At 37.6% G+C, this 144179-nt stretch overlaps 3 protein-coding genes across 7 annotated transcripts; 2 read left to right on the plus strand and 1 right to left on the minus strand.

Moving 5' to 3' along the window:
• Positions 1-22680: 22680 nt before the first annotated feature.
• LOC127963684 (DBH-like monooxygenase protein 2 homolog) lies at positions 22681-91914 on the minus strand. Of its 3 annotated transcripts, none has more exons than XM_052563725.1 (13): positions 91563-91898; positions 28330-28476; positions 26651-26803; positions 26029-26112; positions 25792-25944; positions 24842-24944; positions 24597-24763; positions 24433-24521; positions 24207-24303; positions 23979-24038; positions 23259-23389; positions 23062-23170; positions 22681-22976 (listed from the first exon to the last, which is right to left on the minus strand). In XM_052563725.1, exons 1-13 carry the CDS (start codon positions 91827-91829, stop codon positions 22818-22820), a joined length of 1719 nt encoding a protein of 572 aa, XP_052419685.1. In that variant the 5' UTR covers positions 91830-91898; the 3' UTR covers positions 22681-22817. The 3 variants fall into 3 exon arrangements, with proteins under 3 accessions (XP_052419685.1, XP_052419684.1, XP_052419686.1); XM_052563724.1 differs by lacking the exon at positions 91563-91898 and adding an exon at positions 31529-31860; XM_052563726.1 differs by lacking the exons at positions 22681-22976; positions 23062-23170; positions 23259-23389; ... (7 more) ...; positions 26651-26803; positions 28330-28476 and adding exons at positions 78698-78989; positions 79075-79183; positions 79274-79404; ... (7 more) ...; positions 82567-82719; positions 84237-84383 and having other exon boundaries at positions 91563-91914.
• LOC127963688 (kazal-type serine protease inhibitor domain-containing protein 1-like) lies at positions 41128-106859 on the plus strand. Of its 3 annotated transcripts, none has more exons than XM_052563731.1 (4): positions 41128-41764; positions 42847-43007; positions 44094-44241; positions 44330-45002. In XM_052563731.1, exons 1-4 carry the CDS (start codon positions 41263-41265, stop codon positions 44413-44415), a joined length of 897 nt encoding a protein of 298 aa, XP_052419691.1. In that variant the 5' UTR covers positions 41128-41262; the 3' UTR covers positions 44416-45002. The 3 variants fall into 3 exon arrangements, with proteins under 3 accessions (XP_052419691.1, XP_052419690.1, XP_052419689.1); XM_052563730.1 differs by lacking the exons at positions 42847-43007; positions 44094-44241; positions 44330-45002 and adding exons at positions 104701-104861; positions 105959-106106; positions 106195-106859 and having other exon boundaries at positions 41136-41764; XM_052563729.1 differs by lacking the exons at positions 41128-41764; positions 42847-43007; positions 44094-44241; positions 44330-45002 and adding exons at positions 103078-103727; positions 104701-104861; positions 105959-106106; positions 106195-106859.
• A 4072-nt stretch (positions 106860-110931) lies between these two features.
• On the plus strand, positions 110932-124711 carry LOC127963685 (docking protein 1). Its single transcript, XM_052563727.1, has 6 exons — positions 110932-111095; positions 113081-113212; positions 113677-113844; positions 115987-116089; positions 122018-122193; positions 122836-124711. Exons 1-6 carry the CDS (start codon positions 111036-111038, stop codon positions 123832-123834), a joined length of 1638 nt encoding a protein of 545 aa, XP_052419687.1. The 5' UTR covers positions 110932-111035; the 3' UTR covers positions 123835-124711.
• Positions 124712-144179: the final 19468 nt, after the last annotated feature.

Consider the following 144179-nt stretch of genomic DNA (forward strand, 5'->3'; position numbering starts at 1 on the left):
TGAGGGACTATCTACAAATTACGTTTCTATATATAAAAAAAACAACAACTGTTTTTATTTATTTGCCTCCAAATGAATAAGAACTGTGTTGATTTGTTGGTTTTAACAATGATATGATTTATTTCGATATGTTTTTAAATATATACATATGTCTTAGTAAAGTATTAGAGAAAGTTTGTTAATACACTTTTGAGTGATTCTGAGAACGGAACACTGATGAATCATGATAAAATTCAAATTGGCTCTAAACATTCACATTAAAAATTATTCACCCCCCTTTTTGCAGAATCTTTTATTCTTTAAAATCACCAATAAACGCTGTCTGTAAGTGCTTAGATGCTTTTGTCACCTCTCTAATACAGTCTTAGACCATTCCTCGCCTGAAAGAGCTTCCAGATCACTGATTATCTTTGGTTTTCACATTGCCACTGCTTTTTTTTAAATCAACCAGATATTTGCAAATGAGAATTAAATTCTGGAGACTGAACAGGTCACTCAAGTACATTCTATAACTGGTCCTTGAACCAAGCAGAAGTAGATTTGGATGTGTACTTTGGGATGACTGTCCTGCAGGAAAATCTCTGATCATCAACTTCAGTCTTTGCACCAAAGGCATCACAATTCTTGTCAAAATGGCCTGATACTTCAAAGAATCCATTATATCCTTCATACAGACATGATTTCCACTTCCTTCTACAGTAAAGAAACCCCATAACAGGACTGATCCACCAAGTTTGACGATGGAGATGGTGTTTTTCTTTCTATGAGCTTTGCCTTTTTTTGCAGCAGACATACCGCTGATCCATGGGTCCAAAAAGTTCCAGTTTGGTCACATCACTCCATAAAACAAGAGCTCCACAGGTCCACACAAATGAATTTTATCAAGTTCAAGTTGGCCTTTTGTTCTTCTTGATCAAGAATTTTATTCATCAAGATGTCTCAACATGAAGGCCATTCAAAGCGCTCTAGTGTTCTTCTTACACACTGCATTGAAATGGTTTTCCTCCTTTGGTCATCTTGCAAGTCTTTGGCTGTACATTGCAGGTTTTTTCTCAGTAGCACTGATTAAACATTTTATGATATTGTGCCTTTTCTTCCACAACCTCAAAGGTTTTCTGGTAAAACACACTTTAAGCTAAGGAATAAGGCTGAGAGTTGTGTCTCTAGGAACTTTTAATGTCTTGGAAATCTTCATATAGCTTTAGCCTTTCTAAAGTACTATGATATTTATTCTCTTTAGCTTTTATGAGATCTCTGTTGACATTTTTGCTACTCAACTTCAATACATGCATGGGCCAAACTGTATATGTAACAGGAAAGTATGTTCATTTACTGAACATGTAATCAATTCTTGGTAGGGACTCCTTTTGCTTTAATTACTGCCTCAATTGGCGGGGCATGGAGGCACCGGCGGCGCCAGGGGGGGTCCTGGGGGGTCTCAAGACCCTACCAAAAAACGCCTTGACCACCCATTTGACCCCCCAGCCTCTTCCTGATTATATATTTATATATATATATATATCCGGGATACATATAAAAAAGATATATCTTCAAACTACGCAGAATAATAATAAATAATAATTATTTCGACATTTATTCGTACACTGAACGAGAACCCTTTCTGTCGGACGCGTCTGATTCGAGAACCGAGGAGCTGATGATACTGCGCATGTGTGATTCAGCGTGAAGTGAGTGAGAAGTGATGTGAGAACATGCAGATATGCTGTTTATATTGCTGTGTGTAGCCTGTAGTGTAGAAGTATCACTAGCGTGCTGTTTGAGGGAGAAAAGTTTCACAGGCATCGAAGGGTATGGTCTTTTTATGTTATTTGACTAAAATATTGTTATATTACAGTACTTATTTATTTTTTAACACATAGAGTGCCTTAAAAATTATTATCACAACACTGGTAAGGCTTATTCAGATTTTCTCATTCTCTGAATTATCATTATAAAAATAAAAACAATTCAGAAATGAATTAAAATATAATTATATTTTAAATGTGACGCAAATATATATTTTTTTCTACAAACAAGGAGATGGAGAAAGAGGAAGAAAAAGAGAGAAATGTAGAGGCACAAGTGACAGAAAGAGAGCAGGGAACAGCAAGCCAGGAGACAAAGGCTGGTGAGAAAGAGGAAAATGTAGAGGCACAAGTGTTTTCTACAGTTTTTACTATAACCGCTGTTCTTAATTATTCTGTAGAACAGAGAAGAAAAAGCCATCAGGTTGGGACAATTTAAGACATTTCAGTTTCTAATACCAGAGCTATTATTATTTTAAACTTAAAATTGTCTTCTCTATTGTTTCTTTTTCAAAACTGCATCAAAGCATTTGTAAAATATATTGCTGTATTGATATTTTGAACAGTGCCATTTAAAGCCTTGTTCCATGTGCCCCTTTTATACTTTGAGCACCTGCCCTTTCCATGTGTTTTGAGTTGATTAACTGATTGGCATGTCAACATATTCTAATTTCTATCGTGCCTAAAAACGCGTGGAAAACTTTCCACTTGGCTTTCTCCTTCTTTTCAAAGCGCTCGGGCAGTTGCGCCCCTGAGGCGTCTGCCGTTGCTAAGCAACCATGGCTTGCTCTCTCCATGAAGATGCGGAAATTTCATGATAAATGGATTTGCAGCTCTAAAAATCGCTTGCAGTAGCTCTGCTACTAAATTTATTTCAAAATGGCAATCCATATACAACTATGAGCAGCTGTTCCTTCATCTTGGCTGAGCTTTCAACGTTGTTACGGGAAAGGATGAAGCTGAATGTTTAGTTCTTGTCACATGACCTGCGGTGCGATTGCGGCTCTCTGAAAAGTTGAGATGTTCTTAAGGGCCGTTTCATAGTCAACGCGAGAAACGCGAGCAAGCAACGCGAGCGACCCGAGCGACGCGCTCCCTTTCATAGTCTAAACAGTGAACGCAAGCGTCACGGGTGATGCGTGTATGCAGTACACCTCTCACGCAACAGGGGTTAGTAGAGTCGGGTGATGTTAGCCTCGGGGACGCGTATGCATACAGATGCGTTGACTATGAAACGGCCCTAACTCGATGCAGTGCGGACGCGCCTGGAAAAAACGAACGCATTGCACCGCATGCGCGTCGCGACGCGTCACTTCCATTATGAGCAAGCGTACCGCGCCTACATTGGAAAATGAGCGTGCAAAAGACGCGATATGTGAATGGCCCCCTATTAGGACATAAGATATAAAAACATTGTAACTGTACCAATCAGACAAAAATTGTGTGGTGTATTCAGATGATGTAACCCCGAGTCTGTATATACAGTTTGGATTTTTTTCCTGTTCCTTTTATTTTCATATTTCATTCTTATCAATTAAAATTATTACTTATGATTCATGATAATTGTTGTTAATACAATTTAGGGAAATACTTTTTCTGCATGGATCTCTCTCTGCATCACATATTGTTGTAGTGCATGTTGTCTTCTGCTGGCCTTTTAAGTGAATGCAGTTTGTAAGAACTCACTTGAGCCCCTTTCACACTGCCATTCCGGCAAATACAGGGGTAAAGTGTTCCTGTAATTGTTCCCTGGTCGCTAGATTTGGCACTTTCACACTGCCAGTGATGACCCGGTATATGTGCGTGCTTTCACACACAACCCGTGAAGATCCCGTAACGACACGTGACATCAGCGCGTGACGTGTAATGTACGAGTCGACAACGCTTGGCACGTTATACTTTAACTGAAGCAAGCAAACGATCTCTGCATCAGCGCGGAAAGTGATTAACTAACTGATCTCTGCTTCATTACAGTTTGCACATTTGTTTTCGTCACGAATGTTGATCTTCCTTCAAAACAGCCGGTAAAAGAGTTGCGCGATAACGCGCGTCATTACTTCGATACGGAATTAGATCTGGCTTTTGTTCACACAGCGCTCGTTCCGGATCGATTACCGCAATCTTACTATGTCCCCGACCCGGGTTCGATTCGGTAATCAATTCCGGGACGTGGTTGCTTTCACACAGAAGGCGACCAGGCAATGTTACGGAATATTGCGGGTCCGACGTGCAGTGTGAAAGGGGCTTTGCATTTGTGAAGGTGAAATGATTGTGGCATTACATATGTTGACAGTCCACTCTTTCTTCCTTATCTACAAAATACTTAAAAGACCTAAATGTTTCTTTCCTGATTACAATGCAACATTTCTAAAGATAGTATTTTAAGTGACCAGGGAAACCTGCTACATACAGCTCCAAGCATGTGGACTTTAGCAACAATGGACTTTAAAACAAGTTTTGTAATTGTTTGTTAGATTATTGTAATGCTTTATTAGGTGGTTGTTCTGCATGCTTGGTAAAACAACTCCAGGTAGTCCAAAATGCAGTAGCTAGAGTTCTTACTAGAATCAGGAAGTATGACCATATTAGCCGGGTTCTGTCAACACTGCACTGGCTCCCTATCAAACATCATATAGATTTTAAAATCTTGCTTATTACTTATAAAGCCCTGGGTGGTTTAGCACGAGCTCTTGTTACATTATAATCCTCCACATCCGCTGCATTCTCAAAACTCAATTTGATAATACCTACAATATCAAAAATCAACTGTGGGTGGCAGATCATTTTCCTATTTGGTGCCTAAACTCTGGAATAACCTACCTAATATTGTTTGGGAGGAAGACACACTCTTGCAGTTTAAATCTAGATTAAAGACCCATCTCTTTAACCTGGCTTACACATAACACACTAATATGCTTCTAATATCCAAATCCATTAAAGGATTTTTAGGCTGCAATAATTAGGTAAACCGGAACCGCGAACACTTCCCATAACCTTGATGTACTTGCTTCATCAAAAGAAGAATGGCATTTATGCTAATCTAAGTCAGTTTATCTTTTATTCCGAGGTCACCGTAGCCACCAGATCCAGTCTGTATCCAAGTCAGAGGGTCACTGCAGCCACCCGGATCCAGTTCCCATCCAGACCAGATGGTGGATCAGCACCTAGAAAGGACCTCTACAGCTCTGAAAGACAGCAGAGACCAGGACAACTAGAGCCCCAACTGATACAGATCCCCTGTAAAGACCCTGTCTCAGATGATCACCGGGACAAGACAACAGGAAACAGATGAATCTTCTTCCAATCTGACTTTGGTGCAACCTGGCATTGAACTGCTGGTTTTGTCTGGTCAGATGAGAACTGACCCCCCGACTGAGCCTGGTTTCTCCCAAGGTTTTTTCTCCATTCTGTCACTGATGGAGGTTTGGTTCCTTACCGCTGTTGCTTCTGGCTTGCTTAGTTGGGGACACTTCATTTACAGCAATATCGTTGACTTGATTGCAAAAAATTGCACAGATACTATTTAAACTGAACTGAGATGATGACATCATTGAATTAAAAAAAAAAAAAACATAACTGTCTGGGCCAACCAGAAACCGTGGATGACAGGTGAGGTCTACAGACTCCTGAAGACATGGAACACTGCCTTCAGAGCTGGAGATGAGGTGGGCCTGAGAACAGCCAGGGCCAACCTGTTCCGCGGCATCAGAGAGGCAAAGAGACAGTTCTCCAGGAAGTTAGCCCATCAATTCAGTGACAGCAGAGATACTCAGAGCCTGTGGCAGGGGATACAGACCATTATGGCCTACAAGCCCACACCATGGACCTGTGGCAACAACACCTCTCTGCTGAATGAGCCGAACACCTTCTTCCCTAACTTTGAGCAACAAAACAGCACCACTGCACAGAAAACTCCACCTCCTCCCGGTGACCAGGTGATAACGCAGACCCCAGACAGCTTGAGGAGATCCTTCAGCAGGATCAACGCATGCAAAGCTCTGGGTCCATACAACATTCCTGGGCGTGTACTGAGAGACTGTGCAGCAGAACTCACTGATGTCTTCATAGACATTTTCAACATCTCACTTAGTCAGGCTGCTGTCCACTATCATTCCAGTCCTGAAGAAGCCATCTCCATCCTGCTTCAATGACTACTGTCTTGTTGCACTTACTCCCTGTCACAGTGTTTGGGTTGTTGTTCCCCGGGGTTCCACTAGATGTCCTCCTTCTCACGGTGTCTGTCCCAGATCACTTCCTGTTCCCTTATATGGTCACCTTCCTCCTTGTTGCGTAATTGATTGTTCCCCCCACCTGTCTCCTGTTTCCCCATTATCCTTCTGTGTATAAATACCCAGTCTGTCTTAGTCTGTGTTACGGACAGAAGGACTCCGTCAACGTAGGAACCCAGCGGTATGTCAGTTTTCCGTTTTCCCCAGCCAAGATGGCGGAGAGGCGGGTCAAATATCTTCGGTTGACCGCCCTCCGTCAAGAGGGCAACGAAGTGGGTGCCCTGGCTCAAGTGTTCTGGTCCCTGGCTGAGGGCATGGGATACAATGATGTGGCCCTTAAAGACCACTTCAATGGCGGGCTGGATGATCCAGTGCCTCAGGAGGAGATGGCACAGTTGGAGACACTGGAATTCTGGGAATTCGTGCGCTACCTGCAGTATCGGTGTCGGTGGGATGCCCCAGCCACTCCTGTCTCTTCCGGCAGGGTGGTCGTCAGCCCAGCACCACTGCCCAGGAAGGCTACCAGCCAAGCGCCACCGCACAAGATGGCCGTCAGCCCAGCGCTCTCGACTTTGGAGGGTCCGCCGGAACCCGACTCGGAACCCCCCTCTGGAGGGCTTTGAGTTGACCACAAGGCCGTGGTGGTCTTCCGCTCCGCCCGGGTGGGCGCCTCAACAGGTCCTTCATGGATTTCTGTGTGTTGTTTTGGTTTCTATTATGTTTCTGTCTGTTCCCCTCAGTTAGTCTGGCCCTCCGTCCCTCCCCCTGTACCTCCTCCGGTCCTCCTCCCTCCTGGTCTCCGTTTTATGTTTACATTTCTGGTGTTTGTCCCCCATGTGTTCCTTTTCCGGCCCTCCGTCCCTCCCCCTGAGCCTCCACCTGTCTGCCTCCCTCCTGGTCTCTGTGTTGTGTTTTGTCTTGGAGCGTCTGGGAGCCGCTCCGTAGATGGTCACCTTCCTCCTTGTTGCGTAATTGATTGTTCCCCCCACCTGTCTCCTGTTTCCCCATTATCCTTCTGTGTATAAATACCCAGTCTGTCTTAGTCTGTGTTACGGAGTCCTTGTTTAATGTTATGTTATTTCATGCCCGTCATCCTTGTCTTGCCTTGCGTTAGTGTCTTGTTTATGTCTGCTTTGATCTTCTGGTTTTGACCCTGCCTGGACTGTTTACCCTTTTGGATTATCCCTAATAAACGATGTTCCTGCAAATTGGTTCCTTCTCCTGTGTTTCCCATAACACTAACGTGACACTCCCATCCTCATGAAGTGTTTTGTATGGCTAGTCATGCACCACATCAAGTCTGCCCTCCCCCCCTCCCTGGACCCTTTCCAGTTTCCATATCGGTCCAACCTGTCTACCGATGATGCCATCTTTACTGAGTCCACTCAGCACTCACACATATAGACAAAAGGGCTCATACGTCAGAATGCTGTTCATAGACTTCAGTTCAGCATTCAACACAATCATCCCTCAACAGCTCATTTACAAACTGGTTTATCTGGGGCTCAACACTTCACTGTGCAACTGGCTGTTGGAATTTCTGACTGGAAGACCTCAGGCTGTACAGGTCGGCAGTCACACATCCAGCACCATCACACTAAATACTGGGGCCCCCCAAGGTTATGTGCTGAGCCCCCTCCTCTTCACGCTGCTGACCCACGACTGCACACTGTCACACAACTCCAACCTCTTTATTAAATTTGCGGATGACACGACTGTGGTGGGTCTCATTAGCAACAAAGATGAGACAAACTACAGGAGCGAGGTAAGCCGCCTGTCCGGGTGGTGCAGTGATAACATCTCTCTCTGAACGTGGAGAAGACAAAGGAGATTGTTGTTGACTTCAGGAGAGCACACACTCAGCATGTTCCTCTGACCATCAATGGTGCGACTGTGGAGAGAGTGAGCAGCACCAAGTTCCCGGGTGTGCACATCACAGAGGACCTCTCCTGGACTGAAAACACAGAAGCACTGGCCAAGAAATCACAGCAGCATCTCTACTTCCTCTGCAAACTGAGAAGAGCCAGAGCCCCACCCCAGCAAGTGAGAGCAGCTGAGAAGTTAATTGGTGGCTCTCTCCCCTCCATCCAGGAAATTTATGGAACCTGTCACACTCACAAAGCCCTCTGCATCGCAGATGATCCCACCCACCCGTCACACAGCATCTTCATCTGCTGCCATCAGGGAGGAGTCTCCAGGCCAGGACCAGCAGACTGAAGGACAGCTTCTTCCATCAGGCTGGATATATATATATATATATATATATATATATATATATATATATATATATATGTGTGTGTGTGTGTGTGTGTGTGATTACGTACTATTTTCATTAAAACCATTGATGTCTGTGTTGATTGCTGAACTCAAACCAACTTTGGAGTTGTCTGATTTGGAAAGTCATCATTCTTGGTCTTCCTTCTTTAAGGGAAAGTTCACACAAAAAATCATTTACTTTCCCTCATGTCATTCCAAACCTATAAGACTTTTGTTTGTCTTTACAGCACAAATGAATATATTTTGAATTTTCTCATAATTTTGTTAATCCATTTATAGTCTAGATAATCAGTATTTTCAAGCCTCATATATTCAGAGTTATTGTAGAAGTTATTCATTCAGATATTTATATATTAATAAATCTTAAATTATATGATAGCAAACATAAAATAAAATACTGGTCTCCCAGACTAGCAATGGAGGACACAAATTAAGAGAATATTAAATTTATTTATTTGTTTTCCCAAAATGAGCAGAGTTTGTGTGGGTCTGGAACAACATGTGGAGAGTAAATTATGACCATTTTCATTATTTGGTGAATTAACCCTTAGAAGAGCAGTCCTCCACGTACATGAACATTTGTGAGGTATGTGAATGTCATGTCTGTTATAATGTTTCAGTAAAGTAGCTTTCTGAAAGCAATATATTTATTCAAACAATATGACATGCCCTTACACTAGTGCTGCCATTATAGCCTTCTGGAGCGCTGTGGTAGAACGAGACATTAAACAACCACACAAAGTGTTGAAACTTTAACACAGAAACTTTAACAAGTCGGAGAGGCAATACCCACACAGTCTCACTTCCCCTTTTATAAATATGTTAACCGCTTGCGTGTGATCTCAACTTATCGCTTCGAAATTTCTGGATCATTTCGATCTCAATTTCTAACTCAATTTCCGATCACGCCAGTTGCACCAGTTTCAGCTCCCCCCTAGAAATGTATTAACTGTGCCGCAGTATTCTCACAATCAAATTCCCCTGGAATCCCCCTGATTGTGCTTCCCACAGAGAAGGACCCACCGCTACTGTTCGTCCCTTTTCTAATTTTAATTCCAATACTTATTAAAAAATAAAATGCATGTTTATCTGGGCCCGGTTCCCCAAAACGTTGGGTGCTTGAGCACCTGCCCCTTTGCCCTTTGGTGCCCAAAGTGCCCTTTTGTCAAAGCAAAATTTCCTCAATTTTTTTTTTTTTTGTCATACAGTTTCCTTTTGTGAATGCCTGCTCATGCCCAATCTAAATATTAGTCAATTTTTGAATAATAATTTAGCCGTCAATAAGATGACAAACATGATGACCTTTGACCTGACGACGACGACCTCTTTTTTTAAATTTTTATTTTATTTTAAATTTTTCAAATAGTACAATATGTCATATAAACTTTGAACTTAAATTTACATCACATAAAGAGATTGACAAGGATATACTAATTTTGATAAACCTTCTGCTTTTGTTAGTAAGATTCTACCAAGAATAGAGAGATCTCTCATGAGCCAATGATTAAGAGATTTTTTCATACTCTCTATTTTCTCTTCAATGTTTAGTTGTTCTCTCTTATTTTTATCTTTAGACATTATTAATCCTAGGTATTTTAGTTCAGTTTTGACAGGTATGGAGTCTATATTTGTCTCAGCACATGGATGAAGACATAGTATTTCACATTTTTTCAGGTTTAGACATAATCCTGAAGCTTTGGAAAAAATTTATATTTTATCTAGGGCTTTTCTAATTAAAGATTTATCTTTTAAAAAGATTACTGTGTCATCTGTAAATTGGCTTATTCGATATTCGTAATCGAAAATGTTGATTCCTTTAATTTGAGGGTGATTTACGATTAGATACGCTAGCATTTGTGTACATAAAATAAATAATTTCGGTGAAATTGGACAACCTTGTCTAATACCACGCGAAATCTTAATTTTTGGTGTCATTCCAGGGTTGAGGAAGATGTAACTATAAATATCATTATAAAACATTTTTATGATTTTGCAGAATCCTTCTCCAAATCCAAATTTTTTGAGCACCGTAAACATGAAATCATGTTCCACAGTGTCGAAAGCTTTGAAAAAATCTATGAATAAAACAAGACTATCTGATTGAATGAATGATTGGTAGTCCATCATATCTAGAATCAGTTGAATATGATTATGAATATTTCTTCCCTTTAAAAAAGCTGATTGATACTCTTCGATAAGTTTTCCAATTACATGCTTTAAGCGATTTGCATACACTAAAGCAAGAAGTTTATAATCATTACACAATAAGGTTATTGGTCTCCAGTTGTCTAGCATCAACAAATCTTTTTGAGGTTTTGGTAATAAGGTTATCAATCCTGTTTTCATTGTAGGGGACAAACATCCTTCCTTAATGCATTCCAAAAAAGCTTTATATAGTAACTTTTTAATATCTGCCCAAAAATGTTTTAGGAATTCAGATGTTACCCCATCTATTCCTGGGGATTTGCCGTTTTTCATTTGTTTTAATGCAGTTTCAATTTCTATTATAGTTAATTCTTCTTCGAGTATGTGTTTGTCTTCCACATCCAATTTTTTAATGTTTTCATCGATTTTTTCAAATAAAAAGTCACAATCTGATTTGTTAAATTTTGATTTATATATGTTACTATAAAAGAGACTAATTTCATCTTGGACTAATTTCTGATCTTCCATTGTTATACCATTTATTACAAGTTTATTTTTTTTTTTCTTACTTTGTCTTTGTTTTTCAAGTCCGAAGAAATAAGTTGAACTTTTTTCACCCTTTTCAATCCATCTAGCTCTTGATCGAACATAAACTCCATTTGCCTTTGTTGTGTAAATGTCATCTAATTGGGACTGCAATAACTTTAATTCAGTAATGTTGTCTAAGGTTAATTGTACATTACTTGTTAGTTGATTGATTTTGTCCATTAGATCCTTTTGCTTCCGTTTCCTTGTACATGATATTTTTTTTACCTGTGTCAACTGCTATTTGTCTGGTTTTGAACTTAAACCATTCCCATTTACTGATATCACTCATGTCTAGCTTTTCAACCTCTGGGATAAGAGACTTCACCTGTTCACAAAATTCAGCACTTTTTAAGAAATCATTATTTAACTTCCAGATATTTGGAGAATGTAATTGCTGTTTGGATGTTAATAGGTTAAGACTAATCATGCAATGGTCTGTAAGCGGAGAGGCTGATATTTTACAATCTGAAACATCACTACATAACTCGCATGAAATCAGCCAGTAATCTAATCTTGAACATTGACCGTTTCCTGCAGAGTTATACCATGTAAACTGAACTGATGTTGGATTTAATCCTCTCCAGTAATCAATTATATATGTTGTTGTACATAAAGACAGTATAGTGTCGCTATATACAGGTTGAGAATTCCTATGAGGTATTCGGTCTAGCCATGAATCAGGGGCTATATTATGGTCTCCTCCCAATATCACTTTATCTGAATCATATGTTGTTTTCCATTCAATTATAAGTTGTATTAATTTTTCATACAACTTCACATTGATTGCTTGGTTGTTAAAGCCATAAACGCATATCAAAATGTAACGTTTGTCATTTGTCTCCACAACCACCATTAACCAGTGGCCCTCAGAATCTTTTTTATGATCCATTATGTTACCTGGAAATCTATTGAATAGTATCATGACTCCTGCTGAATGTGATGTTCCATGTGCAAAGAAGGCGTAATCCCCCCATTGATTTTTCCAAAATTTTTCATTGTCCATAACAGAATGAGTCTCCTGTAAAAAGATGCATTGCGATTTCTGATCCTTACAAAACAAAAAAAAGTATGGTTGTTCTAAATGCGCTTAACTTTGTTTTTTTGCAGGAATGAACGTTGTCCTGAGTAACATCAAAAATATAGAAAAAACATCAACTCGTAATTGAAGTCCTCTAACCCCTTTTAGCAGTTAAATCAATTAAACTTTCACCTGGTAAGATTCATACTAACAGAATATGTAAAAAAAAAAAAAAATACCTGAGAGTTTCTTTCTGTAAAACTTAAATACATCTTACCATGTTACTGAATTTTTGCTCTGAATAAGCAGAAAGTGTCTGAGTATTTGCTTACTACACATTACTTAGGGGTCAACTCTGTGTCCATCAATGAGAGCATATCCTTCTCTTAGGGAGGCCTTTTTTCCGTTTCTTCTGGCTTCTTGCACCTTAGGCCAAAGCTTTGCACGAGCCTCACGATCTTCTTTTGAGAAGTCCTCCTTGAACTGAATGTTCATCTCTCTGCACACTCTTGCCTCTCTTGATCTTCTCCATACTTCATCACGGACCGTTCTCAAGGCAAACTGGATGATTACAGGTCTGGGCATCTTGTTGGTAGCTGCATCGTTCTTCTTTCCCAAGCGGTGCACTGTGTCAACTGACTCACGTAGTTTCTCCACTGACACCGGGATCACTCTTGTCAGGATGCCGATCACAGTCTCTCTTGTATCCTCTTTGTCTTTTTCAGGAAGGCCCATCAGTCTAAGATCCCACCTTCTCTTATACCTGGCTTGCTCCAGACATATCTGCTTCAGTGATGCATTTTCTTTTTTCAACAGCAACATTTCTTCCTTCACTTTGCCTATTTCTTCCCTATTTTCTCTCACTGCTTGTGTATTAGCTTCCATTCGACTTTCAAAAGCTTTCAGTCTGTCATCTTGTTCATCAAATCTCTTTATCAAAGTTTGAATTGCATCTAAGATGGTTTCATTTGTTATCTCACCCGGCTGTTTTTCCACATCTTGATTCTTTGGTTTCATTTTCTTGGGATTTGGGCTAGGCAAAGGTGTGTGGTCATGAGACATTTTCCGATTTTCTTCCTCCATTGCCTCTATTTCTTCTTCCTCACATGCCTCGCGCAGGGCCGTCAGGTTATAGTCGTGGTCAGTTAGCTTTACAGTTGACAGTTGAGCTTTAGCCACTTTGCTAGCGTTAGCCATCTCGTTCACGTTGCAGAACAAGAAAAGAAAAAAAACCGAGTAACTTTACAGGTAGTCCGCTTCGAAAAATAGAACTCCGTGGGGCTGAGATGTTATTTATGCAGTTCTTACGTGAAGTTGTTGGGATTTTTTCTGTTAGAGATTAAATGTTTAGGACGATTTCAAGACTTTAATAACGGAGCCTGCAAAAACGCTACTGCTCACTCCGCCATCATAACCCCCCCCCCCCCCGACGATGACGACGACGACGACGACGACGACAACGACGACGACCTCCTCATCCGACCGGGACGATTCGTCACGCCGCACGCGCATTTTGTAATTGTCAGAGGATATTTTCAACACCGCCGAAGCTGCTGGTAAGTGGTGCTTCATTCTAAGCGAAGTGATTTTGATATTTATTTACTTATTATTATTTTACAAGAACGACTTGATGTGAGAACATGCAGATATGTTGTTTATATTGCGGTGTGTAGCCTGTAGTGTAGAGTAACGTTAGAGTAGTAGTGATGGTTAAAATAATAGATTGATAATGAAATAGTACATTGTGCCTTGTTCCTAGATGGACAGAGACTGGAAAGTAATAGACCAGATGAGGAGATGGAGATAGAAGAAGAAAAAGAGGCAAATGTAGACGCACAAATGACAGAAAGAGCAGGTAAGGAAGCCAGGAGACAGAGGCTGGTGAGAAAGAGGAAAATGTAGAGGCACAAGCATTTTCTATAGTTTTTACTATAACAGCTGTTCTTAATTATTCTGTTGAAACATAGAAGAAAAAGCCATCAGGTTGGGACAATTTAAGACATTTCAGTTTCTAATCCCAGAGTTATTATTAGGTGGAAATAATTTTTCTTTTTTTACTTTTAAATGTAAAATTGTCTCTTCTAATCTTTTTCTTTTTCAAAACTGCATCACAGCATTTGCTGCCGTATCAATACATAATCATCCATATCAATAATATCAATGCATCACAATATATTGCTGTATTGCTATTTTGAACCGCGCTTTTTAAAGCCTTGTTCCATGTGCCCCTTTTATACTTTGAGCACCTGCCCCTCCAAAGGTCTCTGCACGGCCCTGTCTGTAAGTCACACTTTCGTAAGGTCTGTCTGGACCATTCATAAGCTCTCTTTTAGCGCTGTTTGAGCTCACTTTTGATAATTAAAATGTGGCAAACAATTTGGATCTAAATGGCTAATATCTATAAATGTGTAATCAATCAATCACCTTTATTTATATAGTGCTTTAAACAAAATACATTGCGCCAAAGCACTGAACAACATTCATTTGGAAAACAGTGTCTCAATAATGTAAGCATGGTGATGTCCAGTAAGCGACCAACTATGACCAACTATGGCAGCGATCCAATGTGTCCGTATGCGTGACATTTTGCCTGACATGGCTATATTAAAAAGAATTCACCTCACAAAACAACTCATTATGGAGCTGCTGGACCTTCTCAGACCTGCGCTTGCCTGGCTAACGCGGTGGAATTTTGCTTTAAGCCCTGAAGTCCAGATGCTTGCAGCGCTACGTTTTTTTCGTTTGTTTTTTTTTTTTTTTTTTTGCTACAGAGAGCTTCAGCGAGGTCGTGGGAGAGGGCTATACGGCCTAAGCAACACCTCTGTGTGGAGGTGCGTCCACACTGTCACCAACGCCCTTCTGCGCCATGCCGGGGATTACATCCTGGTGGATGGCACACTCATCCCTATTGCCAATCCATAAGTGATTGATTAGGCGTACTTATCGCGAAAGGGATACGTGGCCATGAACGTGCAGGTTATAGTGGAACATTGGGAAGTGATCTCTGACCTAGTGGCAAGATCCAACAAAACTTCAAGTTCCTCTGATGAGAGGCTTGGTGCCCTTTTTTATGTTGCTTCCCCAGCATATTTTGTAATCTAACTAACGATGCCAACTAGTTCAGCACCCTGACTTTGGACAGCGCTCTTGTAATGTCAGACATAAGAGGCAGCGTGATAAGAAGCATCCTAAGGGACACTTCGGGGAACACACTTAGGAACATAAACAACTTTGGTAAGATATATCTTTCGAGGTCTTCTTAGCGTGTTAAGAGTGAGCGTTATCGGGAAACCGGGCCCTGATTATTGCCAAATGAGGTTATGCTTATTCAGCTTGTATTTTCCAGACGGTCTTGTCTTTCACTTCTGCAAATATATATATGCAGCAACAAGCATGATAAAGATGAGCTAAGAATGAACTGCACCCTTCGTGTGTCTCATTCTTTGGTCCCAGGTACCTGCTCTCTTCTGCTCACCAGCCCAACCAGAACCAGAACTTATATCTCCTATCTCGAAGGCTACTTTTATTCTAACACTGGGTTAATCACTACAAACATTTCATTTTGAAGACAAGACATATATATTTTTTCGCAAATGTAAAATTATCCCAAGAGCTCCTCTTAATTTACTGGGTCGAGATTTGATGCACAAATTGAATATGGATATTAAATTCACTGACATGGTTACATTCTCTTTCCTATCTAGTTTACAGGTCTCTGTGAACCCACTGCTGACATGGGAAGAAAACAGTGAATCGCAACCTACCGTATGTAAATTGAGGTCTGACATACCACAAGCTAGGGATGGGCATTCTATTACATTTTCTTAGTCGATCGTCGGGAGAATTAACGATCGACAATCGATTAATCATTAATATTTTTATAATATAATTAATTATTTAATTTTTATAATAAAAAAATGCAATGCATACAAAAATACAGCGTGTTTTTCCTCGGTGAGACCTTTATTACAAGATCAACTTGTGGCAGACAGTTAAACTACGTTCAGGCAAACCTAACATATATCCGCGTGCATATGCAGTGCTCTAAACCAGCAGAACCTGCAGCTGCTAGCAGGCGTTCTTAAACAGAGACGTCATTTGTTCCAAAATAATAATAATGATAAAAGAATCATGTTAAACAATAACATAAAAAAAAACATTATAATACTTAGGCTAGATCTGACAGATTTTGTCAAAATGTAACTCAAAACTATCCAAGCCAGAAGAAAAGGCCAGATATTAGCCTTCCTAACAATTACACTAACGTAACAAATTATGCTACTTAAAGCCTCATGAAAAATAACTTACTTTAGTAACTAGCATACAACTTCTGCACGAGTCTACGGATTTTTGTTGAGAAATACCGTATAAGCTTGTTGACATGATCTGGTGTCAGACGCGACCGCAACCTGTTGACCGTCAGTCCAGCCGCCGAAAACACCCACTCTGAGGGAACTGACGTTGCCGGGATGCACAGGTACATCATTTGAGTCGTGGCCGTGTTGTACTTAAACACGGCATCGCAATGTTTGCAGTTAACTAGTTCGCTTTTTAAATCAAAATGGTCCAACGCCACACTTCGCCGTGACATCTTCATGATTATTCTTTGAAATCAAAACGGAAGATCACAGATAACCGAGTAGGGTGTCAAATATTGCCAAATATTGGTAAAATATTTAATTGCTGCCACACAGTGAAATTCATTTAATTGCTTGAAGACTCGCACTACGCAATGCAACCTGCATTAGATAAAAAAAATGCTTTAGATTAATCGATAACAAATTAACATGATCGAGGAAAATCGATCATCGATTAATCATGCCCATCCCTACCACAAGCAGTAAAGACTATGGTTGATCCATCATTATGGTCACAGAATAAAGATGATACAGGTTTTATAGACATGGAACTAACAAACCAGTCTACACTAAACATTACGTTTTTTTTTTTTTTTTTTTTTTAAAGATAAGTAACTTGAGCCATATCAATTTGAGCTGCTGGCTCAAACTGCGCTCTTAACTCCCGCACCGCGTCGCTTTTCAGCGCTAGCTGTGTGGAGAAGCCCAATTTCCTCCTCTGTTGAAGAAGCAATCCCGCATAAAATGCAGTTTGCACACTCCAGCTCTAGGCGAGCTCTAGGCGGGAACTCGCGGTTTTCCGGGCCAAGTGCATGCAACCACTGGTGCCTAATTTTAAAGTCTGCTGGAAAACTATGCAGTCCAGCAGTGCTGTTGCAACCAGCAACACTACACCTACGTACCATCCTGACCACTTTACTAAATACAGATAAATCTACGCTAACTTGAAGCTATCCTAACTATGCTTCTAACAATACTAACGTTACACTAACAACTATGTTAATTAACTAGTCTACACGAAATGATCTAAATAACTATATAAATGCTATGCTAATGCTATAATAGTCTATCCTGGTCATTTTCTTCACTCGCAATTCCAACCCTTTTGAAGGAACAAGATGGTTTTATACTGCCAAGGCCGTGGTAGTTCGTACCAAGGGGCGTGGTGAGCGTGAAACTGCTTACATCACCTTCCACCGCTTACGCCACTTGCCACCGCAACATCCAACAGCAAAAATCAACTGCAGTTAGCCACCGTTCAACCTGAAGAGGGCAGCACTAAGACTTTTTTACACCATATATTGTAGAATTAAAACACTTCATTGATGGCATCTACCTTTGTGGCTATGCTGTGGTGTCAGAATCTGGGAAAACAATAGAAGCTTTTGCTTTAAATTCGGCATACCTACCACTATTGAAATCGAGGGTAACACAAATACTCACTAAAATATTGTCGATTGATTGGCTCCTAAACATACCTTACTAGGACTGTCAAAAAAACAAACAAAAAAACATTCGAATTATGTCAAATTTAAAAATAAAAAAAAATTCACATTCACATTCAAATTTTAGGTATCCGTTAAGGAGGCAGCTTTAAGGCCCGCCCCGGGTATACTTCAAAGAGTGGAGAAGATCTTGTTTACGTCAAAACTGAAACCAAGTTATTCACACAGAACGCATATTTCGGATTTTATAGCGACATCTTCTATGCCGTTAAAGAGTTTTACTCAGCGTACGATTGCTGAAGCAGTTGCAGACATCAGTGAAAACAGTGTATGTTGGGCTCAGACTTATTTGGAGGAACAACTAAACCTGCAACATATCACACTGAAGAGGGTGTACGTGAATAGAACTTCATTTTGGCCTTTCACTTTAAAACATGGGTTTTTTGAAGCGTACAGAAGTGAGATATATTGCGATCCTGAAAATTAAATGACCAGAATGGAGTATTAATTATATATACAGGTTCTTCTCAAACAATTAGCATATTGTGATAAAAGTTCATTATTTTCCATAATGTAATGATAAAAATTAAACTTTCATATATTTTAGATTCATTGCACACCAACTGAAATATTTCAGGTCTTTTATTGTTTTAATACTGATGATTTTTGCATACAGCTCATGAAAACCCAAAATTCCTATCTCAAAAAATTTGCATATTTCATCCGACCAATAAAAGAAAAGTGTTTTTAATACAAAAAAAGTTAACCTTCAAATAATTATGTTCAGTTATGCACGCAATACTGGTCGGGAATCCTTTTGCAGAAATGACTGCTTCATTGCGGCGTGGCATGGAGGCAATCAGCCTGTGGCACTGCTGAGGTGTTATGGAGGCCCAGGATGCTTTGATAGCGGCCTTAAGCTCACCCAGAGTGTTGAGTCTTGCGTCTTTCAACTTTCTCTTCACAATATCCCACAGATTCTCTATGGGGTTCAGGTCAGGAGAGTTGGCAGGCCAATTGAGCACAGTAATACCATGGTCCGTAAACCATTTACCAGTGGTTTTGGCACTGTGAGCAGGTGCCAGGTCGTGCTGAAAAACTTGACACTGGACTTCAGGCATTTTGGCATTTCCTTCTCACCAGTCTTCCTCCAGACTCTGGCACCAAGATTTCCGAATGACATACAAAATTTGCTTTCATCCGGAAAAAAAGTACTTTGGACCACTGAGCAACAGTCCAGTGCTGCTTCTCTGTAGCCCATTTCCTGCACACGCCTGTGCACGGTGGCTCTGGATGTTTCTACTCCATACTCAGTCCACCGCTTCGCAGGTCCCCCAAGGTCTGGAATCAGTACTTCTCCACAATCTTCCTCAGGGTCCGGTCACCTCTTCTCGTTGTGCAATGTTTTTTGCCACACTTTTTCCTTCCCACAGACTTCCCACTGAGGTGCCTTGATACAGCACTCTGGGAACAGCCTATTCATTCAGAAATTTCTTTCTGTGTCTTACCCTCTCGCTTGAGGGTGTCAATGATGGCCTTCTGGACAGCAGTCAGGTCGGCAGTCTTACCCATGTTTGCGGTTTTGAGTAATGAACCAGGCTGGGAGTTTTAAAAGCCTCAGGAATCTTTTGCAGGTGTTTAGAGTTTATTAGTTGATTCAGATGATTAGGTTAATAGCTCATTTAGAGGACCTTTTCATGATATGCTAATTTTTTGAGATGGGAATTTTGGGTTTTCATGAGCTGTATGCCAAAATCATCAGTATTAAAACAATAAAAGACCTGAAATATTTCAGTTGGTGTGCAATGAATCTAAAATATATGAAAGTTTATTTTTTATCATTTACATTATGGAAAATAATCAACTTTTATCACAATATGCTAATTTTTTTTTAGAAGGACCTGTAGAATAGATAAAGTAAAAAAAAAAAAAAATAATAAAAAAAAAAACACTAGTTGAAGCGCACTTTAAGTTCTTATGTCGAGAAGAACAGAAGGGTATCAGAAGCCATGGCATCCATTTAGATTGGCAGGTATGTGTGGCATAAGAGTAACAATGTGTGTCCTAGTGACCATAGCACTAATATAAAGGGAACTATCTGAGTCAAGGTGAAGTCCACCACACACCAATCCATTAATAATAACTCTAAGACAGGGAAGAGATGAGAGTTTTCTGTGTGACCCTATATCAGTGAGTGTAGGACCACTGATGAATTAAAAAAATAAAAGAAACATATGCTACAGATTTTTACTTCTGTTCAGAAGGCATGGTCCGTAAAAGGTTGTGGATATTTATCAGAAAGTTCAGATTACTGTGGTTATACAGGAAACAGAAAGATCTTTGAAAAGGTACTCTCTGATTTGTCTACGAACCCAGTTGACAACACAGGATGCATCAACGAAAAATATAGAATTCATTATGAGTTCAGATCTGAGTGATAGTATTAAGAAAGTTAGGACCGCTAAGGCCAAATGTGAAGGAAATTATGCATGTGCATTAGAACTATTACAAAAAGGAGTTCAGAAGGAAGAAAAAGATGGTGAATGTTGGATCTGTATGCAGCTCCACTCAGCATGGAAAACACACCAAATAACTTCAGAAATGGAATGTCTTGAAAATAATAAATGTGATGTACCAAAACAGATGTCTACAATTTTACAGATGACGAATAATCTAAGAGCATATGGAGCACTGATGTTTTCTCCTAAAATATATAATTGTTCATATACTGGACTACCATTCAAAGGATTCGCTTTTCATGTACAGTCACATCCTGCAGACTTATGTATCTGTTCGAAAGCATTATGTAGGAATACCATAACTCTCAAACTTCTGTAAATGACTGTAATCATAACTGTACTATTAAGTATTACAATCAGACTATTGAGAGTTTCAAGTGTCTGTTTTTGTATCTTGATAGCTCTCCATTTGGACCTGTGGAGTAATGACATATTACCACTTAGATGAGGGAGACTAGTGTGGATGCTGCTATCCAGCTCTGCTGTATATACAGTGTTACTACTGTTTTAACATGGAAAGACATTGATAATAATGAGCATTGCGTTAGTTCAGTCAGGCCATGTTAGTCACGCTTGCATCAGCTGACAGTCAGCTGTTCCTGATGTGTGCCAATCCAGTCTTGACAACTATCTCCTGCTGTCTATTTAAATTCCCATTATTCAGTGTCTCTTCAATCGCATTGCTGCTTGCAATTAACTCCCTCCTCTAACCCCAACTCCACCAACTGAACCTGTAATCCGATCTAACTTGTTCTTTCTTTACAGTGTCTTAATCGGAAGCAGTCTCTATGACATTTTGTTTACAACTCATGTAATTGTGAATAGTTATTATATATGCTTATAATGGTTCTGTTCTGTACCCCAGGGGGTTTTGTCTTGCTGCTCTCCCCGCTCTGTCCAAGCATGGCTGCATGGACAGGCGTGTGGAGTGTTGCCCAAACCATAACCATACCGCCAACACTAACTGTATGCAATTATATTTGTCATAAATATACTTGACGGAAGTGGTCCTGATAGAAATACATAATATGCCTGATCGTTATAATAGGTACAAGACCATGCAGTCAATCCATGCACAACTTACAAGAGTAGGGACCAAGACTCCTTTAAATAAGATCAATGGGTTAGCCTGGCAGGTTTTGTCATTGGAAAATGATACTGCCCAAGCACTTGGTTTAATTACAGAAGAATTGAAGAAGATGAGAGAAGCAGTTGTTCAGACTAGACTTGCCCTTGACCTCTTGATCTCGCAGCAAGCAATAGTTTGTAAAATGTTAGGACTATCTTGTTGTTTTTACATAGAGGACTGATTCTTGGTTTGGCTGGTTTAGTAGCCTATGGTGTAGATGGGGAACTTGGATTTTCCATTCTGTTAGTTGTCCTATTGATGTTGATTTTACTACTGATAGCCCCATGCTTAATGCAATGTATCAGTAGTTTTATTATGGGCTCTATTACAGCTATTACACCAAAAGATATGTACCAGGCGATGCTGCAAATAGCAGATGAGCATCTGTCAGATGGTGATACTTACACTGAAGATGATCATGTTCAGGTGTATGAGTTCGAGCTTGAAGAACACAGAGAATCAGAACCATATGTCTAATTTCTAACTAATTATATTAATCATATTCATCTTTATATATAGGAAATTGTAATTTGTCTAACAATATGAGTGTAACTAACTAAATGATTTGTTTTGTTGTAACCCATATGCAATGTTATGTATACCAAAGTGTAATATGTGATATTAATATGTGTATTATTCCTATACGTAAATGTATACAGTAACAAATCATTGTTATCAGCCATGTTGTATATTGTCTTAAAGTAGCATTTGTGAGGTTCTTTTTGACCCCACATACACCCTGTGTCTAGGGAAATATGTGCCTGTCTGTTCTTTATGTGCGGGAAAAAAACATTACTCAAATGACATGTTTATCTGATTATTGCCAAATGAGGTTATGCTTATTCAGCTTGTATTTTCCAGAAGGTCTTATCTTTCACTTCTGCAAATGCTATATAATGTATATTCAGCACCATGCATAATAAAGTTGAGCTTAGAATGAACTGGACCCTTTGTGTTTCTCATTCTTTGGTCCCAGGTATACCTGCTCTCTTCAGCTCACTAGCCCAACCAGAACCAGAACTTATATCTCCGATCTTGAAGGCTAGAATGTACTTTTATTCTTACACCGGGTTTATTACTACAAACATTTTATTCCTGATCTCCACCACCTATACTTAAAATGTTTCATATTGTAGAACGTATAAGAGACAAGTAAACCAATGAAAGTAAAGTGTAAAGTCCATTTCCATTAAAAAATTTATTTAAAAGAAAAAGAAGGAAGTTACATATAACTTGCTAAATTTTCAGTCCCTGTGATCCAGGAATTTTTGCCCTCTTTATGATTCAGAAAAGTTACATCAGTGCTAGTTTGCATTAGTGTTGCAAAAGGAAGCCCATTGCACTGCCAAACATGTGAGCAGTGATAGCACAGCAAGACTTTTGGTCACACAGCCACTTATGCATGGTGCAGGCGGGATGACTTTGAGATCAGGAAGAGTCCCTTTAAAGGAAGATGCCTTGTTCTGGAAAAACAAGTGGAAAAGTGTGTCAGGTAAATGCAGCTGTGGTCAGAACAGAAGCAGATTTTTTGGAGTTGTGGGCACTTACAAGTGAGTTCACAACTGTGATGTACTGGTCGATACTCTTCAGTGTTTGTTGGTATTCATTTATAGTTATGTTATTCCAAGTCTTGGTGAACATTATATAGGACCAAGAACTGCAAAGTGATCAAATAAAAGACACATTATCATCAGCACATTTTAAGAGCTAAATTTATTCAAAACAAGGGTTTTCAATTAGATTACTTAGTATATGTTACTCCCATTGCAGAATGTAACAACTTTAAATCAGGGAAGCTCGTACAGCCGCTCAGTTTCATAGCTGGATAGTAGAAGATGAAAGCCAAACACATCTCATCTGTAGTTGAGAACCCCCCCTGAGGGCAGAAAAAGGGAGGTTTACACATCTACAATCTTTCTTTTCTATTTTAAAGGGATCATATGATGCGATTAAAATGTTTTCTTTCTCTTTAGAGTGTTACAAGTTCTTGGTGCATAAAGACGATCTGTAAAGTTGCAAAGATTAAAGTCTCTTTAATCCCCCCCCCCCCCAAACAGCTCGTTCTAACATGCCCCCACATCTCTATGTCATTATGTCGGATAACGCCTGCCGCCATGTCGTATTAGACACTGTGTGTTTCACTGTGAAAAAGAAACTACTTTGTTTGGCCTTCCAAAAGAGAACGATATCTGCTTTGGCCGCGGTGTGTGACGATGTTTCATTGAGAAAGTGAAACTACTTCATTTGGCTTTCCAAAAGAGGACACAACTAGAAATCATGATAATCATATCACGTTTATAATGGGTTTTATGTTTATGTATCGATGCTCCCGCCGGACAGGGCATCACAACATGTTCAGAGCCGTAACCAGGATCTGACCACTTTTAATCATGAGAATCGGGGAAATTTAAAGACACATGCCATTAAAGAAAAAACTATATGAGCCTTTATGTAAATGTACCAACCCATGTGAGGCTGTCTCTGTTTTCAGTATTATAGGTGCACTCCACCAGCAATTTGTCATCCTGAAAGACCGAAAAGTTTCTTTAGCTCACTTATTGACAATTACATGCTAAATAAATTATATAAAATAAAGTCTATTACAGTACATAAATGTGTCATTTTGTATTGTGCAGAGCATATATTTGATATGTATACTTGAAATCCCTGTAAATTTAACAGTAGGTACTTACCAACTTCACTGTCTTAGTTTTACCCAAGTTTGTCACTTCCTGATATTCAAAATCATAGCTTTCATCCGCAGCTAGAATATCGATCTGTTCTCCCCCTCTGAAGAGAATAAGAATTTACAAAAAAATAAATAATTCATTGCAGTAACTTAAGGTTATGAACCACAGAACAAAGAAATGCACAGAGTTTATATTAAGTGAACTATTTTTTCGGGTCAAAAATGTATACCTGAAGTGTCCAACTCGCACCTTTCGCCCAGCCAAGTGTGTGTGCAGCATCACAGAGAACACCTGAAGATCATGTGGTGTCTCCAGCACCTGTAGAGCACAGAACACAACTGATCGTGCTGAATCTGATTGTGAGAATGTGAGTACATAAAAATATATACATACCTTTGGAATATTAGCAGTGTCACACATGCCGTACGTATGGAAGGATTTAGCTTTGGGTGGGATGGCATACCCAGGGGCCACCGCAAGCCCTGTCATTAGAACAGCTGCATCATGCTGACGGAGTTCAGATGTATAGTAGAATCGCAGACCTGAGTTATCAACTCGACCTGAGCAGAGAAGAAAGATTTATCATGTTGAAATGTGAAAAAAAAAAAAAAAATTCACATTGTAAACGACTGACTGACCTGCACTTTTATGGGGGTTGTTGTAATGCAATTCAAGCCTGTAGAAAAAATTTCCAACATTTCCACCAATTGGAAGTCCTGCCACCTCAGGAAATTCAAAAGCCTTGAAAAAGTACAATTACAATTAAAAAGCTAATCATTAATTTGAAAGATTTAAATATAGATACTATTTCAAAAGGCCCAAAAGCTGAAAATGAACCATGCCCTTTCAGTGAATCAGTTCAGAAAATCATTCTGAATGCGTCAATGGATGCCCATTTTCCACAAGTTGATATGATTCTTAAGGGTCTTAATGACAAGTCTATAACATACTTTGCTTAAAATTTATCAATGGTAGTGTAAAAGAACATCCTTTTACCATGTCAAAAACAGCTCTGTTCATAGCAAGTCATTTTAAGTTCATGTTCCTTTAAATACTAATGAGCTTTACTGACCCCGCCCCTCTCTTCTGTGGGGTGACGAGCCATTCAGATATTGTGAGACTGTTTACTTTAACCTAGGAACTTATAGGAAAGGCAATTTGCAAAGATTCATAAATTAAACAATGGCAGAGTAATGACAGTTCACTCATGACGGGCCTTAGGTAAAATGCTACTATCGATCAAAAATCGTGGGAGGGGCCTGGGTCTGTGTGACATCACACAGCCAAGAACCTAAAAACGGCTTGATTTGAGAAAGGGGATGTTATTTATATGGATTAAAAAAAAACATTGAATGGATTTTTATCATATAGTGTGGATGTGTACAAACACTGCCAACACACATATATGTTCAAACATGTAAAAGTGAATTTTGCATCCAATGACCCCTTTAAGAACCAAACTGATCCAATTCTTGATTTTTAACGATGTGATTGGATTGGATAACGATTTCTTCAAGTAATTTATGACTTAAATGTGTTTATTTCTCACATGAAAATGATTTAAACCCTAGTCAAAGGTGAGACTAACCCCTCCGCCAACTCCCCACACAGCCACGACCTCCATACACTTTTCATCCGCTCCAGTATAACATTCTGCCTCCAGCGGCTCCGTCACAGTCGGAGGGCAGCGGTACAGCAGCAGATGATGCACAAGGTCAACATTTTCGATCACTGGCTCAATCTGGGATAATGAAAGTAAGTCAGAAATTAAGATGATTGACAGATCATTGGATAGATAATGTTTGTGTTAAGTTCATAAACTCACACGATAAATGTGCTGTTTGGGACCAAACGTCGGGGCTTTCAAGATCTTGCAGTGATAGTAGGTGTGCTTGGCTGGTACAATGAACTGAAATGATTGTAAGCAACATGTAAAGTGAAAGTACACTCACTAGCACTTCGAAAAGGTTTTCTTTCCTTAGTTGAGATAAACCATTAAGATAATCCTTGGAAAACTACTAGGCTATTCAAAAATAAGCTACTGTATGAAGTCAGAGTTACAACAACTTTTCTTCAACAGGGAAACAATTGATTGACCAAAGGTTAGAGTAAAGAAAATTAAAAAAAAATTAAAAATATTATAAAACGTTTTTATTTCAAATAAATATTATTAAATTAATATTATAAATACTATTCATCAAAAATCTGTTTTCAACATTAATTAATGTTTCTTGAGCGGTAAATGAGCATATTAGAATGATTTCTGAAGGATCATGTGACACTGAGACTGGATTAATGGCAGATGAAAATTTAGCTTTGCTTCACAGGAATAAATTACATTTTAAAATATGTTCAAATCTAAGTTAAATGTTGCTCATGAAATGTCAGGAACAAAAATTGGCTTTACAGACAGGACAGCAAAACAACAAAGTAAAAATATTTCTTACATTGTCCATAGTTATGTCAAAAAAGCTCCTATTTGAAGGGTTGACGTGAGGCATGTACTTCAACAGGTTCAACTCCTTTGTGCCTCTTTGGCTGCTGTGGTATGTGATATCATCAGTCTGTCCATACGCATAGATCAGCTTCATGGGGAGATCCTGATCATGCAATAAAAATAACAATTGCTTGATAATTTACATTAAATGAGAAGCTCTTTGGCAACATGCACACTACAGCTAAATGTTTTTTTTTTTTTTTTGCTATTTTTTTTTTATCTAAAATTTCAGTTTTAAAAGACAGTCCATGTTTAAAGAAGTGTTTCTGAAGTGCAGCTGAGAGCTCCTTGACAAACAAGGTCAACAGTTTGTTACTTAGTTACAAATACTTAGGAGTCCTTAGAAATGCCCTGATCCAAGTGGGCCTAACATTGTGGATTCCTTTACATTGCTGTTTTTTCAATGCAATGCCATTAGGCATGGGCTGATTACCGGTTTCATGGTGGGCTATATCGCGCTTTTAAAAACCAATAAAATTTTAGTTGGGGGTGGGGGTTTGTATTATTATATTATGTATCTCTCAGGGTAACTGACCCATATATATGTGCATAGCTATGTACATAGAGTAAAAACGTCCAGTAAATGATAAAACTGTCTGCACTACAAAACAGTATGTTCACAATTAAGATAATACATTAAAATTAATATGGTAAGACACCAATTTGCAAAATCAAGCAGCAAATCGAGTGCTTATGCAGATGAGACAGAAGCCAGACCCATACAATTTCCGAATGGCACTCTTAAGGTCCTTGCACAGTGAGTCCGAAATTTTTGTATGCGTTTTTTGTACTTTTTCGTATTCGTCATCCTTTCCTATCAAAATGCTATTTTATTTTATAAATTTTTTTATGATGGACGAAAGTTTCGGAGACAGTGTATAAATGTGATAGACACAACGTGAACATTTCAGACGAAAATTTTGGACTCACCAAAACTTTTTGGTCTTAGCACACTGAGTTTGAAATATTTTGCATGTCAAAAAAAAAAAAGCTTAATCATTTCATCTGTCATCTACATTTTCGCCTCCACAGCAAGCATTTTGATAGGAAAGGATGACAAATATGAAAAAAAGAAAGAACGCATAAGAACATTTCGGAGTCAGTGTGCAATGGCCTTTACAGGAAGAAAAAATGGATAAGTGCAGCAATATTTTGTTTATATCTGTAACCAAGGAAATGCTCTATCACACTGTACGATAAGCACCACCCACTTCCATAGAGTGAATTTGCGTTTTCATTTAGCCTGTCTGATGTTTCAGTTTCTTGTGTGTATGTTTTGTGGAGCATAAATTTACAAAGCTAAATAATAAAAAAGCTTTTAAAAAGATATGAAAAGGTTTTTTCTTTGTGTTTTTGTTTACATTTTTCAATTATACAATCTAATTTAAATCAAAAACGTAACACTAAAATAACAATAACCAATTTTATAGCATTTTATATTATTTATATGTCAAAATCACATACACACACATATTCATGCCTGAATGTCATAGTTCTACCGTCATTGTTTTCTGAATATAACTGCAGAGTAAATCTTAAAAACAATGAATGGGGATGGTTACATGACGGTGTTGAATTACTTTTCCTTTGTAAAGAATAGTTGAAAGAAAAATGGTTAAACAGGCTCACAGTGATGGGTAGATCATCTTTATCACAGGAACCAATGGACCTCTGAAACTTCATGACTGTTTTCCCATCAGACTCAGTCAGAGACAGAAGTTTGTAGTTCTGTTGCTGGTCAACCACAGGCATTGAATTCCCCCCAGCATGACGGTCCTGAATACCAAAAAAAACAGAAAAGAAAAATGAGAAGTGTAGCATGTATGCATGCGTAGTAACAGGTGTTTTTATGAAGCTGTAGTTATAGTTATAGTTGCAGTCTCCAATCAGTTTTCCACTTTGACTTTCAAGATCTTATATTAATATCAGGTTAATGTTACCTGCATCTAAATGAATCAGAATCGACAGTATACAGAACAAAATATCCAAAAAAAGTTACAATTATTTGTAACTTCACTGTAAGTGACTTATTGACAGTCATCAGTCTCTATTTATGATGTGAAAGACTAAATCCAAATCTAACAGTGTGTACTGTAGATAAGTAACTAATAGAGATGTAATGATATAAAAATTTCACAATATGTTAAGTCCAGAGTTCGAAATTTATTGAGATATATATATATAAAAAAAAAATAAGACTTGGGAAAGAAAAAACTGGAGCCCACCGGGGTGGCGCAGGCGGAACTGGAGCAGTGGACCACCACAGCCGAGCAGAAAAAAGAAAAGTTAAATATGCTATCTAATGCACTTTGAGAGATCAAAATTAAGAGGTCCAAACCATGTTCTTAACTGAAAAAATTATGTTAGAAAAGTGTTTTACTTCTAACCCTCTTTTTTGTTGTGACATAATACTGTCTCTCTCTGAATTACATTCACACTGGTGTTTTAGGAAGCCAAACAAATTTGAATATAAAAATAATAACAACAGCAATTTCATATTATTATCATTCCTATGACAGTTATAGTAAAACAATTTTACTGTAAAGTAATTGAAAATTTATATTTCATGCAGGGATGTGCACATACATTTTGAGGGGCAGAGGCTCAAGTGGAAAAAAGGGCACTTCTCGTATTTAGAAAAAAAAAAAAAAAAAAAATAATAAATTCTATACATACCATTATAAAAATATTAGGGGTGTGCGATTAATTGACAACGATAATTGGATGATATTTTGCTGAGTGTTATTGTGCTGATATCTTAAGTGCTACCATGGACAGCTGACTGTTTTTGAGATTCTGTATATTCTGTGTAGTGATCAAAGTGAAAGAAAGACATGACATTTGCCAAGTATGGTAGCCCATACTCGGAATTGGTGCTCTGCATTTAACCCATCCAAGTCCACACACACAGCAGTGAGAAGTGAAGACACCGTGAACACACACCCGGAGCAGTGGGCAGCTATAGATCCAGAACCCGGGGAGCAACTAGGGGTTCAGTGCCTTGCTCAAGGGCACTTCAGCCATGGGTGCAGCCAATTGAGGGTGGAAGAGAGCACTGTTCATTCACTCCCCCACCTACAACTCCTCCCAGCACCGAGACTCGAACCAGCAACCTTCTGGTAACTAGTTCGTCTCTCTAACCATTAGGCCACAGTTGCCCCTCAGTTGCCCCTCAGTTGCCCAACAGCAGTAAGTTTAAATGGATTTGTACCTTATTATGGACATTTTTAACTTTATAAAAAAGTGTGCATAGTGAATGCACCGAAGAAACTGTGAATGGAAGCATCATCAAATTTTTTAACTGAATCAGAATAATAAATAGTGCTGGGCAACAATTTTTTATTTATTTATATTTTATTGTCTGTGATTACTCACAATTAATCGCATTGTTATGCACAAAACTAATAATGCATTTAAAGTAGTGTATTGTGCACCTTTTATCTTTTAATTGTAGACCTACTGCTACAGTATAAGAACGAAAGTGTAATAACATTTGGTTTGCAAATACTTTAACAAATAAGGTGCTTTTTAAAGCAGTGTTCCCTTTACATAGTAGCAGTTAAAATATTTATTGTCGCCTAAATCTCAGCTTATAACATGAATGTAATTAAATTAAATATAAAGCAAGCCATTTTTGTCACTGCCAGGACATTTTATATAAAATATTTTATAGTTTGTAGTAGAAAAACAAGTTATGCTCAGAGTCCAGAGCCTCGATTATAACATTATAACAGGTACCTTACTGTTAGAGACCTGCACGATCGTGGGACCCACCACAGCAGAATGCGGCGCTGGACAACACTTGATGTGCTGGTAGAGACTTGTGTGTGTGGGATGTGGGAGAATAATTGGGGTGTGTTTACACTAGGCAAACCGTGCCGGAACGCGTTTGACCCCCAAAGCCTGGTTAGTCTGACTAGTGTGATCACTCCGTTAAGCAGTCCCTGGCTCAGTTGGAAGAGGTGGGCAAGTGCACGGGTTCGGTTATATATAGATCAGTGAGTGTGAGTGCTATCCATGTCGGAGCGCAGATCTTCTGATGCGTGTTGCATGATTGTGTGAATATTTCTGAGTGGCAAAAGCAATAGATCTGTAAAGCAACATATTGAGACAGGGACGTGTGTTATAGACTCTAAATAATAAACCACAAAACTAACAAAATGATTCACTCCACTGTGTTGAGCAAGAGCGCTTTTCTGCTTCTCGTGCTATTGAAAACTTCCTATTTCCGACTTATAAAGTCATGATTACCAGCTGTTGCATTTTTTTTGTTAAAAATAACAGTGGACAGTGGTTTGTGAATGTTGATGCTTAGCCTAAATAATTTGATCGGGAGCATCCCCTCCTGCGACCAATGATTTGTCTTTATGTGTATTCAGAGCCAGTGAGCAACAGACTTTTATAATAATAAAAAACTGTGCTAATGTGTGATAAAATATTTGTCGCCATTAAAAAAATTAATGGGTTAATGTGATAATAATTAACAAGCTCACTTTGATGTTTATGTGTGCCTGAAACATGACGAATCAACATCGACAGTATACAGTACAAAAAATTTTTTAACTTCACCTTAAGTTTTTAGTTTATTTCATTTATGGGACAATGCACAACAAAAATGTAGTTCCAGAGTTAGCTATAAAGCTAATCAGCACTTCATAAGTGACTTACTGTTAGTTATCAGTCTTTCTTGATGATGTGAAAGACTAGGAAACCCAATTAAAAAATTTCTACATTTTAAATATTCATAAAAATCAAGAACATAAAGAACAAAACATCAAAAGAATATAAAATTAGTTGCTGGTTCACTCTGACGGTTATCAGTTTTTACCGTAAAGTAACTGCCACCAGGTCCAACTCCTCCAATAACAACATCTGCTCCAGTCATTCCTCCTTTGGGGCTGAAGCCAAAACCGACCCAGCCGTTGGTGTTGACAGTAAGCTCAAACAAGATGAAACCCTGGATCTCATCAAATCCCCACTTCAGCCGCACTTTGTGCTCGGGGTCCAGGTGTTCAGAGAAAGGCAGAAGAGGGTCTTCCTGAGCCCAGGACCACTGGACTGAAAGCAAGAGCAGAACAAAAGATAATGTTACCATGTTTTCTTTTCAAAATCTGGCAGTGACAGTGTCTTTGTAAGATGTTTGAGAAGGAAGTGGATGTGAAAATGCTCTGTAGTCACTTAAACAGCCCTCGTCTGTAACCCCACCTCAACTGAGTCTGTTCTCCTCCTCTCACACTGGTCTGGTGAACCAAAAAATAACTCTTTTTATGAAACAAATATTTATTTTAGAGCTGTAATGAACAGTAAACAAAGAATAGTGGAATTAACAACATTTATGACTATAATAGAGATGGATTATTTAATGATGTTACATAAGATAAAGTAAATAATTGGTTAATGATTTGTGACCGTAGACCACAAATCCAGTCATAAGGGTCAGTTTTTTGACCATTGGTTTATACTGCAAGCTGAATAAATAAGCAGTTAATGTATGGTTTGTTTTAATAGGACAATATTTGTTCGAGATAAAACAATCTGAAAATCTGGAATCTGAGGGTGCAAATAAATCAAAATATTGAGAAAATCGCCTTTGAAATTGTCTATATGAAGTTAGCAATGCATATTACTAATCAAAAATCAGGTTTTAATACTTTTACAGTAGGGAATTTACAAAATATCTTCATGGAACATTATCTTTACTTTATATCCTATTAATTTTTGGCATAAACAGTCACATATGCAATGAAAACCAAATATTAAAAGGACAAATAGATAAAGGGAATTGAAAGATTTCTATTTTAAGGAATAGGGAAGGGGTGGTGTTATTGCTTTGCTGATGATTCTTGGTTGTGTGTGTATGAATTATAAAGTAAAAGTCGTAAATAGTTTTCACTAGATCATGACAAATCAAAACATTTTGGTGTTTTCATCAAATTAGATATTTTATTTACAAAAGTCATTTTAAATACATTAAAAAAAAAACACCTTAAATACAAGTTAACTTTTGTGACAATGAAATGTCAAAATATGGGGGAAATAATGTTCCAAAGTGTAAATATGTCTGGAAAAAGATATATTTATCTTTAAATAAATATATAAAATATCAAGTTAAAACAATATAGTCCTTTATATTAAAAGAACTGCTTATTTTTACTTTATTATTATTATTATTATTATTATTATTATTATTATTATTTTAAATAAGCAGATATTAATAATTGTGCTTAACTTCAAGTTCACTGTTTGAAAAAGGTTGCCATTTGGTTCCTTGCAATATAAGCTGAAGTAGATGTTTTGTCATTCAGGGTAATGGTTTAGTTAAGCATTGAGAAAAGTGTTGAGCTTAATACATATTAATATTTCAAAGCATTTTGGTATTGTTTAATTTCCATTATTAATTAATTATTATTGATTAACTATAAACGCCTATCACCAGAGGGAGTCATAGTCACTATAAAAAGCCAAAAAGCTAATAAAGTAAGAGTGGACCCAGTAGCTTGAGTGGCACTCTTAGGGTGTACTCACACTAGCCAGTTTGAACCGTGCCCGGGTGCGTTTGACCACCAAAGCGCGGTTCGTTTGACTAGTGTGAGTGCTCCGAATCGTGCCCGGGCGCGGCTCGATTGGCCGGCCCTGGCCCGCTTGGGAGAGGTGGGCCAGGGCACGGTTCAGTTGGACTCGGGCGCGGTTCGCATGCAGTGTGAGCGCTAACCGTGCCGGAGCACGGAAAAGGACGTGTTGCGTCACGGTTTTGCGACGCTCCAAAACCAACATGGCAGGGAAAGGGTCGCTTTGGTCTACGGCAGAGGTGCAAAACGCATAAAAACTAAAAACTGCAAAGTCCTTGCTGCACTTCAGCTGGTACATTGCAAACATCCTCATACGAGCAGCACGATTACGTGAAAATTTTCGCGCCACTAAGGCGACACATCTGTTTAACAACAGGCTGTGAGAGGGCTGTGGACCAAACGACACAAAATTATCCACAAAGAAAACATAGCGATGTACTCCATTGCGTTCAGAGAGCGCCGCTCTTCCTGTTTATCCCGTAACCGTCGCACCATAATGACATAAGCGTGCTCCGGCACGAATGCTGAAACGGTATATGTGAGTGCAGGCCAGAAGGGGAGTGGGGAGGGGGGACAATCGTACTCGGGCCCGGTTCATGGCAACCGTGCCTAGTGTGAGTACACCCTTAAAGCCTGCACTGTAAAAAATGATTCTGCATTTTAGTTTGTTCAATGTAAATTTGTAAGTTGATACAACTTGTAGTTTCTAAATTTTTTTGTTCAACTTAGAATGTTAAGTTTTCACTATCTCAACTAGTCTGTAAGTTGATTTAAATAGAGTACAAATCGCAGCAACTTAAAGGGGGGGGATGCTATTTCATGCATACTGAGTTTTTTACACTGTTAAAGAGTTGGTTTCCCATGCTAAACATGGACAAAGTTTCAAAAATTAAGTTGTACATTTGAAGGAGTATTTTTGTTCCCAAAATACTCCTTCCGGTTTGTCACAAGTTTCGGAAAGTTTTTTTCGAGCATGGCTCTGTGTGACGTTAGATGGAGCGGAATTTCCTTATATGGGTCCTGACACACTTCTGCCGGAAGAGCGCGCGCTCCCGTATAGCGAGGCTGAGCAGCACAGACATTTCATTGATTAGAGCGATTCACTGATCAGAGCTAGAGCGTCGCGAAAAGTCACAAAAGAAGTGTGTTTTTGGTTGCCAGGGCAAGACAACCCTGCACAGATTACCAAAAAAAAAAAAAAAAAACAGCATTAAGGGACCAGTGGATGGAGTTTATTTTTACGGAGCATCAACGGAGTTGTGCAAGTGTTTTTGTTTGTTCCCTGCATTTCGAAGATGCTTGTTCACAAGGCCCAGTTTGACGACGGATTTGCGTATCGTTTATTTCTTAAGGATGATGCAATCCCAAAGAAAAAGGGTCACGATCGTGTGTTGGAACCGCAGGCGGTGAGTAAAACTGCTTCAAATATCTCTGCCTCCTTGTTAGTACGTCCCCTCCCATGCTGGAGACCCGGGTTCGAGACCCGCTCGGAGCGAGTCGTCGTTGCTGCTTTCGTTCAGTTTCAGCCTCTGGATCTGATTCTGGATCATAAATAAACGGCTGAATCTGACTGTAAGCCATGGTTTGTTTTGGATGATGGGTTTTCCCTCAAGGTAATGTCACAGCTTCCACATGCTCTCAACGCAAAAGCCTATTCGCGCTCGTGATTCTTTAGCTCCGCCCACACGTCACGCCTCCAGTCGGTCGTGTTTTTCCTGCAAAAATCGGTACAGACTATATTTCTCTTATGAATATAATAAAACTAAAGACTTTTTGGAGTTATGAAGGATGCAGTACTACTCTATATGTACTCAAGATTAACAGGATATTAAGTGAAAACGAGCATTTCACCCCCCCTTTAAAAACATAATATGCTGAACTAAGTCCTCATTATTAATAGTGAGGTCACGTGGAGCGCGTAACAGGTCTCGTTCATCGGCAAAGCTGGAGAGTTTGTTGGCACACGGCAGATTTATCTTCCATCATCATCAAATCTGGTAAGTAAATATTCGTTCATATTTGTGTAATGACCTTACATCTACGAAGTAATCATCCATGTATTTGTTTACAATATTAATGTTTATTGATCACATTGGACGATTGCTAATCCAGTTTGGCCAGTTATGTAGTAGCCTAGCTAGTCAGCAAACTAAGGCTTAAAATCTAGCCAACTAACATTATTACTTATTTTTTAAATTTATTTTTAATTCAACAGGCTAATTATTAAGTCGTTTCTGCCCACCGACTGGCCTGCTATAGAGGTCGGGATCGTTGCGTCACGTCGCAATGCATTGTGGGAATCGCGGTACAGAAGTAGATGTACTGTATAGTAGGCATTAGGTAACGTTGGTCATTTGGTCATTAATTTTGATTATTTTTTGGAAAATGGTTCAGTATTGCTGTATTGTGAACTGCTGTAATCGGTTTCATGATCGACAGGGCAAACGCCTCGTGAATCATATTAGTTTTCAACATTTTCCTACTTGGAAAAAAAACACAAGGTGTCTGAAATCACCAAGAGGCGTCAGATGGCTTGGGTCGCCACTGTACGGAGGGAAACCATCACCTTCGATAATATTATAATACATAGTTATGGTGAGACATGTTGTGTATGGTCTCTCTCTCTCTCTCACATACACACACACACAAACTCAGACACAAACACATTACGTTTTCTCTAGTTTTTGGCCAGTAAGGGAGTCAGTTTAGTGTCTGTATTTTTTGTTTAAACATTTTCTTTTGACCCAATCCTGAACTTAATTTGCTTTTTGATATTTTTGTGCTGACTGTATTTAACAAATTTGAACAACTTGTTTAAAAAAAAAAAAAAAAAAAACTGGAACGAACTTCAAAATAGGAAGTTAAGCGTCTTGTTTTGGTGAATGGTGGGTTGTGTCTGAGGTGAATGTTCGTCAATATTATACCGGATTACAGAACTACCGGAGGAAAACAGTGGATTTTTGCAAGTATGATAGGTGAGTAATTACTCCTGAAGTGTAACAAACCCGCATAGACAAGCTTCATAGCTCGCAGAATCTGATAAGTGTGTGTGTGTGTGTCACCACTGATGCTTGGTTAATGTTAATATTTCCTTAGTGAAAAAGATTGTTTTCTCCACGTTTAATTTGCAGATCCATTTATGATCTGCAGGTGAGCCTCCAGTGACTTTTTAAAAAGTGAAAGTGACATTTTTAAATTGATCGGAGGTGTAAGCGCTCACTCCACAGACCAGGATAAATTAACAGGGAAACTGAGGCTTGGTAAACTTTCATGTGTTCATAGGGATCGATTCCGCCTACAACCTCTTTTTTTTTTTTATTAGCGTTGTTTGGCTTCATTATTAAGTTTGTCCGTATAGGTATAGGCAACTTTTTTTGTCACGTTCTATAACTTTTTCTGGAGACTGGCTATTATCTTATTACAAACCTGCTTTGCGATGCCTCTAAAATGGCCGCCGTTAACCAAAATGCACCATTCCATGACGTCTACGCCCGAGCTCTATAAGGACGTGTGACGCCGATATAGTCGATACGTAGACCTTGAGCGTGGAGGGGGATCGTCCCTTCTCCAAGAGCTCTTGTAAAAATTACAGTATCACTGATACATCACAGGAGGTCGGGTTTTCGCCATGGTCTGAGCACCATGTGGAGAGCACAGACCATTTAGAGGCATATAGGCGTCATGTAGACGGAGCACTAGCCTGTGAAATTGTTTAGCACACGCCCAGGGAGTCCCATGGGTTCCCGTCGAGCGACCAAAGGTCCAGAGACCACATCTCTGGGTGCAGATGCCAAATCGTTCCGTCCACCTGAGAAAGAAGGAACGGGCCATGGGGCCGCAGTCAGCATCTGTGACATGTCGGCTATCCAGTGCTGAGAGTGAGCCTACAAGAAGAACCGTGCATCTCTGGTCCCTGATCCGCCTGATTACTTGGGGAATCAGAGGAACCGGAGGAAAAGCATAAAGAAAACGGTTGGGCCAGTCCTGGGACAACGCGTCCTCGATCTTGGAAAAATATGTTGGTCAATGAGAGTTGTCTTTTGAGGCGAAGAGGTCTATTTTTCTCTATTCAGTAGTATCTCCAACTGGCGCTGTGTGACACTACACTGATTTAAGGGGGTTTTGTATGAATGTAACTTTAGTAGCTACATACTTATTTTAATGTGGCAAAAGTATTGCGGGACAGGAATAAAGAGTTTAAACGGTACCTCAACTATCTTACTTTCACATTATGTTCCTCTCAAATTTGTGATTTGCTTCCACAAGCAAATTGCGTTGTGCATCATATTTAATAAACCAATTCAATTAAAATGTTTAAATGAACATAGTCACAGTCACACCATTGCAATTTTGAATGCAGTAGGCTAAGGTAAGTAGCGATAGTTCATTCGAAGTTTACTCAAGTAGAAGAATGTTACTAAACTTAGGCTTGCTATGCATTATATTTTGATATATATCAAAACCTTACATTTTCTCTGGACTCGATGATAAATACAGGTCTGACCGTTGGAACGAACCAAAATAATAATAATAATAATAATAATAATAATAATAATAATAATAATAACAATAATTTGAAAATCACATTTATGACGATTTATGGTGATTTTATTTATTTTTAATTATTTATATTTTCAAATGCTTTATTTGAACATTCCGTTTACAGTATGAAACAGAGTTAGAAGACTAATTTTTACAATCATTTTAAGAATAACAAAATATAAAGAATAGAGACATAGAACCAGGGCTCTCAAGTCTCACGCATTGGGCGTGAGACTCACGCATTTCAACCCGTTCACACGCTCACACGCCACACCTTGTATTTCTCACGCAGAGACATTACGAGGACAACGCCCACCAAGTTGCGGCGCTATTTTTTTAAACAGTGAAACAGGTAACGTAGAGGAATCAAGTGAGTTCCCCGAAGGCCCTGACACGCACCTGCTAATCGAATAAAAAAAAATATAGCTACCGATCAGCCAATCAGAAAATAGCATTGCTGTATCCGGGTAAGATTTTTACAGGCTCGTGTGCAACACAGATCCAGACGCTCGCTGAAGTAGGTAACGTTACGGTTACAGACTTGTCAAGACAATGACACAGATTTTCACTATATGTTTTTTTTATCAATATATTAATTTAACATTTTTTAAAAACAGTCTAAGATATGTTTTGGTCTGATGGTTATTATGACCCCGACACGCACGCAATTTTGGCCATTATACGTGGTCGGCCGTAGCTTTTGTGCCTATTATTAGCCCACTATTATTTTTTTATTGCCAAAGTTACACGTTGAAGAGGATGCGGGGCTACTCTGATAGTTTTATATAAGAGACTTCTATAATAGGCCTATCCATAATACTTGTATGGCAGTATCCATAATAGTTTAAAAAAAAAAAAAAATTTCTTTCCTTTTATTTTTACTGCACCTCATCCTGGTCCCCATTTTCAAAACGTTTTGCCTAGGCTATTTCATTATATTTTATCCAATGTATAATATTGATTATTGCATTCGTCTATTTCAAAGATGTCAGGGAAGAGGCAAAGGAGCAATCTTTCATGCTTTGTTCTAAAAGATCTGGGCCCGTATTCATAAAGAATCTTAATGCAAAAAGTAGTTCCTAGTGACAAAATTCTAAGAAAATTCTTAGAAATGTGGGCGTTTACTTTTAAAATTAAAGAAAAAAATCCTAGTAAAGAAAAAAGTAATTCAGAAAGCATCTTATCCCTTAAAAGAGGTCTTAAGGTAAAATTTGTTATGAGCACAGACGAGGACTTTTAAGAGGCTTAAGAGTTTCTTTAACAGAGGAGAAAATGGCAGAAAGATGAAGAGGCAGAAGAAATGTGTTGCAGACAATGGATGACAATGAGTTAATAAGACGGTATAGATTATATAATAATTTAATATAATATAATTTAATATATAAATTAAAGTAATCACTACATTACAATATTTGGCCACTGGGAACATGCAACAATGCAATAGTGATGATTTGGGTCTGTCACAACCTTCTGTAAGCAGAGTGATCACACAAACAATTACAGCACTTTCAGAACATCTTATTGTGTCGCAGTTCATTTCGTTTCCACTGGACATTCCCACCTTGCAAGCTCAAAAAACTGCATTTATGAATATAGCAGGCTTAGGTGCGCACAAGCAGGGGGAATGAACCGTTAATAGTTTGTGCTATACGCTCCCATGTCTGCTTCTTGTCCCTTGCTGTGTCTGAATTTTCCTTTAAGAATGGCCTTGTGTTCATCCATTAACTGGGCTAACAGTAAACACTGTTCCTCTGTCCAGTTTGGCTTTCTCGCTCTTCTTGGCTTTGATTCCATGTTTGATACATTAAAACCAACACTCAAACCGCCACTTAAATAGGACAGCAATCACTGTAACTGGAAAGAGTGGAACAATTTTTATCATTCTAAGCCAATCAAATACCTTATAGGAAATTAAAAGCATGGTAAATAAAAAAATAGAATTCATATACACACATATAATGTGTGTGTGTGTGTGTGTGTGTGTGTGTGTGTGTGTGTGTGTGTGTGTGAGAGAGAGAGAGAGAGAGAGAACGGTCAAATAGGAAAAATTACGCATGTAAATTTAAAGTGAGGATTAGAATAGACCCTATACTTAAAATCACTCTTTTTTTTCCTTCTTGGACAACCAGCCAATCAGAGTCTTCAAAAGATTGTGTCATACATAGCAACCGGTTCAACCCCGCCTCCTCACTAAGATAAACGTTTTTGTCTTTTCCTTACTCAGAGTTGCTCTCAGATCGGTCCCGAATCGCTTTTAAGCTAAGACTCCTACGTAAAAGTTTTTAAGCTAAATTAAGAGTTTTCTGAGAGGATTCTTAGAATCTTTATGAATGCGGGCCCAGCTCCCTAAAAAGGTGGCTAGGTCAGAGGAGGAGGCTGTGGAGAATACAGTAGGGGAGGGAGTTAGGGTGCCAGTAGAGGATGGGTGCATGGAAGAGACTGTGGAGGACCATAGAGGAAACAGTGGAGAAGCCACTGGAAACAGGGAAAAAGAGAGGGTTATGTAGAGCAGCCACCTGTAGGTGTTCCTTTAAGAAGGAGTGGTCAACCCGATCACCATTCATCACAATGGGAACCACCAGCTCTTTTTACTGGTGCTTAGTCTGCAGACAAGATAACTCCTGTGTCCATCAAGGTGTGAGGGACATAAGCAGGGAGGCTTTCTAAAATAGCTGCATTAGTGTTAGTGCTTGCTCATTCAAACCTATGCTGAGAGGGTTTTCTCCATGGTGGGATTAAACAAGACCTAAACCAGGAACAGTTTAGCACTTGATGGAACTGTGAAAAATGGCTGGCCTGGAACCACAGTGATTCAAATGGGAGCCACCAACCCCTGGCCTCAAAACCAGCTACCAACACCTACTATAAACAGCACTGACCATTTTTTCTCTCTCTCTCTCTCTCTCACACACACACAAATAAATGCTGAATTAAATAAATATTATTTTATTTGTAAGAATATGTGTCATTTATGAGATCAGACACCCGTCCCCATCAAACCCCTGCCGCCATCGCGACCGCGGGCAAAATCTCACTCTGAACTCAGTTCAAAACTTGAGAGCCCTGTAGAACACTTCAACAACTTCATAGCACAAAAAAAGTGTTACATTAAAAAAAAAATTAATCAAGAAAGGGGCATTATTTAAATGAAAGGAAATCTAAACATTTAATAAAGTAAAAAGTTTGTTTTTCCAAGACGGCGGCTCTGTTGACGCATTCGTTTCGATGAACTGCCGTAGCCAAGGCGACATCTAGTGTATATATCTATGTAGGACGAAGCGGTGAGTTCGCGGGAGTGGGGGAGGATAGCTGCGTTTATTTTCTTTCAGCCACAGATGGTTTCAGAGGCTGAGAGGCTGCAGTGGAGACAGTCGGGGATGAAGCCGCAGCTTTTGGGAAAAAGTTGCATTTATTGCATGCATAGCCTGGCCACGAGACATAAGCTCTCACGATGTTAATGCACATGGTTATGTTTGCCGTTTTGGTTCTGAGCATCAGACCTGCAGACGGTTTCCCCAATTACAAAGATGACTACATGGACGAGGACCTGGCCACCTTTGACTATTACAAAGGCACGGATGAGTTTGACGAGGGGAACAGAACCCAGGAGTGTGAGGAGTGTGTGTCGGAGCTGTGCCCGCTGCCGCTGGGCTGTAGAGCGGGGCTGGTGCGGGACAGCTGCGGCTGCTGTTCTCAGTGCGCCAACCTGGAGGGACAGACCTGTGACCTCGGCCAGAGAAACGTCTATTACGGACTGTGCGGAGAGAACCTGGAGTGCAAACTGGACCGGTCGGATGGAGCGGACGCAGAGGAGCCAGAAGCTCAGTGTGTGTGTTTGTCCCAGAAACCTCTGTGTGGCTCAGACGGACAGACTTACATGAACATCTGCAAATATAAAGAAGCGGCTTATTCTAATCCTGGACTCAATGTGAGCGACGGGCCGTGCAGGACAGGTATGAACAATAGACAAAAGCGTTTTCCCATCATTATTTATTTAGGTGTTTGTTTATTTCACTCTCTTTCTTAAATACATGGAAATGTTTCCCCCCACCAATATTTTATCTTTAATAAATGCATACTTTTCCTAATGTTCTAAAAATATATATATTTTCCAACATTTATTTATTTGCAAAGTAAAACTATTGTGTTTTAAAGTGTTTTTCCAACCAATATATAATTCAATGGAATGAACATCTCAAGTGTGTGTTAAAAAATAAATAAATCTATCTATCTATCTATCTATCTATCTATCTATCTATCTATCTATCTATCTATCTATCTATCTATCTATCTATCTATCTATCTATCTATCTATCTATCTAATCAGAGAGGTGTCTCAAATGTTTTTCCCCTCTATAAAGTATTTATTTATTTGTTTATGGTGGAATTATGTTCACCATATGTTATGTTATATTAAGTGTTTTTTCCCACAGAATATTTAATATAAATTACATTTTTGACATTATTTAATTAATACATGGAATAGACATGGTTTAGTAGTATTTTTCTAACCAGTATTTATTTTTTATATCAATACATTTTCATTCTTTAATAAATAGAACACAAATGTTTTCACCCAAATGTCATTCATTTATTTATTTACATGGAGTATCCCAGGTGTTTTTCCAACTAATATTTATTCTTATTTTTTTAATGCATGGAATAAACATAATTTCAAAACTTTAATCTTAAAACAAATATTTATTTGTTTTTAATAATCAGAGATGTCACAAATGCACCCCCCACCCACCCAATCAGCATTTTTGTATCATTATTTACTTATTTGTTTGTATGTTTTGTTTGTTTCTTTCTTATTTTCTTTCACAAGTGATTTGAAGTGTTATCTCAAGAGTGTTTTTCTCTTTGGGCTGCCAGCACTTGGGAATTTTGGAACTGGCCCCTATAATTTTCCCAGTGACTTTAGAGAGGAGATTTATGACCTTTAAACAGCTCTTTAAGTTGGACTGACATAGGAAGTGGTTTCTGAATGTGATCCCTGATATGACTTTTCCTCTCTCTCTCTATTTCTGGTAAGTCCCCATCATCAAGGTGCCACCGCATAATCTGGTAAATGTAACAGGCAGCAGTATAGCATTTCTCTGTGAAGTGTTTGCATTTCCCATGGCACTAGTGGAATGGAGGAAAGATGGAAAAGAGGTCATTTTACCTGGTGATGATCCCCACATATCTGTTCAGGTAAAGTACTTCAAGACAGAAACTCTGTAAAGTGATACATCACCTTGATTAGGCCCTCACAGGTGTATATGAGTTTGTTTCTTCATCAGAACTGATTTGGAAACATTTAGCATCACATCACTTGCACATCAATGTATCCTTTGCAGTGAATGGGTGCCGTGACAAATGAGAGTCCAAACTGCTGATAAAAACATCACAGTAATCAACAAACAATCCACACGACTCCAGCCCATCAATAAATGTGTGGTAAAACAAAAAGCTGCGTGTTTGTACGAAACAAAACTTTAAGACACTTAATTGTTGCTTGGTCAAAATACAAGTTCATAATCCATAACACATCTTCTTCCCCTGTTGTCCTCCCACATCAAAAACCACTGAAATATATGTTTAGAAGGGTTTTGAAATTTGTTTGTGGGATTTTTGCATATTTCTCTACTGATTCAGTCAAGACAAGTTTTTCACAGGAGAAAGCAATATTATGGATAGATGACTCATATTTAGCTGGAAGCAAACATTTAAAATAATAATAATAATAATAATAAAAAAATCCTCTTTATTTATTATAAACATTCAGTTTATAAAATGTTAACTGATGGACTGGAGTCATGTAGATTACTTGTGGATTATTGTGTTGCATTTATCAGCTGTTTCATTCTGACGGCACCCATTTACTACAAGGGATCCATTGTTGAGTGATGGAAGTTTTTCCAAATCTTTTCTAATGAAGAAACAAACTCATCTACATCTTGGATGGCCTGAGAGTATTTTCTTTTTACATCTATTTTTGCCTGTTTTGGCTAATGATACCATTTTAAAGTCCATTACACTGAATTACACAGATTTTTCCACTAAGTAAAAAGAAAATGTAAATAAAGTCGACAGATTTTATGGGAATATTCATGTCTAATGGTTTTCTGCAGGTGTTTATGGCTTCAAGATTTTGGATATGCGAGGCGTAACTGGTTATATTGATTAATGCGCTTGTCAAGAACTAAAACATTTATATATGGATCTTGTTGTTTAGAAGATAGGAAAAAGTATGTGGGGATCTACCTCAGTCTTTCCATTTCTACGTTTTTCCTGTAGTCACGAGGTGGCCCTCAGAAATATGAACTTTCCAGTTGGCTGCAGATCGAAGAGGCCAGTCAGATGGATTCTGGCACATACAGGTGCATCGTTCGAAATGAGCTTGGCCTCGTCTCAGCCACAGCAATTTTAGGAGTCCTCCCACCAGGTAAAAGTCATACCCTGAGCTAATGGCCTACAGTAATACTTCCCGTTTCATTGGCGTTATGATCTCTTTTTGTATTTTTTGTACCCAGATGAGATGTCTACCTATTTGGAACAAAACTTGAATGAAATGATGAGCTATGACCGAATGCAGGACTATGACAGGGATTATTACTAGACTTCAGATCCCGACACCCTCAAGAAGAAAAACAATCTCTATTTTACTTTTAGCCATTCAGTTTGAGACATGGGAAGAAGACACTCAAGCAATGACTGTTAAAAAAAAATAGTAAGCCTGTAAAAAAAAACATCGCCCTCTAGAGCTTTTTCGACATCTGGATAATCAAACATGGAGACGTGGAGGAAGAATCTTAAATAAATTCCCAATGGCACAGGCCTCTGAAATGGATGAAAAACACACAATGAGAGAGTGGAGTAGTTTGGAAGCTGCTAGAAGCTCTGAAATTCAGTACAGAGTGTAGCTACTGGAGCTGAATGTCTCTTTTGTTTCTGTGGAATTTGAATGTGAGCTGCACGATCATGAAAAATACATATTTGTTTTTTGATAATTTCGTATTATAATCGCAGTTCTAAACCTTACTTTTTATGTGTTATACAGTAAATATACCATTTTAAATATACTGAAATGGAATGCTATAATTGTCCCTTTCACAAACAGTTAATTGCAGAAGCTGTAATTGTATTGATAAAAAAGTATAACATTTATACAAAATCTCAATAAAACAATTCTAGTTGAGTGACTTATACATTAGGTACAACAGTACTAGTTACATTGTCTGTTTAAAAAAAATGTTCCAAACAAAGCCACAGGAAAATTATTGGTATGCAATTCCAAACAACACTGGCTTTCCTGATTGAATTTGAAACATTATGTGAGTAATATGTCCGAATTCATATTATCCATCCACACTTTTATATCCCATGAGGCCATGGGAGAGGATTTTTGAATGGCCCTGAACCAACACAACTGATGCTGGTCACATGACAATAAAAGCATGATGGATGCAGTCATCCAGATGACATTCATACTACACACATCCATGCTATAGAATTTTTTAAGTAATACATATTCAAAAGGAGTATGCAATTTCAGATTCATCCATACATTTCATTCCTGAATGAATGAATTCACTTGCTGGCATAACGATGAAAGACAGAGTCACTGAAAAATCCCATCTCTAAAATGTATAGTCTTATCTTCTCTGAAAGGCGACAGTTGTTTGAAAACTTGCTGCTGTCTATGTGCTTGACATTTGTGCAAATTCAGTTCTTGACAATCCATCCGTTTCTACTCAAAGCAGAATGTGTATCAGCCGCTGAGTTTATGTATGTTTCCACATGTGGCATCCCTCTTTTACCAGCCTTTCCTTTGAGTGTGTGTGTGTGTGTGTGTGTGTGTGTGTCAGATCTGGGTGAGGCAGTTGAGCACACAGCTGGCTTTAATATATCTTTATGATCTCATGTCTTAGGACATAAAAACAGGGATCCTATTCTTTGGTACATGTGCATACAGGTTGGACTTCATATGTAGTAGGTTTTCCACTACTCTTCACGCTTTGTATGTTACCCTTGGGAGATATCATCAGGAAACATGGTGTTAGCTTTCACTGTTATGCTGATGATACTCAGCTCTATATTTCCTCGCAGCCCGGTGAAACACACCAATTTGAAAAACTAATGGAATGCATAGTCGATATAAAAAATTGGATGACGAGTAATTTCTTACTGCTAAATTCAGAAAAAACAGAGGTGTTAATTATAGGGCCTAAAAACTCTGCTTGTAATAACCTAGAACACTGTCTAAGACTTGATGGTTGCTCTGTCAATTCTTCGTCATCAGTTAGGAACCTAGGTGTGCTACTTGATCGCAATCTTTCCTTAGAAAGCCACGTTTCTAGCATTTGTAAAACTGCATTTTTCCATCTCAAAAATATATCTACGGCCTATGTTCTCAATGTCAAATGCAGAAATGTTAATCCATGCATTTATGATTTCAAGGTTAGACTATTGTAATGCTTTATTGGGTTGTTGTTCTGCACGCTTAGTAAACAAACTACAGCTAGTCCAAAATGCAGCAGCAAGAGTTCTTACTAGAACCAGGAAGTATGACCATATTAGCCCGGTCCTGTCCACACAGCACTGGCTCCCTATCAAACATCGTATAGATTTTAAAATGTTGCTTATTACTTATAAAGCCCTGAATGGTTTAACACCTCAGTATTTGAATGAGCTCCTTTTACATTATACTCCTCTACGTCCGCTACGTTCTCAAAACTCAGGCAATTTGATAATACCTAGAATATAAAAATCAACTGCGGGCGGCAGATCCTTTTCCTATTTGGCGCCTAAACTCTGAATTAACCTACCTAACATTGTTCGGGAGGCAGACACACTCTTGCAGTTTAAATCTAGATTAAAGACCCATCTCTTTAACCTGGCATACACATAACATACTAATATGCTTTTAATATCCAAATCCGTTAAAGGATTTTTAGGCTGCATTAATTAGGTAAACCGGAACCGGAAACACTTCACATGACACCTGATGTACTTGCTACATCATTAGAAGAATGGCATCTACACTAATATTTGTCTGTTTCTCTCTTGTTCCGAGGTCACCGTGGCCACCAGATCCAGTCTGTATCCAGATCAGAGGGTCACTGCAGTCGCCCAGATCCAGTACGTATCCAGACCAGATGGTGGATCAGCACCTAGAAAGGACCTCTACTGCCCAGAAAGACAGTGGAGACCAGGACAACTAGAGCCCCAGATACAGATCCCCTGTAAAGACCTTGTCTCAGAGGAGCACCAGGACAAGACCACAGGAAACAGATGATTCTTCTGCACAATCTGACTTTGCTGCAGCCTGGAATTGAACTACTGGTTTCGTCTGGTCAGAGGAGAACTGGCCCCCCAACTGAGCCTGGTTTCTCCCAAGGTTTTTTTCTCCATTCTGTCACCGATGGAGTTTCGGTTCCTTGCCGCTGTCGCCTCTGGCTTGCTTAGTTGGGGTCACTTCATATACAGCGATATCATTGACTTGATTGCAAATAAATGCACAGACACTGTTTAAACTGAACAGAGATGACATAACTGAATTCAATGATGAACTGCCTTTAACTATCATTTGGCATTATTGAGACACTGTTTTCCAGATTATGTTGTTCAGTGCTTTGACGCAATGTATTTTGTTTAAAGCACTATATAAATGAAGGTGATTGATTGATATATATATATATATATATATATATATATATATATATATATATATATATATATATATATATATATAATTACAATTTCAGTTAACCATGTTAATCATTAACTCTTTTAGTCAATACATGATATTAAATACAATTTAAAATCTTAAATCTCAGTTTTTGCTTATTATATACACTCCAATTTAAGAAACTTAAATGTGACTAATTTTAAATTGAGTTATCACTAGCTACAAAAAATAGCTAAATGTACCTTAGGTTACAATAAGTGCGAGTGGTTTTACAGGGTCTATATGCAATTCCCACTGTGCTTTTTAGCAGAGCACCTAATCTCAGGTTGCTCCAGGGGAGCTACACCTGTAATAATCTGTAAAGAGAGAAATGCAACCCTAATGATGTTCATCATTGCTTATATTTAATTACATACATAGAACATAGCTGCAGGGAGCAAATATAGGGCCAAGCTCAGCCAATCTGGACAATGGCAAGAGTTCAAGGATGACAGAGGTGCAATGCAACCTTCTGGGTGAAATTCCTGACATTCAGCCTGAGATCATTTTTCCAACAACACTGCAAATACACAAGAGCGAGGTTTAAAACTAGTTATAAACACATCAATTCTAATAAATATTTGAGGTTTCCTATGATGTTCACATCAACCAAACCTGGTGGAAATTGGACAAGATCTGTAGCGAAAAAGTAATAAACAAAATAAAGAAGTTCAAGAAAATAATTCTTCCAACCCAAAGGATTAGGCATTTTTTAAGAAAAAGATAAGACATTTTAAGCTAAAGTTGGCGCTAGAGGGTTTGTGTTGAAGACTCCTAACTTGGTCAGAGGACTAGTCAGGCCCACAGCAATCAGAGGCATTACCTTCCAAATATTAGTTTCTATAGGCTTCTAAAGACTCCCACAGCAAAATATGACTAAGAGTATGTTTACATGACAAAAATATATATATAAAAAAAAAAAATAGAAAAGAAAATCCTTTTTTTTTAATTGCATACAGACAATACTGGCATATTGCATACAGTATTGCATACAGACAACAACATTGTCAAAATTATCCCCATTCATACAGATTCAGGAAATGACAAATAATTCTAGGCCAGTCATTGGCGATGTCACTTCAAGAAACAGATTGTGTAGTATGTACTGTATGAACATGACATTATCATTTTTACAAATTTGTGTTTTTGTAGTTTACATGGAGGTGATAATGGTGTAGTTTTAAAAAAAAAACTGCACTTTGAAACCCATATTCAGGCCTCTAAAACATGGTTGGCGTGAAAATGAATGGCCAAAATAAATAAAAGTTTTACATTTTTAGTTAACAAAATCTTAGCATGTTAATGATTCCTCACAAAGCTATAGTCTTTTTTATCATTTAAATTAAAAATAAGATTTTTTTAAATGTAATTCATTTTTGAGTTTTTGCATATTTGGATCCATGTGTCATTTAACTGGTATTTAACTGGAAATACACTGAATCTTTTACTTTTGACCTGATATTATGGTCCACAGATCCTATTGTATGTGATCGGTAAACATGAAAACAATTATTCCTATGATCTGAAAATATTGAAATATATATATATATATATATATATATATATATATATATATATATATATATATATATATATTATACAATTTTGCTACTGCTTCCAATGTGAAATCAGAGTTTGAATCAGTTCACCACTGATCCTGTAATGCAAAAATACCATGTGCTTGTTCCCTGGACATTTGCCCTCTCTCCTTGCCACAGACGGCAGAATGGTCATAGGATGTGAGCACACTGTGCATTGCTCAGTCTGAATAATCAACACATTTACATCTTCCTCCCAGGATCTTAAAAGATTGACAGAGGACCAGAGAGAGAGAGGTAGAGAGAGGGAGGGTGATGTTTGGTAGTAACAGTGTGAGTGCTTATTCTTAGTTTGTTGCAGGAAGGAGAGGGAACAGAAGCATGCAGGTTTATTCCTCTCACCTGAGGGTAAGAAAACAGAGGTCAAGAGAGGTCAGGAGAAAAGAACACTGGCACCTGTTTTAGGTTTATTGATTCATTGTTTGTCTGTAGATTCTTATCCCATAAAACATAAGCAGGGGTGGTGAGCACAGTTCTTCTGCTCTGCTAGTAAAGGTTACCTCTAGTTCTAAAATGTAACATTTTTTAAACAAATGTCTATGTTTAACCTGTTCTCATCATCTAGAACAGTGATTAAAATAGGCTTCATGCATACCTTAAGCAACCAGGAGTGATAAAATCAAGGTATACAAATACATTTTCATACAAAGTGACACAAATTTCACTGCTAATAAACCTTTGCAGCTTTTAAACTGAACTACACATTCAGAAATGTAACAGAAATCTTGAGTCATTTTATCAATTACTCAAATGATTTGTTAAAAAAAAAAAAAAGACACGCGATCATCTAGGAAGGAACAAGCAAATAAGTTACAGTCTTATTTACAGTGAATTTATACTAGAACATCTTAAACACGGTATGCTGAAACCACTCCGGTATCAAATACTACGGTATCATTGTGCTGTTTTCTCCAATATAATCTCTATTTATACATGCTATCAACAAGACCTTATTATATTATAATTGGAAGGTGTATACTGGCCTGTGTTATTTAGGCTATTCTAATTGCTTGCTTGTTTCGAGCCCTCAGTTAAATTAGGTCTCTTCCTTTATGTTTTTCACTCTGCAGCAAGAGCATTTGATTTTTATATCAGTATGTGTCCAGAATTTCATTTCAGCATAAGTATGAAGGTAGTTAGTAGGAACCATAAATTGGTCAGGAAAGCAACAGCAGCAAGCCTCTATATTTTTTCATTCTATATCTGATCTCTGAAGCTCTTCTTTTCTGGATTTGGAGAAATGTAGTTGCTCACCAATGGATCCTCTGCAGTGAATGGGTGCCGTTAGAATGAGAATTCAAACAGCTGTGGAAAACATCACACTGATCAGTTATTACATAAGTTTAACTTCAAATTATTACTTCTGACTAAATCGTCTATCCGTAGTATTGCTTTCTATAATGAAAATGTAATCTTGTCTGAATCAGGAGAGAAATATGCACAGATCAAGCACTGTTTATAAGCGAAAACAGTTCTAAACAAATATCTCACTGGATTTGTATGTGGGACAGAGGATGGATTTTTTGAGAAAGCATAATTGTAGATAATAGACTTTCACTGCAGAGGATGCATTGGTGAGCAAGTGATAAAATACTATATTTGTCTGAATTTGTTCTGATGAAGAAACTCATCTTCATCTTGGATGGCCTTGGAGTGTGAGTACATTTTTAACAAATATTCATATTTGGGTTGACTACAGTATTCCATTAATATGAGAAAATTGAAGTGCTGATATATCTATAACACGTAGTATTGCACATATTTTAATAATAAAAAAGTACTTATTTTCGGTCAATGAAATGTGGCCCTACTGAGAGTAATAACACATGCACTGCTCTGACTTCATAAAGCATTAGTCCAGAAGCCTGTAATGGTGACAGTAACACCAGTGCTGCATTACTCATTATAATACCTTCTCTGTGCCACTCATGTAATAATTTGTGAAGAATTGCTTTATTCATTCAAGGTATGTCTTTTAAAAGTTCTTTCTGAACCATCTTTTAACCCTCTAAAGAAACGTATCTTTGTCTGTATGAATGCACATTCATCTTTGTTAAAGTTGGAATTGTTCTGCTGTTTGTGGGTGGCTGCACCCTATGAACATACACTTTTAAAAGCCATCTTTCAAAAACAAAGAGCAGAGAGTATGTGTCCATGACAACGAGGACGTGAGCCTGTTTCTTGTGAAAGACAAGCGCAAATGGCCAGGGCTAAATGAATGAAGAAACACAGTAGGTAATGACTGTTTATGCTCTACAGGAAGTTGAACTAACAGTTGACTCCAGACCAAATCAATCTACAGCCTGAAAACTTCAGCCACTAGGAAAATGGTATATTGTTTTTCTTTATATGTTATACTTTAGGTATTTTTAAGTATTAAGCATTTCTTATTCCATTGATAAAATATTATTTGTTTTCCAATTTTAAGCAAAAAAAGAAAAAGAAGGGAACGCAGAAGTCAAACTCAGACCAGTTCTTATATATATATATATATATATATATATATATATATATATATATATATATATATATATATATGTGGGATAAGAAAAATCATATTGTCTTGAAGTCAAGTCTTGAAACTTAAAATTTTCAATGGTGAGATATTTTTTTTTTTACTCAAATGACACTTAAGTTTAAATTGGATTAATTTAAATTAAAGCAATTGGTTTACCCCAAAGAGCTACGAGAATATTCATTCGACAGAACAAAATGCAACGATATATCTCACGGCCAATTCGTATGTATTTTACGAGCTGACTAATTCAAGCTGCGAAAATTTAAACACTCTCTTTACACAAATTAACTTTATACTATCAAACTTTTTGATTAGCCTGTAGCATTCAATGATTACACCTCACCCTAACCTGAACCACATCAGCGCCAGAGCCTGGACCAATAAATCTCGCCGGAGTTTGAGAGTCCATCAACAAGACCACAGTCCTCCAGTGCTGTTTTTAGCTGTGAGAACGAACAGCTATATAGTGTACAAAAACTCGGCAAACATTGCCTTTCAGATATAATCCCTCTTGTTACTGCTGGTGAATCAGTTGGTGATTCACTGCTTCACTGATTGATCATAATAGCTTAGAAGAGATTTTATTAGATTTGCCTTGAGGTAAAATTAGTCTCCTAACAAGCAACAACCCAACCTGCTTCTCAGGCATATTCAAGCGATTAGATTAATATCCATATGATGAGAAGTTGATTTTTCGAAAGTATATGTCCTCGAGGTAAGATGATGAATTTATTTATCATCCAATAGGGTAACAACCGCAGTGCTCCAAGTTTTATTGCTAGTGTGTGGAGAAAACAATGAGGTGCTCAAAGCTGGGATGATGTCCCGAGGCCTTCTGCGCTGTTTGTCTTGTAGCGAAGGCTCAATGGAAAATGATTCTAATCCTTCTCAGAGCCATACACTGCAAAATGTGTGACTGCCTGTGTGTGTCTGTGTGTGTGCAGCAGAGCCTGAATCATCCATGTTTTAGGTCTGCGCACCTTTAAAAACCTACTGTTCAGAATAGAAAATGAGTTCACTTCAATTTTAACAATATGTGAATGCTCCAAATGGCGCCTTTAGAGCTAACCAAGGACTGTCCTTGATGGCAGATTGCTCGGTCAGCATTGTAGAAAACAAAGTGGCCTGAGTTCATTTGATGTCACACAATGACAGCGAGAGATGAGTATCATATTTTATTAGTTCTATGGACACAGAATGAGGAGCATATTAAAAACATAAATAGCAGAATAACACACCACAACTGGAATACTGCAGGATTTATTCCCTTTGAAGAATGAATGGAAGAATATATATATATATATATATATATATATATATATAAAATGGCTGATAAATAATGTTTATAATACCTTTTTAAAGAGATGCGACTTCTTCAAGAACAAAATTGGTTGATTAGTTTAGTCTGCTGTAGCCTGTTATCACCTCAGTGAATATCTGAAAATGAGATTATGCAAGATTGATATAGTGAATTCCTGTGGCTGCCTTTGTGTGGATTATTGTTTGTTTTCTGTATACTGTAGGTTTTATATTTGTGTTTTGTTTTTTTGTGTGTACTGTCAGTTTTTCCTTATCACCTTATAAATAAATACAATTTAAATATATATATATATATATATATATATATATATATATATATATATATATATATATATATATATATATATATATATATAAATCATAAGAAAACAGTACAACATACAACAAGTACGACAGTACAACAACAAAAAATCAGTCAGGAGTTATAAGTGATAGTTCACCCCAAAAAATGTAATTATAGATGAGTTGTTTCTTTATTGGAACAGATTTGCATAACTTGCTCACCAATGGATTATCTGCAGTGAATGGGTGCCATCAGAATGAGAATCCAAACAGTTGATGAAAACATCACACTGTAGTTAAATTGATCAATTATGATTATTAAGACATTTTAACTTCAAATCATTGCTTCTGACTAATTTGTCTATCGATAATATTGCTTTCTGTAGTAAAATGTCATCTTGTCTGAATCAGGAGAGAAATATTAACATATCAAGCATCATTTACAAGCAAAAACAAACCCACAATCCACAACATGCTAACTGATGGACTGGACTGGATTACTTGTGGATTATTTTGATGTTTTTAGCATCTGTTTGGATTCTGACGGCACCCATTCACTGCAGAGGATCCATTGGTGAGCAAGTGATAAAATGCTACATTTGTCTGAATTTGTTCTGATGAAGAAACAAACTCATCTACATCTTGGATGGCCTTAGTGTGAGTACATTTTCAGTAAATTATCATTTGGTTAACTACAGTACTCCATTAATATGAGAAAATTAAAGTGCTGATATATCTATAACATGTAGTAATGCACATAAATTAGATTAAGAAAAAAAAAACAGTTTTCTCTCTATGAAATGTGGCCCTACTGAGAGTAATAACACATGCACTGCTCTGGCTTCATAAAGCATTAGTCCAGAAGCCTGTAATGGTGACAGTAGCACCAGTGCTGCATTACTCATTATAAGAACTTCTCTCATGTCATAACTAAATTCTGAACCATCATTTAACAATTGTTCTGAAGAAAAGGACACAATGTCATGCGAAAGATGTCAAACAAGATAAATGAAAAAGAAATATAAATGATTATTTGTCAGAAGAAAAGAATATTATGGTTTCTATCAACACCATTAATCTTATGTTTTGAGCTTACTTAAATTTGGTTCTAAATTTTTGTATTAATTTAGGCTTAATGAATTTCCTCTTTTAAGCCAATTAAACATAATGAAATGTAGCTAATAAATGTATTTAATGATGAAGAATCAGGGTTATTAAAAACATTTAAAAAAAAAAACACTTTAAAATGACCATTAACTGAAATATAATAAAATAAAAATTAATTAAAGCTAATTTTATTTCAACTTGTTGCCTAGGCAGCACTTGTTCATTTAATTTGTTGAAGTACAAAAACAACTAAGTAAACCTAATGAAAAAAAAATATATATATATATATATTTCTTAAAAAGAAAATAAATAAGTAAAAAATACACTGAACACAACAAAATTACAAAAACTAAAAGTATCAATGGTACTAAAAGAACACTAAGCAGAAAACCCAAAAAAATCTATCATTATTAAGGGCATTAAACATGTTTTTAACTTTGACTGTAGAACATTAACTATAACAATAATTAACATAGTCATCACCAATATTACATTACAATAATGTTCAAGTGGACTGTGTTTATTTACTAAATTACTGGACTACAGGGAACTTTCCACATGTACTGTAATTATATATATTTTTTTTTAAATGATGTATTTTGTTATATAAACTAAATGTATGTTCCATATTAATGCACGTGCATCATGATGACTAAATAAATATGTACATGTTTATGAGTTGAAGTGATTAATCAGAATAATCATACAGAAAGGCATATAAAGAGAAAGAAGAAATCTGACTACAGGGTACAGAGAATCTCCAGCACTGCCACCAGGCTTGGCTCTCTATCAAAAGCAATTCTGCAGCAGATGATTCAACCTCCGATAGCTGTTTATTATCTGGGCAGCGGCAAAAATCTAGAAGATGGGGGTGGGGTCCTGCTGGAGGGGCTATAAGAGAGAGGTTCCAAAAAAGACCCATTTGCTTACAGTATATGTGAAGCAAACGATACTACAGTCTACCGAGACTGTGATTGAGCTCTATCACTGTTATGCCCAGGAGTGAGGCACTTAACCTGAGGTTACTGCTTTATGACTATCTCTGCAAGTCCTTTACTGTAATGGTCTTTTCACACTTAAAATATTGTTAACCTAGTGACATTCTAAACCCCGGGTCTCCAGAGTTAAAAGTGACCTTAACCCTTGCCTAGGTTTAAGAAAAGATGTTAACTCAAGGGTTAAGTGCAGTGTGAAAAGCCCTGAAGCCACTCTGGAATGAAAAGCTTCTACTAAATGCTGGTAGCTCATTTAATCAAAATGGCTGATGTACTTGAATAATGTCGTTTTTTGTTAAATAAATGAAATTGACAATTCTATCCATCAACATCAAAATACTGTGCTTGTTGCCCTGGCTTTTGCTTTCCGACACCGATGCATTTACTGCCTCCGTTAATCATATCCACCTAGTTATTATTTTATAGCTCATCTATAACACTTAAAATTCAGGGTCAGCCTAAAAGGAGACTATTAAAAGTCTATCAGTGCTATTTACTGTTTCTCCAAACACAGCTTAGCACTTGCTCTTGTGGAAATCTTAAAACTTTATGACACTGACCTTGTAAAAGATAATCAGAACAGATTTGTTCCGAAGTTGACTATGTCATAAAATTCTTTAGAAGTTGTCTGTGGGATATCACGTTTATGAATCCAAATAAATCTGTAAGGTGTTTTAGCACCCGGTTTTAACCATGTCAGAAAGAAGACCTACTGTAGGCTCAGGATAGTGAATTTGTATGATTTAGAGACACCAGATCTGAAATGCCTGCTTACAATAAACCGAATGTTATCGTGAGTTGGTGTGGACACTGATATTGTCATCTTTATAGTATATATTTAAGGGTTGTTCACACCAAGGACTAACAATAACTATAAATATAAAGTTCTAAAAATCGTTTGCGATTTAAAAGAAAAGCATAGTCCACACCACAACTATAACAATACAAAGGAAAAATATCATTGGGATCACTTTCAGAAAGGTTTCTTTTTTTTTTTTTTTCAGCTGATGATAGTGACTCTAAGGAAGTTTGAATACATTTGTCTTTAAAACATGACAAATCTCTAATCGAAATCCAGTCATCTTTGAAAGATCTCATGAACCCAAACGACTTTTTTTCCTTTGTTGTCCTTGCAAAACGTAAAACAGCAACATGTCATCGACATCCATTTTTTATTTCTTTAAAATTGCGCCATGCACATTTTAGAATAAACGAACATTTATCGCTGGCAGATGTGGATGCATACTCTATATAGCTATTGTTATAGTTATCTTTATTACTCTTGGTGTGTACGCACCTTTAGAATTATTATTAAAACTTTAGTTATTGTTATATTTATCGACCTTAAGTGTTAACAGCCCTTTACTGATATATGTTAAGATACAGTACAGACCAAAAGTTTGGACACACCTTCTCATTCAAAGAGTTTTCTTTATTTTCACACTGAAGGCATCAAGGGCTATTTGACCAAGAAGGAGAGTGATGGGGTGCTGCGCCAGATGACCTGGCCTCCACAGTCACCGGACCTGAACCCAATCGAGATGGTTTAGGGTTGAGCTGGACCGCAGACAGAAGGCAAAAGGGCCAACAAGTGCTAAGCATCTCTCGGGGAACTCCTTCAAGGCTGTTGGAAGACTATTTCAGGTGACTACCTCTTGAAGCTCATCAAGAGAATGCCAAGAGTGAGCAAAGCAGTAATCAAAGCAAAAGGCGGCTACTTTGAAGAACCTAGAATATGACATATTTTCAGTTGTTTCACACTTTTTTGTTATGTATATAATTCCATATATAATTCCACATGTGTTAATTCATAGTTTTGATGCCTTCAGTGTGAATCTACAATTTTCATAGTCATGAAAATAAAGAAAACTCTTTGAATGAGAAGGTGTGTCCAAACTTTTGGTCTGTACTGTATGTAGATACCATCTAAGAGGAATCTCATCAGCTGAACGCACAAGTTACAAGGCACGATCCTTATTGCATTTCATATGTTTCATTATTTCCTGTCTCAACAGCATCAGGAGAAATAGACTCATTATATTTAATACACAGCCACTGACTCCTACACCCTTAGATGCTCACTTGCCCTGGTCACAACTTCATTATGGCTCTTTTTTTTTTTGTTTTTTTTTTGCATTTTTGCATTTTTATCTTTCTGCATGAATTCTTTATGAATGTTCTGCACTGGAAGGAAGTCTTTGAAAAGACTGTGTGCCAGCAGAGAGCGGTTTTGGATGCCGCTGGTTCAAACTACCAAGAATGCAAAGGCGCCAGACAGCTCCTGATATTCCCAGAGCTAGTTCTGTGCGTTTGTATTCTCTACTCAAACGAATGCATGCCAGCATGGTACATATGTTATTCTGAGACACATAATGCAAATGCACATGAACAAATGCAATGCGATTTACAAGCACTGCTCTGCAAATGCATTATAGCCACAGAAGCAGCTAACAATGTTAGCTACATTACAAAAATAGCTTAATAGACAAACAGGTACAGGCCGTGCCATTTAGCATAAGCGACAGGTCTAGCATCCCTCTACTGCATGCACATATCCCTGCCTCAGTGATTGACAATAGGCAAGGGAGTAAATCAATACAACCTCCCTCATGTCCTCATTACAGCAGTGCTCTGTGTTACTCAAGGCGACAGGCTACTGAAATTTTAAATAGCCATGAACAAGGAGCAATGCAGGAGCGCTGCCAGATGGAGAGGATGTGTCGATGGTGAAGCCACCTACCGAACACACACACACATACTTTCTCACGCTCAGTTCCACGAAAAGTGTGTGTGTGATGCTACTAGAAGGGAGCAGAAGGAGCTTTCACGTTAACGGTCAGAGAAGCAGTTGGAGTGGTTTTCTGAAGTGTGGAGTGAAATGAGGATTTAATGGGACTAATATCCATTATTAATAGGGGCGACATATGTAAATGTAGATTATGGATGGAAATTGGCAACTTTTTTACGAGAGCTGGGAACAGGCTAGTCAGACCGAGACCCTGGAGTATGCTCCCTCTCAACTCATATTGACTCTTTTTCTCTCGCTAATGAACTCTTTCCTTCGCGTGACTGCATCCCCATTTGGAAGCTTAAAGTCACATTTACAAATCTCCCACACACTTTTTTTCATTTTCTCTCACTTCCTTATTGACAAATTAGGTATTCTATCTAAATGATCAGAGACAATGCCCTACATAAAGACATAAACAATGAATTTAACTTTTTTTTTTTTTTTTTTAGGGATTCATGATTCACCGTAGAAAGCAAATAGACAAATATCTGCTTCGCGAGTGCTCTGCTGCATCATGAAAAATGAAAAGAAAAAGGTTTGTTAATCTTTTTGCTTTTATTAAATACGTCAACACGTCAAGTAAATGATCTGATTACATTAAAATTATGCCGTTTTAGAAGGTACAAAAGACTAAAATAAACGAATATTACAAAATACTAAGCCTACTTAATTGTATAGATATTTTCTTCAATAGAAAAAAAAAAAAAAACTATGAATGAAACGTCTACACTGACTTTCTTTCTTGTGCAGAATGCAAAATGAAATATTTTTAATGATACTTTCAATGCCATCACAATTTGTCAGCATGTCCACTGGAAAAAAATAATAGATAAAATAGATAAAAAATAAGAAATAAAAATATCAAGGAGCTTCCCAAACACTTTTGTGTGTGGAACTAAGCCACAGATTCATGATCAACCATTCAAAGGATGTGCCCAAGCCTCTGTGACTAATTAGAAAACATCAAGTTAGCTTGAGCTATTCCTTGTAAATTATTCCAGTAACAAGGACAGCACGACAGCAGAAGCGTCAAGTTCAAGGCAGCCCGCCAGTTCAAAACAGTGAATACAGTGGAGATTGGTCAACTTATTCAAGCTGTCTAAACACAAAAATACGCAATTATGAATGAAAAAGGTTAGTTTACAATATACACTATATATTCAGTCAATATATTTAGGCTATATTTAGGTGTGTCTGTGTCTTTCTATGTGACACCATTGATCGTTTTTATATACAATACAAAAGTTAAAATTGAGTATAACTTACATTTTAGACACAGTATTCCAAGTTGTTTCACCCATTTTTTTTTTTCACATATTCTCCACGAAAATAGTTCCAAACAAAGCTGCTCAATGCAATGCAGTTGATGTCGCGTTCCTACATGATTCAGTTACTCAAGTTTGGTCCTGAATGCATTGGTTGAATTAACGATTCAGGGACTCAAACAGCCAGTCACTTGTCGCCACCATTGGTCGACTAAAATCCCCACCACCATTACACAGCCTTTTTTAGTAATATAAAAAGTACTAGTGTTGGACTTTTATATGAGTATATCAAATTCAAATAACATGGAATATTTTCTGATAATATTATACTCTAATCTTAATTTGTCTCAGTGGCATTGGTAGCTTTAGCATGTTTTTCAGTGAGATCAAGTAGAAAACACTGAGGAGACCCAAGTGAGATATGCAGTCTGTTTCTCAAAAAGAAAAATCAGAGAAGGAGAAGATTAAAGCAGAATTCTTCATTTGCTCTTCATTTCATCTCATAGCTCTCCAAGATAAGCAATTGAGATATTAAAAAGATCTCATTTGCAATTTATGATGCTGTCTGCTTTTCCCGCTCTTTTTCACTCTCTCCTTTTCTACTATCCCCTCTCCGATCCTCCCAGCTCCTCTCTTCGTCAGGTGCGGATGGATGTTATCATTTCATTTCCTGCCTGCTTTCCCTTGGGGGCAGCTCAGGGAGAATCCGCTGGAAAAGACCAGGAAAGTGCCAGGGCTCAATTATTCTCAGTAAACAGGGACGAGGAGGCTTGGCCCTCATTCCCTCTGTCATTTATTGGAGAAGGATAACAAGTCAATGATAAAGATCAGGCCCAGTCCAACAAATAAGGCTGGAACTGAGCTCTGTGCTTAAGAGTCTCGCCAAAGGCCATGAGTGAAACGGACCAAAGTTATCAGTTCGCTGTCATGCAGGATCTGTCTCTGACTAGTGAGTTTGAGGGCTGGCTTTACTGTAGGCAAGATGAGGTCTGGCTGCATATGAAGAGCAAAAGCCTAAGGATGATCTTAAACAGATGCTACAGAATGTAGACTGGCAGAATGGGATGAACTGTCTTAAATTTTGGATGGGCATTGCCATTGGTTAGACTCTTCTTTTGTGTATCATGGGCTAATGTTCTCTCTTTCTGCCCTCTATCAAGTCTTTTACGACTATTACTTTATACATCAGCTGCACATAAATGGAACAGAAGATAATAGAAATAAATAAACTGAACAGAAACATGTACTGTATGTTAAAATACGTTCTTAAATGTCAGCTTAATATGCAGTGACAACAACCAGTAAACCATCTGTTGGTTTACTTCCCTGGAATATAAACACTGTAACCTTTGACCTTTAACGTCAAACGTGAATTAAGAAGGAATTGATGAAATCTGAGAGCTTTTGGACCCTCCATAGACCACAACACAACTGAAACTTTTAATGTAATTTATTTTATGTACCTACGGGAATATATTTTTGCACAGAGAAAACAAAAATAATGAGTTTATTCAATTATTCATGTCATTATACACAAAATTTTCATTTAGGGGTGAACTATCCCTTTAATATTGGGAGATACCAAGATTATACCATTGGAGAAAGCATAACGGTCAGCTTGGATCATGTGTGGTCAATGGCTTCTGTCACCTGTTTGGTTATGAAAGATTTGACATTTTTGTGTGAACTATCCTAACTGTAGAAAGCTATTGCTTCATTCCACAAAACGTAATGCCTTATGGCAGAGAAGCAGTACTTTTGAAAAACCGAGAAATGCGCAATGCTATTAAGAAGTGCTATTTGTATGACGTATCGATGCTGCACAACAAATTATGACATATAGGCACTACTGAGACAGCTTATTAGGTTTCAGAACAGAGCTCATGCCTTTGCAGATGCACTGAACGTTATTCACATCCTCCCTACATGGTAACCATCACTGCGTGCTGCCCCCTGGGCATCGCCGAGGCACTGTGCAGAATACAGGAAGTCCCGTGGTCGGTCACCGAGCATGAAATACTAATCAATTTGCCATTCAGGTAGGGCTGGTAGAGTTTGGCTGTGGGAGCAGACAGCACACAGGCAACAGGTGCGAACTGACACCTGTTCTGTGTTTATGATGACAAGCCTCAGCAGGAGGGAGGGGTGAAATACCTGTATTTTCCCCTCAGCCTTCCGTTCCCTCACTTTCTCACTTTTATCATTTCCCAGAAGGTGTGCGGATGAAAGGGAACGAGACGTGCCATGTGGCCACTGCAGCCAAATCCATCCCATTTTCATCTTTCAGTCACGTGCACATCTCGAGTGGCTAGATTTGAGCACTTTTAGTCGTTTTTAGCCAAGTGTTTGGCAAAAACGGCTTGATAGCATTACACACATGGGGGTTTATGCAAACAGCAGCGATGTAGCTCCAGACGTGTTGTTGCGGGTGCAGTACTAGTCGTCTCACGAAGCAGAACTGCAGTGGGGTAATAGATGCAGGTGTCATGCAGACCGTTCTGGCACTTTCCTCCTGTGCTCGTTCTAGCTGGAGGAGACTTAGCAAAGGGAGGAGGAGGGGGTGGACTGAAAAAGGGGGATAATTGTCCTCATGCTGCGTGGGCTTTGAATTGCAGCCATTGCTCTCCGCACAATGCCTTTCTTTTTTTTTTTTTTCTCCTCTTGCTTTTTTCCTCTCTTTCTGTCGCTCAGCCAGTGTGGTACTCGACGTTGACCTGTCAGTCTGCAGAACTCTCACAATGCCATTGGCCACAGAAGTTAATGCTAGAGTGTGTGTGTTCATATGTGAGTGAGCGGTAATGTGCTTTGAGTCGTGCTGGCATGTTGTGTAAGGAATGGGGGAGCTGGCAGCGTGGCCCAGTGGCCCTCTTACGGTCAACATTCACACAGAGTTGAGGTTCGATAGCCTTTATCACCCTCCATCCAAAAGCCTGGGACTTAAAACTACACACATTTTTTATCTTTTGACAAATTGCAGATGTTGTTTAATGCAGTCATCATAATAATGCAGTAGATGATACAGGCTATAATTGTCATTCAACAACCAATCTAAATCTAAAACTACCCACTGACATCATATTTACATGGGACATTGCATCTATTTTTATATGATGAGATGAACAACTCGTGGTTATTAAAACATGCTTTCCATAGAATGTCTTTCCAAAGGATCAGCGCATCAATTATCAATCTTTTATTTTTTTTAGCTTATGTTGTAATGCATTAGATATATAAGGGATGATGTAGAGCTGGTTATACTGCAAAATAAACCTAGACAGGGAGACGAGGTCCTCATTGTGAAGCAGGTCTTGGTTTATTTAGAGATAATGACTGACTGTCTGACTGAAAATTAGCCTGCCTATTAGACAGCGACTCACCAGATAAATAAATACATGGACATGAGAAATTGATTTGATCTTAATTGTTAATTGTCTTAATGTTTCAAAAAAATAAACGTGAGAATAAATAGTCTCTTGAGACTTCTAAAACTATCCAGCAAGCAACAAGACAAACGGAACGATAATAATTCATAAATTGCTGTTAGCTAATCTGCATTGCGAGTTCTTACTCTATTTTAAGATCTCTCTCATCCAGTTCTTTCATTTCTCGTACTGGTCCTTACGAGGGATGTTTTCATTTTCTTGCTATAACTGGAGACTCCTGAGCTTCTGTCCAACTATTAAAAGTGTTATGCATTTATTAAAATGAATTCTGTGGTTAATACTGTGGTTAACTTCATATTTTTGTGTCAGTCAGTTAGTTTAGAGTATATTCTGGTTTCATGAAGGCAAATTTAAGCTCTTTTAAAGACGATGTCTCACATTGTATGAAGAGGATTGAGTAATTAAAGGCCGTTTTAAGAGTAAAGCATATTTAAGGAATTTATATCAACATTTAAATGTAAATTAAAGCACACAATTATTTCAGAGTTTGAAAATACAACTTCCTACAAATCTCAGTTACTTGTTAATTTATGTTACACACACGCACAAACACACAAAACAACGTACAGCTGTGGAAATAAGTACTTATAAAAATAACTTTTACTATACTCTCAAAATAAAGATACAAAACACTTTTGTACCTTATTTGCCCCTGAAGGTAGATTAGGAACATATAAGAAGTTTTGTTTAATGTGAAAATGATCAAAATGAAGTGAGTTTAATATATCTCTCAGCGGGCTCCAAAATACACTTAATTCAAAGAAAGAAAGAAAGAAAAAGTTTCATATCCCAATGACAGATTGTTCTTCTTGTTTCAAGCATAAACTTAATTGAGTTCAATTTGTCAGAAAACAATGCTTTTGGAAGAGCAAAGACCGTAAGAAACTGTAGTTGTACTAACTTTTTGGGTCACAAGGTGGCAGTAATCAATTATAACACCTTGCATTGATACGAAAAGAGGACTAAAGTAGTAGACAAATGTTGCTGGCAGCCATTCTAAAAATATTTGATTTCTGAATGATTGTCCACTGTTTTAAATATGGATGGCAGTTTGCTGCATTCTGTTCATGCATGAGAGGGCAGAAGAGAGAATGGGGTTAGAAAGCTGTTATCCACGGCCGTTCTGTTAAATACAGGTCTCTGACCACTAAAAGGTGAAATTAGAGGGTTAAGAGATGTTTACTATATATCAATAAGTAGTGTGATGGTGTTTGTTGTATTTTCATCAAAAGAAGTCCAATAAATATAAATATAAATAAATATAAATAAATATAATTGTGTTCATTTGCTCTGCCACAATACTTTAGGATTGATATTTTCACGTTCTGAAGGCTTCAAGTGCCAGTAAAACCAAGTAAAAATGCAAATGCTTTCAAACAGCTGTAATTTTCGCTGCATTGCATGTAGGCGTTCTGCGCATGCGCAGTGTGAAACACCAGACGCTATAACAGGAAGAAGCTCCGGTATCAACTACCAAAGTTGTCTCTGTTTATCGAGCTTGGCATGAATGTATTTGAGAGTAACTGGGGTAAAACATTAAGCTTCTTCTGTGTTTTCGTCGCAGCGCTCGCCGCTGTTTTTTACTATCTTGAGAATTCAGAGATCGACGACACTTTCCTGACCTAAATAATTTGTCACACTGCGCATGCGTGAAATGTGGAAAAAAATTTGACGTAATTAACGACAAACAACTAATTAACGTCGTTAACGCGCTATTTTTGACAGCCCTAATATATATATATATATATATATATATATATATATATATATATATATATATATATATATATATATATTAGTTTTATGTATAGCTGGGTTGGGTTGAGAACGCGGACGTGAAGGAGAGCACGCACGTCAGGTTAAGATCGTATGTCTCCAGTGTGAGCAGCCGCCATTTTCTCAGCGTGAAAGAAGAGAAGTGAGTGAAAGACATTATGGTAAGTAAGTTAAAGATTCAAAACATAAAGTTATCGTTTATTGTTTACACGGTTGTATGAAAGGCGGAAGGTTTTATGAAAGGTGGAAACAAAGGAGCTTAACGTTATATTTAGAAAAAAAAAACGGACGCGGTTTTCGCCTCAGACACGGGGGTCTTAACGGCCTCATTTAACATTACTGAACAGAAGAGGTACTTTTAATATAACGTCCTTGAATGTCTTATGTCATATTTACATAAGATGTTACATTATCTACACATTTTGAAGTGTTAATAGACGGTTATGGTTATGGTTACACTCATGCTAATTTGTTGTCTTTTTTTTCGCGGTTAAACTGAATGTACGTCAGTCTCCTAAAGGAAACCGCGTTATTTAATAAAGACTAGCATAATTATTTTGAGGCTGTTGAAGTAATAATTGTTAAAAGTATGTTTTGCATGTAATATTTCAGACATGTTGAGCTTGTGTCTTCACTGTGTCTGCACTGAGAGTTAAAGACACAGAATCTGTTTGTGTGAGAGTCACAGACTGTGTGAGGAGGAGGAGGCTGTGTTCTCAGCTTCTTCTGAAGAGTGGGAAAGATGGTTTAAGGTGAGTAAACGTCAGAATTCCATGAAGTTATCTTTATTAAGACTAAAATAATGTTTGTTTTTGTAGATGCTGAAATTCAGAGACAAGATAACTTCATTCTTAAGAGACTGATGTGAGTTATTTTTTTTATTTTTTTTAGAAAATTAATGTTTCTGTTGTGTCCTGCCTGTTTAATTCACATTTTTATGCAACAACAGTGTGATTATGTGTTCAAATTTTATTGTAACCATTGATGTCCCTCTTTGCAGAACTCAAACTAACTGGAGTTAAGGGGACAGAAGCAGGGGCGCTGGACTGGGGTTTAAACCAGTACTGATTACCAGGGCCCCAAAGGAAGAGAGGGCTCTTGAAAAGTCTGGAATATATATTTTCAAGGGGAGGGGGGCCCATTAGGACTGCCTATGCATAGGGCCCGAGATCTTGTGCAGCGCCCGGACAGAAGTCTGCTTGTGTGAGGCGGTTTTCTCAGCTTCTTTGGAAGAGAGGGAAAGATAATTTAAGGCAAGTAAACTTCATCATAATTTTATGTTATCAGTTGATGTTGTTGTCTTTTTTTACTAAGAGTAAAATAATGTTTGTTTCTTTGTTTTTGTAGATGTTAAAAGCCAGAGACATGGGAGATCAAAATTCTTTTGAGATTTTATGTAAGTTAGGTTTTCTTTACATTTTGATCCAAAAACAGTGTGATTACGCATTCTTTTCATTAAAACCATTGATGTCTGTGTTGATTGCAGAACTCAAACCAACTTTGGAGTTGTCTGATTTGGAAAGTCATCATTCTTGGTCTTCCTTCTTTAAGGTAAAGTTCACACAAAAAATCATTTACTTGCCCTCATGTCATTCCAAACCTATAAGACTTTTGTCTGTCTTTGCAGCACAAATGAATATATTTTGAATTTTCTCATAATTTTGTAAATCCATTTATAGTCTAGATAATCAGTATTTTCAAGCCTCATACTGTATATACAGAGTTATTGTAGAAGTTATTCATTAAGATATTTATATATGAATAAATCTTAAATTATATGATTCCAAACATGTATGTTCAAAATAAAATACTGGTCTCCCAGACTAGCAATGGAGGACACAAATTAAGACAATATTAAATTTATTTATTTGTTTTCCCAAAATGAGCAGAGTTTGTGTGGGTCTGGAACAACATGTGGAGATTAAATTATGACCATTTTCATTATTTGGTGAATTAACCCTTAGAAGAGCAGTCCTCCACGTACATGAACATTTGTGAGGTATGTGAATGTCATGTCTGTTATAATGTTTCAGTAAAGTAGCTTTCTGAAAGCAATATATTTATTCAAACAATATGACATGCCCTTACACTAGTGCTGCCATTATAGCCTTCTAGAGCGCTGTGGTGGACAGAGACATTAAACAACTACACAAAGTGTTGAAACTTTAACACAGAAACTTTAACAAGTCGGAGAGGCAAAACCCTGCACAGTCTCACTTCCCCTTTTATAAATATGTTAACCGCTTGCGTGTGATCTCAACTTATCGCTTCGAAATTTCTGAATCATTTCGATCTCAATTTCTAACTCAATTTCCGATCACGCCAGTTGCACCAGTTTCAACTCCCCCTAGAAATGTATTAACTGTGCCGCAGTATTCTCACAATCAAATTCCCCTGGAATCCCCTTGATTGTGCTTCCCACAGAGAAGGACCCGCCGCTACTGTTCGTCCCTTTTCTAATTTTAATTCCAATCCTTATTTCTAAAAACCAAAAATTTAGAATATCATGAACTGTCTCTTACCCGAGAGTTCTGTTGCCACGCAGGTTCTTTTCTGATTCCAGTGGTGTCCCCTCCGGGCCTCGGCGGTCGGTCCCTCTCTCCCTCAAACCTAACCGGGGTTAGGTCTGAACTTCTATAGTCCAGGATGATCAGTCACCGTCCGCTCACAGGTCCAGAAGACACATCCAAGGATTCCCACTTCTGACAACACATTTTTGTGGCAAAATTAAATCAACTCTCAGCAGTTCTAAGAAAACACATGCATATATGAGCATACAGAAGCAATGTAAATGATTTTTTTTTTTCAGAAGCTTTCAGAAAATCTTAGTTTGTCACTAAATGTCTATCAAAATCATAATCAATAGTGATTATGTTTTTCATCTATGATGTATTGTTCGAGGAACATACTGGGTAGGAGGGTCACCTTGCTGTTTGCATTGCATCACTTATAAACTGTTTTACAGGATAAACACAAAAATGTTTCTAACCAATAAAAAAAAAAAAAAAAAAAAAAAAAATGGATTTTTCAGATGTGTTTGATTAGAGTTGGAGCTAAACTCTGCAGGGCAGTGAACTTTGAGGCCCAAAGCTGCCTACCCTGAAATCTTTTATAAGCCACTCAATATCTTATGGTGCCATCAGTTGTAACAGTGCCAAGATGACCATGTTACTTTTCAAGTAGTACAATAGATAATATATATAGAACAATCTACTTTTTCTTTTCTTTTCTTTACCAATGTTTATTTTTTCATATAAATAAATAATGAATACATTTTGGCTAAAAATGCCTAAAAAGGCATTTAATTACCAAAAATAAGGGAACATTCCACAACACTACAGAAATTAGCTTTCAAAAATAAATGTACCCAGAGAAATGTTTTCTGTGACAATTAACCCCAGTCTCCCCTGTTTTGGAACAATATCATGCAATGTAAAATCATTTTAACTAATAAAATAAAAAAGTCTATATTTAAAATGTTTCAAAATGTTCTTTTTGCTAAGTGAAGTTTTTTTCCCCCGCAGACATTATTTTACTAATAAATCTAAATCCTCGAATGAGAATTCCTAATTTATATTAAAAAGGATAAATAAGTAAAATAAAAATTAATAAAATGCATGTTTATCTGGGCCCGGTTCCCCAAAACGTTCTTATTGCTAAGTAGTTCTTTACCTATTCCTTAACCTCTCTCTTAACCTTATGGCACGATTCCCGCCACGTTTGTACACTAAGTATATCTTCTGTAAGTCACACTTCCATAAGGTTGGTCTGGACCATTCGTAAGCTCTCTCTTAGCGTTGTTTGAGCTCAAGACGCTACTGTACAGCAGTCTTTAGAAATCAGCGCAGCAAAGTACAACAATGATTTTATGTTATGGACATTTTAAGACTCATAATAAATTATGTTCGCAACGGATATAGGCCTATTTATGAAGTTGACGTTATGTGGTCTCAGAACTAATATGGTGGTAATTAGCCTAGGCTTTTTCGTAATGTAATTAAAGCGAATTAGCAATCACTTTTGATAATTAAAATCTGGCAAACAATTTGGCTCTAAATGGCTAATATCTATAAATGTGTAAGCATGGTGATGTCCAGTAAGCGACCAACTGGCAGTGATCCAACGTGTCCGTAACTGAATCAAAGACAGAGCCAGATGCGGCGCCGTTTAGTCCATATCAATTTTTTTATTCTGCAAAACTTAAGCCCTTTTGAAATTTTGCCTGACATGGCTATATTAAAAAGAATTCGCCTCCCAAAACAACTCATTTTGGAGCTGCTGGACCTTCTCAGACCTGTGCTTGCCTGGCTAACGCGGTGGAATTTTGCTTTAAGCCCTGAAGTCCAGATGCTTGCAGCGCTACGTTTTTTTCGTTTGTTTTTTTTTTTTTTTTTTTGCTACAGAGAGCTTCAGCGAGGTCGTGGGAGAGGGCTATACGGTCTAAGCAACACCTCTGTGTGGAGGTGCGTCCACACTGTCACCAACGCCCTTCTGCGCCATGCCGGGGATTACATCCTGGTGGATGGCACACTCATCCCTATTGCCAATCCATAAGTGATTGATTAGGCGTACTTATCGCGAAAGGGATACGTGGCCATGAACGTGCAGGTTATAGTGGAACATTGGGAAGTGATCTCTGACCTAGTGGCAAGATCCAACAAAACTTCAAGTTCCTCTGATGAGAGGCTTGGTGCCCTTTTTTATGTTGCTTCCCCAGCATATTTTGTAATCTAACTAACGATGCCAACTAGTTCAGCACCCTGACTTTGGACAGCGCTCTTGTAATGTCAGACATAAGAGGCAGCGTGATAAGAAGCATCCTAAGGGACACTTCGGGGAACACACTTAGGAACATAAACAACTTTGGTAAGATATATCTTTCGAGGTCTTCTTAGCGTGTTAAGAGTGAGCGTTATCGGGAAACCGGGCCCTGATTATTGCCAAATGAGATTATGCTTATCCAGCTTGTATTTTCCAGACGGTCTTGTCTTTCACTTCTGCAAATATATATATGCAGCAACATGCATGATAAAGATGAGCTAAGAATGAACTGCACCCTTCGTGTGTCTCATTCTTTGGTCCCAGGTACCTGCTCTCTTCTGCTCACCAGCCCAACCAGAACCAGAACTTATATCTCCGATCTCAAAGGCTAGAATATACTTTTATTCTAACACCGGGTTAATTACTACAAACATTTCATTTTGAAGACAAGACATATATATTTTTTCGCAAATGTAAAATTATCCAAGGAGCTCCTCTTAATTTACTGGGTTGAGATTTGATGCACAAATTGAATATGGATATTAAATTCACTGACATTCTGGTTACATTCTATCTAGTTTACAGGTCTCTGTGAACCCACTGCTGACATGGGAAGAAAACAGTGAATCGCAACCTACCGTATGTAAACTGAGGTCTGACATACCACAAGCAGTAAAGACTATGGTTGATCCATCATTATGGTCACAGAATAAAGATGATACAGGTTTTATAGACATGGAACTAAACTAGTCTACATTAAACAGTACCGTTTTTTTTTTTTTTTTTCAAAAGATAAGTAACTTGAGCCATATTATTTCGAGCTGCTGGCTCAAACTGCTCTCTTAACTCCCGCACCGCATCGCTTTTCAGCGCAAGCTGTGTGGAGAAGCCCATTTCCTCTTCTGTTGAAGAAGCAATCCCGCATAAAATGCAGTTTGCACACTCCAGCTCTAGGCGGGAACTCGCGGTTTTCCGGGCCAAGTGCATGCAACAACTGGTGCCTAATTTTAAAGTCTGCTGTAAAACTATGCAGTCCAGCAGTGCTGTTGCAACCAGCAACACTACATCTACGTACCATCCTGACCACTGTACTAAATACAGATAAATCTACGCTAACTTGAAGCTATCCTAACTATGCTTCTAACAATACTAACGTTACACTAACAACTATGCTAATTAACTACATAGTCTACACGAAATAATCTAAATAACTATATAAATGCTATGCTAATGCTATAATAGTCTATCCTGGTCGTTTTCTATACTCGCAGTTCCATACCTTTTGAAGGAACAAGATGTTTTTATACTGCCAAGGGCATGGTAGCTTGTACCAAGGGGCGTGGTGAGTTGGAAACTGCTTACGTCACCTTCCACCGCTTACGTCACTTGCCACCGCAACATCCAATAGGAAAAATCAACTGCAGTAGCCACCGTTTAACCTGAAGAGGGCAGCACTCAGACATTTTTACACCATATATTGTAGAATTAAAACTCTTTATACTCAAATGTCAAAAAAGTTAATTGAATCAATGAACAACACTAATAAAGCCCCATTGGTTTAGGGTTAAGTTACTCTTTAAGGCAGATGGCAAAATATGGCGTTTAACCCAAGCTTTAAGGGCTATAAATCAGTTGATAACACCACTGGCCCCAAGCATCCAAGCATTAAGTTGATGTTCCGACTGTCATTAATTCTATTTCATGTACGCACAAATACTTTACAGTCATTGATGGCATCTACCTTTGTGGCTATGCTGTGGTGTCAGAATCTGGGGAAACAATAGAAGCTTTTGCTTTAGATTCGGCATACCTACCACTATTGAAATCGAGGGTAACACAAATACTCACTAAAATATTGTCGATTGATTGGCTAACATACCCTACTAGGACTGTCAAAAAAGAAAAAAATTACATTCGAATTTCGTCAAATTAAAAAATAATAATCCACATTCGCATTCAAATTTTAGATGTCCATTAAGGAGGCAGCTTTAAGGCCCGCCCCGGGTATACTTCACAGAGTGGAGAAGATCTTGTTTACGTCAAAACTGAAACCAAGTTATTCACACAGAATGCATATTTCAGATTTTATAGCGACATCTTCTATTGCCGTTGCACTCGCGTCTCACACAATATAGCCGCATGTTTAGAAAGCGATGTAAAATTAAGTTAAATTTTTTTCAAAAACATATCTTGAGACTTCATGGTGGGTTTTTCATATTTTCTTGATGTACTTTGAATAAACGTGGATTAGTAATAATTTGCCCAATGTGCCCTCTTGTGGCCTCAGAAGAGAAGTCAAAGGCTTTTTTTCACCCTAACTGAAATTATGCATTTTAAATTCGAATATAATTTGAATTTTAATAATATTTATTTGGAAATTCGAATTTAGTTTTTCAACCATTTCCACAGCCCTATACCCTACCATCCACAATCATCATCAAATGTGAAAAGACTTAATCAAACCATTAACAAAAGGCTTACTAAAGCCTCTATATGGGAAATAAATGGGTAGACTTGATACCTGCAGTATTGACGGAGATAACAATGACTCTATCTTCCACCACTAAGTTCTCACCATTTGAAATACTAATGTACAGACCTTTCCCAACACCATAGTTTAAAGCATGGGCAGGCATCACTTCTTTAGGTGACCTGGAGGTGGTACAGGAGGACTACGTAACTTTCCTCATTGAGAAACTTAACTCCATATGTGCTGATGTTTCTCTGTGTCTTCCTCTTCCTTCAGATAAACCTACCCACCCCTTTGTTCGAAGACAGAGTTTGTTGATCAAAAGCCTGAAGCTGACGAAGGTGGGAGAACCAAGATATCTTGGACCAGCCACTGTGATTGCAGCAACCAGGACAGGAGTTCTGACAGATTTCCAACCGCAGTGGATTCACGGCTCAAGACTAAAGTATTATCCTTTTTTAATTATCCTGGCAAGCTCCAGTTCAAAATAGAATCTTGAACGGGGATTCACCTAACTGCCTAGCAGAAAAAAAGGGACTGATTAATCTGAGGAAGGAACTACCTCTCATAGTGAAGTGGGGGGTGTCCAAGGCAGAAAACGCCCATTGAGCCAAAACAGTGCCAACTCCTAACACAACTCTGTTAATATTAAGGGCTAAATTCTATTGATGGATGTACTGCCGTTAAAGAGTTTTACTCAGCGTACGATTGCTGAAGCAGTTGCAGACATCAGTGACAACATTGTATGTTTGGCCCAAAAAAAAAAAGTCAACCTTCAAATAATTATGTTCAGTTATGCACTCAATACTGGTCGGGAATCCTTTTGCAGAAATGACTGCTTCAATGCGGCGTGGCATGGAGGCAATCAGCCTGTGGCACTGCTGAGGTGTTATGGAGGCCCAGGATGCTTCGATAGTAGGGGTGCTCCGATCACGATCGGCCGATCAAAGCCATTTCTCTAATCAGCGGTTAATTCCATCAGGTGCTTGATTTCACATAGAGCAGCTGTTACTACACAGAGCCGTTGTTGACTGAGAAGATGCGCCAAAAACGCTGAAAATGAAGTGGATTTGCGCATCTTCTCTATTAGCAACGGCTCTGTGTAGTAACAGCTGCTCTATGTGAAATCACGCACCTGATGGAATTAACCGCTGATTAGAGAACCGGCTTTACTGACGAGATGCGCATAATGATCGGCCGATCGTGATCGGAGCACCCCTATTCGATAGCGGCCTTAAGCTCATCCAGAGTGTTGGGTCTTGCGTCTCTCAACTTTCTCTTCACAATATCCCACAGATTCTCTATGGGGTTCAGGTCAGGAGAGTTGGCAGGCCAATTGAGCACAGTAATACTGTCACGAGGTGACAAAATTCCAGCTGTGATTGCCTCCCGCCGGACCAATAACAACGGAACACCGGGCTAGTTCCGGGTTAGCGGAAAATCCCCGCGAATGAGGTGATCAGCGGAAATCGCCGCCAGCTGTGCACGTTGGGACACGTTGCCATTAGGGTAGGATAAAAGGAGAGAGAATGCACCAAAGTGGGGCTGTGTTTGGGCACTTAGAATCTCGGAGGAAGCGTGAGGGGTGGAGAAAAGGAAGTGGGGCTGGCAAACGGGCACGGCATTGTGAGTTTGGGAGAAAGAGCATGCCGACTCAACCGGAAGGAGGAAATTGCTGGACAGTAAGCTCGTTTGTGAGAGACTGTGAGTAGTTCAATCGATCTCCATCCTCTCTCTTGTTTATGGGACTCCCTGACGTGAATGCCAGGTCAGAAAATGGGTGACGGCCATCTATACATGTATTTCCAACTGAGTGTTGAATTGCAGTGGTGAAGTGATGTGATGCACTGTTTTGATGTGTGAAGTGTGAACTTAAACCCGCCGGATGTCCACTACTTACCTGAGTTTTCTGTCACGTTCTAAGATGTAAGAAGAGGCTAACACCGTTGTAATCTACAGATATTTGAGTGTACTATCTGACAGCCCATTGTGAAAAGGGATTTCATACTGGAATACTCACCCGACTGCTTTGCAGTGAAGCTCCTCCAACTGTAAGTTCTCTGTCTGTCATTGCTGAAGAAGAGGATTACGTACCTGTGTATTCACCTGTCGCTTTGCAGTGAACCCCTCCTATTGTAAGCTCGGTGTCTGCCAGCCCTTCAAGAGGATTTCATACTGGAATACTCACCTGTCTTCTTTGCAGTGAAGCTCCTCCAGCTGTAAGTTCTCTGTCTGCCATTGCTGAAGAAGAGGATTACGTATCTGTGTATTCACCTGTCTGCTTTGCAGCGAACTTCTCCTCTTGTAAGCTCTGTGTCTGCCAGCCCCTTCCAGAGGATTTCATACCTGAATACTTACCGGACTGCTTGGTAGTGGAGCTCCTCAGCCGTCAGTCCTCTGCCTGTCATCTGTAGAAGAAGGGAGTACATCACCTGAAATACGCACCTGAACGGTCCTACTGTAGCCTCCTCCCAGTTGTGAGTCCTGACTTTTCGCTCTCCTTGGAAGACAGCAAAGCTTAATCAAACCATTAACATTAACCATGTACCAGAGCACCCCCTGATATTGCACTCTGTGGGCCTCCGGCGGGTCCGCAGAACGGAACGACCCTGCCCAGAAGACACACCCTTTTAGATTCCCTTTTTATATTTAATAAAATACTGTGTTGCTTGAAGCCTTGTCTGTCGTCCTTGCCTGGCCTCTGTCCGACTCCCCAAGGGTGGTACGGGTCTTAGGGGTGGGTGCAGCCTGATTGGCCTGCCCCGTGACAATACCATGGTCAGTAAACCATTTAACAGTGGTTTTGGCACTGTGAGCAGGTGCCAGGTCGTGCTGAAAAACTAAATCTTCATCTCCATAAAGCTTTTCAGCAGATGGAAGCATGAAGTGCTCCAAAATTTCCTGATAACTAGCTGCATTGACCCTGCCCTTGATAAGACACAGTGGACCAACACCAGCAGCTGACATGGCACCCCAGACCATCACTGACTGTGGGTACTTGACACTGGACTTCAGGCATTTTGGCATTTCCTTCTCCACAGTCTTCCTCCAGACTCTGGCACCTTGATTTCCGAATGACATGCAAAATTTGCTTTCATCCGGAAAAAAGTACTTTGGACCACTGAGCAACAGTCCAGTGCTTCTCTATAGCCCATTTCCTGTGCACGGTGGCTCTGGATGTTTCTACTCAGTCCACTGCTTCCGCAGGTCCCCCAAGGTCTGGAATCGGTTCTTCTCCACAATCTTCCTCAGGGTCCGGTCACCTCTTCTCGTTGTGCATTGTTTTTTGCCACACTTTTTCCTTCCCACAGACTTCCCACTGCGGTGCCTTGATACAGCACTCTGGGAACAGCCTATTTGTTCAGAAATTTCTTTCTGTGTTTTACCCTCTTGCTTGAGGGTGTCAATGATGGCCTTCTGGACAGCAGTCAGGTCGGCAGTCTTACCCATGATTGCGGTTTTGAGTAATGAACCAGGCTGGGAGTTTTTAAAAGCCTCAGGAATCTTTTGCAGGTGTTTATAGTTAATTAGTTGATTCAGATGATTAGGTTAATAGCTCGTTTAGAGAACGAATTAAAACAAATTTTTTGAGATAGGAATTTTGGGTTTTCATGAGCTGTATGCCAAAATCATCAGTATTAAAACAATAAAAGACCTGAAATATTTCAGTTGGTGTGCAATGAATCTAAAATATATGAAAGTAAAATTTTTATCATTACATTATGGAAAATAATGAACTTTTATCACAATATGCAAATTTTTTGAGAAGGACCTGTAGAATAGATTAAAAAAAAATCACTAGTTGAAGCGCACTTTAAGTTCTTATGTTGAGAAGAAAAGAAGGGTATCAGAAGCCATGGCATCCATTTAGATTGGCAGGTATGTGTGGCATAAGAGTAACAATGTGTGTCCTAGTGACCATAGAACTAATATAAAGGGAACTATCTGAGTCAAGGTGAAGTCCACCACACACCAATCCATTAATAATTAATCTAAGACAGGGAAGAGATGAGTTTTCTGTGCAACACTATATCAGTGAGTGTAGGACCACTGATGAATAAAAAAATAAAAGAAACATATGCTACAGATTTGTATTTCTGTTCAGAAGCATGTAGTCGGTCAGACGTCAAATCTTATTATGGGACAGGAGCATGGGGAGTTGATTTAAGATTCAAGGTAGAAATATTAATGAAGTAACAACCAGGAATGATCGAGAGACATGGAAATAAATGATATACCTTGTTATTATCACAATATTTAATGAAGAGTACTCTGACACTGGAGTATATTATTGTGCATGGTCCGTAAAAGGTTGTGGATGTTTATCAGAAAGTTCAGATTACTGTGGTTATACAGAAAGATCTTTGAAAAGGTACTCTCTGATTTGTCTACAAACCCAGTTGACAACACAGGATGCATCAACGAAAAATATATAATTCATTATGAGTTCAGATCTGAGTGATTAAGAATGTTAGGACCACTAAGGCCAAATGTGAAGGAAATTATGCATGTGCATTAGAACTATTACAAAAAGGAGTTCAGAAGGAAGAAAAAGATGGTGAATGTTGGATCTGTATGCAGCTCCACTCAGCATGGAAAACACACCAAATAACTTCAGAAATGGAATGTCTTGAAAATAATAAATGTGATGTACCAAAACAGATGTCTACAATTTTACAGATGACGAATAATCTAAGAGCATATGGAGCATTGATGTTTTCTCCTAAAAAATATAATTGTTCATATACTGGACTACCATTCAAAGGACTCGCTTTTCAGTCACATCCTGCAGACTTATGTATCTGTTCGAACCAAGGAAAGCATTATGTAGGAATGTCATAACTCTCAAACTGCTGTAAATGACTGTAATCATAACTGTACTATTAAGTATTACAATCAGACTATTGAGAGTTTCAAGTGTCTGTTTTTGTATCTTGATAGCTCTCCATTTGGACCTGTGGAGTAATGGCATATTACCACTTAGATGAGGGAGACTGGTGTGGATGCTGCTATCCAGCTCTGCTGTATATACAGTGTTACTACAGTGTTAACATGGAAAGACATTGATAATAATGAGCATCGCGTTAGTTCAGTCAGGCCATGTTAGTCACGCTTGCATCAGCTGACAGTCAGCTGTTCCTGACGTGTGCCAATCCAGTCTTGACACCTATCTCCTGCTGTCTATTTAAATTCCCATTATTCAGTGTCTCTTCCATCGCATTGCTGCTTGCAATTAACTCCCTCCTCCAACCCCAACTCCACCAACTGAACCTGTAATCCGATCTAACTTGTTGTTTCTTTACAGTGTCTTCATTGGAAGCAGTCTCTATGACATTTTGTTTACAACTAATTGTGAATAGTTATTATATATGCTTATAATGGTTCTGTTCTGTACTCCAGCGGGGTTTGTCTTGCTGCTCTCCCCGCTCTGTCCAAGCATGGCTGCATGGACAGGCGTGTGGAGTGTTGCCCAGAACATAACCATACCGCCAACACTAACTGTATGCAATTATACTTGTCATAAATATACTTGACGGAAGTGGTCCTGGTAGAAATACATAATATGCCTGATTGTTATAATAGGTACAAGACCATGCAGTCAATCCATGCACAACTTACAAGAGTAGGGACCAAGACTCCTTTAAATAAGATCAATGGGTTAGCCTGGCAGGTTTTGTCATTGGAAAATGATACTGCCCAAGCACTTGGTTTAATTACAGAAGAATTGAAGAAGATGAGAGAAGAAGTTGTTCAGAATAGACTTGCCCTTGACCTCTTGATCTCGCAGCAAGCAATAGTTTGTAAAATGTTAGGACTATCTTGTTGTTTTTACATAGAGGACTGATTCTTAATTTGGCTGGTTTAGTAGCCTATGGTGTAGATGGGGACTTAGATTTTCCATTCTGTTAGTTGTCCTATTGATGTTGATTTTACTACTGATAGCCCCATGCTTAATGCAATGTATCAGTAGTTTTATTATGGGCTCTATTACAGCTATTACAACAAGAGATATGTACCAGGCGATGCTGCAAATAGCAGATGAGCATCTGTCAAATGCTGATACTTACACAGAAGATGATGTGTGGAGTTAGAGCTGGAAGAACACACAGAATCAGAAGCATATGTCTAATTTCTGACTAATTATATTAATCATATTCATCTTTATATATAGGGAATTGTAATGTGTCTAACAATATGAGTGTAACTAACTAAATGATTTGTTTGTTGTAACCCATATGCAATGTTATGTATACCAAAGTGTAATATGTGATATTAATATGTGTATTATTCCTATACGTAAATGTATACAGTAACAAATCATTGTTATCAGCCATGTTGTATATTGTCTTAGACTGTCTTAAAGTGGCATTTGTGAGGTTCTTTTTGACCCCACGTACACCCTGTGTCTAGGGACATATGTGCCTGTCTGTTCTTTATGTGCGGGAAAAAAACATTACTCAAATGTTTATCTGATTATTGCCAAATGAGGTTATGCTTATTCAGCTTGTATTTTCCAGAAGGCCTTATCTTTCACTTCTGCAAATGCTATATAATGTATATTCAGCACCATGCATAATAAAGTTGAGCTTAGAATGAACTGGACCCTTTGTGTGTCTCATTCTTTGGTCCCAGGTACCTGCTTTCTTCAGCTCACTAGCCCAACCAGAACCAGAACGTATATCTCCGATCTTGAAGGCTAGAATGTACTTTTATTCTAACACTGGGTTTATTACTACAAACATTTTATTTTAAAGTCAAAGACTTTTATACCACCACCTATATTTAAAATGTTTCATATTGTAGAACGTATAAGAGACAAGTAAACCAATGAGTAAAGTGTAAAGTCCATTTCCATTTAACAATTTATTTAAGAGAAAAAGAAGGAAGTTACATATAACTTGCTCAATTTTCAGTCCCTGTGATCCAGGAATTTTTGCCCTCTTTATGATTCAGACATTCAGACAAGTTACATCAGTGCTAGTTTGCATTAGTGTTGCAAAAGGAAGCCCATTGCACAGTCAAACATGTGAGCAGTGATAGCACAGCAAGACTTTTGGTCACACAGCCACTTATGCAGGGTGCAGGCGGGATGACTTTGAGATCAGGAAGAGTCCCTTTAAAGGAAGAGGCCTTGTTCTGGAATTACAAGTGGAAAAGTGTGTCAGGTAAATGCAGCTGTGGTCAGAACAGAAGCAGATATTTTGGAGGTGTGGGCACTTACAAGTGAGTTCACAACTATGATGAACTGGTCGATACTATTCAGTGTTTTTTGGTATTCATTGATAGTCATGTCATTCCAAGTCTTGGTGAACATTATATTTAACCATGAACTGCAAAGTTATCAAATAAAAGACATGTTATCATCAGGGCACATTTTAAGAGCTAAATTTATTAAAAACAAGGGTTTTCAATTAGTTTACTTGGCATCTGTTGCTCCCATTGCAGAATGTAAAGACGTTAAATCAGGGAAGCTCACACAGCCGCTCAGATTCATAGCTGGATAGTACAAGATGAAAGCCAAACACATCTCATCTGTAGTTGAGTACCCCCCCTGAGGACAGAAAAAGGGAGTTTTACATGTCCATAATCTTTCTTTTCTATTTTAAAGGGGTCATATGGTGTGATTTTATTTTTTTTCTTTCTCTTTGGAGTGTTACAAGTTCTTGGTGCATAAAGAAGATCTGTAAAGTTGCAAAGACTAAAGTCTCAAATCCAAAGAGATATTCTTTATAAAAGTTAAGTCCACGCCCTCCTAGCATGGCTCGTTCTAACACGCCCCCACATCTCTACATCACTATGTGGAAATATTTGCATAACGCAGCCCAGATGTTCACACAAAGAAAGAAGGTGTAGCTTTTCAGAACAAGTTCATTAATTTCAAACGTCATTATTTATTACTCACGTACCTATCTAATAGTGCTACCCTTCTGCAAGAGGGTGACAGAACAACAATTACCCATAATACACTGCAAAATCTTCTGCAAAAGCTTTGACCACTTTTAATTATGAGATTCAGGGAAATTAAAGGACTCATACAATTAAACAAATGTGCTCAATATGCTCCTCTATGTAAATGTACCAACCCATGTGAAGCTGTCTCGGTTTTCAGTATTGTAGGTGCACTCCACCAGCAATTTGTCATCCTGAAAGGCCGAAAAGTTTCTTTACTTCACTTATTGCCAATAATTATATACTAAAATAAAGACTATTACAGTACATAAATTTGTCATTTTTTATTGTGCAGAGCATATATTTGGTATTTATGCTTGAAATCACTGTAAACTTAACAGCACTTACCAACTTCACTGTCTTAGTTTTACCCAAGTTTGTCGCTTCCTGATATTCAAAATCATAGCTTTCATCCGCAGCTAGAATATCGATCTGTTCTCCCCCTCTGAAGAGAATAAGAATAAGCAAGAAAAGAAAACGGAATTCATTGCAGTAATGTAAGGTTATGAACCACAGAACAAAGAAATGCACAGAGTTTATATTAAGTGAACTATTTATTCGGGTCAAAAATGTCTACCTGAATTGTCCAACTCGCACCTTTCGCCCAGCCAAGTGTGTGTGCAGCATCACAGAGAACACCTGAAGATCATGTGGTGTCTCCAGCACCTGTAGAGCACAGAACACAACTGATCGTGCTGAATCTGATTGTGAGAATGTGAGTACATAAAAATATATACATACCTTTGGAATATTAGTAGTGTCACACATGCCGTACGTATGGAAGGATTTAGCTTTGGGTGGGATGGCATACCCAGGGGCCACCGCAAGCCCTGTCATTAGAACAGCTGCATCATGCTGACGGAGTTCAGATGTATAGTAGAATCGCAGACCTGAGTTATCAACTCGACCTGTGCAGAGAAGAAAGATTTATCACGTTGACATTTAAAAAAAAAAAAAAGTGAAAGTGTGCTTCTTTCACATTGTAAACGACTGACTGACCTGCACTTTTATGGGGGTTGTTGTAATGCACTTCAAGCCTGCAGAAAAAATTTCCAACATTTCCGCCAATTGGAAGTCCTGCCACCTCAGGAAATTCAAAAGCCTTGAAAAAGTACAATTACAATTAAAAAGCTAATCATTAATTTGAAAGTTTTAAATATAGATACTATTTCAAAAGGCCCAAAAGCTGAAAATGAACCATGCCCTTTCAGTGAATCAGTTCAGAAAATCACTCTGAATGCGTCAATGGATGCCCATTTTCCACAAGTTGATATGATTCTTAAGGGTCTTAATGACAAGTCTATAACATACTTTGCTTAAAATTTCTCAATTGTAGTGTAAAAGAACATTCTTTTACCCTGTCAACAACAGCTCTGTTCACAGCAAGTCATTTTAAGTTCATGTTCCTTTAAATACTAATGAGCTTTGCTGACCCCGACCCTCTCTTTTGTGGGGTCACGAGCCATTTAGAGATTGTGAGATTGTTTACTTTAACCCTGGAACTTATAGGAAAGGCAATTTGCAAAGATTCATAAATGAAACAATGGCAGAGTCATGACAGTTCACTTATGACGGGCCTTAGGTAAAATGCTACTATCGATCAAAAATCGTGGGAGGGGCCTGGGTCTGTGTGACATCACACAGCCAAGAAGCTGAGAACGGCTTGATTTGAGAAAGGGGATGTTATTTATACCGATTAAAATAAACACTGAATGGATTTTTATCATATAGTGTGGATGTGTACAACAAACACTGCCAACTCACATATATGTTCAAACATGTAAAAGTGAATTTTGCATCCACTGACCCCTTTATCGGATAACGATTTCTTAAAGTAATTTATGACTTACATGTGTTTATTTCTCACATGAAAATGATTTGAACCCTAGTCAAAGGTGAGACTAACCCCTCCGCCAACTCCCCACACAGCCACGACCTCTATACACCCTCCATCTGCTCCAGTATGACATTCTGCCTCCAGCGGCTCCGTCACAGTCGGAGGGCAGCGGAACAGCACCAGATGATGCACAAGGTCAACATTTTCGATCACTGGCTCAATCTGGGATAATGAAAGTAAGTCAGAAATGAAGATGATTGACAGATCATTGGATAGATAATGTTTGTGTTAAGTTCATAAACTCACACGATAAATGTGCTGTTTGGGACCAAACGTCGGGGCTTTCAAGATCTTGCAGTGATAGTAGGTGTGCTTGGCTGGTACAATGAACTGAAATGATTGTAAGCAACATGTAAAGTGAAAGTACACTCACTAGCACTTCGAAAAGGTTTTCTTTCCTTAGTTGAGATAAACCATTAAGATAATCGTTGGAAACTACTAGGCTATTCAAAAATAAGCTACTGTATGAAGTCAGTAAGACTTACAACAACTTTTCTTCAACAGGGAAACAATCGATTGACCAAAGGTTAGAGTACAGACATTTAAAATTTGTATAAAACGTTTTTATTTCAAAGAAATATTATTGAATTAATATTATAAATACTTTTAATCAAAAATCTGTTTTCAACATTAATTAATTAATGTTTCTTGAGCGGTAAATGAGCATATTAGAATTGATTTCTGAAGGATCATGTGACACTGAGACTGGATTAATGGCAGATGAAAATGTAGCTTTGCTTCACAGGAATAAATTACTTTAAAATATGTTCAAATCTAAGTTAAATGTTGCTCATGAAATGTCAGGAACAAAAAAAAAAAAAAAACAGACAGGAACAACAAAACAACAAAGAAAAAAATCTTTCTTACATTGTCCATAGTTATGTCAAAAAAGCTCCTATTTGAAGGGTTGACGTGAGGCATGTACTTCAACAGGTTCAACTCCTTTGTGCCTCTTTGGCTGCTGTGGTATGCGATATCATCAGTCTGTCCATACGCATAGATCAGCTTCATGGGGAGATCCTGATCATGCAATAAAAATAACATATGCTTGACAATTTACATTAAATGAGAAGCTCTTTGGCAACATGCACACTACAGCTAAATGTTTTTTTTTTTTTTTAATCTAAAATTTCAGTTTTAAAAGACAGTCCATGTTTAAAGAAGTGTTTCTGAAGTGCAGCTGAGAGCTCCTTGACAAACAAGGTCAACAGTTTGTTACTTAGTTACAAATACTTAGGAGTCCTTAGAAATGCCCTGATCCAAGTGGGCCTAACATTGTGGATTCCTTTTTTTAATGCAATGCCAATAGGCATGGGCTGATTACCGGTTTCATTGGCTTTTAAAAACCAATAAAATTTTAGTTGGGGGTGGGGGTTTGTATTATTATATTATGTATCTCTAAGGGTAACTGACCCATAGATATGTGCATAGCTATGTACATAGAGTAAAAACGTCCAGTAAATGATAAAACTGTCTGCACTACAAAACAGTATGTTCATAATTAGGATAATACATTAAAATTAATATGGTAAGACACCAATTTGCAAAATCAAGCAGCAAATCGAGTGCTTATGCAGATGAGACAGAAGCCAGACCCATAAAATTTCCGAATGGCACTCTTAAGGTCCTTGCACAGTGAGTCCGAAATTTTTGTATGCGTTTTTTGTACTTTTTCGTATTCGTCAACAAAATGCTATTTGAGACTAACCCCTCAATTTTTTTTTTTTTTTTTTTATGATGGACGAAAGTTTCGGAGACAGTGTATAAATGTGATAGACGCAACGTGAACATTTCAGAAGAAAATTTCGGACTCAAGGTCTTAGCAAACTGAGTTTGAAAGCCTTGTCCAAAATGTTTGCATGTCAAAAAAAACAACTTAATCATTTCATCTGTCAACTACATTTTCACCTCCACAGCAAGCATTTTGATAGGAAAGGATGACAAATATGAAAAAAAAAAGAAAGAAAACGCATAATAACATTTCAGAGTCAGTGTGCAAGGAACTTCAGTGTGCAATGGCCTTTACAGGAAGAAAAAGTGGATAAGTGCAGCAATATTTTGTTTATATCTGTAACCAAGGAAATGCTCTATCACATTGTACCATAAGCGCCACCCACTGGCATAGAGTGAATTTGCGTTTTCATTTAGCCTGTCTGATGTTTCTGTTTCTTGTGTGTATGTTTTGTGGAGCATAAATTTACAAAGCTAAATAATAATAAAAAAAGCTTTTAAAAAGCTATGAAAAGGTTTTTTTCTTTCTGTTTTTGTTTAAATTTTACAATTATACGATCTAATTTAAATCAAAAACTTAACACTAAAATAACAATAACCAATTTTATAGCATTTTATATTATTTATATGTCAAAATCACATACATCATATTCATGCCTGAATGTCATAGTTCTACCGTCATTGTTTTCTGAATATAACTGCAGAGTAAATCTTACAAACAATGAATGGGGATGGTAACATGATGGTGTTGAATTACTTTTCCTTTCTAAAGAATAGTTGAAAGAAAAATGGTTAAACAGGCTCACAGTGATGGGTAGATCATCTTTATCACAGGAATCAATGGGCCTCTGAAACTTCATGACTGTTTTCCCATCAGACTCAGTCAGAGACAGAAGTTTGTAGTTCTGTTGCTCGTCAACCGAAGGCATTGAATTCCCCCCAGCATGACGGTCCTGAATACCAAAAAACAGAAAAGAAAAATGAGAAAGGTAGTATGTATGCATGCGTAGTAAAAGGTGTTTTTTATCATGCTGTAGTTATAGTTATAGTTGCAGTCTCCAATCAGTTTTCCACTTTGACTTTCAAGATCTTATATTAATATCAGGTTAATGTTACCTGCATCTGCATATTTTAGAACTAAATGTGACAAACCCGATGAATCAGAATCGACAGTATACAGAACAAAATATCCAAAAAATATACAATTATTTGTAACTTCACTGTAAGTGACTTATTGACAGTCATCAGTCTATATTTATGATGTGAAAGACTAAATCCAAATATAACAGTGTGTACTGTAGATAAGTAACTAATAGAGATGTAATGATATAAAAATTTCACAATATGTTAATATATCGATATGAAGTCCAAAGTTCGATATTTACTGCGATATAAAAAAAATAAATAATAAGATTTGGGAAAGAAAAAACTGGAGCCCACCGGGGCGGCGCAGGCGGAACTGGAGCCCACCGGGGCAGAGCAGAGGACAACCACAGCCGAGCAGAAAGAAAAAAAAAGTTTACATATGCTATCTAATGCACTTTGAGAGATCAAAATTAAGAGGTCCAAACCATGTTCTTAACTGAAAAAATTATGTTAGAAAATTGTTTTACTTGCACCTCAACCCTCTTTTTTGTTGTGGCATACTGTCTCTCTCTAAATTAGATTCACACTGGTGTTTTAGGAAGGCAAACAAATTTGAATATAATAATAATAACAACAATTTTATATTATTTTTATTCCTATGACAGTTATAGTAAAACAATTTTACTGTAAAGTAATTGAAAATTTATATTTCATGCAAGGATGTACACATGCATTTTGAGGGGCAGAGGCTCAAGTGGAAAAAAGGGCACTTCTCGTATTTAGAAAAAAAATAAAAATAAAACAAAACAAATAAAATAAATCCTAAACATAAATAGATTAGGGGTGTGCGATTTATTGATAACGATAATTAGATGATATTTTGCTGAGTGTTATTGTGCTGATATCTTAAGTTCTACCATGGACAGCTGACTGTTTTTGAGATTCTGTATACCGTATTTTTCGGACTATAAGTCGCACCTGAGTATAAGTCGCATCAGTCCAAAAATACGTCATGATGAGGAAAAAAACATATATATGTTGCATTGGACTAAAAGTCGCATTTATTTAGAACCAAGAACCAAGAGAAAACATTACCATCTCCAGCCGCGAGAGGGCGCTCTATACTGCTCAGTGTAGAGTACAGGAGCAATGAGCAGCATAGAGCGCCCTCTCGCGACTGTAGACGGTAATGTTTTCTCTTGGTTTATGTCAAATTGATTTTGATAAATAAGTCGCACCTGACTATAAGTCGCAGGACCAGCCTGTGAAGCGTATCTATCTTCGTATAATATATATAGATATATGAAGAGACAGTAGATCGTCTTTAACTCGCTTTATTCAGCATGAAGCAACCGCATACACGAGAATCTCTCTTGTGTTATCTTTCTGTATGTCCGTCACCCATACGTAAGCCCTGACGTATACCCAATCACAGAGCATAACTGGTTCACGTGACATCTCCCCCTTTTAGTCTAAGGATTCATACAGTATTAAACAAAACAACTGTTTCTCAGAAACATACCCTGAAATTACTTTTCGGTCTAAAACACAATATTTTCCATATTCTTTTTTTTTTCCAAAAATGTATTAAATAAACATAAGAACTCTTATTCTATTTATCAATATTATTTTTAAACTTGCTGTTTAAGTAGACATTAACAAAATACATCTGAACAAGCAAATATAAACAAACATTCTTCTCAGACCTTCCCTTTTGTCCTTCAACATAAGTGGTCTGTACTCATTTGTGAACATCACTAGTTAACTAATTTCTTCCGACTAGTAAGTTAACTTGACGGCAGGTTTCACAACACGTCCAGAGCGTGTTCTCAAAACTCTGGGTGACGATGTTATACTACCAGTCTCTGAATTATTTTGAGTTGGACAGGTAGCTGATGTTATGCTGCCCGGCGGGTTGGAGACTTTTGGTGATTGTGTTGGAGAGTCGTTCCTTTCTTGGTTGACAATCTGCAGGTGCCTCCGGTTTCGTCTGATGGTGTCTCCTTGTGGCGTTTTCACCACAAACGAACGGGGAGTGGAACACGAAGCCTGAATCACCCCGGTGCCTCTCCATGTCTTTTCTGAGTCTGTTTTCAGTCGCACTCTGTCTCCGACCCCTAAGGCGGGAAGCTGCTTAGCTGAGTATCTCCTGCTGTAGGTGTATTCGTAGGCCTGCTTAGCTTTGGCATCTGTCTGCCTGACTGTAGACAGATTTGGCCATGACGGTCTCAACTGATGGTGGAGCTTGGGGACTGTGGTTCGCAGTCTCCTTCCCATGAGGAGTCCCTGTACAGGTGTCCCTGTAGATCAGGAGAGCTAGCTGGGGGTCTTGTTGCCTAAGGATGCTTTTAGCGGTCCTGACAGCTCGCTCCGCCATCCCATTAGCTTGGGGATAATATGGGCTTGATGTAGTATGCTGGATGTCATACTTAGATGTGAAGTCCTGGAACTGCCGTGAGGTGAACTGTGGGCCGTTATCCGTAATCAGCTCTTCAGGTATCCCGAACCGTATGAATATGCTCATCAGCTTACTTATAACTGCTTCACTCGTGGTCTGGGTGAGACTTAATACTTCAAGCCATCTTGAATAATAGTCAATAACAACCAGTAAGTGCTTTCCTTTAAACTCACAAAGATCTGCAGCTAGTTTTTGCCACGGGAGTTTCGGCAAAGGCGTTGTAATGAGTGGTTCCCGGCTTTGGCTTGGTTTGCGCTCATTGCAGTGTGGGCATGAGGACACTTTCTCCTTTACTGCATGGCTTATCTTTGGCCACCAGATGGCATCATTGTATCTCTGCCTGGATTTGTTTAGGCCTTGATGCCCATGGTGGATTCTCTCCAGCATCTCAGTTCTCATTATTTGTGGGATTACTATTTGGTTTCCCCTCTTTACCAGTCCATTATGCTCACTGAGACTACTTCTCTCCATAAAATAGTCTAGAGCAGGCCTCACGACATCCTTTCTGTATCGTGGCCAGTCAGACTTAATGTATTGTCCGACTTTCTGCAGGGTTTCATCCTTCTCTGTCTCTGCTTTTATGCGCTCCAGCACTGTTTTAAGCGTTTCCAGCTCTGCGATGGAGTCCACATATGCCTGGATGTCCTCACTCAGTTTTGTGTCGTCCACTTTTGACTCTGGGTGCCTTGACAACACATCAGGTACTATCAGGTTTTTTCCTGGGATGTACTCAGCGACTGGGTTGAACTTCATTAGGCGGATCAGAAGTCGCTGACACCTTAGTGGAGTTTTGTCTAGGTCTCTGTGGTTGATGAGTGTCACCAGTGGTTTATGGTCGGTTAGTAGTTTGTAGCTTTCCAGACCACACAGATATAGATAGAACTTTTCTGAGGCCCATACACTAGCAAGACACTCCTTTTCTATTTGTGCGTACTTCTTTTCCGCTTCATTTAGTGTACGAGAGCAGTAGGCTACCGGTTTAAGTGTGCCTCCATGATTTTGCATCAGCACCCCTCCTAATCCATAACTGGATGCGTCAGCACCTACTACGGTGGGCAGTTTTGGATCAAAGTACTGAAGAACGGGTGCAGAGGATATCAGCGACTTTACTTTCTGGAAGGCTGCTTCTTGCTGCGAGTCCCACACCCATGCTACTGCATTCTTTAACAGCTCGTTAAGGGGATGAAGGATTTGTGACAAATTGGGTATGTATCTGCCGACATAATTCACCATACCAAGTACTCTTTTTAACTCACTCACATTTGTAGGTGTCTCCAGAGCGGTGATGGTGGACACTCTTTCTGGGCTTGGAGTTACGCCCTCTTGACTGATGACCTGGCCCAAGAAGTGAATGGAAGCCTGCCTGAACTTACACTTTTGGCGGTTAAGTTTTAAACCAGATGCACGGATTGTCTCCATCACCTTTTTCAGGCGGCTGTTGTGCTCTTCCAGAGTAGCTCCGAACACAAGAATATCATCCATATAAACGACTGTGCCCTCGTGATCATGCAGTAGTTCTTGCATCCTCCTTTGGAATATATCTGGTGCTGATGTTATCCCGAATGGGAGCCGTTTAAAACAGTATCGACCATTTGGTGTTATAAAGGTTGTTAATTTTGAGCTTTCTTCATCCAGAGCCATTTGCCAAAATCCACTGGCAGCATCCAGAGTTGTGTACACCTTACTTCCAGCCAGTTTGTGTAAGATGCTGTCTGTGGTCGGCAAGATGAATTTTTCTCTTTTCACGTTCTCGTTTAGTTTAGTGAGACCTACACAAATTCTTACTTTACCGTTTGGCTTTATCACAGGCACCATAGTCGCTACCCATTCTGTAGGCTCTGTCACGCGCTCTATTATGCCATTTTCCTCCATTCGCTTAAGCTCCTCCTCTACTTTAGGTAGCAGCGGAATGGGTATGCGGCGAGGGGCTACAACGCTGTATGGCTTAGCATTTTCTTTTAGGACTATTTTTATGGGGTCTCCCTTAAGCAGCCCTAATTCCCCAAACACACTGACTTCTTCAATGTGTTGTATTAGACCCAGACGAACACCGACAGATCTACTCAGTAAATTATCACAAGTAGACTTTGCCACTATTACTCTAAAGTAACAGTCTGTTGTTTTTCTTCCTTTTGTCTCTTGCGTCTTAGCTAGGAATTGTCCCAAATGGACCACTTTTCCTCCTGGACTTTCCAGTTTAGAGGTGACTGGACTAAGTTTCGGCTTGACACGGAGGCTGCTATATGTAGCCTCATTTATTATTGTCGTGTCAGCACCAGAATCAATCTTGAAGCTGACTGGAGTATGGCATATCACTAGTGTTGTGCGCCATGGTGGCTCTGTATCTGTGATGACTTCATCCACTGTAGCCTCATTCTTGGTCATAGTCTCATTTATTGATCCTAAGAATAAGCTGTCTACTTCTTCAGTCACTTCTTGTATCATTCTGGTTTTGCATTTGTTTGCGAAGTGACCAATTTTGTGGCATTTGTTACATTCTCTGTCTTTAGCTGGACATTTGTCTCTTGCATGTCTGCGCCCACATCTACCACAGTTTTTCTTTTCATTTTCTTTTCGTCCTCCTGCTGCCTCATATTGTGTTTTTTTCCACTTATTTTTATAAACTTTTGATTTCACTTCATCAACGTGCCCTGATGCACCAGCCTCGCTGTTCTGTTGCTTCACTAACTCAGAATGCCTGGCCATGTCAACTGCTTTCTTCAGAGTAAGGTCACTTGTCATTTGTAGCTTCAATGAAAGATCTTTGTCTTTAATCCCTATAACAAGTCTATCTCTTATTTCCTCCTCCTTTTCATGAAAGTCACAGTGGGCTGCGAGTTCATACAAGTGCCTTATATACTGTTCAACGGACTCACCCGCCTCTTGTGTCCGCGAATGAAAACATGCTCTCTCAAAAATCACATTTCTTTTTGGCACGAAGTGCGCGTCAAACAGCTTCAGCACTTGGTCAAAATCCTCCTCCTCTCCCTCGTCGTCATCTGGCGAGACGAATGAATTGTACACTTGCTCTGCCTCCGGGCCCATAGAATAAATCAGTGCGCTGACCTGAACATCGGCTGGCTCTTTGTTAAGTTTCGTTGCTATTCGATACCGGGAGAAGCGTTGTTTCCAATCGGGCCAATCCTCCGGTTTAGCGAAGTTAAGCTGCTCCGGCGCCGAAAACTTTGCCATCCTGTCCGGTTTTCTCCTGTCAAACTACTTCCTTCAGTCAGCGTGCTGTGTCGGTTCACTTCTGACACCATGTGAAGCGTATCTATCTTCGTATAATATATATAGATATATGAAGAGACAGTAGATCGTCTTTAACTCGCTTTATTCAGCATGAAGCAACCGCATACACGAGAATCTCTCTTGTGTTATCTTTCTGTATGTCCGTCACCCATACGTAAGCCCTGACGTATACCCAATCACAGAGCATAACTGGTTCAAGTGACACAGCCAAACTATAAAAAAAAAATGCGACTTATAGTCCGGAAAATACGGTATTCTGTGTAGTGATCAAAGTGAAAGAAAGACATGACATTTGCCAAGTATGGTAGCCCATACTCAGAATTGGTGCTTTGCATTTAACCCATCCAAGTGCACACACACAGCAGTGAGAAGTGAAGACACCGTGAACACACACCCGGACCAGTGGGCAGCTATAGATCCAGCACCTGGGGAGCTACTGGGGGTTTAGTGCTTTGCTCAAGGGCACTTCAGCCATGGGTGCAGCCTATTGAGGGTGGAAGAGAGCACTGTTCATTCACTCCCCCACCCTACAACTCCTCCCAGCACCGAGACTCGAACCAGCAACCTTCTGGTAACTAGTCCGTCTCTCTAACCATTAGGCCACAGTTGCCCCTCAGTTGCCCAACAGCTGTAAGTTTAAATGGATTTGTACCTTATTATGGACATTTTTAATTTTATAAAAAAGTGTGCATAGTGAATGGACCGAAGAAACGGTGAATGGAAGCATCGTCAAATTTTTAAACTTCCTATTTCCAACTTATCATAATTACCAGCTGTTGTATTCTTTTTTGTTAAAAATAACAGTGGACAGTGGTTTGTGAATGTTGATGCTTAGCCTAAATAATTTGATCAGGAGCATCCCCTCCTGCGACCCATGATTTTTCTTTATGTGTATTCAGAGCCAGTGAGCAACGGACTTTTATAATAATAAAAAACTGTACTAATGTGTGATAAAATATTTGTCAGCATTAAAAAATTAATGCGATAATTAACAAGCTCATTTCGATGTTTATGTGTGCCTGAAACATGACGAATCAACATCGACAGTATACAGTACAAAAAATGTGTAACTTCACCTTAAGTTTTTAGTTTATTTCATTTATGGGACAATGCACAACAAAAGTGTAGTTCCAGAGTTAACTATAAAGCTAATCAGCACTTCATAAGTGACTTACTGTTAGTTATCAGTTTGCCTTGATGATGTGAAAGACTAGGAAACCCTATTAAAAAAATTACTAAATTTGAAATATTCATAAAAATCAAGAACATAAAGAACAAAATATCAAAAGAATATAAAATGAGTTGCTGGTTCACTCTGACGGTTATCAGTTTTTACCGTAAAGTAACTGCCACCGGGTCCAACTCCTCCAATAACAACATCTGCTCCAGTCATTCCTCCTTTGGGGCTGAAGCCAAAACCGACCCAGCCGTTGGTGTTGACAGTGAGCTCAAACAAGATGAAACCCTGGATCTCATCAAATCCCCACTTCAGCCGCACTTTGTGCTCGGGGTCCAGGTGTTCAGAGAAAGGCAGAAGAGGGTCTTCCTGAGCCCAGGACCACTGGACTGAAAGCAAGAGAAGAACAAAAGATAATGTTACCATGTTTTCTTTTCAAAATCTGGCAGTGACAGTGTCTTTGTAAGATGTTTGAGAAGGAAGTGGATGTGAAAATGCTCTGTAGTCACTTAAACAGCCCTTTTATAAGCTGTCTGTAACCCCACCTCAACTGAGTCTGTTCTCCTCCTCTCACACTGGTCTGGTGAACCAAACAATTACTCTTTATGAAACAAATATTTATTTTAGAGCTGTAATGAACAGTAAACACAGAATAGTGGAATTAACAACATTTATGACTATGATAGAGATGGATTATTTAATGATGTTACATAAGTTAAATTAAATAATTGGTTAATGATTTGTGACCATAGACCACAAATCCAGTCATAAGGGGTAAGTTTTTTGACCATTGGTTTATACTGCAAGCTGAATAAATAAGCAGTTCGTGTATGGTTTGTTTTGATAGGACAATATTCATTTTATTATTATTATTATTTATTATTATTTATTATTATTATTATTATTCAGAGTCACATGTACAATGAAAACCGAATATTAAAAGGATAAATAGATAAAGGGAATTGAAAGATTTCTATTTTAAGGAATAGGGAAGGGGTGGTCTTCTTGCTTTGCTGATGATTCTTAATCACTTTGGAAATAATGTTCCAAAGTGTAAAAATGTCTGGAAAAAAGATATGTTTATCTTTAAATAAATATATAAAATAACAAGTTAAAACAATATAGTCCTTTATATTAAAAGAACTGCTTATTTGTATTTATTTCTTTATTTTTACTTTATTTATTATTATTATTATTATTATTATCATTTTAAATAAGCAGATATGAATAATTGTGCTTAACTTCAAGTTCACTGTTTGAAAAAGGTCGCTATTTGGTTCCCTGCAATATAAGCTGAAGTAGATGTTTTGTCATTCAGGGTAATGGTTTAGTTAAGCATTGAGAAAAGTGTTGAGCTTAATACATATTAATATTTCAAAATATTTTGGTATTGTTTAATTTCCGTTATTAATTAATTATTATTGATTAACTATAAACGCCTATCACCAGAGGGAGTCATAGTCACTATAAAAAGCCAAAAAGCTAATAAAGTAAGAGTGGACCCAGTAGCTTGAGTGGAACTCTTAAAGCCTGCACTGTAAAAATGATTCCAAATTTTAGTTTGTTCAATGTAAATTTGTAAGTTACAACTTGTAGTTTCTAAATTTGTTTGTTCAACTTAGAATGTTAAGTTTTCACTATCTCAACTAGTCTGTAAGTTGATTTAACTAGAGTACAAGTTTCTGCAACTTAAAAACATATGCTGAACCAAGTCCTCAATACAGTTCCGGCCCAAGCCTCTTGGGGGCCCTAGGCAGAATTTGATTTGGGGGCCCCCCTCCCACCACGTGGAGTCACCTGTGCTTCAAGATTATTGACACAAATGTCACACTATAATGTTACATTATAAATTAATACAGTGAGGTTATGTATTAATACAAAATAAATAAATAAAAATCAATACTTAACTTCACTCTTAAACTTCTGAATACAAACTGTCACAAAACATGAAATAAATAATTTGGATTAAAAATGTGCAATCTTTTAAATTAAACCAAAATAGACAAACATTAATATAATAAAAAATATAATGCTACAAATAGTTAAAAACTTAAATAATGAAAGCAAACATAAGAACAGCTAGGATTCAACAATGACAATTGTTCAACAATGACCTCAAATTTGTTCCGTCCTAGCTTTTCAGGAGGCAAAGTCACTGATGACATCAGGACAGCAGGATTGTATTGTTGTGCCCCCCTTCCTCAAATATGATGATGGAAAATAAACACCTACTATAGGGGTGAAAATAGAACTTTAATCAAATAAAAAAGTAAAATAATAAATTGTATTATTTACTAATTACAATTGTACCATTCAACATTTACCTATAACTTTATTATGACTAATTTATTTCATAGTCTTAAGAATTCAGAAATCATGCAAAAGGAAATTAAGCAGTTTTACTATGATAAAACCATGGTTTATTTTTTGTAAGGGTTGTGATATGCACATTTTTAACTTTAACTTTAACAGGAATGTGCCTGAAAGTGATAAACGGGCCTCGTTTTTACCTAAATTATTTATACTTTATTTTGTAGCTGACACCTAAATGAACACATTACAATTGTTTTATGACTGCAAGTCTTTCTCCTCATATGCTACTGAGCTTCAAATTTGCCTTTGAGCTCATGTGAAAAAGTAGCATAATTTACATATACTTTACAGTTTATTTTAATAAATATTCAACATTATATTCAATAGTGCATTATAGCTGACACCTAGATGAACAATTACAGTTGTTTTTATGACTGTAAGTCATTCTCCTCAAATGCTACTGACGTTAGAAAAGTGTATCCCAATATCGCATGTAACTTTAGAGACGGTCCCTAAGTTTGATACACTCGAACGTCCAACGACAAGCCAACTTTAAGTCCTTTTCTTCTTTCTCTTTTTGGCACCAGAGGGATACATCCTTTTTGTGACATGGCTTATCATTTATCACAGTGACGCGCACTTGAATTGTCAATGCACGCGAGGTGTCTATGCGCAATTGCGCATGACTCAAACGCTAGCAGACACAGCAGCAGTTGTTGGTAAATAAGTTTTTTTTTTTTTTGTCTTGAATTATTAATCTATTCGTTCATTATTCATTCATTTATCCATGTATATCACTTGTTTAAGTTAGGCTATTTAATTGTAAAAAAATAAAAAAAAATAAAAATAAAAAATAATAATAATAATTATTGGGGGTAAGTTTTTTGACCATTGGTTTATACTGCAAGCTGAATAAATAAGCAGTTCTTGTATGGTTTGTTTTGATAGGACAATATTCATTTGAGATAAAACAATCTGAAAATCTGGAATCTGAGGGTGCAAATAAATCAAAATATTGAGAAAATCGCCTTTGAAATTGTCTATATGAAGTTAGCAATGCATATTACTAATCAAAAATCAAGTTTTAATACTTTTACAGTAGGGAATTTACAAAATATCTTCATGGAAAATTATCTTTACTTTATATCCTATGAGTTTTTGGCATAAACAGCGATTTAAGACCGGTTTTGTGGTCCAGAGTCACATGTACAATGAAAACCGAATATTAAAAGGATAAATAGATAAAGGGAATTGAAAGATTTCTATTTTAAGGAATAGGGAAGGGGTGGTCTTCTTGCTTTGCTGATGATTCTTAATCACTTTGGAAATAATGTTCCAAAGTGTAAAAATGTCTGGAAAAAAGATATGTTTATCTTTAAATAAATATATAAAATAACAAGTTAAAACAATATAGTCCTTTATATTAAAAGAACTGCTTATTTGTATTTATTTCTTTATTTTTACTTTATTTATTATTATTATTATTATTATTATCATTTTAAATAAGCAGATATGAATAATTGTGCTTAACTTCAAGTTCACTGTTTGAAAAAGGTCGCTATTTGGTTCCCTGCAATATAAGCTGAAGTAGATGTTTTGTCATTCAGGGTAATGGTTTAGTTAAGCATTGAGAAAAGTGTTGAGCTTAATACATATTAATATTTCAAAATATTTTGGTATTGTTTAATTTCCGTTATTAATTAATTATTATTGATTAAATATAAACGCCTATCACCAGAGGGAGTCATAGTCACTATAAAAAGCCAAAAAGCTAATAAAGTAAGAGTGGACCCAGTAGCTTGAGTGGAACTCTTAAAGCCTGCACTGTAAAAAATGATTCCAAATTTTAGTTTGTTCAATGTAAATTTGTAAGTTACAACTTGTAGTTTCTAAATTTGTTTGTTCAACTTAGAATGTTAAGTTTTCACTATCTCAACTAGTCTGTAAGTTGATTTAACTAGAGTACAAGTTTCTGCAACTTAAAAACATATGCTGAACCAAGTCCTCAATACAGTTCCGGCCCAAGCCTCTTGGGGGCCCTAGGCAGAATTTGATTTGGGGGCCCCCCTTCCACCACGTGGAGTCACCTGTGCTTCAAGATTATTGACACAAATGTCACACTATAATGTTACATTATAAATTAATACAGTGAGGTTATGTATTAATACAAAATAAATAAATAAAAATCAATACTTAACATACTTCACTCTTAAACTTCTGAATACAAACTGTCACAAAACATGAAATAAATAATTTGGATTAAAAATGTGCAATCTTTTAAATTAAACCAAAATAGACAAACATTAATATAATAAAAAATATAATGCTACAAATAGTTAAAAACTTAAATAATGAAAGCAAACATAAGAACAGCTAGGATTCAACAATGACAATTGTTCAACAATGACCTCAAATTTGTTCCGTCCTAGCTTTTCAGGAGGCAAAGTCACTGATGACATCAGGACAGCAGGATTGTATTGTTGTGCCCCCCTTCCTCAAATATGATGATGGAAAATAAACACCTACTATAGGGGTGAAAATAGAACTTTAATCAAATAAAAAAGTAAAATAATAAATTGTATTATTTACTAATTACAATTGTACCATTCAACATTTACCTATAACTTTATTATGACTAATTTATTTCATAGTCTTAAGAATTCAGAAATCATGCAAAAGGAAATTAAGCAGTTTTACTATGATAAAACCATGGTTTATTTTTTGTAAGGGTTGTGATATGCACATTTTTAACTTTAACTTTAACAGGAATGTGCCTGAAAGTGATAAACGGGCCTCGTTTTTACCTAAATTATTTATACTTTATTTTGTAGCTGACCCCTAAATGAACACATTACAATTGTTTTATGACTGCAAGTCTTTCTCCTCAAATGCTACTGAGCTTCAAATTTGCCTTTGAGCCCATGTGAAAAAGTAGCATAATTTACATATACTTTACAGTTTATTTTAATAAATATTCAACATTATATTCAATAGTGCATTATAGCTGACACCTAGATGAACAATTACAGTTGTTTTTATGACTGTAAGTCATTCTCCTCAAATGCTACTGACGTTAGAAAAGTGTATCCCAATATCGCATGTAACTTTAGAGACGGTCCCTAAGTTTGATACACTCGAACGTCCAACGACAAGCCAACTTTAAGTCCTTTTCTTCTTTCTCTTTTCGGCACCAGAGGGATACATCCTTTTTGGACATGGCTTATCATTTATCACAGTGACGCGCACTTGCGCGCCGGCGCGAATTGTCAATGCACGCGAGGTGTCCATGCGCAATTGACACAGCAGCAGTTGTTGGTAAATAAGTTTTTTTTTTGTCTTGAATTATTAATTTATTAGTTCATTATTCATTCATTCATTCATGTATATCACTTGTTTAAGTAAGGCTATTTAATTGTAAAAAAATAAATAAAATAAATAATAATAATAATAATAATAATTATTGGGGGGCCCCAAGCAGTCGCTTAGTTCGCTTATGCCTCGGGCCGGCCCTGCCTCAATACTAAAGGGGGGGTGAAATGCTATTTCATGCATACTGAGTTTTTTACACTGTTAAAGAGTTGGATTCCCATGCTAAACATGGACAAAGTTTAAAAAATTAAGTTGTACGTTTGAAGGAGTATTTCTGTTCCAAAAATACTCCTTCCGGTTTGTCACAAGTTTCGGAAAGTTTTTTTCGAGTATGGCTCTGTGTGACGTTAGATGGAGCGGAATTTCCTTATATGGGTCCTGAGGGCATGTTTGCCGGAAGAGCGCGCGCTCCCGTATAGCAGAGCAGAGACATTCACTGATCAGAGAGAGAGCGTCGCGAAATGTCACAAAAGGAGTGTGTTTTTGGTTGCCAGGGCAAGACAACCCTGCACAGATTACCAAAGAAAAAACAGCATTAAGGGACCAGTGGATGGAGTTTATTTTTACAGAGCTTTAACGGAGTTGTGCAAGTGTTTGTGTTTGTTCCCTGCATTTCTAAAATGCAACAAAGCCCAGTTTGACGACGGATTTTCGTATTGTTTATTTCTTAAGGATGATGCAATCCCAACGAAAAAGGGTCACGATTGTGTGTTGGAACCACAGGCGGTGAGTAAAACTGCTTAAAATATCTCGCCTCCCATCGGAGACCCGGGTTCGAGCCCCGCTCGGAGCGAGTCCTTGCTGCTGCTGCTCTCGTTCAGTTTCAGCCTTCACAGCTGTCACAGCTTCTCAACGCAACTGGCGCTTGTGATTCTTTAGCTCCGCCCACACGTCACGCCTCCAAGCGCTCGTGTTTTTCCGGGAAAAATCGGTACAGACTATCTTTCTCTTATGAATATAATAAAACTAAATACTTTTTGGAGTTATGAAGGATGCAGTACTACTCTATAGGTACTCAAGATTAACAGGATATTGAGTGAAAACGAGCATTTCACCCCCCCTTTAATAGCGAGATCACGTGGAGCGCGTAACAGGTCTCGGCAAAGCTGGAGAGTTTGTTGGCACAAGGCAGATTTATCTTCCATCATCATCAAATCTGGTAAGTAAATATTCGTTCATATTTGTGTAATGACTTGTAAAATTACATCTACAAAGTAATCATCCATGTATTTGTTTACAATATTAATGTTTATTGATCACATTGGACCGTTGCTAATCCAGTTTGGCCAGTTATGTAGTAGCCTAGCTAGTCAGCAAACTAAGGCTTAAAATTTAGCCAACTAACGTTATTACTTATTTTTTTATTTTTTTTTAATTTAACATAGGCTACATTATTTCATTAAGTTGACAAAATGTGGTTGCTAACGTTAGAGGTTAATTTCACGACATTTCGATCCTCTTGTATTTATAATTTATTACAATAGAAAAAGTAATATTGAATTATCAAATTCATTTAGTGTGTGTGCGCACACAGTTGTGTGGTTGTGTGTGACAGTCAGAGACTGAGCGGGAAATTCGTGGCATAAAAAAACACTGCGCTTTCATGTTCACTCTCGTGTTCAAGTTATTTACGCCTAAATCAGTGAGTCTAATCACCATTTAAGCAAAGCAGCGTTGACGTGTGAGTACGATAACAACGAGCTGACAAATATAATGTAAAGTGTAATCGGTTACTAACGTAACCTTGGTTCCCTGAAATACGGGAACGAGTACTGCGTCAAAGACGCTTATGGGAAAAACTCATTTTTTTCTTCTGAACTGAAGCCTTATTCAATCACGCAGTGAAATTGCACGGCCATTGGTTTTGGCGAAGCCCGCCCTAGCCCCGCCAAAATGGGCGGGGGGTCTGGCTATACATTGGCCGCTTCGCCAAAGGAATTCAGGCTACTTCGACTGAAGCAATGACTGAGTTGTGCAGCCTTTTAGCAAGGCAAGGAACGCAGTACTCGTTCCCGCATTTCAGAGAAACGAGGTTACCTTTTTAATTCTTCACTCATACTGCGTCGAAGACGCTTATGGAAACCCAGTTCAATCACATCATGATAAGAAGGGGGGGCGACCAATGCAATCATACTTGATCTGTGATACCAAGATATGACAATAGCAACTAGGAGCTGAATAAGCTCAATGAAGTTACGTATGGCCTAGCCTGATCATCCCGTGTTCATATCGCCTGAGTACCAAAGGGACAGAGTGCATACGAGCAGAGTTTCAGTCTTGGGCAAAGAATGGCCAAGAGCATACAAATGAGGAACAAAAAGGTGACCTTTACACAGAAAGTACCCTAGCATGAAGTGCCGGGACGTCTAGATTATAAAATCTAGCAAATGCGGACGGCGAGTTCCAACCAGCGGCCTCACAAATTTCTGCGATAGTCACACCAATAGACCATGCCCAGGATGAAGACACTGCTCTCGTCGAATGGGCTCTTACTCCAATAGGGCTTTGCAGGCCCAAAGAAGAGTAGGCTAGCTGGATTGCGTCCACAATCCACTTCGAAAGCCTTTGCTTTGAGACCGGTAACCCTCTGGCACGGTTTCCAAAGCATATGAAGAGCTGCTCTGATCGCCTTATTGGTGCAGAACGCTCTATGTAGACTTTTTTTAGAGCCCTCACTGGGCAAAGCAGATTCAGCTCTCGATCGTCCTCTGTGTTTTTTAATGCAGAGAGGTTTTCACCATGGTCTGAGCACCATGTGGAGAGCACAGACCATTTAGGGGCATATAGGCATCATGCAGACGGAGCTCTAGCCTGTGAAATTGTGTTTAGCACACGCTCAGGGAGTCCCGTGGGTTCCCGTCGAGCGACCAAAGGTCCAGAGACCACATCTCTGGGTGCAGATGCCAAATCGTTCCGTCCACCTGAGAAAGAAGGTCCCGTCGCAGAGGAACGGGCCATGGGGCCGCAGTCAGCATCTGTGACAGGTCGGCTATCCAGTTATGATTTTCCCAGAGTGGGGCTACAAGAAGAACCCTGCATCTCTGGTCCCTGACCCGCCTGATTACTTGGGGAATCAGAGGAACCAGAGGAAAAGCGTAAAGAAAATGGTTGGGCCAGTCCTGGGACAACTCGTCCTCGATCTTGGAAAAATATGTTGCTCAATGAGAGTTGTCTTTTGAGGCGAAGAGGTCTATTTCTGCTTTGCCAAAGACGTCCCATATCTTCTGAACTGTCTGCGGGTGGAGCCTCCACTCTTCTGAGGAGACTCATCTTCTTGACAGCATATCCGCACCCTTGTTTATCTTGTCCTGCATAGCTTTTATTAGTGCTGCAAAATATTGAAGACAAAGGTTAAATGTAATTTGTAAATGCAGAAGTATTTAAAATTAATTAAAATGACTACTTTTTGACTTTCTAGTCAATAATTGTATCCCTTAAAACTGTTTTATCTTTGATAATCAAAATGACATTAAATTTTTTTTCCTCTGTGAAATCAATTACTACAGGTCTTAATATTTTAGCTTGATTGTAACTTTTTATACCATTGCTTCATTTATTTTACAGATCTATGATTATGCAAAATTACCTGTTTATTCAGCGTATAGTATTTGACCTAATTATCTGAGTTTAAAGGTAGTTTAAATAGTTCATCCAAAAATAAAAATTATGTTATTTATTACTCACCCTCATGTTGATCCAAATCCCAAGAACTTCATTCTTCTTCGGAACACAAATTAAGATGTTTGTTATGAAATCCATGACCTTTCTGACCCTGCATAGACAGCAATGTAATTACCACGTTCAGTGCTAGAAAGGTAGTAAGGACATCTATAAAATAGTCTGTGTGGCATCAGTGGTTCAACCTTCACTTAATGAAACCACAAGAATACTTTTTGTGGGCAAGTAGATTAAAAAATATAATTTCTTTGTATAACCATTTCTTCTCTTCTGTGTCATTCAATGTGCATTAAGTACCACAACACATGCATGTGATGCTGGTGACGTAGGAGCCCGCATTCTGACATAGGACCCAGATACTCTGCACCTTTTTTTTTTTTTTTGCACAAACAGTGTTTTTGTATCTTCACAACATTATGCTTGAACCACTAGTGTCACATGGACTAACTTAATGTATTTTATACCTTTCTGGGCCTTGAACATGAGTAGCTCCCTTGCTGTCTATGCAGGGTCAGAAAGCTTAGATTAATTTGTGATCCGAAGACGAAAGAAAAAAACTAATACTAAAGTAAAAAGTGAAACCGCTTCAATGCAACAGGCCAGTAAATGAACTTCTTATAACAGTATCATTAAACTTTTTTTCTTTTCTTTGAGGGAAGGCATCAAATCAACGAAAGAGGGTTGCAGTCCTGCAGGGCTGCCATGGTTCATCCATGAGAATCCATTGCAATTCATAAAGATCTGTGAGGTGTGTGGAAAATAAAGAGGCACTTCGGTGGCAGTTGAATAGTTGAAGTTAAAGGGGTAGTTAACTTTAAAATGGAAATTCTGTCATCATATACTCACCCTCATGTTGTTTCAAACCTGTTCGAATTTCTTTCTTCTGCTGAACACAGAGGAAGATATTTTGAAAAATGTCAGTAACCAAACAGTTAACTGGTCCCATTGACTTCCATAGTAGGAAATTGTTTTTAGAATGGAAGTCACATACTTAGTGTACATTTCAATTTTTGCACATAATATGCCTGTACATACAAAACTGCCTATATACCCGCACACACAACTGTCAATTTGTATGTTGTCATTCTTACCTACTTATTTGTATTTTTTATTCTTTTATTATGTGTCATTCCTTACCTTTTTTTTAATGTGTTTTTTGTTCTGTCGCCATCATTCTGTTGCGCTGAGCTTCTGTCACAAAAAAAAAAAAAAAATCTCACTTGTATAAATATACTTGACAATAAAGCTCATTCTGATTATGAATTTTACGAAATTATATTTCTGGTTAAGTTAGTTTGTTTCAGTCCTTGGTTAACGACCGCAGCTAATCCATATAAATTACCCATTAGTTTTTGACAGTTAGGAAAACCGACAATGAACAGAATGTATTTATATCAATGTAATATGATCGTAAGATGTTGGAAATGTGGACATTTTTTTGCGGGGGTATCTATTCAGTAGTTTCTCCGACTGGCGCTGTGTGACACTACACTGATTTAAGGGGGTTTTGTATGAATGTAACTTTAGTAGCTACATACTTATTTTAATGTGGCAAAAGTATTGCGGGACAGGAATAAAGAGTTTAAACGGTACCTCAACTATCTAACTTTCACATTATGTTCCTCTCAAATTTGTGATTTGCTTCCACAAGCAAATTGCGTTGTGTATCATATTTAATAAACCAATACAATTAAAATGTTTAAATTAACATAATCACACCATTGCAATTTTGAATGCAGTAGGCTAAGTTAGCGATAGTTCATTTGAAGTTAACTCAAGTAGAAGAATGTTACTAATAAACTTAGGCTTACTATGCATTATATTTTGATATATATCAAAACCTTACATTTTCTCTGGACTCGATGATTAATACAGGTCTGACCGTTGGAACGAACCAAAAAAATAAATAAAATAATAATAATTTGAAAATCACATTTATGACGATTTATGGTGATTTTATTTATTTTTTATTATTTATATTTTCAAATGCTTTATTTGAACATTCCATTTACAGTATGTGTTAGAACAATAATTGTAACAATAATTTTAAGAATAACAAAATATAAAGAATAGAGACATAGAACACTTCAACAACTTCATAGCAAAAAAGTGTTACATTAACAAAAAGAAAATGATAAAGAAAGGGGAATTATTTAAAGGAAAGGAAATCTAAACATTTAATAAAGTATAAAGTTTGTTGTTCCAAGACGGCGGCTCTGTTGACGCATTCGTTCCAATGAACTGCCGTAGCTAAGGCGACATCTAGTGTATATATCTATGTAGGACGAAGCGGTGAGTTCGCGGGAGTGGGGGAGGATAGCTGCATTTATTTTCTTTCAGCCACAGATGGTTTCAGAGGCTGAGAGGCTGCAGTGGAGACAGTCGGGGATGAAGCCGCAGCTTTTGGGAAAAAGTTGCATTTATTGCATGCATAGCCTGGCCACGAGACATAAGCTCTCAAGATGTTAATGCACACGGTTATGTTTGCCGTTTTGGTTCTGAGCATCAGACCTGCAGACGGTTTCCCCAATTACAAAGATGACTACATGGACGAGGACCTGGCCACCTTTGACTATTACAAAGGCACGGATGAGTTTGACGAGGGGAACAGAACCCAGGAGTGTGAGGAGTGTGTGTCGGAGCTGTGCCCGCTGCCGCTGGGCTGTAGAGCGGGGCTGGTGCGGGACAGCTGCGGCTGCTGTTCTCAGTGCGCCAACCTGGAGGGACAGACCTGTGACCTCGGCCAGAGAAACGTCTATTACGGACTGTGCGGAGAGAACCTGGAGTGCAAACTGGACCGGTCGGATGGAGCGGACGCAGAGGAGCCAGAAGCTCAGTGTGTGTGTTTGTCCCAGAAACCTCTGTGTGGCTCAGACGGACAGACTTACATGAACATCTGCAAATATAAAGAAGCGGCTTATTCTAATCCTGGACTCAATGTGAGCGACGGGCCGTGCAGGACAGGTATGAATAATAAACACAAGCTTTTTCCAATCATTATTTATTTAGGTGTTTATTTATTTCACTCTCTTTCTTAAATACATGGAAATGTTTCCCCCCACCAATATTTTATCTTTAATAAATGCATACTTGTCCTAATGTTCTAAAAATATATATTTTTCCAACATTTATTTATTTGCAAAGTAAAACTATTGTGTTTTAAAGTGTTTTTTTATTTTTTTATCTATCTATCTATCTAATCAGAGAGGTGTCTCAAATGTTTTTCCCCTCTATAAAGTATTTATTTATTTGTTTATTGTGGAATTATGTTCACCATATGTTATGTTATATTAAGTGTTTTTTTCCCACAGAATATTTAATTTAATTTGATATTTTAAATATCAAATTAAATTACATTTTTGACATTATTTAATTAATACATGGAATAGACATGGTTTAGTACTATTTTTCTAACCAGTATTTATTTTTTATATCAATACATTTTCATTCTTTAATAAATAGAACACAAATGTTTTCACCCAAATGTCATTCATTTATTTATTTACATGGAGTATCCCAGGTGTTTTCCAACTAATATTTATTCTTATTTTTTTAATGCATGGAATAAACATAATTTCAAAACTTTAATCTTAAAACAAATATTTATTTGTTTTTAATAATCAGAGATGTCACAAATGCACCCCCCACCCACCCAATCAGCATTTTTGTATCATTATTTACTTATTTGTTTGTATGTTTTGTTTGTTTCTTTCTTATTTTCTTTCACAAGTGATTTGAAGTGTTATCTCAAGAGTGTTTTTCTCTTTGGGCTGCCAGCACTTGGGAATTTTGGAACTGGCCCCTATAATTTTCCCAGTGACTTTAGAGAGGAGATTTATGACCTTTAAACAGCTCTTTAAGTTGGACTGACATAGGAAGTGGTTTCTGAATGTGATCCCTGATATGACTTTTCCCCTCTCTCTCTATTTCTGGTAAGTCCCCATTATCAAGGTGCCACCGCATAATCTGGTAAATGTAACAGGCAGCAGTATAGCATTTCTCTGTGAAGTGTTTGCATTTCCCATGGCACTAGTGGAATGGAGGAAAGATGGAAAAGAGGTCATTTTACCTGGTGATGATCCCCACATATCTGTTCAGGTAAAGTACTTCAAGACAGAAACTCTGTAAAGTGATACATCACCTTGATTAGGCCCTCACAGGTGTATATGAGTTTGTTTCTTCATCAGAACTGATTTGGAAACATTTAGCATCACATCACTTGCACATCAATGTATCCTTTGCAGTGAATGGGTGCCGTGACAAATGAGAGTCCAAACTGCTGATAAAAACATCACAGTAATCAACAAACAATCCACACGACTCCAGCCCATCAATAAATGTGTGGTAAAACAAAAAGCTGCGTGTTTGTACGAAACAAAACTTTAAGACACTTAATTGTTGCTTGGTCAAAATACAAGTTCATAATCCATAACACATCTTCTTCCCCTGTTGTCCTCCCACATCAAAAACCACTGAAATATATGTTTAGAAGGGTTTTGAAATTTGTTTGTGGGATTTTTGCATATTTCTCTACTGATTCAGTCAAGACAAGTTTTTCACAGGAGAAAGCAATATTATGGATAGATGACTCATATTTAGCTGGAAGCAAACATTTAAAATAATAATAATAATAATAATAAAAAATCCTCTTGATGGATTTATTTTTATTTATTATAAACATTCAGTTTATAAAATGTTAACTGATGGACTGGAGTCATGTAGATTATCTGTGGATTATTGTGTTGCTTTTATCAGCTGTTTCATTCTGACGGCACCCATTTACTACAAGGGATCCATTGTTGAGTGATGGAAGTTTTTCCAAATCTTTTCTAATGAAGAAACAAACTCATCTACATCTTGGATGGCCTGAGAGTATTTTTTTAACATCTATTTTTGCCTATTTTGGCTAATGATACCATTTTAAAGTCCATTACACTGAATTACACAGATTTTTCCACCAAGTAAAAAGAAAATGTAAATAAAGTCGACAGATTTTATGGGAATATTCATGTCTAATGGTTTTCTGCAGGTGTTTATGGCTTCAAGATTTGGGATATGCGAGGCGTAACTGTTTAAATTGATTAATGCGCTTGTCAAGAACTAAAACATTTATATATGGATCTTGTTGTTTAGAAGATAGGAAAAAGTATGTGGGGATCTACCTCAGTCTTTCCATTTCTACGTTTTTCCTGTAGTCACGAGGTGGCCCTCAGAAATATGAACTTTCCAGTTGGCTGCAGATCGAAGAGGCCAGTCAGATGGATTCTGGCACATACAGGTGCATCGCTCGAAATGAGCTTGGCCTCGTCTCAGCCACAGCAATTTTAGGAGTCCTCCCACCAGGTAAAAGTCATACCCTGAGCTAATGGCCTACAGTAATATTTCCCGTTTCATTGGCGTTATGATCTCTTTTTGTATTTTTTGTACCCAGATGAGATGTCTACCTATTTGGAACAAAACTTGAATGAAATGATGAGCTATGACCGAATGCAGGACTATGACAGGGATTATTACTAGACTTCAGATCCCGACACCCTCAAGAAGAAAAACAATCTCTATTTTACTTTTAGCCATTCAGTTTGAGACATGGGAAGAAGACACTCAAGCAATGACTGTTAAAAAAAAATAGTAAGCCTGTAAAAAAAAACATCGCCCTCTAGAGCTTTTTCGACATCTGGATAATCAAACATGGAGACGTAGAGGAAGAATCTTAAATAAATTCCCAATGGCACAGGCCTCTGAAATGGATGAAAAACACACAATGAGAGAGTGGAGTAGTTTGGAAGCTGCTAGAAGCTCTGAAATTCAGTACAGAGTGTAGCTACTGGAGCTGAATGTCTCTTTTGTTTCTGTGGAATTTGAATGTGAGCTGCACGATCATGAAAAATACATATTTGTTTTTTGATATTTTCGTATTATAATCGCAGTTCTAAACCTTACTTTTTATGTGTTATACAGTAAATATACCATTTTAAATATACTGAAATGGAATGCTATAATTGTCCCTTTCACATACATTTAATTGCAGAAGCTGTAATTGTATTGATAAAAAAGTATAACATTTATACAAAATCTCAATAAAACAATTCTAGTTGAGTAACTTATACATTAGGTACAACAGTACTAGTTACATTGTCTGTTTAAAAAAAATGTTCCAAACAAAGCCACAGGAAAATTATTGGTATGCATTTCCAAACAACACTGGCTTTCCTGATTGAATTAGTGATTTTTTTTTTTGTTTTTTTTTTGTTAAATGATTGATTCAATGACCCATTCAATGACTCACTGAATATGCATATATCCCTGCCATATAGTAGGTGAAAAATATTATGTGAGTAATATGTCCGAATTCATATTATCCATCCACACTTTTATATCCCATGAGGCCATGGGAGAGGATTTTTGAATGGCCCTGAAGCAACACAACTGATGCTGGTCACATGACAATAAAAGCATGATGGATGCAGTCATCCAGATGACATTCATACTACACACATCCATGCCATATAATTTTTTAAGTAATACATATTCAAAAGGAGTATGCAATTTCAGATTCATCCATAAATTTAATTCCTGAATGAATTCAAAGATATTCACTTGCTGGCATAACGATGAAAGACAGAGTCACTGAAAAATCCCATCATTAAAATGAATAGTCTTATCTTCTCTGAAAGGCGACAGTTGTTTGAAAACTTGCTGCTGTCTATGTGCTTGACATTTGTGCAAATTCAGTTTTTGACAATCCATCCGTTTCTACTCAAAGCAGAATGTGTATCAGCCGCTGAGTTTATGTATGTTTCCACATGTTGCACCCCTCTTTTACCAGCCTTTCCTTTGAGTGTGTGTGTGTGTGTGTGTGTGTGTGTGTGTCAGATCTGGGTGAGGCAGTTGAGCACACAGCTGGCTTTAATATATCTTTATGATCTCATGTCTTGGGACATAAAAACAGGGATCCTATTCTTTGGTACATGTGCATACAGGTTGGACTTCTTTTGATGAAAATACAACAAACACCATCACACTACTTATTGATATATAGTAAACATCTCTTAACCCTCTAATTTCACCTTTTAGTGGTCAGAGACCCGTATTTAACAGAACGGCCGTGGATAACAGCTTTCTAACCCCATTCTCTCTTCTGCCCTCTCATGATGTTTTCTGGTGCCTTTAACTCTGAATGATTATGATAACAGCTCTGCATGTAATTTTAGGTTACGTTTTTGATGCTACATTATTTCAAATATGTAAAAGATTCACACTTTGACACTAGGTTGTTTCAAACCTCTAATCAGAGGATTGAGAACTTCTGATGGTATTTTACATAAATGTACTGTACAATAGGTCTACTGTAAAAATACTAATGTGGAGTTATACACCAAAACCAGTGTGCATAACAAACCAAATGTAACAACATGTGGCTTAGGGTTCATTTGCATGACTTCCACCCAGCAGTCAACTGTTAAAGCAATTGGCCTGTAGTACGGTCTAAATCATTTCAGACTGAGAGCACCCTGGGACAGAGCCATTTCCTCTTGCCTTGAACAACCAAACACTCTGAAACCTCAAAACACCTCTACTGGACGTGCTAAAGTTTTTGACTTTATTGGTATGATATATTATATAGGATCACCATGGGCCCCCTTGACACTCACTCTCTTCTTTACTCACTCTCAGGCCATCCAAGATTTAGATTTAAAGTTCAAATGCCTCAATGATGGATTTGAACAGATTTTCACTTCAGACGATGTTAACCGATTGAGTAGTGTGGATTATTGTGATGTTTTTATCAGCTGTTCGGACTTTTATTCCGACGGCACCCATTCACGGCACACCGTTAATTGATGAGCAACTGATGTAATGTTTAAGTTCTCTAAATCTGTTTTGATGAGGAAACAAACTCATCTACATCTTGGGTGGCCTGAGGACGAGTACATTTTTCAACAAATATCCAATTTTGGGTGAACTATTTCATAGTTTTTACATCCTGATGCTTTGTGATTTTGTCGGATTTACAGTTCACAAGACAAAAATCTATAGTTTCTAGTTTGAGGGAGTTGTTGGTTTCTGTTTCAAGGCCACCAGTTATTTTTCTTTCCCCCAAATTCTTTGGAAAACTGTGGAAATATTCAGGGGATCGTGTGAACCTCCAGAGCCAGCAGCGAGGGGCTTCCCTTCTCTGCCCAAGAATCCGCTAATATCCTGTGTCATGAAAAGACATTACTGGCACTGAGATGGAGGCTGAAAAAGGCTTGCAATTCAAACAAATAGCTTTAGGAAATGCAGTAGACAACAAAAAGACATGCAGATGAATTAATATAGCTTAGTTATTGCTGGTTGGGAAAGCATAGTTTCCGAAGCGAAATATAAAAATAAAATGACTTTTGTTCATTTTTTTGTTTTTGGTCTTCATCAAGCCCAGTCACCACAGGCACTCAAATCCCCCGGCAGCGTTCATTGCACGGCTAACGCTAAACCATGATAGCCACTTTAAAAAGGCCTCTCCGCTCCCCAAAAGAGCTGCCTCTGTCTGATTTAAATAAAGAAAAGCAGTTCCAGACTCATAAAGGCATTTCCATGCTTTTGTTTTCCTTCCAGTTTTGTGGAAAATGAGATCCATGTGCTGAGTGAAAGATCATCAGTCTTATGAGTGGATTTATTGTAATCAATAAAGTGAGCGTGGAAGACAACAGGAAGTGTTCATGTATAACAGACAAATGAGGAACAGTAAAACTAAAAATAAGTCAGATGAACTTATGAGGCAACAATATAAAGCTGACAGATTCTGCAGTCAGGAAAGGTTAAAGATTACATTAGTTGCAATAAGTTGAAGTACTAACAGAAAGATCTGTTCGGTGGAGGAAAACAACATCAGTAGGGGTAATGACAAACAAATGTTATAAGTCTCTCTTCCTTAATTTTTCTGCCTTGTTTGCAATTTGTTTATTATTTTCACTGTACACGTTTACAATTTAATTATCTCATTGTTCTTAGTTAAATGAAACTTTTCAGAAACGTGTGATGATATATATGCTGTCAAACATACTTATGTGCCACAGAGAGCGATCTTCTATGAAGTGTGTGTGCGGTGTGACGACAGACCATGTGCAGTACTGCTCTGAGACCCTAGAGGGCAGTGAGAAGATACTACTTAGAAGCATAGTCTTTTTTTTTTTTTCTTTTTTTTTTCCTTTATAAATAAATATGCTGTTCATATTTTTGATTTGAGGTATGAACGACCCTTAAGCATTAAACCTCAACATAGATTTCATCCAGCACTGTTTATAAAACAGGCAAAAATGACACCTCAAGTTACGGAGCGTGCTGAGCAGAGGTGATGTTACTTAGTGATATTGTTTATTTTTTGCCATTGAATGATAAGCGAGTTAAACTTTCATTAAAGAAGAGATTTGAATATTATAGAGACTTTTGGATAATTACATATGGAATATTAGGCGACCACCAGAAAAAACTAATAGCTATATTAATGTTTTTAAAATCACATAATAAACGACGCCCTGGAAAACACCCACAACATTGTATCATGTAATTGGAGGTCATTTTTTATTTTTCTTCTCACAGGCATGCACCTCATTTTCTTCAGAAAATATTTGGGACATACTTCTGTTTGATTCTGAACAACTAAATGCAGACTTCCTTTGGAAAAATGGGTTTGTTTGTAGGCCTGACAGCTGTGTTACATTAATGTTGCAATCCAAAAAGCAGAGTCCTAATATAGAACTGCCATTTGGTCGTTATTACATGATGGTTAAATACATTTATTCAAATACATTTTATATTACAGTTCTTTACAAATTGTATACTATCAATACACACACACACACACACACACACACACACACATATTGCAATTTACTGCTTAAATTCTCAACAAAATAATATGAGAGATAATTTGGATATGCTCAGGCCTCATGTAATGATGCAAAATAATGCACAATGAATATAATTTGCCTAATTTCCTGAGTTTAAACAGTTTGCGATGTTTTTCATTTTAAAGTACAATGCTACTTCCTTTCATTTAAGTCAAAATAACTTAAGGAAACCCATGATCTTGAGTAATCATTGTGGCTTTGGCTCTTACAGATGCTCTTGCACAGCTCTACAAAGAAGTGTAAACTCTTTTGGGCTATACAGGAAGTAGATATGGCGGAACTTGGAGAAGCTGTTTGCGTCACAAGCAATTTTAGCAGAAGTAGCATGATACATTAGATGAGACAGTCTTAAGGAGCTGGGTCGGAGACAAGACCGAGAGAAATGGAGGAGGATATTAGAAAGAAGGGGATGCTGTATTTACAACAGCAGCGGTTTGGGAAGGTAAGACAGAATGTGCTTTACTCACCAGGGGGCTTATATCAATCAACAAGCATGTTCTTTTTACGGTAATGGTCTGGAACTACTGCCATAGAACAAAATGAAGGCTGTACTAAAAATACTTATTTGGCCTGACTGTAGGTCGTAGATGCTCCATTTCACAAATTACGGCAAAATAGTGAAATCCATGAATAGTGTAAAAAACACTTTTGATGGATGTTGTCTAATTTTTATTTTATCTCAAATAATTGCAGAATGTTTTGTTGCAAAAAGCGACTGGACAGTTCACCCTTTTTTAGTTCCTGTATAACACCTAGAATTTTGCTTGCGTTTGTCTGTAATATTGCAGGGCAGCTGTATTAAAATCAGTTGAGAACCTTTATAATACTGACAACCACCAAAAAACACAGGTGGTCAAGAAAAAAGCCACATGTACAGTAGAATCACAGCTCGCATTACAATGACCTTCCCCACAAGATGAAGTATATTATAATATTGAAGGTACACACAGTGTTGTTATGCACACAACTATATTTGAACTCAAGTGAATGAAAAAGAAAAAAACTGCACTATAAATTTGTGTGCAGCTTGCTGGGCTTATGAATTTCAGTTAGCAGCCTTCACATTTCTTAATTTAAACCACATTTTTGTCACCAAATGCTCCATATGTGTTGAGCTATTACAATAAGAGAGGAATTCATGAATCATATTAAGCTCGCTGGCAGTGTCATGAACAGCTTCCTGAACTGTGAACGTGATCCACTTTAACTTGTCCATATTCTCATTTAAAATCATTTTCACTTCATTTTGATTGATGCCGCTGATAATATTGTTGGTTCCGCCATATGGGACTGCAGTAGAGGAATAGCCTGTTGGCATATTTTCGAGGACTTATGGGCCGCTGGAGTCCATTAAAGTGGGCTAATGTTAGCAATAGGATCAGGGCTGTCTCTTTAGGAAACCACGAGGAGTGTGTTGCATCTGTAAGAGATTATGTGCTGTTTGAGGCCATGAATCTCTCTGAGATGGTAGGTAATGTCCGTACCAGCGAGATTCTTTAAACTTATTACGGGTATTTCCTGACTGAGGAATCTCACACTTTAAATGCTATCAGTTGATGCTCACATGATCCAACCATCCTTAGGAATAGGTTCTCATCTCATCTTAATCGGCATTCTACATGTGTTTCTTATTGACGTGTGCACTTTTTTCCCATTGGACTATTTAGTGACTTTTACTTTAAAAATCATTATGAGAAGATTTTTACATGAACCACTTCCCCTTTTAAGGTCAAAGACAAGTACAAAGTTATTGTAATATCGCTGACATTATGAAAATGTAGTTTTACTATGGGAAAGAGTGGGGTAAAGTTTGTCGTTGGGAAAGATATCTCACCCCTTTAATCTATCTTTTTGTCAGTTAACCAGAAGGGATCATCATATGTGATTTATAATAGATGCATGTAAGTTTAAGAAACACTGTTTTTGCATGTCAAAGTCAATTTTCTACATACCAGAAAAAAAAAAAAAAAAACATATTATGTATATATATCACACACACACACACATATATGTATATATATATATATATATATATATAAAAAATGTATGTATATATGTCTGTGTGTGTGTGTGTGTATGTTTTAAACATATACACAGTAATTTAATATTGTGCATAAAAGTGAGATTATAAAACAGGATGAATAATAAAATTTTGGGGGAAAACAAGTTTGAAATGTAAATCGTACAACTCAGTTATTCAGCCTACCCTTCAATATATGAGGTTTTGTCCCAAGATGATATTTTATAGCTCTAATATGATTTACAGATGTTAGGTGGTTTCCTCTAATGTTTTATATCAGACATCATTAAATAAAATAAGGTCCATTCACTTTATATCTTATTGGTGTGCATGCCTAGAGGACAATGCAAATCAAAAATTGTGACAGTTTACATGACTTTCAGCAATTTATCTTCTCTCGGTTTCAGAAATGGCGTAAGGTCTGGTCCGTGCTGTACCGAGAGAGCTCCTGCTCCATCTCTCGCCTCGAGTTTTTTGAGTTTAAAGAGGGAGCTGGCAACAATCTGGAGAAAGCCAGCCGCAAACAGGAAAACAAAAAGGTGAGCAAGACACCGTGCAGCTCAGATTGGCTCAAGTGAAAACATGACAAATGAGATGTGGCGTAGATCACAGATGTTCCACGGTACATGAACAATCAAACTCGATAAGGGGTCATGCACATGGTGTATGTGTGGGCGGACATGTACAAACTATTTGCAGGAGGTGCCATTATATCTGTTCCCATTTCTGCTATATAATATGACAACCCCCCCCTCCCCCCCAAAAAAGTAAGATTTTCATAAAAAAATCTATCTTTTGAAATGAATGCATATGGAGAATGATCAGTTAATACATCATACAACCCTCACAATTTTCAAATCTGGACATCTTGCAGTATATGAAAATGCTGATGTGTAGTTATGCTTGTTGCCAAACATTTCAAAACAAATTGGGGGGAAAATTTTTTTTTTTTTAAACGGTTTTCTTTTTTTTAATCATAATTTTTGTGTTTTTTATATTATAGGTGATAAAAATGAATGACTGCATTCGTGTTTCGGAGGTTGAATTTGAAGGCTGTCCACGGGATTGTGGACCTTTTTTGGTGGAGACAACTGAAAAGACATTTATTTTCGCTGTTGAGATTGCTGAACTTGAGGACTGGATCCAGAAGCTGTGTGAAATCGCCTTTCCGGTATTTAACACCGTTTAACACAGTGTTTCACATTGCTTTTGCCTTTTTTTCTGTTTTGGAATATTGTGGTGCAACAACTCATTTGACACCTGATTGCAAAAGTGTATAGCGGTTATATCAAAGTTTCCAGGTTTGGTCCTGTCTTTTGTTCCAGGCTTTGTAACCGCAGCTTGTGTTTTTGAAGCTCCTGTTGCATGCCAGTTTTACAGACATTTGTTTACTCCTGCCATCAGCTAAGACTATAGAGGTTGTCTTTGCTGAAAGCTTGACAGAGGCTTATGCTAAAATTTCTGCATATGTGAGGATTCAAATTGCAGCCGCTTGCCAAGGTTGTTTTTGTCATCTCAGCAGATGTAAAAGCCCTTCAAAGCTGATGAGAAACTTGCTTGCGTGACTCATGGAGCTTCTCATGCTGCTCTAGTTGTGCAAAAAAAGAGCCTCTGTTTCCATTGAATCTGTTTTTTTTTTCTATCTTTAAAGAAGGGAAGCTGTTTTCATGTCTCATTGTACCATTTATATTGTGTCGTGAGTAACGGTTATAGTTCAAATAAAGGAAGTAACTGTCAAGTAACATTGACTTAATGGATGTTAGAGGTACGTAAGCTCTTCAGACGGTTGCAACATGTAGAGTGTCACTCTTGCCCTGTTTTGGCCATGGTTTAAGTAAATGCTTTGTGACATTATGGGCTAAGAAGTATGTTCAGAGTAAAAGGGCCTGTACCCAAAGACGACCACCTTATGACAGCTTCTCTAATTAAAACTTCTCCTCATTTTAACACTTCAGCAGTACCTATAGTGGTTTGACCTCACACCCTTTTGATATAGCTAACACTCTTTTATTAAATTCTTCTCTTTAGTTTCATATCCTCATGACCCACACTTCAACACCTTCTGAAATAGATGTGAGTGGTTCCTAAGTGCTTTTGGTCCCTAGATATGGCTGGATTTCCTCCTGTGGGTATTGCCTGCCAGCAGGAATTGTGCACCTTTCAGAATTGAATTGAGATTGCCCTTAAAACTCCTAATCAACTATACCGCCTTTCAGCAAGATTGAATGAAAGTTGAAGTTGAAGGAAAATTGATGGATGGATGAATAGATATTGTATTTAGATACTGTAGATGGAGAGACAGACAAAGCTCAGCTCAGCTCTGTGTGCCAGATGAGAAATTGGCTTCTCTTTGATTGGAAAACCAATCATGTCTGTAGCACAACAAATGTGAGACGAGTTACACACCAAACTCTCAAACTTCAGCTTAGAGGTTTGTTCAGATCCCCACACCTCAGAATGAGAAACGGCAAGAGTGATGCTGGCCAGATATGGAACTGAATCATTCAGCTATGGATTTGAATATATTGGCATAGACCAATGGTAATGTTGAAATTACGTACAGTCTGATGTCTCAGAATCCTCCAGCTTTTAGCTTCTGCCTGAAAAAGGCTGCTGTCTTTTAGAATTTGAAACTGGAGTGTTGCTACAGAAAGCCAACAGTAGAAGCTGTGTTGAGGCTGTTGAATGAGGAACGCTGTGGAATGGAAGAGCTTGATGTCATGCACTGGGGGAAATGAATACGGCTTTATGTTGAGAAGGACTGTTGTGCAACATAATATGATCACTTTGGCTCAGTTTTGGAGAGCATTTGTTGGCTCAGAATGTGGTTCCTCAACAAAGGCCATTTGTCCAAAGTCTTGCGGTGAAGTAAAACAGCATTTCAGCTGGTGCAAAAAAAAAAAATAAAGAAGTGCAAAGAGAATTTCCTTCGCACATACCACTGAAAATGACACTTGCTGGTAGAGCACTAACAGTGTGAAAAAGACTGTATTTCGCTGTTTTAACTATAATTGTGCTGTAACTGCAGTGAGTGTTTTATCTATCTAATCTATCTAATATAGATTTGTATTCTAAAAATGTATTTAAAAGTGTATATATAAAATGTTATGTAAATGATGTAAATATAATTTAATTTACCAACACATTTTTACCCATTTTAAATATATAAATGTATATTTATGTGTGTTTATTTATTTTATTTTGCAGTGTGGTTGTTGTTATAGGCTTAGTAGATCAACATAGTAAGCCAAACTGCGTTTTTTAAAGTTTGTGTTGTGTGTTATAAACTGCTGAATGTTTTGGTTCATTATAGATGAGCTGGACAGAGAGAGGAACAGTGAGAGGAAACAGTTTACAAGCTGAATCTGATGACGTCACGATGGCCGACAACACTCTCTACTGCAGCAGAGAAACTGGTAAGGAAGTGTACAGTGTATACAGAACCATACAATTACAGAAAAATCATCCCAGAACCATTGTTATGAATGCATGCATATGAGGAGCATATGTGGAGGTTTTGATGGATGAGCAGGTTTCAGAGATCTGGTAAAGTGTTTTAGAAACGTCCCGGACAGTTACTGCCAGTTTCTGTGAAAAATAGACTCATGGCAGGAGTAGAGGTAGATACTAACCGTCTCTACAAAGCTGACCAGCTTTTGCTGAGATAGGCTGACACCTCTAGTTAATTTTGTGCTGTGAAAATATTGTAAACCAACAGCTAACTTCTTCATTCCTCTGTTACGTAGTGGAAAGTTGTGGCTCATCTTTGTTCTCTTGTGGTGGAAAAAAAAAAATATCACAAGTGTCCGCCTTGTTTGCAGATTGACCACTATCTGTATAAACGTGTAATATCCTGCTGTTCTCAAAGATTGTTCGGTGCCCCGTTTGACTTCCTTTTCATCCAATTTTTATTTTTATGTCTTCATTAATGATGGGTAAGTGCTGTTTTTTGTACTGTTCTTTGTAACACTGGATACTTTCATTTCATCTGATCTTTCAACGTCATCAAATGTTGCAGTGTTTTAGAACATTATTTTGGGAGCGTAGTTGGGCTCTTTTGCAATTGTGAAATAATGATAGCAGCCGTGTGTATTTCTTAACAGACCACGCACATATTTTCTCGTTCAGACGTTCTTGTACGTCAAAGCCGTATCTGATATCATCAATCAAATCCTGATCTATTTAAAAAAGTTGCCATATTTGAGAATGTAAACGCATGTACAGTTAATACAGATAACTCTGCATTGGAATTCTGGGATAAAAAATATATTAAATACAAACACACATTTATTTATTTTATTTATTTATTTATTTATTTATTTTTTTCAATTTTGAAAACAGTTGTGCTCATTAATATATATTTTTTTTGGAGACTGTTATGCATTTTTGGGGGGATTCTTTGATGAATACAAAGATAATAAGAACACAATCCCTGTATATATATATATATATATATATATATATATATATATATATATATATATATATATATATATTACATCACATACAAATTTCAAATTTTTATTATTTTAATTACTTTATATTCCTTGCAATGATATTTTCATGTAAATTATAAGCATTTTCATTAATGATTCCAACCTTTCATCTTCAAAGAATGTTCACACTAATGGAGGAATACATTTTTTTTATTAATATAAAATGCCTCAGTTTAAGTAGTTTTTGCATGAATCCGTTTTGAACTCTCTGCGTTGTCTTCAGACTTGGTACATGTTTCTTCTTCCATCTGTTAATTTACATTGAGCAAATTGAAAAAGCGGCGAACAGACTTTTAAACAAATGCACAAACACAAAATAACCAAAACACATCCCCAAAGATGGAAAAGAAAGATAGAAGTCCTCCGTGGACATGTTTCACATTGTGGCTTTCAGCAGTAAGATGACAGTCAAGAGAAGTGGAAGCACAAAAAACCCTCAGTGAGGCAGCACAGGTGCCAGGCAATCTGCCCCAGCCAGTCGAACTTCACCGGGCATTTGAACACAGCCCTGACTGTTTAATCAAGGGCGATTATGTTCCTATATTTGCCCCGCATTCAGAAATGGCATTTAAATGATCTCATTACGCTAATTGACTTTTTTCAGTCTGCAAAAGTTGGCCCATATGTCTGTGTGAGCTTCAGCATTCTGTTGCTTTCTTTCCCCTCTGCAATGTGTCGGGCTTAGGGGAGTTTCACATTCAGACGGTTTATCAAATCCATCTGTTTCAATTTAAATATCAGAAGGCCTTGTTCTGTCAAGCGACAGCAGGGTAACAGGGTGTGCGAGGAATTCAGCGATCAGAGGGGAACTGTAAGGCTGTAAAACTACTGCGTGTTTACAGCACATACAGATATTTTTCACCAGGATGCAACGTTTTTACAACCAAAACAAAATTGTCAATGAATCAAACCATATGGGGAAATTAGTGATGCAAAAAATCTATAAACCACATCAAATTGCAGCAGATCACATAGTATATGAAGCCACATGACAGATTCAAAAACAGTAGTGTTAGGAGGTCAGAAAAGCATCAGTCATCTTGACTCCGCAAAGTCACTTCTGAATCTCCAAGTTATCGCTCGACAGAATAAAATTACACTAGTTCAAAAAGATTTTTTGAAAGTCTCTTATGATCAGCAAGGCTGCTTCTATTTGAACAAAAATACAGTAAAATATTGTGAAATATTATTTACATTTAAAATACTTATGACATATTTAAAATGTAATTAATCAGTCATTACTCCAGTCTTCAGTGTCACATGATTCGTCAGAAATCATTTTAATATGCTGATTTGCTGCTCAAGAAACATTTCATAGTATTTCTTAAAATAAAGTGCAAAAGAACATCTTTTATTTGAAATAGAAATATTGTGTAACATTATAAATGTCTGTCATTTAATTTAATGTATCCATAATATAGGATACATAATAAAAAAAATACTGTCCCCAAACCAATTAGAAAAAATATCAGTCAGTGTCACAAATGGTTACTTTGCATTCAAAATGATGTAAAAACTTTGACTTGATAAATCAAGAAAGGATATTTTGTGACTAAAACACTACATTTGGAAGAGATGAGTGTTTCTCTAGCTGATTGTAACCTCATGCTTGACCAGATAGTGAGCTCCTGTTAGCCAAATTGATCAGATGCCAAATCCTCTGTTTATGCTCTAACGCAGCAGGGCCAGAGCTGTGCATATTAGACTGAAAGAGCTCTCAGACTTTCAGACCTCATTCTATTCATGTCTACATGAAATGCACTGTTTGCATCAAATGTACCTTTTACGATTTTACAACTTCCTGAACACAACACACACCTGGGGGGAGAAAGTGTGAGCATGTGTTATGCAAATAAGGTAATGTGGAAAGTAAGTGTATAGGGGGGGGTTATGACCACAAAACAGTTGCTGTGAATTTGGTGCATTGCCAAATGTAGCGCAATAGTAAGAGAACCTTGCATTTGAAACTTACCGCTTGTCAATTGCTCACTGACAACAGGATGTAAATATGGAAATGAGTCTCATTTTTACACTAGTCTGAATATAGTGTGGCTTTTTTGTTGTTGTTGTTTTTTTGTTGCAGGAAGTGCCATTCTTTCATTTGATGAGAGGTGGTTTTAGAGAGGTGATTTAATTTTAGAGAGGTGATTTTGGCTGTTGTTTCTATTCTAAAAGCTTCAAACAGAAGTTAGCATAGTCTCTGCAAAGACACACTTCCTCTCAGTAAAGTCTGTCTGTGGCTGGAGGAGCCATGTTTCAAACGAAAAAAAAAAAGATACCTCCAAACCACATCGCAGCCTTTGTCTCTCTCTCTCTCTTTCTTCCCCTTTCTGGTACGATTACTGGAACAATTCTGAAAAAGAAATTCTCTAAACTATTACATTGCATGGCCTCAAGCAATGACATGCACAACTGCACCTCGCGTCACGAGGACGAGCCCCAGCTCCAGGTCCTCTGCTGATCCTCTTCCGCTCACTCTCCTTAGTGTTGTTTCCTCTCTTGTCTATACTAACCAAAAATACAGTAACATACAGTAACATGAACAAATGAATTGACAAAACGTTATACAAACATGCAAATAGGTGTTAATTCCTGGCTTATCATTTTAAACTACTGTACAAAACTATTAAAGACATGTTTTTTTAGTTGAAATAGAGCTGAAATAATATATATATATATATATATATATATATATTTCTTCTTGAAAGCAATTGTGGAAAGCATGGAAAGCATTTCCCCCCTGGGATTAATAAAGTTCTTTGAATTGAATTGAACTGAATTGAATTTCAGTTCATTTTTGTGACAGGCTTCCTTAATTCACAGAAAGTAAACTCAAATGGCAGCAAGTGACATCCTATTATTTTTCTTTATTTTTGAAAAGGCACAATGTTTGGTTTTCATTGTGAGTGTACACAAATAAAAGCAGACCTTTTACAGTGATTATTTTTAATAATACAAGTGTTTAAAGTTGATTCTGCTGGTGTAAGGAAACAGTTGAAGTGATGCCGGTGCGCACATGCACATGCACATACACACAAAACACATCAGTTCCAGCCATAGGGTCAACTGGCCGCTAGAGGCTGGCTGCAAAAGGGAGTAAATACCATAGACTCCCCGTGTTAAAATGTACAAATATACAGCCTGGTTCAAATAAATTTTTGACCTTCATGACAACTGTGAGGGCGGTGAATTTTTTTTATAACTCATCCGTTAAAATTATATTAAGCCTTAAAGTTCTGCATAATTAACGGCGTGGCCACTTGAGTGACAGGTGGACTGAGCTGCTCCCACAACCGTCGCACTAGTTGGGCGTGGTTTCAGTAACCAGCTCCTGCCTTTTTGCCCTTTTTCGATTATCCGGGAATGATGGACGGTGAGGCACTACCAAGATGGCGACGGGCCGCATCCACCCACTTTTGGCTTCAAAAACATTCTTCCGAAACCTATGGGTGACATCACAGACACTACGTCCATGTTTTTATACAGGCTATGGTTGGAACACGACTGGAACACAAAGCCTAAAATGAACATAATAAATAATAGTTTAGCATTCAGATACATTACATCGCAAATATGGAAATATTATGGAATATTTGGATTTGTGCCGAATAAGATAGGTAGGATACACGAGCACAAAGCTCCATTGATTGAGGGTGAATAGACCGTATTCGTCGTAAGGTCTCATGCACCGAATCGAGATGCCCGTAATGTGATGGTTCGCTATGAATACATGTATCGTCCCACATTTACTAACTAATATTAATATATCGCTTGTTTTTTTTTATAATGCCTTTAACATATGTTTTTGGAAAAAAAAATGTACTACATGCTTTTCACAATATTTATAGATTTTGTTAATTCTTGTTCCAGACCAACACTTTAAAAAAAAAAAAAAAAAAAATAATGTATGAAAAATTCAGCTATTTCAATGTATAAATTCATCTTTTAATATAATAGTCCACTATATTATGTAAAAATTGTAAATGTCCTGAAAATGCTTGACAAAAATGAAACATTTTTATTGTATTTTAGATATTGTTTATTTTATTTTTAATTCTGAAGGATTATAATGAACTAAAATATTTCCAAATAAATGTAACTATACAGACTTTGAGAAACATCCACATTTGCATTAAATTTATGCAAAGCCTGAAATAATAGCCCACTGTTATGGGTCGACTGTTTTTGGACTGAATGACGTGCAGAAAAATCTCTTTCTGACACTTCACCTCAGGAAATTAATAGAGTTCCATCACCCATGTCTGCTTCATGCGGAAAAAAACATCTGCATGGTGAGCCCTTTAATAGACAATCCCTCTGGAGCAGCAGCAGAATCCTGTGCCCTGCAGTTCAGCGGTAACGAACAGGGTGTTGACCTTTCTTAACCGAGAACATCTAATAAGATGCTTGTTTCCCAGCAGTGCATGTGTAAATCTGTACACTTGTGTAAAAAAAATATATATATTTCGTACATTTCACATCAAAATAAATCTGTTTTGAATTATTGTACATATGTGAGAATGACCTCTGACATGTACCATCTGCTTCCAAAAAGAGTTGAATCCAGTAAATTCATACACCGAGAAAACCTAAATATTACAGAATTTATTACATAGTTACAGATTTTTATGATTATAGATCCCCATTTGTGTTTTGTCCATCAGATGTAGTTTCTAATTAGAATTTGTAAAAATGTTTAAAAGATATAACACTCATAAGCCTCCAGAGGGCCACAAGTGAGCTGAATCTACTATTATTTTTCATCTGAAAAAGTGTCAAGTGGTTGATATATGTTGTGTTCTTTTGGCACATTGTTTATGTAAAGCTTTTCCTTCCTGTTGTCTTCAGCAATGAAAGACTTTAAGGTGACGGTGAGGCGTACAGAGGCTTCTGAGAGATGTGGCCTGAAAGGAACAGTGCTGTTACGGACTGATTTTGATAGCCTCCTTCTGAAGGAACCGAAGATGGGAGAGGTTCTCTACTCCTGGCCCTACCGCTTCCTCCGCAGGTTCGGACGAGACAAGGTATGGTTTTGACAGTGATCTGCAGTCCTTCAGTTAATGCTAGTGAGGTGTGTGCTCTCTGTCACAGTAGAGTGATGGGGATATTGATCTGTAAAAAGACGTAGTTATTTGAATTATATGTTATTGTAATATCCAGACTCCCTTGTGGAAAAAAAAAAAGTTTAGGAATGTCCGTAAGTAAATCATAAGGATATTTAGTAAAGATCATGTTCCATGAACATATTTTGTACCGTAAATGAATCAAAACTGAATATTTGATTAGTAATGCACAGTGATGAGGACGTCATTTGAACAATTTCGGACTAAAGGCAATTTTCTCAATATTTTTTAATTCCATTTGCCATTTTACATTAACTCTTTTTTTCCATGTCAAGTGAGCGTAAAAACCTTTTTCAGAATTATGAAAAAAAAAATGTTTTTAATAATAAATATTTTGTTTCTGATGCAATCCTTCAAAATGTGCAGGCTTAGCTACCATTTTATTGTGTTTTCAAACTAATAAATTCAGCCTTGGTCCTCATAAGAGAGATTTTTCAAAAACATTTACAAAATCATAATGACCCCGAACTTTTGGATGGTATTCTTCATGCATTGTTTTTTACTACTTACTACTAATTAAATGTATAATTTCTCAACAAACAGGCAACTTTCTCCTTTGAGGCTGGGCGAAGATGCGACTCGGGGGAAGGCAACTTTGAGTTCGACACAAAGCAAGGAAACAATATCTTCCAATCTGTTGAGGCCGCCATCAATCTACAAAGAGCCAATATACCTCAGAAGCAGATATCAGGTGGGGAGCGAGATACTGTGCCCCCTTCAACTAAAATGAGAGCTGTGGCAGAAGATGCATGTATCTACAGTGTGGTGACTGAGGGAGTAATCAGAGATGGATCCAAACAGCCTCAGATCCCTCAGCAAACCAGACTTGAAGCCAATGCAGAGAAACTTCTGACCGGAGTCAAGAGCCTGACCCTGGACACCAGGCCTGCACCACGAAAGAGCCAGGTCAAGAACTTCCGCAGCTGTCCTTTGGTAAACAGTGAGGATGAGATGTATTCCCGGGCCATGGCCCCTGATCCAGATCGGGGAAGTCCAGGGGAGAAAAGAGAACCAAAAGACCAAGGTTCCACATTCTCCAACTCTGAGTACTCTGACTACTCACTGCCCTTTGACAACATTGCCAAGAATGTTTTGGGAGACATTTTGTCTGCATCAAACCCTCCACCCATGTTCGTAGAACCCAGTGGTGAAAATGACAAGAAAGGCAATATAGAAAACACAGAACCACTTTATGACATTATAGATGAAACTGCAATCAGAAACCGTTTCTCAAACAAAAAAACACATCCTTACAAAAAAATGGAGCACATTTATGATGAACCAGAGGGTTGTGGTGTGGCTCCAAGTGTGCCTCCGTCACTCTATGATGAACCAGAGGAGGTCAAAGGTCACGCTTGGAAGATGTTAGGCACAGTAATGGATCCGAGTGGTCATGAGTACCCATACAATGCTTCTGCCGACGACTATGCAGTTCCTAAACCTCCCAGGAGGGCCTTGCTCTCAAAGCAGAAGGACAATGAGGAAGAGGACAGTTCCCCCTATGATAACATTATGGTGAAAGGAGTGCAAAAGAATAACTAAGGACTGCTTCAGAATCTACAAAGGACAATGAAGTAAAATATAAGTGAGTGTGCGAATGAATGAATGAAATATTTAATCAGTTAATACGCAGAAATTGGATAATAGTCATCAGAGTGCTTTACTGTTCTTTAAAAAGCTGTGATCTGCATCGCGTATCATTATGTTGGTCAAGATGATTGACAGTTCAATTCCTCTTTGCGGGGTGAATCAATGTAGCCCCGACTTTTACCAAATGCGCAAAAATTGCTCTGTAACTGTTTTGTCATTATTTCAATCACAGACACACACTTAGTAAATTAGCCTTGTTTTAGAACATTTTTATTTGTAGCCATTATTTGTAGTGTTATTAACATTGCGCTATATTGATCATGTAAATGTTTATTCTTCAGATGATGGTAAAGTGTGAAATAATCGCTGTTTATTCAAACAAGCACAATTTTGGCTGTTTAAGTGCACCCATAATCTATAATCATCTAATTGCACTAAAATAGCCATATGTAGTGAATAACCTTTAAGTGCAAACACTCCTGTTTTGTGTAAATTAGGCTAATTATAGACAACACCTTATTCCAGCGCTATAAACATTGCATTATCTTGATCAGGGCCCGTATTCACAAAACATTTATTTTACCACTAAGAGTTCTCCTAAGTAGCAGTAAAAAATTTATCTAAGAGTTTTCTCTTAAAACCTATTCACAAAGCTGCTGAGACAAACTTTTAGAGAGAAAGGGCGGGGTTGATCTCGTTGCCATGGATGATGTCAGCTTGCTTACTGTCTATGCCCAGTCTCTGTCAGAGATTTATGCATAGATTATTGATGAGTGCAATATTATGTTGCCATATTTAAATAAAGGTTTAAAAAAAAAACAAAAAAAAACTGCTAATTGCAACATTCAAATAAAGATTTTAAAATGCAGGCTACATGTCACTAATTAAACAAGTATGTTTTCAGCTGATTGTCAGCCTTTTGCATTTGTGTTTCTCATAATTGGGGAATATGCATATTAACAGCCAGGGGGAAGTCGTGGCCTAATGGTTAGAGATTTGGATCGGTAATCCAAAGGATGCAAGTTCGAGTCTCGGGCCTGCAGGAATTGTAGGAGTGGGAGTGAATGTTCAGCACTCTCTCCACCCTCAGTACCACGAATGAGGTGCCCCTGAGCAAGGCACTGAACCTCCAACTGCTCCACGGGTGCCACAGCATAAATAGCTGCCCACTGCTCCGGGTGTGTGTTTACTGTGTGTGTGTGTGTGTGTGTGTGTGTGTGTGTGCACTTGGATCTGTTAAATGCAGAGCATGAATTTCAAGTATGGGTCACCATACTTGGCTGTAACTCATGTCACTTTAACTTTTTTTTTTTTATTAACATAGTGGAATAATCATAGATGATAGTAAGGCATGCAAATGTAAAAACAAAAAACAAACTGGACACAAGCACAGCTGTTACTTCTTGCCCTGGTGGTTAATGAAAACAAGAATATAATCAAAGGGAAATTTGGAGTTAGGATAACCTCTTCAACCTAAGGTGTTATCTTTTTAAAAGCTGATTATCATCAAATGTTTCTTAAATGTTTATATTCTTTGGCAGATTGCCACCAACAGCCATTTTAGGATAGTTTGTGGCTTGGTCTTAGTGACTTGGGAGTCCTCTTCACTGCTCCTAATGTTTCACAGATTTAGGAGCTTATTATTATTAGTTTTAGTTTTAAACCAATCTGTGAAACACTATTAGTGCAAAAATTTAGGAATCCTAAATTAAGGACTGACCCGCCTTTTAATTTTTAAGATTTCCCCCTAAATTGCTGAGTTATGAGCTACTTTTAGCTTTAAGATGTTGTGAATATGGGTCCAGGTGAACATTTATTGGTTAAAACTTTTATTATATTATTTTATTATATAGAGCACACTCATGGATTTGAAAAACAATAATATATAATGACGGAAATCCAGTTGAACCAGTAAAAACTAAACTAAACTAAACCAATAATTAAATAATTAAACATAAATGTGTGACAAGTGGGGCGGGGCCGAGGGCCGTGGGAACGAGGAGCGAGGCCGGTGGAGTGATTGGAGATGAGTGACACCTGCTCGACCCACCGGGCACAAAATGTTATGTTTTAAAGTGCCTAATTTTATTGCCCCTTTTATGCAAATTAGGCTCATAGACTGCACCTACTTCATAACCTGCATCACTATTTGCCATTGTAATCATCGGCGCATTATATGAATCGTTTATTCATCAAAATGGATTTCTTAAGACAAGCCCTCTGTTGCCTTTTTGACGATCTCCTGCAATCCAATTTAACAAGTAGCTAAATGTGCTAAAATAGCAATGCACAGTTAATTTGAAAATTAAAAAATAAAAACTGAGTGCAAGCGTGCTTTTTTTACATAATTTAGGCTCATTATAGACTTTACCTTTTTAACAAATTTGCCAGTAGAGTTAAGATTGCGTTAACCAGTTTAGTTTAGCCAGTTGCTACCTGCACTAAAGTAGCAATGCGCAGTGAATATTATTATTATTTTTTTAATTCATGTCTCCTTACTATAGGTTCAATAATGACATATTTTAATCACAAAACTTTCACATTTTCAAGAAACAGTTGAGGTGTCTGAATCTGTGAAATATAGCAGAATGTTGTAGTCTGCTTAGAACCAACCCTTTAAATTCTTTGAACATGTTTGCACTTAACTGATTTGCATAACCACGACAGCTAAAACAGCGCTATAAGCAAGCACAGTGCATTCTTAGTGAGTTCCCCATTAAGTGTCCGAATAACACACAAGCGTATCTACCATGACCTTCACTATACACAAAGGCGAAGTTGATTTTATCCGGTTGTAAATCAAAGAGTAATTTATCTTCGGTTGAACACAGGGCTCTAATAGCCCTTCTTCTCTGTCTTTTTCTGGACTGTGATGAGAGCTCACAAAGGTAATGAAAGTCCTGCTGCAGATCTCTCCCAAAATGGACGGCGCCCATCATCTTATCCTCTGCTCGCTAATGATAGACAAGGGAGTTCCGTCGAGTGTCATTGTACTATTGAGGCCAGACTGTGACTTTCCCTCTCAAAGGCTTCCTATTTTGAGGAACACATGAATAATAATAACTTGACTTGCAGAGGGAAACTGGGGCACTGTTAGGATGCTGCTGGGCTCCCTGCCTGCCACGGTTCATGAGCCCCACACAGTCTTGAGACTTTTAAAAGTCTGAAAACACTTTACAGCTCTTATCAATTCAGTTTCTTTACTCTTTCAGAGCATTCCAGAAATATGAACTGCATTGCATAGGATGTGAATGGATTTTGATGTATTTTACTGTACACTGACCATGTTTTAAATGCACACAGCATATTGTTATTGTTGTAATTAGAATGGATATGGTTCAAAACATACGTGAGGGCAATTCAAAGCTATCTGCTGCCATCAGACTGAAGAGAGATGTGGTGGCAATCTGCTACTGGAACATTTTAGCATAGTTTTGCAACTCATTAAAGGAGTAAACTGGTACAGACTTAAGACGTCATTACAATACACACCGATGAACTTATTACAGCTTTGGGAGTCTTGTGCGAAATGAGCTCTGCATGAAAATGCTGAAAAAAGATGAAAGCTTTGCTAAGCACTGACTCTGTAGCCTAGTTCCGTGTGTAAAATAGGTTGTTGAACAGCAGGGGGCACTCTTTCTCCTCAGTAGGGAGCCAAAACACTAAGGATAGGGTCATGATGTGAGTCGTTGTGAGAGAGTCGAAAGCTTCAAGGGTGTTGATTTTTTGTTAATAAAAAATATTTTCTCTCTTATTGTTGCACAGAAATCGACTTGGAGTATTCAGTGAAATGCTTGAAATTATTAATGGAATAAAAAAATCTACTAAAATGTGCTTGGTGTTCCTTTACTGAACAAATAAGAGTGCTGCAAGCTTATTTTAGGTGGAAACCATGAGCCTCATGCCAAGTTATGTTTCATGCCCACGATTTCTTTGAACCAGATTTGACACTAAGGCAACACGAGTCTAATGTAGAAACTCTGAGAATAGATATTACAGATTTTTTTTCTTCTCCCAGATGTAAAGTGATACAACACCATGACAGTGTCTACAATAAGATCTATAATACCTGTATGTGTGATGTGTGTGTGTGTGTAAATATATATATATATATATATATATATATATATATATATATATATATATATATATATATATATATATATATATATATATATAAAACAATATTAAAAAATACATGTTAGACATATCATAAAGATCAAAACATCTGTTTTTCTTGTGTCTTTATAACCCGCCGGTGTGGCATAGGGGAAATCAAATAGAATGATCAAATTTAATATATATATATATATATATATATATATATATATATATATATATATATATATATATATATATATATATATATATATATATAAACGGTATGCTCAAGGATGCTAGTAGTGATTGTAACCATTGAAGCTAAAGTAAAGGTTGCTTGTCCAGTCCCAGTAAGTGAAGTTTTGAGGTACTGAGTTCACTGTTCTGCTCAATTATTATTGTGCCCTTGAGAAAAACACTTAACCCCAGATTATCCCAAAGGCATTGTGCTCTATTAGAGCACTGTAAGCCACTCCACATGAAAGCATCTGCTTAAATGGCAAATATCAATCTGGAATAATAAACTGCTTCCCAGATGCAAATAAGAGCTTGTTTTTTTAAATGCAAGTACAAACTCTTTGTATAATTAATCATATAACATGTTTGGTACATGTGTTGTTGAAGAGTGAGCATGCCTTACGACACCGATAACCCCACTTTAAAGCAATTGTGTCTGATCAATAAATACTAAGGATGCACAGCGTTCAGTGTCTTCGAGTGGTTAATTGGCTCCAGTGGATCCAATTTACCAGTGGCACTTTCTAATGATAAGCAACTACATAATAAAGGAGGCCAAACTTAACAGTCGTTTCATATTCAGGAGCAACACCTTTTAAATTCCAATTCATCACCATTGATTACGCTAATGAAAGTATAAAGATTCCTATGCACACGGTGGGGTTGTCATTACCCTATGCGATTTTATTAAAACTTTTTTTTCATGAGTGTGATGACTAAAGAATCCATTGTTTTTGACTCCACTGCATGTTCATATTGTAATGTGGGTTTTTGGGTTTTGTTTCATGTTCATGTTTTCATGTCTTTTATTCTGGAGTTTAGTCATGGTCCGTGTAGTCATGTGATTCCTCATGTTACCCTGCTATTGGTTCTTTGGTTCATGTCTCATGTTCTCATTGGTTGTCTCAGTCATGTGTCTTGTCTCTCATTGGTTGGTTCTTGTCATGTGACCTGTATTGTATGATATAAATAGCCTTCGTGTTGTCTTTGTCCTTTGTCGAGTATTGAGCCGTGTAACCTGCTGTTGGCGAGTTTGTCAAGTCTGTTCATACAAAGTCATGTCTTTCTTCATTTGTTTGGATTACTTTGAATGAAAGCTGCACTTGGGTTCATCACAACTCGCTTCAGTGGACCGTTTGTTACATAAGCAACGTGTCCATTGCTCTATTTCAATCTGACTCTCGCATCGGCTGGTGCAGTGACATCAGAAAATGGAAATAATTTCTTTTTCAACACCCTGGAATGGAGCAATACTGTTCTGACAGATTAATGTATGGCTTTTAAAGGCATTTCACCAAATCACTTCTACCCTCCGCACTGCGTGTCATTCTGGATGACAGCAAAGTAGGGGTCACTCTCACTTTAAAGATGTATCGTGATGAATTTGCATATACATTTAAAAAAGAAGAGTGCACTGAGTGTTAGAAACACCCTATGAAATGGTGCTGGGCTTGAAATATAAATATATATAATCTTTAATCTCTTCAAATGAATGCGATCTACAGTAGTTCTTGCAGTACTTGACTCGCAGTCAAGACTTGAATAACATCGAAACTGGACGGCAGCCAACGGTAGGTTATCTTGCTCTGTGCAATCTTTGAGGTTATATATGATGATTAGAGTAATAGCAGCCTACATCTGAGGAACCTTTTTACCTCTTGATTAGCTCAGCTGGAATGGTGTTATACTGTTAAGAAAAGCCACGTGTTCTTGTGTGTTTATAGAGTCTAATGTGAGGTCACGGGAAGGGAGTGCTCTGTCCTTATGGAATTGGTGCTGCCAACCCAATCTGCTTTATTTAAATTACATCTAAAACCAAATAAACATTCTGAACAAGACTACACTTGCTAGACCTGCCCATATGATTAACTGCTGTGCAGAGGTGAAAAGCAGCAAATAAACACAGAAGGCAGACCTACAGTGTGTGTGTGTAGGCCTACCAACAAAATGAATGCATATTCCAGCTCATGCACACAGATCAGTATTTATTAAAAGTGCTAATGCCTTTGTAACAAACTGAACAGAATGCAGCAAACTGCCATCCATATTTAAAACAGTGGACAATCATTCAGAAATCAAATATTTTTAGAATGGTTGCCAGCAACATTTGTCTACTACTTTAGTCCTCTTTTCGTATCAATGCAAGGTGTTATAATTGATTACTGCCACCTTGTGACCCAAAAAGTTAGTACAACTACAGTTTCTTACGGTTTTTGCTCTTCCAAAAGCATTGTTTTCTGACAAATTGAACTCAATTAAGTTTATGCTTGAAACAAGAAGAACAATCTGTCATTGGGATATGAAACTTTTTCTTTCTTTCTTTCTTTGAATTAAGTGTATTTTGGAGCCCGCTGAGAGATATATTAAACTCACTTCATTTTGATCATTTTCACATTAAACAAAACTTCTTATATGTTCCTAATCTACCTTCAGGGGCAAATAAGGTACAAAAGTGTTTTGTATCTTTATTTTGAGAGTATAGTAAAAGTTATTTTTATGAGTACTTATTTCCACAGCTGTACGTTGTTCTGTGTGTTTGTGCGTGTGTGTAACATAAATTAACAAGTAACTGAGATTGGTAGGAAGTTGTATTTTCAAACTCTGAAATAATTGTGTGCTTTAATTTACATTTAAATGTTGATATAAATTCCTTAAATATGCTTTACTCTTAAAACGGCCTTTAATTACTCAATCCTCTTCGTACAATGTGAGACATCGTCTTTAAAAAAGCTTAAATTTGCCTTCATGAAACCAGAATATACTCTAAACTAACTGACTGACACAAAAATATGAAGTTAACCACAGTATTAACCACAGAATTCATTTTAATAAATGCATAACACTTTTAATAGTTGGACAGAAGCTCAGGAGTCTCCAGTTATAGCAAGAAAATGAAAACATCCCTCGTAAGGACCATCACGAGAAATGAAAGAACTGGATGAGAGAGATCTTAAAATAGAGTAAGAACTCGGAATGCAGATTAGCTAACAGCAATTTATGAATTATTATCGTTCCGTTTGTCTTGTTGCTTGCTGGATAGTTTTAGAAGTCGCAAGAAACTATTTATTCTCACGTTTATTTTTTTGAAACATTAAGACAATTAACAATGAAGATCAAATCAATTTCTCATGTCCATGTATTTATTTATCTGGTGAGTCGCTGTCTAATAGGCAGGCTAATTTTCAGTCAGACAGTCAGTCATTATCTCTAAATAAACCAAGACCTGCTTCACAATGAGGACCTCGTCTCCCTGTCTAGGTTTATTTTGCAGTATAACCAGCTCTACATCATCCCTTATATATCTAATGCATTACAACATAAGCTAAAAAAAATAAAAGATTGATAATTGATGCGCTGATCCTTTGGAAAGACATTCTATGGAAAGCATGTTTTAATAACCACAAGTTGTTCATCTCATCATATAAAAAATAGATGCAAAGTCCCATGTAAATATGATGTCAGTGGGTATTTTTAGATTTAGATTGGTTGTTGAATGACAATTATAGCCTGTATCATCTACTGCATTATTATGATGACTGCATTAAACAAAATCTGCAATTTGTGCATACAAATATTTTATCAAAAGATAAAAAATGTGTGTAGTTTTAAGTCCCAGGCTTTTGGATGGAGGGTGATAAAGGCTGTCGAACCTCAACTCTGTGTGAATGTTGACCGTAAGAGGGCCACTGGGCCACGCTGCCAGCTCCCCCATTCCTTACACAACATGCCAGCACGGCTCAAAGCACATTACCGCTCACTCACATATGAACACACACACTCTAGCATTAACTTCTGTGGCCAACGGCATTGTGAGAGTTCTGCAGACTGACAGGTCAACGTCGAGTACCACACTGGCTGAGGGACAGAAAGAGAGGAAAAAAGCAAGAGGAGAAAAAAGAAGAAAGGCATTGTGCGGAGAGCAATGGCCGCAATTCAAAGCCCACGCAGCATGAGGACAATTATCCCCCTTTTTCAGTCCACCCCCTCCTCCTCCCTTTGCTAAGTCTCCTCCAGCTAGAACGAGCACAGGAGGAAAGTGCCAGAACGGTCTGCATGACACCTGCATCTATTACCCCACTGCAGTTCTGCTTCGTGAGACGACTAGTACTGCACCCGCAACAACACGTCTGGAGCTACATCGCTGCTGTTTGCATAAACCCCCATGTGTGTAATACTATCAAGCCGTTTTTGCCAAACACTTGGCTAAAAACGACTAAAAGTGCTCAAATCTAGCCACTCGAGATGTGCACGTGACTGAAAGATGAAAATGGGATGGATTTGGCTGCAGTGGCCACATGGCACGTTTCGTTCCCTTTCATCCGCACACCTTCTGGGAAATGATAAAAGTGAGAAAGTGAGGGAACGGAAGGCTGAGGGGAAAATACAGGTATTTCACCCCTCCCTCCTGCTGAGGCTTGTCATCATAAACACAGAACAGGTGTCAGTTCGCACCTGTTGCCTGTGTGCTGTCTGCTCCCACAGCCAAACTCTACCAGCCCTACCTGAATGCCAAATTGATTAGTATTTCATGCTCGGTGACCGACCACGGGACTTCCTGTATTCTGCACAGTGCCTCGGCGATGCCCAGGGGGCAGCACGCAGTGATGGTTACCATGTAGGGAGGATGTGAATAACGTTCAGTGCATCTGCAAAGACATGAGCTCTGTTCTGAAACCTAATAAGCTGTCTCAGTAGTGCCTATATGTCATAATTTGTTGTGCAGCATCGATACGTCATACAAATAGCACTTCTTAATAGAATTGCGCATTTCTCGGTTTTTCAAAAGTACTGCTTCTCTGCCATAAGGCTTTAAGTTTTGTGGAATGAAGCAATAGCTTTCTACAGTTAGGATAGTTCACACAAAAATGTCAAATCTTTCATAACCAAACAGGTGACAGAAGCCATTGACCACACATGATCCAAGCTGACCATTATGCTTTCTCCAATGGTATATCTTGGTATCTCCCAATATTAAAGGGATAGTTCACCCCTAAATGAAAATTTTGTGTATAATGACATGAATAATTGAATAAACTCATTATTTTTTTTTCTCTGTGCAAAAATATATTCTCGTAGGTACATAAAATAAATTACATTAAAAGTTTCAGTTGTGTTGTGGTCTATGGAGGGTCCAAAAGCTCTCAGATTTCATCAATTCCTTCTTAATTCACGTTTGACGTTAAAGGTCAAAGGTTACAGTGTTTATATTCCAGGGAAGTAAACCAACAGATGGTTTACTGGTTGTTGTCACTGCATATTAAGCTGACATTTAAGAACGTATTTTAACATACAGTACATGTTTCTGTTCAGTTTATTTATTTCTATTATCTTCTGTTCCATTTATGTGCAGCTGATGTATAAAGTAATAGTCGTGAAAGACTTGATAGAGGGCAGAAAGAGAGAACATTAGTCCATGATACACAAAAGAAGAGTCTAACCAATGGCTATGCCCATCCAAAATTTAAGACAGTTCATCCCATTCTGCCAGTCTACATTCTGTAGCATCTGTTTAAGATCATCCTTAGGCTTTTGCTCTTCATATGCAGCCAGACCTCATCTTGCCTACAGTAAAGCCAGCTCTCAAACTCACTAGTCAGAGACAGATCCTGCATGACAGCGAACTGATAACTTTGGTCCGTTTCACTCATGGCCTTTGGCGAGACTCTTAAGCACAGAGCTCAGTTCCAGCCTTATTTGTTGGACTGGGCCTGATCTTTATCATTGACTTGTTATCCTTCTCCAATAAATGACAGAGGGAACGAGGGCCAAGCCTCCTCGTCCCTGTTTACTGAGAATAATTGAGCCCTGGCACTTTCCTGGTCTTTTCCAGCGGATTCTCCCTGAGCTGCCCCCAAGGGAAAGCAGGCAGGAAATGAAATGATAACATCCATCCGCACCTGACGAAGAGAGGAGCTGGGAGGATCGGAGAGGGGATAGTAGAAAAGGAGAGAGTGAAAAAGAGCGGGAAAAGCAGACAGCATCATAAATTGCAAATGAGATCTTTTTAATATCTCAATTGCTTATCTTGGAGAGCTATGAGATGAAATGAAGAGCAAATGAAGAATTCTGCTTTAATCTTCTCCTTCTCTGATTTTTCTTTTTGAGAAACAGACTGCATATCTCACTTGGGTCTCCTCAGTGTTTTCTACTTGATCTCACTGAAAAACATGCTAAAGCTACCAATGCCACTGAGACAAATTAAGATTAGAGTATAATATTATCAGAAAATATTCCATGTTATTTGAATTTGATATACTCATATAAAAGTCCAACACTAGTACTTTTTATATTACTGACAGGCTGTGTAATGGTGGTGGGGATTTTAGTCGACCAAAGGTGGCGACAAGTGACCAGCTGTTTGAGTCCCTGAATCGTTAATTCTACCAATGCATTCAGGACCAAACTTGAGTAACTGAATCATGTAGGAACGCGACATCAACTGCATTGCATTGAGCAGCTTTGTTTGGAACTATTTTCGTGGAGAATATGTGAAAAAAAAAATGGGTGAAACAACTTGGAATACTGTGTCTAAAATGTAAGTTATACTCAATTTTAACTTTTGTATTGTATATAAAAACGATCAATGGTGTCACATAGAAAGACACAGACACACCTAAATATAGCTTAAATATATTGACTGAATATATAGTGTATATTGTAAACTAACCTTTTTCATTCATAATTGCGTATTTTTGTGTTTAGACAGCTTGAATAAGTTGACCAATCTCCACTGTATTCACTGTTTTGAACTGGCGGGCTGCCTTGAACTTGACGCTTCTGCTATCGTGCTGTCCTTGTTACTGGAATAATTTACAAGGAATAGCTCAAGCTAACTTGATGTTTTCTAATTAGTCACAGAGGCCTGGGCACATCCTTTGAATGGTTGATCATGAATCTGTGGCTTAGTTCCACACACAGAAGTGTTTGGGAAGCTCCTTGATATTTTTATTTCTTATTTTTTATCTGTTATTTACATATAAAACTTAACGTTTCCAGTGGACATGCTGACAAATTGTGATGGCATTGAAAGTATCATTAAAAATATTTCATTTTGCATTCTGCACAAGAAAGAAAGTCAGTGTAGACGTTTCATTCATAGTTTTTTTTTTTTTTTTTTTCTATTGAAGAAAATATCCATACAATTAAGTAGGCTTAGTATTTTGTAATATTCGTTTATTTTAGTCTTTTGTACCTTCTAAAACGGCATAATTTTAATGTAATCAGATCATTTACTTGACGTGTTGACGTATTTAATAAAAGCAAAAAGATGAACAAAATCCTTTTTCTTTTCATTTTTCATGATGCAGCAGAGCACTCGCGAAGCAGATATTTGGCTATTTGCTTTCTACGGTGAATCATGAATCCCTAAAAAAAAAAAAAAAAGTTAAATTCATTGTTTATGTCTTTATGTAGGGCATTGTCTCTGATCATTTAGATAGAATACCTAATTTGTCAGTAATTTTACTGAGAAGATTGGCAAGACATGGGGGTAAGTAAATTATATCTGAATTATTTTCATATTGGTGTAAATTATCCATTTAAATGTAAGAAATGTAAAAAAAAATGAGAGTTGTTCTGAGCTATAAAAGGGCAACATGCAGTTTTCCGTTGGGGTGGTTAGCAAACATGATCAAGGAAGTGAGAGAAAATGAAAAAAAGTGTGTGGGAGATTTGTAAATGTGACTTTAAGCTTCCAAATGGGGATGCAGTCACGCGAAGGAAAGAGTTCATTTGCGAGAGAAAAAGAGTCAATATGAGTTGAGAGGGAGCATACTCCAGGGTCTCGGTCTGACTAGCCTGTTCCCAGCTCTCGTAAAAAAGTTGCCAATTTCCATCCATAATCTACATTTACATATGTCGCCCCTATTAATAATGGATATTAGTCCCATTAAATCCTCATTTCACTCCACACTTCAGAAAACCACTCCAACTGCTTCTCTGACCGTTAACGTGAAAGCTCCTTCTGCTCCCTTCTAGTAGCATCACACACACACTTTTCGTGGAACTGAGCGTGAGAAAGTATGTGTGTGTGTGTTCGGTAGGTGGCTTCACCATCGACACATCCTCTCCATCTGGCAGCGCTCCTGCATTGCTCCTTGTTCATGGCTATTTAAAATTTCAGTAGCCTGTCGCCTTGAGTAACACAGAGCACTGCTGTAATGAGGACATGAGGGAGGTTGTATTGATTTACTCCCTTGCCTATTGTCAATCACTGAGGCAGGGATATGTGCATGCAGTAGAGGGATGCTAGACCTGTCGCTTATGCTAAATGGCACGGCCTGTACCTGTTTGTCTATTAAGCTATTTTTGTAATGTAGCTAACATTGTTAGCTGCTTCTGTGGCTATAATGCATTTGCAGAGCAGTGCTTGTAAATCGCATTGCTTTTGTTCATGTGCATTTGCATTATGTGTCTCAGAATAACATATGTACCATGCTGGCATGCATTCGTTTGAGTAGAGAATACAAACGCACAGAACTAGCTCTGGGAATATCAGGAGCTGTCTGGTGCCTTTGCATTCTTGGTAGTTTGAACCAGCGGCATCCAAAACCGCTCTCTGCTGGCACACAGTCTTTTCAAAGACTTCCTTCCAGTGGAGAACATTCATAAAGAATTCATGCAGAAAGATAAAAATGCAAAAATGCAAAAAAAAAAAAAAAAAAAAAAAAAAAAAAGAGCCATAATGAAGTTGTGACCAGGGCAAGTGAGCATCTAAGGGTGTAGGAGTCAGTGGCTGTGTATTAAATATAATGAGTCTATTTCTCCTGATGCTCTTGAGACAGGAAATAATGAAACATATGAAATGCAATAAGGATCGTGCCTTGTAACTTGTGCGTTCAGCTGATGAGATTCCTCTTAGATGGTATCTACATACAGTACAGACCAAAAGTTTGGACACACCTTCTCATTCAAAGAGTTTTCTTTATTTTCATGACTATGAAAATTGTAGATTCACACTGAAGGCATCAAAACTATGAATTAACACATGTGGAATTATATATGGAATTATACACATAACAAAAAAGTGTGAAACAACTGAAAATATGTCATATTCTAGGTTCTTCAAAGTAGCCACCTTTTGCTTTGATTACTGCTTTGCACACTCTTGGCATTCTCTTGATGAGCTTCAAGAGGTAGTTACCTGAAATGGTCTTCCAACAGTCTTGAAGGAGTTCCCCGAGAGATGCTTAGCACTTGTTGGCCCTTTTGCCTTCTGTCTGCGATCCAGCTCACCCCTAAACCAACTCGATTGGGTTGAGGTCCGGTGACTGTGGAGGCCAGGTCATCTGGCGCAGCACCCCATCACTCTCCTTCTTGGTCAAATAGCCCTTGATGCCTTCAGTGTGAAAATAAAGAAAACTCTTTGAATGAGAAAGTGTATCCAAACTTTTGGTCTGTACTGTACCTTAAGATATATCAGTAAAGGGCTGTTAACACTTAAGGTCGATAAATATAACAATAACTAAAGTTTTAATAATAATTCTAAAGGTGCGTACACACCAAGAGTAATAAAGATAACTATAACAATAGCTATATAGAGTATGCATCCACATCTGCCAGCGATAAATGTTCGTTTATTCTAAAATGTGCATGGCGCAATTTTAAAGTAATAAAAAATTGATGTAGATGACATGTTGCTGTTTTACGTTTTGCAAGGACAACAAAGGAAAAAAAGTCGTTTGGGTTCATGAGATCTTTCAAAGATGATTGGATTTCGATTAGAGATTTGTCATGTTTTAAAGACAAATGTATTCGAACTTCCTTAGAGTCACTATCATCAGCTGAAAAAAAAAAAAAAAACCTTTCTGAAAGTGATCCCAATGATATTGTTCCTTTGTATTGTTATAGTTGTGGTGTGGACTATGCTTTTCTTTTAAATCGCAAACGATTTTTAGAACTTTATATTTATAGTTATTGTTAGTCCTTGGTGTGAACAACCCTTAAATATATACTATAAAGATGACAATATCAGTGTCCACACCAACTCACGATAACATTCGGTTTATTGTAAGCAGGCATTTCAGATCTGGTGTCTCTAAATCATACAAATTCACTATCCTGAGCCTACAGTAGGTCTTCTTTCTGACATGGTTAAAACTGGGTGCTGAAACACCTTACAGATTTATTTGGATTCATAAACGTGATATCCCACAGACAACTTCTAAAGAATTTTATGACATAGTCAACTTCGGAACAAATCTGTTCTGATTATCTTTTACAAGGTCAGTGTCATAAAGTTTTAAGATTTCCACAAGAGCAAGTGCTAAGCTGTGTTTGGAGAAACAGTAAATAGCACTGATAGACTTTTAATAGTCTCCTTTTAGGCTGACCCTGAATTTTAAGTGTTATAGATGAGCTATAAAATAATAACTAGGCGGATATGATTAACGGAGGCAGTAAATGCATCGGCGTCGGATAGCAAAAGCCAGGGCAACAAGCACAGTATTTTGATGTTGATGGATAGAATTGTCAATTTCATTTATTTAACAAAAAACGACATTATTCAAGTACATCAGCCATTTTGATTAAATGAGCTACCAGCATTTAGTAGAAGCTTTTCATTCCAGAGTGGCTTCAGGGCTTTTCACACTGCACTTAACCCTTGAGTTAACGTCTTTTTAAACCTAGGCAAGGGTTAAGGTCACTTTTAACTCTGGAGACCCGGGGTTTAGAATGTCACTAGGTTAACAATATTTTAAGTGTGAAAAGACCATTACAGTAAAGGACTTGCAGAGATAGTCATAAAGCAGTAACCTCAGGTTAAGTGCCTCACTCCTGGGCATAACAGTGATAGAGCTCAATCACAGTCTCGGTAGACTGTAGTATCGTTTGCTTCACATATACTGTAAGCAAATGGGTCTTTTTTGGAACCTCTCTCTTATAGCCCCTCCAGCAGGACCCCACCCCCATCTTCTAGATTTTTGCCGCTGCCCAGATAATAAACAGCTATCGTAGGTTGAATCATCTGCTGCAGAATTGCTTTTCATAGAGAGCCAAGCCTGGTGGCAGTGCTGGAGATTCTCTGTACCCTGTAGTCAGATTTCTTCTTTCTCTTTATATGCCTTTCTGTATGATTATTCTGATTAATCACTTCAACTCATAAACATGTACATATTTATTTAGTCAACATGATGCATGTGCATTAATATGGAACATACATTTAGTTTATATAACAAAATACATCATTTAAAATAAAAATATATAATTACAGTATATGTGGAAAGTTCCCTGTAGTCCAGTAATTTAGTAAATAAACACAGTCCACTTGAACATTATTGTAATGTAATATTGGTGATGACTATGTTAATTATTGTTATAGTTAATGTTCTACAGTCAAAGTTAAAAACATGTTTAATGCCCTTAATAATGATATATTTTTTTGGGTTTTCTGCTTAGTGTTCTTTTAGTACCATTGATACTTTTAAAGTTTTTGTAATTTTGTTGTGTTCAGTGTATTTTTTATTTATTTATTTTCTTTTTAAGAAATATATATATATATATATATATATATATATATATATATATATATATATATATATATATATATATATATTTTTTTTTTTTTTTTTCATTAGGTATACTTAAACAAATTAAATGAACAAGTGCTGCCTAGGCAACAAGTTAAAATACTTCAACAAATTAAATGAACAAGTGCTGCCTAGGCAACAAGTTGAAATAAAATTAGCTTTAATTAATTTTTATTTTATTATATTTCAGTTAATGGTCATTTTAAAGTGTTTTTTTTTTAAATGTTTTTAATAACCCCGATTCTTCATCATTAAATACATTTATTAGCTACATTTCATTATGTTTAATTGGCTTAAAAGAGGAAATTCATTAAGCCTAAATTAATACAAAAATTTAGAACCAAATTTAAGTAAGCTCAAAACGTAAGATTAATGGTGTTGATAGAAACCATAATATTCTTTTCTTCTGACAAATAATCATTTATATTTCTTTTTCATTTATCTTGTTTGACATCTTTCGCATGACATTGTGTCCTTTTCTTCAGAACAATTGTTAAATGATGGTTCAGAATTTAGTTATGACATGAGAGAAGGTCTTATAATGAGTAATGCAGCACTGGTGCTACTGTCACCATTACAGGCTTCTGGACTAATGCTTTATGAAGCCAGAGCAGTGCATGTGTTATTACTCTCAGTAGGGCCACATTTCATTGACCGAAAATAAGTACTTTTTTATTATTAAAATATGTGCATTACTACGTGTTATAGATATATCAGCACTTTAATTTTCTCATATTAATGGAGTACTGTAGTTAACCAAATGATAATTTACTGAAAATGTACTCACACTAAGGCCATCCAAGATGTAGATGAGTTTGTTTCTTCATCAGAACAAATTCAGACAAATGTAGCATTTTATCACTCGCTCACCAATGGATCCTCTGCAGTGAATGGGTGCCGTCAGAATCCAAACAGATGCTAAAAACATCAAAATAATCCACAAGTAATCCAGTCCAGTCCATCAGTTAGCATATTGTGGATTGTGGGTTTTGTTTTATATATTTAAATTGTATTTATTTATAAGGTGATAAGGAAAAACTGACAGTACACACAAAAAAAACAAAACACAAATATAAAACCTACAGTATACAGAAAACAAACAATAATCCACACAAAGGCAGCCACAGGAATTCACTATATCAATCTTGCATAATCTCATTTTCAGATATTCACTGAGGTGATAACAGGCTACAGCAGACTAAACTAATCAACCAATTTTGTTCTTGAAGAAGTCGCATCTCTTTAAAAAGGTATTACAATCATTATTTATCAGCCATTTTATATATATATATATATATATATATATATATATATATATATATATATATTCTTCCATTCATTCTTCAAAGGGAATAAATCCTGCAGTATTCCAGTTGTGGTGTGTTATTCTGCTATTTATGTTTTTAATATGCTCCTCATTCTGTGTCCATAGAACTAATAAAATATGATACTCATCTCTCGCTGTCATTGTGTGACATCAAATGAACTCAGGCCACTTTGTTTTCTACAATGCTGACCGAGCAATCTGCCACCAAGGACAGTCCTTGGTTAGCTCTAAAGGCGCCATTTGGAGCATTCACATATTGTTAAAATTGAAGTGAACTCATTTTCTATTCTGAACAGTACGTTCTTAAAGGTGCGCAGACCTAAAACATGGATGATTCAGGCTCTGCTGCACACACACAGACACACACAGGCAGTCACACATTTTGCAGTGTATGGCTCTGAGAAGGATTAGAATCATTTTCCATTGAGCCTTCGCTACAAGACAAACAGCGCAGAAGGCCTCGGGACATCATCCCAGCTTTGAGCACCTCATTGTTTTCTCCACACACTAGCAATAAAACTTGGAGCACTGTGGTTGTTACCCTATTGGATGATAAATAAATTCATCATCTTACCTCGAGGACATATACTTTCGAAAAATCAACTTCTCATCATATGGATATTAATCTAATCGCTTGAATATGTCTGAGAAGCAGGTTGGGTTGTTGCTTGTTAGGAGACTAATTTTACCTCAAGGCAAATCTAATAAAATCTCTTCTAAACTATTATGATCAATCAGTGAAGCAGTGAATCACCAACTGATTCACCAGCAGTAACAAGAGGGATTATATCTGAAAGGCAATGTTTGCTGAGTTTTTGTACACTATATAGCTGTTCGTTCTCACAGCTAAAAACAGCACTGGAGGACTGTGGTCTTGTTGATGGATTCTCAAACTCCGGCGAGATTTATTGGTCCAGGCTCTGGCGCTGATGTGTTTCAGGTTAGGGTGAGGTGTAATCATTGAATGCTACAGGCTAATCAAAATGTTTGATAGTATAAAGTTAATTTGTGTAAAGAGAGTGTTTAAATTTTCGCAGCTTGAATTTCACAGCTGACAGTTCTTTATTCTGACAAATCTTTAACCAAGGTTAATATAAATTTGAACAGATGAAATCACTTAAAACACAAACAATGAAGTAAAAGATGTATATATTCGATAAAGGCACAGGCCAAATTCACACACACACACACACACACACACACACACACACACACACACACACACACACACACACACACACACACACACACACACACACACACACATATATCTATATATATCTATATATATATATATATATATATATATATATCTATATCTATATCTATATATATATCTATATATCTATATATATATATATCTATCTATATACAGGAATAATTTTAGGGGGAGCAAGTATAATCTGTGTTTTGACAGGGTTTTTTTTGGGGGACTTGAAGTAGAATCTCTACTCTTAACTTTTCTAACCTGCGCAAAAACACATAACGTTTTTTTTTTATATAAATAAACCTGCAATGATTAAATGTATCTTAAATAATTCAAATAAAGTGTGCTACTTAATTGTTAAAATGAATAATTCAATTATATATCAAAGTCTTTGCTGCTGACTGAGTAAATTCCTCATAAATTGCAAATGACTCAACTTTGGCTAAACCTCACGTTTTGAAAAATCATACGTAGTTTACAAGGTGGCAAATTCCTAGGAATTTATATGAAGGACCACACCTAACCCCATCCCTAAACTTAACCATCACAAAAAATGGTATAAGATTAAGTGAGGTCATACGAATTAGTCAGCTCGTAAAATACATACGAATTGGCCGTGAGATATATCGTTGCATTTTGTTCTGTCGAATGAATATTCGCGTAGCTCTTTGGGGTAAACCAATTGCTTTAATTTAAATTAATCCAATTTAAATTTAAGTGTCCTTTGAGTAAAAAAAATAAATCTCACCATTGAAAATTTTAAGTTTCAAGACTTATATATGTATTGTATCAATATGATTTTTCTTATCCCTCATATCAAAAAAATAAAATAAAATAAAATAAGTTTGACTTCTGCATTCCGTTCTTTTTCTTTTTTTGCTTAAAATTGGAAAACAAATAGTATTTTATCAATGGAATAAGAAATGCTTAATACTTAAAAATACCTAAAGTATAACATATAAAGAAAAACAATATACCATTTTCCTAGTGGCTGAAGTTTTCAGGCTGTTGATTGATTTGGTCTGGAGTCAACTGTTAGTTCAGCTTCCTGTAGAGCATAAACAGTCATTACCTACTGTGTTTCTTCATTCATTTAGCCCTGGCCATTTGCGCTTGTCTTTCACAAGAAACAGGCTCACGTCCTCGTTGTCATGGACACATACTCTCTGCTCTTTGTTTTTGAAAGATGGCTTTTAAAAGTGTATGTTCATAGGGTGCAGCCACCCACAAACAGCAGAACAATTCCAACTTTAACAAAGATGAATGTGCATTCATACAGACTAAGATACGTTTCTTTAGAAGGTTAAAAGATGGTTCAGAAAGAACTTTTAAAAGACATACCTTGAATGAATAAAGCAATTTTTCACAAATTATTACATGAGTGGCACAGAGAAGGTATTATAATGAGTAATGCAGCACTGGTGCTACTGTCACCATTACAGGCTTCTGGACTAATGTTTTATGAAGTCAGAGCAGTGCATGTGTTATTACTCTCAGTAGGGCCACATTTCATTGACCGAAAATAAGTACTTTTTTATTATTAAAATATGTGCAATACTACGTGTTATAGATATATCAGCACTTCAATTTTCTCATATTAATGGAATACTGTAGTCAACCCAACTCTGCAGTGAAAGCCTATTATCTACAATTATGCTTTCTCAAAAAATCCATCCTCTGTCCCACATACAAATCCAGTGAGATATTTGTTTAGAACTGTTTTCGCTTATAAACAGTGCTTGATCTGTGCATATTTCTCTCCTGATTCAGACAAGATTACATTTTCATTATAGAAAGCAATACTACGGATAGACGATTTAGTCAGAAGTAATAATTTGAAGTTAAACTTATGTAATAACTGATCAGTGTGATGTTTTCAACAGCTGTTTGAATTCTC

The sequence above is a fragment of the Carassius gibelio genome, chromosome B8 (genome assembly GCF_023724105.1).
Source record: "Carassius gibelio isolate Cgi1373 ecotype wild population from Czech Republic chromosome B8, carGib1.2-hapl.c, whole genome shotgun sequence".
Taxonomy (NCBI): domain Eukaryota; kingdom Metazoa; phylum Chordata; class Actinopteri; order Cypriniformes; family Cyprinidae; genus Carassius; species Carassius gibelio.

Coding starts and splice junctions, on each gene's coding strand:
- LOC127963688 (XM_052563731.1), top strand. CDS start 41,263: ATGTTAATGCACATGGTTATGTTTGCCGTTTTGGTTCTGAGCATCAGA. Junction 41,765..42,846: donor CGACGGGCCGTGCAGGACAG/GTATGAACAATA, acceptor ATTTCTGGTAAG/TCCCCATCATCAAGGTGCCA. Junction 44,242..44,329: donor TTTAGGAGTCCTCCCACCAG/GTAAAAGTCATA, acceptor TTTTGTACCCAG/ATGAGATGTCTACCTATTTG.
- LOC127963684 (XM_052563725.1), bottom strand. CDS start 91,829: ATGGTAACATTATCTTTTGTTCTTCTCTTGCTTTCAGTCCAGTGGTCC. Junction 28,477..91,562: donor CCGGTGGCAGTTACTTTACG/GTAAAAACTGAT, acceptor TTTGGTATTCAG/GACCGTCATGCTGGGGGGAA. Junction 26,804..28,329: donor AAGATGATCTACCCATCACT/GTGAGCCTGTTT, acceptor TTGCATGATCAG/GATCTCCCCATGAAGCTGAT.
- LOC127963685 (XM_052563727.1), top strand. CDS start 111,036: ATGGAGGAGGATATTAGAAAGAAGGGGATGCTGTATTTACAACAGCAG. Junction 113,213..113,676: donor GCAAACAGGAAAACAAAAAG/GTGAGCAAGACA, acceptor TTTATATTATAG/GTGATAAAAATGAATGACTG. Junction 116,090..122,017: donor CTACTGCAGCAGAGAAACTG/GTAAGGAAGTGT, acceptor TGTTGTCTTCAG/CAATGAAAGACTTTAAGGTG.